The sequence below is a fragment of the Rhinoderma darwinii genome, chromosome 2, assembly GCF_050947455.1.
Source record: "Rhinoderma darwinii isolate aRhiDar2 chromosome 2, aRhiDar2.hap1, whole genome shotgun sequence".
Lineage (NCBI taxonomy): Eukaryota > Metazoa > Chordata > Amphibia > Anura > Rhinodermatidae > Rhinoderma > Rhinoderma darwinii.
In genome coordinates this window covers 421,363,906-421,507,095 of record NC_134688.1, presented here as the reverse complement: position 1 = coordinate 421,507,095, position 143,190 = coordinate 421,363,906, and the positions used below count along the sequence as shown (strand labels likewise).

The 143,190-nt window shown below is 42.4% G+C and overlaps 2 protein-coding genes across 4 annotated transcripts; both read left to right on the top strand.

Annotated features, from left to right (window-relative positions):
* The first annotated feature begins 474 nt into the window (after positions 1 to 474).
* On the top strand, positions 475 to 13,168 carry RSKR (ribosomal protein S6 kinase related). Its single transcript, XM_075851210.1, has 12 exons — positions 475 to 501; positions 764 to 1,012; positions 2,550 to 2,633; positions 2,721 to 2,789; positions 3,952 to 4,021; positions 4,938 to 5,045; positions 6,341 to 6,381; positions 7,982 to 8,009; positions 8,094 to 8,183; positions 8,994 to 9,082; positions 9,267 to 9,377; positions 10,680 to 13,168. Exons 1-12 carry the CDS (start codon positions 475 to 477, stop codon positions 10,902 to 10,904), a joined length of 1,191 nt encoding a protein of 396 aa, XP_075707325.1. The 3' UTR covers positions 10,905 to 13,168.
* Positions 13,169 to 27,500: 14,332 nt separating this feature from the next.
* On the top strand, positions 27,501 to 124,732 carry SPAG5 (sperm associated antigen 5). Of its 3 annotated transcripts, none has more exons than XM_075854270.1 (25): positions 27,501 to 27,607; positions 28,449 to 28,518; positions 34,758 to 34,895; positions 35,789 to 37,329; positions 46,237 to 46,420; positions 47,108 to 47,227; positions 51,156 to 51,248; positions 52,490 to 52,609; positions 70,074 to 70,166; positions 80,095 to 80,229; positions 87,782 to 87,854; positions 90,197 to 90,344; positions 91,846 to 91,899; positions 94,125 to 94,239; positions 94,492 to 94,625; positions 95,873 to 96,041; positions 103,779 to 103,872; positions 108,440 to 108,511; positions 109,860 to 109,986; positions 118,744 to 118,876; positions 119,777 to 119,857; positions 120,970 to 121,113; positions 121,904 to 121,978; positions 124,383 to 124,463; positions 124,551 to 124,732. In XM_075854270.1, the coding sequence occupies exons 2-25, from the start codon at positions 28,462 to 28,464 to the stop codon at positions 124,620 to 124,622; spliced, it is 4,053 nt and encodes a 1,350-aa protein (XP_075710385.1). In that variant the 5' UTR covers positions 27,501 to 27,607; positions 28,449 to 28,461; the 3' UTR covers positions 124,623 to 124,732. The 3 variants fall into 3 exon arrangements, with proteins under 3 accessions (XP_075710385.1, XP_075710386.1, XP_075710387.1); XM_075854271.1 differs by having other exon boundaries at positions 28,443 to 28,518; XM_075854272.1 differs by lacking the exon at positions 51,156 to 51,248 and having other exon boundaries at positions 27,502 to 27,607.
* Positions 124,733 to 143,190: the final 18,458 nt, after the last annotated feature.

Genomic DNA, 143,190 nt, shown 5'->3' with positions numbered 1-143,190 from the left:
AGCCACTAAATTTTGGGTTTTCATTAACTGTTAACCACAATCAAAAGAAAAAATGCTGGAAATAGATCAGTGTGTGTAATGAATCTATAGAATATAGGAGGTTTACTTTTTAATTGAATTACTGATATAAATAAACTTTATGATGATATTCTAATTCATCGGGAATGAGTAGTATGTATATATGTATATATATATATATATATATATACACATATACACACACACACACACACACACACACACACACACACACACACACACACACACACACACACACACACACACACGTGCACTGATGAATAGTGAATCTAGAGAGATGCATAAGTAATGACCAGTGCTTAGGAGCAGATTAAAGTTGTTTGTCAAACTAAAGCAGATTAACTATGCACGTGACCCCACACACAGATCACAAACTGTTCAGAGGGGGCAGAAAAACAAATCCTTTCCAGCATGTAAACTGACAAGAGCAATGAAATGGGAGCCGCAAGCAGTGACACAAAGGTAGGAGAAAAAATGTATAGAACTATAAAATAGAAGTGTTTTGTAGAAGTGTTTTTTTTAATTAGTAGGTAAAACTACCAGTAGATTTGGGAATCTGAGTAGAGGACTGCTTAAAATATAATAAATCTCTACAAACTGAAGATATATAACATTGAAATGTTCTTTCTTACAAGGTTAGCAGGTGGACTGGGTCTATAAGATCGAGGGGTAGTAATCATCATGTTATCCGATGTCTTCTGTAATGTACCTTCTTGTACTACAGAGTTGCACCTCTTTGTCCCCCAACCTGTGGGTTCCTCCCTGGAAAGGTTTGTGGAATGGGGAAATCCAGGCTTCATCACGACTGAGCCAGCTGTGGGACACTGGACGTACAGTAAAGAATAAGCTGAAGACATCGCATCAGACTAGCCCTCCAGAGGAGACAGCGGCGGAGCGGACTCTCCCGCAGTGCACATCCTTGTTCCTCCCAGAGTTCCCAGTTTGGTCTCCTGCTGCGCAGCCAGAGTTAAAGGTCTTTTTTTTTTCTTTTTTCTAAATGATTAAACTATATGTAGATTTTCTTTTTGTTAGAAACACAAATGACAGTACAAACTGCTATAAAATCCCCATTGTGCATGTAGATATTAATAAGTGTAAATTGTTAAACATCAGAGCATGGATTTCCCGTGTTGTGTTATGTACATAACGTGCCCTCACTCAGCTGTTTCCATACATCTCATAGAGTTGTATATAGCAACAGCACACCATCGCTTCATAAAATTCTTTATACACATGCTCGGCCAATTTATACAACTGTAGTACCGTATTCTAGCGATCGGTGTAGGTTCCAGTGGTTGGACCCCCACTGATATAAAATTTGTCACCTTTCCCGAATATAGATAACAAATTTTAACGTAATAATAACAACTGTATTTTGAAAAGTTATGCTACGATTTTAGATACTTTGCATTGTAAATTCTCTGCCTTTTTAATACCTCTGCTCGCTGTCAGTGAATGAAAACAGCCATTATCCAGAGGCTTAGAAAGTGTCTTAATAATGTTAGTCTGACACTGTTGTGTTACTTGTTGGTTGTATCAGAGCTCCCTCTCTCTCTATTGGAATGAGCTGCACACCAGTGTCTAATGATTATGGTAGGTTTTCAAACTCTAGATGTAAACATGAATGTCTCAATTCACTGACAGCAAGCAGACATCTTGAAAATAGTTTTGAAATTGAAACACAAGGTATATTGGAAATTTTTATGAATTGAATAAGCCATATTTACATAGAACCAAAACACATTTATATACTGTAACTTATCGCACATAAAGCAGAGTTTTAGAAGATAGAACAGTGTTTCCCAACCAAAGTTACCTGAAACGCTAGGGTTCCTTGGAAGACCTGTCACTTTTACAGTAGGGATGACAAACTAAGTTCAGCCTCCTCAAAGATGCTGAGAAAAAGAAGTCAACACATCTCAGCTAGAATATAAAGCCAGACAAGAATTCTAGAATGCTTTACCTTTCCCAACAAGATTCATTGAGGTATGATGGAAGTAAAAACTATTTTATGGGGATCCCCATGGTAATACATTTGGGAATCACTCAGATAGAAAGAAGAAATATCATGTTTAACTAAGGCTGTGTTCACATCAGCGTTCGCTTTCCGTTGATGGGTTCCGTCTGAGCTTTCCGTCAGAGGAACCCATCAACGGAAAGGCAAACGGAAACCATAGCTTCCGTTTGCATTACCATTGATTTCAATGGTAATTCTTCCGTTGCTAGTGGTTTCCGTTCGTTGACTGCTATTGATTCCGTCAAAAAAAGGGAAACCTTACGGAACGGAGACAAACGGAAACCATTAGCAACGGAAGCGTTACCATTGAAATCAATGGTAATGCAAATGGAAGCTATGGTTTCCATTTGCCTTTCCGTTGATGGGTTCCTCTGACGAAAGGTCTGATGGAACCCATCAATGGAAACCGAACGCTGATATGAACAGGCCCTAAACTAAGAAGCGCACCAAATTGCTTTTTCACCATGTCTGAGCAAAATTTTATCTGTTGTAGATTTTAGGTTGTGTTGCTAAAGGATCCCTTGGTCCAGTACTCAAGGTGCTCAACTGCACTGAGCAGAAGATCTTTGCCTTAAAGGTAAGATACATATTGGTTTTCACAATTTATAAACACTTTTGACACCTAGCGGTTTGTGGTTGATAAGTATACTTATGTTATTCTAAGGTGTTACCCAAAGGGGAGATTCTCCGTCGCAACACACTGAGACAGTGTAAAGAGGAAGTCAGCATACAGGTACAACCGCTCTTCCGGGTGTAGGGAACTGTTTACACAAAGGGAAATCCAGTCAAAATTATCTTATGATACGTCATTGAATACATGTAAGTCGGTGACCGCCACTGATTTCCTGAACTAAACCCCTCTGGTAATGCTCTGAGATTAGAATTGCTAGAAATGTGACAATTAATAATTTTAATGAAATGGAATGTTTGTCTTATATTATGCCACTCTAAGTAAATGCCACTCTTAATAAATTTGGCGTATTTTGAACTGTCTCACAGTATTCTACTGTATGCCCGCTATGTTTTGAGCTAAAATTTGCGCTTATATTCACCTATTCTTAATAAATGGGGCCTAAACTACATCCCCACTTTTCTCGGCACCTTCCAAATTTGTTCAGTTTTACCACAAATTTCTTGCACGTCACTGTTTGCTACTTTTTATGCCAAAAACTAGTGTAAACTGCCTTGTAAATGTGGGCCACAGGATAAACCAATGTGATCTCACATATATCTGTGCTATTTTACAAGATAATTTTGACTGGATTTCCCCTTTAAAGGGAACCTGTCATGTACGTTATGCTTCCCCTATCTGAGGGCAGCATAATGTAATGACAGACACACTGATTTCTGCAGTCTGTCACTTATCTGCTAATGTGAACCCTTTTATGAGAACTTACATTCAGAGCCCAGGCAGTAAGTGTTCAATTTCCCTGCAGCGCTACTACAGGAGAAATTAAGTATTACATGGTTACCATTAAACTCAGTGGACTGTCCATGTAATCCATGGACAAGCTGGGTCCTCCAGAGCGAGAGATGCTCTTTGTAGTCACTCTCCCGGAACATGTTTTTAGAATGACAACCACTTTAATACAGATTAAACATTTTTCTATTATGTTTTTTGTATCTGCCTCCATATTTCTGTATGATTGTGTGATTGAGGCCCAGGGCATAGCTATAGGGATGCAGAGGTAGCAGCTGCACCTGTGCGCTAGTTCTTGAGGGGGCCCAAAGCCCATGTGCCGCACCAGTATTATAAATGGCACATGTAGGCAAAGGGCCCTGTTAACCAGTTTGTATTGGGGCCCAATGGTTTAAAGTTACGACTGTTGAGGCCTTAAACTTAGTTGATTTTGTGTTGTCTGGCAGAAATAACAACTGTTTGTCTTTACTTCCAGAGGCAGGTAAAGCATTCTTTTATCCAATGCCTTGGAGAGAGCTGGCAGGGACAGTGCCATCTTTTTATCAGTGAGTTACCCTGGCATAGTGCTCGATCTCTATATTTGTAGTTTCAGCATAGAAATGAACAAGCACATCATAGTGTAAAGTAAATAATGTGTCTATACACACATGAAGAAAAGCAGTTCATCCTATCAGACATTTCATACACTGTTCTTTTTGCCTTTATGACTTAGCAGATAATTACAATTTTAGCCTTTAATATATTGTGGTAATAGCCAAGCATGGTATTCCTTTTTAACATAGCAATTAAGTTTTGTTGTTGGGGGGGGGGGGGGTGCATTTGCATAAGGCCTTATTCACACGGACGTGTCCATTTTGCGCGCGCAAAAAACGCTGCGTTTTGCTCGCGCAAAAGGTCCGTGTGGCATCGCATATGGTGCGTGACTGTGTGATTTTCGCGCGGCCGGCATCATTATGACACTCTGTTTTTATGTTTACAAACAGAAAAGCACGAGGTGCTTTTCTGTTTTCATTTATTTATTTTACTACTGTTGCGCACATAACGCGCGGCACCCGGAAGTGCTTCCGTGTGCCGTGCGCGATTTGCACGCAGCCATTGACTTCAATGGGTGCGTGCTGCGCAAAACACGGGCAAGTATAGGACATGTCGTGAGTTTTACGCAGCGCACATACGCTGCGTGAAAATCACTGACAGTCTGAACGGCCCCATTCACTAACATAGGTCCGTGCGACGCACTTGAAAATCACGCGCATATCACGGACGTATAACACGTTCGTGTGAATAAGGCCTAAATGTTATTCCCAAACGAACGTCATATGTCCAAGGGTATACATATAACATTGTGAATGCATTCGAGTTATGTGGCTTCTATGCAATCCAATAATAGCATATAATTCATAATAAATCTGGTATGATTGAAAAATGATTAGTGATATGACTTTCTGTGTCCCCTTGTGGCAGTGTGCAACTACTGTAGTTACGGGGACTTATATTCCTTGTGGATATCTGCCAAGCACATTGATGAAGACACAACAAGGTTATTTGCTGCAGAATTGGTATCTGTTTTAGGTAAGTTTAATAAACTGGACATAGAATTGGTGTACAGAGAACATAGGGGGTCTTTTGAGGAGACAAATGGGGCCCCCACTGGTACTGGTTTACCCAATCCTGGACAGGGCCTCCCCTTTTTGCCATTACTTGTAGGAGAGAAGGACGGCGTTACACTATGGCAGTTTACCCTTCACTTTTTTGCTTTACTTGCTGTGATATTGGAGATGGGGAAAGCTGTGCAGGTTCACACAGCATATGGGCCCATGCACATGGAAAAGCCTCATGTACAGAACCTGTCTTGCGGCACTTGTGTTCTTCTAGGGAAAAATAACCCCATTATATGGCATATGATGGGGCATGCCACGGTCAAACATTTGTATAAAATAGGATGTTCATGGAGAAACAGTATGGGCTAATAGTAGTCTATGTTTGCCGTAGTGCAGATCAGTACAACACAGATCTGTAATAAGCTTGAGCTGGCCCATCCCCCTTCACATTAGCCACTTTTGGGCTTCCTCTCTGGTATGCATGCCTTTGGCTTCAAATAAAATGAAAAGTATGTATGCGTTGTAATTAACTGAAGCTCTAAGGGTAAGGACACATGGACAGTCTTGACCTGGCCATGATGCGACCAACAACCGTGCCGGCACCATGTTTGGCAAGGCTGCCAAATTGCCTGTTAATGGCTGCGCGTTATTGCGGGTAGAACGGGCCTTTACCTGCAAAATCGTTCAGCCATAAATGGTGTATTAATTAATGGCCACATGATTTTGCAAGTAAAGGGCCATTTTACCCGCAATGTAACAGGCTATTTGACAACTGCGCCGATCATCGTGCCGGATCAGGGCCGCTCTGTGTGGCCTTACCCTAAATGTCCATTAAAACTGCAGAGAGAGACAGTTTTATCGACATATTATTTTGATGCTACTGTTGTTGAGATAAGCACATTTTTACCATAGATTTCATTATTATAATTTTTGTTACTCTTTTTAATATGTACTAATCCAATGAGAGATATTAAAGGTTCACTATATCTAGAAATTAATAATGATGACAAGTGGAGGCCAAAAACTTACCTTACCTGCAACGGCCTCTGCAAACTCTTGATGCTAAATTTAAATTGACCTTCCTGAAGTCTGTGGTGGTTTAGGGCAGTCAAGGTCTACATGCTCCATTCTAAGGTGGCCCCGTGGAATCCAGTCCTCGGGTGACACCAAGAAAAATAGCGCCCTGGGCAGTTGCCTAGTTTGCCACTACCTGCTTATTATTACCTCTGTAATGTACTACTAAAAACTGTGTGTTTCACCCTACAGTGTATCTTCATGATTTGGGTATCATACATCGAGATGTTAAGGTAAGATTACAATCTATCATGAGGATTTATTGTTCCTGTAATACACATCCTCAATTGTGAGTACATCTAATGAATTACTTAAATGTCTTTGCTATTAGGGAAAGAGTGGGACCAGAAATGTATCTGAAACATAGACATTTATGTCATATGAAATGAATGTCTGATCAATGGGAGTCCCAGCTCTGGGACCCGCACCTATCTCGAGAATAGGGTTCATCCGAGTCCTATCCCGCCTGGTCAGGTGGCCGATAGCTGCCACATCCAGCCTGTGAATGAATGGAGAGGTGGCCTTCATTCATTCCTATGGGAGTTACAGAAACAGCAGAGTAATTGATGCGGGCAGGAGTCGGGTCCTCGTTAGTCTGGTCCCTATGGACCCTATGGATATGCCGTAAATGTGTAAGGTGGGAATAACCCTTTAAAGTTGTTGTCCCACTTATACAACCCTTACACAACCCCCTTTCTAAATGCAATTGCCCTAGCTATCAATCGATTGCTGCCTGCCTGTCTGCTGTACCAGGGGACGCTAAAGTTAGCCTTTTGTACCTATGCCTTAATAGGGTATATGGACAACAGTTCTCCTGTTGGGACAAACCCTTTAAATACAGGTTGCTTAGTATAACAATCCCACTGGCCGCAAAAAGAGCAGGCACATACACCAATCAGCCATAACATTGTCTCAGGCGTCATTAGTGCACCAACAACATAGTAAGTGAGCAAACAGCAAGGGGACGACGCGTGCCTCATGAGGGGGCAGTTCTTAAGTGATAAAACGCGGCTTTACCTGCCTCACTGGGTCTAGTGGACTACGGCCCTCAGAGCACCAGAAAGCTGTGGATGCTGGAGAGCACCAGAAGCGGATAGACCCTAAAGCTGGAGAGGGCTCACTGATGGCAGGTGGAGATGCCAAGGAACCTCCCCTCAAGCAGAGACTGTTGAGATAGCCTGGTCGTCTACGTAAGAAAGTTTGCTGTTCAGTGGGTGGGCCTCACCACAATAGTGACACAAAAGCTCTGCCTAGAAGCCAAAAGAAGTTGCTGAGCCACCATTGCCCGCATTGCTGCCATTTCTATTTTGCATTGGAAACGTTAAAGGGGTTGTTCAGGTTGGGGGCTGTTTTTTATACTGATGACCTATTTACAGGATAGGTCATCAGTATATGATTGGTGGTGGTCCGACAACCGGTCCCCGCATCAATCAGCTGCTCGACTGCCTCCAGGCACCGGAAGCTATGCAGGGGTTGGTGCCGGAAACAGAAGGCTCCGACCAATGTATAGTGGCCGTGCTGTGTTACTGCAGCTCTGCTCCTATAAAGCAAAGCTACAAGACAAATTGAGAGGTCCATGCCTCGACAGGTCTGAGCACTTTTGGCGACACAAGGGAGACATACACAATATTAGGCCGTTGGTTTTAATATTATGGGTGAACCGTGTATGTGACAAATTATAAGATATTGATATCAGATGATATATGCCAATCATGTTTTTATTTGTTACTTTAGATGTTCTAACATGTAAATTAATATTTTTTTTTCCTAGCTCAGATTCCATTAATTTTTATTTTTTTTTATCAATTAACATTATTCAAAATCATTTTTCAGATGGAAAATATACTACTAGACGAGAGAGGTGAGAATCAGTAACTTTTATAACTGTTTGCCAAATTATACCACATTGTTGTTGTTTTTTTAATGTTTTCCATTTTTATTTAAGGACACTTGAAATTGTCAGATTTTGGACTCTCCAGACACCTTCCTTTTGGAGAGCGTGCATATACCATCTGTGGGACTCTCCAGTACATGGGTAAGGAAAGGACCTGATTAAGACGCTATATAAAATGTCACATTTGCTTTCTGAAAACATGGTTTTACTTTGACCTAAATTTATCAAAAAAGGTGAGCTCTGAGAACGGTAATGCTGTTCAATAAAAACCTACCACATACCACCATCCCGAAAATATTGTAATATGTTTATAGTGTCCCTCCAATTCTAATAAGATGCTAGTACACGTTGGGTGTTACATATGATGCCCGGAGAGTTTCATGCATGGGTCCTTGTGTAATTAATATAGGATCGGACACTTTAATATTTAACCAAGGTTGGTTTTTCCTGCAGGCATACAGCTAAATGTAGTGTAGATGATCTAAATTCTAAAGTATAAATTCTCCTAATCTATAGGTTACAATTCCAAAGATAAGGTCGCCAAGATGTTTTGGTCGGGGCTTCATGCACACAGTCATATTACTGATCCGTCTTGTACAGAGCCATAACAGGGCTCCCATGTAAGTGCATGGGGCCTTTACTGTAACTCTGCAAGCCTTCGCAATGCTTCTAGGGGGAATAACTCTGTACATATGGCAGCCAAAGGACCATTGTATGGCAGCACACGGAGGACTCAGTGTACCGCTGTACATCTTCAGTGCCATGTGCATGAGGCCTAAAGCTGTCCAGACAGAGGGTGCCTATCAAAAGTGTCCTTTCAGGACATACAGATAAATCTAAATGTACCTCTTGTTCAGTTAACTCAATTTCTGAAAAGGACAGTTATATGTTATCCATAAAGGTATACAATATAAATGACGCAGTGATTTATTTTGTTTTTTGCTTTTCTAGCACCAGAAGTACTGACTGGGGGTCCTTATAGCCATTCTGCTGACTGGTTTTCTTTAGGAGTCCTATTATTTTCACTGGTATCTGGGGAGGTGAGGAAATTAATGTTGCCTTAAAAGCAATTTTGCATCCATTTTTTTTCCTCTATAGCTCCTATGCGGACATGTGTGTCTCCATGGTAACAGACTACAAATAAACTCTATGTAGTCTGATACTGCAGTAATATGGCTATTAGTGCCCTACTTCTTGCTAACATAGTTCTTCTCTACCTTCTAGTTTCCTGTTGCTCCTACCACAAACCATATGAGCATGCTTGAGAGGGTTAATAATGCAACTTATGACGTTCCAGAGACTATAAGCAGAGGACTATCACATCTTTTAAAGGAGGTACTACATATTAATAATAACAGTTCCCTTACCATTCCCTTAATTGCACAGTGTAATTTTTTTAAACCCACTGTATGCCATGGTGCTGAAAATTGCACTCTGTAAGGCTATGTTCACACAGGGTATTTTGCCGAGTTTTTTGAAGCGGAAACCGCGTCGCAAAACTCGGCAGAAACGGCCCGAGAACGCCTCCCATTGATTCCAATGGGAGGCGTCGGCGTCTTTTTCCCGCGAGCAGTAAAACTGCCTCGCGGGAAAAAGAAGCGACATGCCCTATCTTCGGGCGCTTCCGCCTCTGACCTCCCATTGACTTCAATGGGAGGCAGGAGAAAGCGTATTTCTTGCTGTTTTATGCCCGCGGCGCTCAATGGCCGCGGGCGAAAAACGGCGCGATAATTGCCGTGAAAATCGGCCTGCAGGGAGAGGAATATCTGCCTCAAAGTTCCAAACTGAATTTTGAGGCAGATATTCCTCCCCCAAAATACTCCGTGTGAACATAGCCTAAAGCAGCATTACAACATTGGATCTTATTTATAATGGTGTCACCACAGCACCCGCAGTACTGTCATAAGCCTGTATAGACCAAAGGATTACCATAATACAAGCACAGGTGTGTGTATATATATATATATATATATATATATATATATATATATTATATATACATGAGCGTATGATTTCTACTATGAATACACCAGTACATATGTGTGCAGCTTTTGTAATTGAGTGGGATCATTGTCGAATTAGGATTTCTTGAGCCCACTAGAGGAAATGATTCTGAGGGCCCATGCTTCATCTTACAGAACATGTGCATGACCACCTTTAATTGCATAGTAAACCGTGTTGTTGTAATTGAAAACACAGGACATATGAATAAGGTCTAATAAGTCATTTGTGAATCAACCCATAAGAAATAGACCCTAGTGACAAGTGATTGCTTTTAACACCTTCCTGACTTGTACCGTATATACGGCGCAGGTCGGCTGAGCCCGCTCGATAGAATGAGCATGTCGGCTGTGTGTAACATCCAACTCTTCAGTGTAACGAGCAATATCCCGCTCGTTTAACCCCTTATATGCCGTGGTCTAAAGCAAGCACGGTGCCTAAGAGGTTACAAACAGGGGGGCGGGCTGGCAAAAAAAAAAGGCCCTCCTACGGCTATATCGACAGAAAAATAAAAAAGTTATGGAGCTTTATTGTGTCAAAGCATTGGCCCACTGGATGATTCTCTGGTACTCTAGTGAGCCAGTCTGACCCTAAGTGTAATATCTGGTTAATTAAGAGCTTTCATTATTTCTCTAGCTGCTGTGCAAAGTTCCAAGACAGAGGCTCCGTTACCTCCATCAATTCAAGAGCCACATTTTCTTCCGAGGAATGACCTTTGATCCTGCACTGCTCCAAAAATTCCCAGTTGACCTTGTCTTAAATATGCGGAAGTCAGAAGTTACCGTACAGGCAGACTTGAGTGGTTTTGAAGACTTTGACTGGGATTTGAAGCAAACTTTCCAATTTCCCTTCCCAGCCTAAGGTGCTAAATATATCACATACATTCACCCCAAGGCTGCCACTGCCTTTCACTTGCAGTTAATCGGCCTGAATATGAATGTTTTGGAGTATTTCCTTTTCTCTCTGTGTGAAACATTTTACGTAATTTAAAACCATTAAAATTTAAAGGGAATCTGTCATCAGCTTTTTGGCCATAGAACTGCCGGCATTGTGCTGTAGGACTGTTAAACACTATTCTGAGTGTACCATGTGATTGTGACGTCTAAACAAACCATGCCCGTAACCAGGAAGTGCCGGCATCACGGCACATACAAACTTTGTATTAGCGCACTGTGTGGCAACGGGGGCCCTGCGGGCCCCCCAGGCTTGTGGGCCCGGTCGCAACTGCGACCGCTGCGACTCCTATAGCTACGCCACTGTGTATAAGTGTGCTTACAGCACTGACTCCATGACTCTGCAACGCTGCTACACCACCCTGATGACTCCAGGTATGCTATTTGCATACAGTGCATGCTGTTATTAAACGTATTATTCTGCAAAAAGGGCCACCTGACGATTTCAACAAGGGCATAGTTGGAAAAAAAATGTAAAAGTCCTACATCGTCATGCCAGCCGTTTAATGGCCAAAAAGCTGATGAAAGGCTTCCTTTAAGGGGTTGTCCGCTTTGGATAATTCCTTTTTGGCAAAGAGGTTTCCAAAAATTAAGGTGATGACAGAGTGCCTCACTGCCGGAACCCCCAGCAATCTGCTTGAAACTACAGGGGAACCTGGCAGCAACTGTTTGATGTCACGGCTGTGCCACCACAAGTGAAATGAAGTATCACGTGGTGCCCACTAAAATCAATGGCTGTCTCTACTGCGCACTGACGTGCTATGTGTTACAGAGACGCTTTTTGTGGCCGCTCCGTCTTATTCAAGTAGGTCCTGTATGAGGGACTTCCCCCTACTTCAAAGAATTTAGAGTCAATGAGCTGAAATGGGAAAGCCAAGTATGAGAGTAATTAATAGCATATGTATTAATGAAATTATGCAGGAGGGGACTTTATATACTTTATTTATTTTTACATTAAGCATATTAGATGGACCTATACCTTTACTGTATTCTCTGTATAGATAGTGCAGAAGTACGCGTGTGCATTATGGTAGATGCAATAAGGATAACGGGACTTTAACCGTTCCATAGCCTAAAGCAGTCTGCAGGAAGAGAAACACTCCCCTCCTGGCAGTCATAGATGGAGCTGCATATAGCTTTGTTATCACAGTTATTACAAAAAAAAGAATGAACAGTGTTTGTTTGTATACACTCCCCCATTTGCCGTTAGTCAGTGGTGTAATCCTGCCTATCTTGTCTCCAGCAATACAATACCACTAAAAACCTGGTCATTATAATTGCACCCCTTAGTGATAAGGGGGTGACTCTTCTGAATACATTCAGTGTGCACAGTATAGCTGAAAAGAAAGCGACAGCCAGTTTTATAAGCTATGGACACCTTTGAAATGCTAATTTTTCTTTTTTAATAAAAAGGTGTATCAGAGTGTATGGTGCAACTTTACAAATACTTTTTATTAAAAATTCGTTTTACTTTTTTTAGATGCAGCTGCTTTGTATTCTCTATACAGAGCAGCTGTAACTAGCGCTATTCACTGAATCTGTCAGTCCCCCGAACCCGACGGGTTCAGTGACACGCAGGATCCACCTGTAATCTATCACATCTATGTCAGAGACACGCAGGACCCACTGTCACTGAACCCGTCAGGTCCCCAGGATAGATAGAGCTGCTCTTTATAGAGAATACAGAGCAGCTGTTTCTAAAAAAGTAAAATTAATTTTTGATAAAAAGTATTTATAGGGGCTCAATCAGACGAGCGTGTTAAAACAACGGCTGTCACACAGACTCATGTATTTCTATGGGGCCGTTCACACAACTGTTGTTTCAGCGGAGCGTGTGAAGGGTAATGTCCTATTTTTTTTGCGCTTCACGCATCCCTCCATAGACTCTAGTCTATGGGGGATACGTGATAACGCGTCCCACACGGGTGCATATCGTACGTGAAAAACTGCAGTTTTTGACGTCGAAGGTTGGCCACATTCGTGTGAATGTAGCCAAAAGTTGAACCAAACAATCTGATGGACATCTTTTATTAAAAAATAATAATAATAATTTGCCTTTCAAAGGTTTACATAGCCTTTAAGTGCTATAATTGTACGTGTGAAAAGTGTCATTTTTTTATTTGATGGATAGCCTCAGGGAAAAAAATAAAATAAAATGTTTTATTACAACAATTGTGTTTCAAAATGTATTTGATGTGATGATACTGTTCCCTAAATCTTGAGACTGTAAACCTTGAGGTTCACACTGCTACAATAGTGCAGAATCATTGTCTGTTTTGTATTATTGGATCAGACAAATGTAGGTGTTATCATTCACAATGCACAGGGAAATGTATTGGAGTGCGGAAATCCCTATTGCCTATACCCTCAGGTACCAAAGGGTATTACCATCTTAGAAATCTATGGCAAATCCACAGGATATGCCTTAAATGTCTGAGTGATGCGGATCCCACCTCTGGGACCCGCACCTATATCGAGAACGGGGGTCACCCAACCTCCGTTTCGCCAGGTGTGGCGGCCGCTGGCCACAGATTCCAGGTGGGTCTAGTGGTGACCTCTATTATCAATATAGGTGAGGGTCCAAGAGCTGGCACCCACATATATCTGACATTTAAGGCATATCCTGTAGATTTGCCTTAAATGTCTAAGATGGGAATAATCCTCTAATATATATCTACTACTATAACTAATAGAGTTATACTAGTGGTTACAAGTACACCCACTAAACTGTGCTAAATGCTTCGGCACTCTGGGAGGCTGTTTAGTGGATGCACTCACTAACAAGTAGGGAGTGTACGTGTCAGATTTCTATTGCATGTGGCAGAAATCTGTCCCAAAAATTTGAATGGGGTTTGTAAAAATGCCCAGATCCAAGTCCATTAGTTATATCGATATATCGGAGAGAAGTAAAACACAAAGAGACGCGCTTTGTATACCCAAAAATCATTCTCTGGTTTATTGATAGAATGTAATTACAATAGTACCTCAGGAAAAGGAGAGTAGGCTTGAGCTCAGCCAATCACTTACACATGGGGCCAATCATTTACAAATGGGACGTTTGCTCTAACTCAGCCAATACAAAGGGGAGTTGTTTGAGCTGAGTCAATCACGAGCAAGTAAGGCCTCTTATAGGAACTTACATGCTTCTCACGAAAAAAAAAAGAGTAAAATAAGATTTCCCCATAACAATCTTCAGCTGCAAGGCCAACAAGTACATTTTCATAGGAGTCTCAGATAACGAATGATAAACATAGCTAAGAATGTTTAACCTTATGATTGTCCAGCGTGCTCCGATTCCGGCAGTTTAACCCATTTAATGCTGCTGTCAATAGCGACAGCGACATCTAATGTGTTTGACAGAGGGAGGTAGCTCCCTCTGTCACCCCATCGGCGCCCCTGCAAAGAAATCGCGGGGCGCCGTCGGGTTTCCATGGCAGCCGGGGGCCTAACAAAAGGCCCCAGGTCTGCCTTCAGCAAATGCCTGTCAGTTTTAGGGCCTGTTCACATCACCGTTCATTTCCGTTCCGGGGTTCCGTCGGAGGGTTCCGTCGGGTGAAACCCGCAACGGAAAGTGAAACTGACAGCACAGCTTCCGTTTCAGTCACCATTGATCTACACTATTGATTCCGTCGGAAAACCGGAAACCAGCCGGAATGGTGACGAACGGAAAGCATTAGCGCTGTTTCCGTCACCATTGAGATCAATGGTGACTGAAACGGAAGCTGTGCTGTCAGTTTCACTTTCCGTTGCGGGTTTCACCCGATGGAACCCCGGAACGGAAATGAACGGTGATGTGAACAGGCCCTAAAACTGACAGGCAATCTATTAGGCCATGCCTCTGACATGGCATAACAGGCATTTGCTGAACGCAGACCTGGGGCCCTTTGTTAGTCTCCCGGCTGCCATGGAAACCCGACGGCGCCCTGCGATTTCTTTGCGGGGGCGCTGATGGGGTGACAGAGGGAGCTCCCTCCCTCTGTCAAACACATTAGATGTCGCTGTCGCTATTGACAGCGGCATTAAATGGGTTAAACTGCCGGAATCGGAGCACGCTGGACAATCATAAGGTTAAACATTCTTAGCGATGTTTATCATTCCTTATCTGAGACTCCTATGAAAATGTACTTGTTGGCCTTGTTCACCCGACGGAACCACAGAACGGAAATGAACGGTGATGTGATGTGAACAGGCCCTTACACTGACAGGCAATAATGCTTTGGTATACTAAGTTAAAAAAAATGACAGTCAAAATAAAATAAAACTTTATTTAGTAAAAGTGTCAAAACAAATAACACATATATGGTATCCCCTCGATCGTAACGACTTGAACAATAAAATGAACACATTAATTAAACCGCCGGATCAACGGCGTAAAAAAAATGCAAAAAACAATGGCAAAATTCTCTCTTTTCTCCCATTCCCCCCATAAAAAGTCCTATGTACCCGAATAGTACTAATGAAAACTACACCTTGGCCCGCAAAAATCAAGCCCACATACGGCCACATTGACTGAAAAATAAAGAAGTTACAGCTCTTGGAATGCGGCGATGCAAAAACAAGTCATTTTTTTCTACAAGGGTTTTTATTGTGCGAACGTAGGAAAACCTAAAACCCTTACATATTTGATATCCCCGTAATCGTACCGACCCATAGAATAAAGGTAACATGTTATTTACGCTGCATAGTAAACGGTGTAAATTTATAACGTGAAAATCAATGTTGGAATAGCTGCTTATTTTCAATTATCTCCTAAAATAAAGTTAATAAAAGTTAATCGATATATTATAAGCATCTAAAAATGGTGCAATTACAAAATACAACTCGTCCCGCAAAAAACAAGCCCTTATACGGCTATGTCGACGGAATAAAATAAAAAAAATGTGACTCTTGGAATGCAATTGTGAAAAAACAAAAAATAATCCGAGGTCATTAACGCGCAAAATGGCCTGGTCATTAAGGGGTTAATGTGACCCATAATCTGTACAATTCCATTGAAAAACAAACTGAAATCAGTTAGAGGGGAAAAATAAAAATAACAAAACTACAATAATGTGGTTGCATAAGTGTGAACACCCTCTTATAATTGGGGATGTGGTTGTGTTCAGAATTAGCCAATCACATTTAATCTCATGTTAAATAGTAGTCAGTACACAGCCGCCATTATTTAAAGTGATTCTGAGTAACCCCATGTAAAGTTCAGCTGTTCTATTAGGATTTTCGTGACATTTTCTTTGTTGCATGTGACACCAAAAGCCATGGTCCGTAAAGAGCTTACAACACATCAAAGGGATCTGATTGATGAAAGGCATCAGTCAAGAGAAGGGTACCAAAGAATTTCCAAGGCATTAGATATACCATAGAACACAGTGAAGACGGTCATCAAGAAGTGGATTACATTTGGCACAACAGTGACATTAGCAAGAACCGGACGTACCTCAAAACTTGATAAAAAGACAAGACGAAAATTGGTCCGGGAGGCTACCAAGAGGATAACAGCAACATTAAAGGAGCTGCAGGACTTTCTGGCAGGTACTGGTTGTGTAGTGCATGTGACAACATTCTCCTGTTTTCTTCATATGTCTGGGCTGTGGGGTAGGGTGCCAAGACAGAAGCCTTTTCTAACAAAGGAAAACATCCAAGCCCGGCTATGTTTTGCAAAGACCTACATCAAGTCTGACAAAAGCATGTGGGAAAACTTCTTCTGTTCTGATGAGACCAAGGTTGAACTTTTTGGCCATAATTCCAAAAGGTATGTTTGGTGCAAAGCCAACACTGCACATCACCAAAATAACACCATCCCCACAGTGAAGCATGGTGGAGGCAGCATTATGGAGCATGGCGGAGGCAGCATTATGGAGCATGGTGGAGGCAGCATTATGGAGCATGGCGGAGGCAACATTATGGAGCATGGTGGGGGCAGCATTATGGAGCATGGTGGGGGCAGCATTATGGAGCATGGTGGAGGCAGCATTATGGAGCATGGTGGAGGCAGCATTATGGAGCATGGTGGAGGCAGCATTATGAAGCATGGCGGAGGCAGCATTATGAAGCATGGCGGAGGCAGCATTATGAAGCATGGTGGAGGCAGCATTATGGAGCATGGCGGAGGCAGCATTATGGAGCATGGCGGAGGCAGCATTATGGAGCATGGCGGAGGCAGCATTATGGAGTGTCGCTGCAGAATTTAGTATGTCCGTTAACGTTGGACATTATCTGCATTTGTCTATGAGCTCCAAATTAATGAATGCTCTCTCAATGGTGGATCTGAGAGAGGCCGGCCGGAGAGAGACCATGACACGCAGCTTCAGTGTTCAAATGATCTCTGCCCTAGGGGGCGGATCCATCTTTATTTATAGGAAAATGAGAGTAGGTGGTAACCAGTGGCGGATTATCATATGGGCGATTCGGGCGGCTGCCCGGGGCCCGAGGCTCCCAGGGGGCCCATGGCAGCCCGAACCGCACATCATTTTACAAACCTATTCAGCGCGCTAGCGCTGCTACAAGCCGAAGATGAGAAGGGGAGGAGCAGGGAATTGGCCGGGATCCAGGGGTAGGACACGCCTCCCTGACAAGTGCGAGCGCCGCCATTGAGTAACAGAACAGCGACGGACGGCTGTTCTGTTACTCCAAAGCTGCAAGAAGAGCCGGGCGGGCGGTCACCGGCGCTGAGGTTAGTTGGCTTATCCTCCTGCCCAACTGGTTCCCGACCGCTGGCTGTATTTTTACGGCCAGCGGTCAGGGACGGGTCCTTAAAACCCGAGCCATAGACTTTCTACGGCTCGGGTTTTAACTTGCTGCCCGCGCGATCGGGCAGCTGAATGTCGGGTCTCCAGCTGTCAGTGACTGCCGGGGACCCTGAGGAGAAGACAGAAGCAGCTATTCTGCTTCTGTCTTCTCCGATGTCTTCTTACACAGCGTTCAATGAACGCTGTGTATAGGAATAGAGACAGCAGCAGCGGCGCTGTCTCTATTCCTCCCGGTGATCATGTGACTGGTCACATGATCGCCGGGTGCCGTTAGTGGCAGACTGTTGCTGGGTCTAACTAGACCCAGCACAGCCCTATTAGTGACAATCGTCACTATGAGAGGGCTGATTTCCCCTGTAACTGGGGCTGCTGTGCAGCTCCAGTTACAGTGGAAAAACATGGTGTAAAAGAAAGAAAAAATATATATAAAGTTCCCTAAAGGTCTTTTTTGACCTTTGAGGAACAGACCACAGTAATAAAAAAATAATAAAGTAAAGTGCAAAAAAAAATTAAATAATAAATACACATAAAATACCCACCCCAAAAAAACGTTCCCCCCGCCAATCATTGCTGTAACGCTAGCGCTGACCCAATTACCCTAATATAGACATGTAATATATAAAAATTTCCAGTAGACAATGACGGACACAAATAAAAGGTCTATTTTAGGGTAAAACTATGTTATTACCCAAAAACATAGCTGAAACTTAAAAAAGCTTATTTTTTTACTATTATTTTCAAACTTTATGAATAAAAATTCTAAAATAGCAAAAAAGGTGTGCATAAAAACGATAAAAAACGAAACCTGCATTGTCTACGGAAAAAACGTCGCAAAAATCACGTCGTTTTTATTTATTTTTTATAAAAATGTGTGTTTGGTGCAACTTTGTAATTACGTTTTATTAAAAAATATTTTCACTTTTTGAGATACAGCTGCTTTGTATCCTGTATCCGTCAGGTCAGCAGGACTGACGGGATCAGTGAAACGGGCCCTGCGCTAAATTATAATCTTAGATGTGATAGATTTGAGGTGGATCCTGCGTGTCACTGATCCTGTCAGTCCTGCTGACCTGACGGATACAGGATACAAAGCAGCTGTATCTCAAAAAGTGAAAATATTTTTTAATAAAATCAATCAATCACACACATACTAATATATATATATATATATATAAAATGATGATATAAAGTTTTTAAATGTGTACATAACCTTGTGGCACTATATACAAGGGGGGGCGCTGTGTGCCACTATATACAAGGGGGAGCGCTGTGTTCCACTATATACAAGGGGGAGCGCTGTGTGGCACTATATACAAGGGGAGTGCTGTGTGGCACTATATACAAGGGGGGCGCTGTGTGCCACTATATACAAGGGGAGCGCTGTGTGCCACTATATACAAGGGGGAGCGCTGTGTGCCACTATATACAAGGGGGGGGCGCTGTGTGCCACTATGTACAAGGGGGAGCGCTGTGTTCCACTATATACAAGGGGGAGCGCTGTGTGGCACTATATACAAGGGGAGTGCTGTGTGGCACTATATACAAGGGGGGGCGCTGTGTGGCACTATATACAAGGGGGAGCGCTGTGTGGCACTATATACAAAGGGGGGCTGTGTAGTGCTATCCACAGTGGTATGTGTGTGGCGCTCTTTATAGGGGGGGCTTTTTGGTGCTATTTACAAGAGGGGGAGGGCTGTGTGGCGCTCTCTACAGGGGGCTGTATGGCACTATCTATATGGGGCTGTGTGTAACGCTCTCTACGGGGGGGGGGGGATGTGTGATATATAGAGGGGGCTGTGTATGGCGATATCTATGGGGGTGTGTAATATCTACAGGGGCTGTGTGTGGCACTATGTACAGGGGGCTGTGTGTATGTGGTGTTTTACAGTGTGTGGTATTATTATATTCAGGCACGCAGTGTTTGGTGCTATTATATTTAGGGGCACAGTATGTGGCACCATGATAACTTTATTTTCGTTTATAGGTGTGGAAATGTTGGAAAAGTGAGGAGACGTCTGAGTGGCAAATTCTGCAGAAATGAGTCATGGCCGGGAGAAGTCGTCATGAGCGCTGGACCGGATGGAGAAGAAAAGAGGAAAAAAACTACTAGAATCTGAGACGTCGTCACCTGTGAGTCACTAGATTTATAGAGAATCTGTCACCTCTCCTGACATGTTTATTATAGGAATCCTTGTATTTCACAAAAAGTCTTTCTGCAGTCCAGGACTGATAGACAATTCCCCTTGTCAGGAGGTTGTGTCCCTGCACAGTGTGATACTCTCAGTATGTATGGACACCGCGCTGTGACAAGGGAAATCGTAACACTGTTAATGCTTGCCCAAAAAGGTAGTGTTAAAAATAGTTACGGCGTGGCAGGGCGGCGGTGAGGAAGGGGGGCCCAAGTTTGGGTAACAGCCCAGGGTCCATGGTCTTAATCCGCCACTGGTGGTAACCTTATACTTGCAAACATAAACATTCTATATATGGTAATATCCCAAATCTCCACATATGGTATAATAACAGGAAAGGTGTAGGCTTTGGTTTCAGCCAATCATCTACAATATGATAATGACTCTGATTCAGTCAATAAGAATTATATCAATGCATTATAATAATTCTTCACCCTCCAAGCCCCAGGTGGCCTGAACCTTGTCCCATGGGAAGGACACACATTTCAGATACACAAGTTAATTTGTCTCTACTTCTTATCTCACTAGAGAATGGAGACTGCAGATAAGTTTAAATTAATTAAACAGAGGCCTGAATCCAAGGCTGACCTATGGTAAACAGCCATTGTCCATCCACCAAGGTTATTTGATCTGCTCCTTAAAAGAGTAATAAAACATTCAATTCAAGAACACTTAAAGAGGCTCTGTCACCAGATTTTGCAACCCCTATCTGCTATTGCAGCAGATAGGCGCTGCAATGTAGATTACAGTAACGTTTTTATTTTTAAAAAACGAGCATTTTTGGCCAAGTTATGACCATTTTCGTATTTATGCAAATGAGGCTTGCAAAAGTACAACTGGGCGTGTTGAAAAGTAAAAGTACAACTGGGCGTGTATTATGTGCGTACATCGGGGCGTGTTTACTACTTTTACTAGCTGGGCGTTGTGTATAGAAGTGTCATCCACTTCTCTTCACAACGCCCAGCTTCTGGCAGTGCAGCACTGTGACGTCACTCACAGGTCCTGCATCGTGTCGGCACCAGAGGCTACAGTTGATTCTGCAGCAGCATCGGCGTTTGCAGGTAAGTCGATGTAGCTACTTACCTGCAAATGCTGATGCTGCTGCAGAATCAACTGTAGCCTCTGGTGCCGACACGATGCAGGACCTGTGAGTGACGTCACAGATCTGCACTGCCAGAAGCTGGGCGTTGTGAAGAGAAGTGGATGACACTTCTATACACAACGCCCAGCTAGTAAAAGTAGTAAACACGCCCCGATGTACGCACATAATACACGCCCAGTTGTACTTTTACTTTTCAACACGCCCAGTTGTACTTTTGCAAGCCTCATTTGCATAAATACGAAAATGGTCATAACTTGGCCAAAAATGCTCGTTTTTTAAAAATAAAAACGTTACTGTAATCTACATTGCAGCGCCGATCTGCTGCAATAGCAGATAGGGGTTGCAAAATCTGGTGACAGAGCCTCTTTAACATAGAATTGCTTCAAGACATCTGCTGATATTTACTTTTTACTTATTAACCTCAAGATGGCTCCTTCAGGCCAAAAGATAGATTCCAATGATCCAAAATGGATGCCTACCATACAAGATGGAGTCCATGCAAAATGTTATCTTTGAAACCCATTCTAATCACTTTCACAAAAGCAATATATGTTCACACATATAAAGATAATTAAAAATATTTTTGACAGGAGCATGGCGGAGGCAGCATTATGGAGCATGGCGGAGGCAGCATTATGGAGCATGGCGGAGGCAGCATTATGGAGCATGGCGGAGGCAGCATTATGGAGCATGGCGGAGGCAGCATTATGGAGCATGGCGGAGGCAGCATTATGGAGCATGGCGGAGGCAGCATTATGGAGCATGGCGGAGGCAGCATTATGGAGCATGATGGAGGCAGCATTATGGAGCATGGTGGAGGCAGCATTATGGAGCATGGCGGAGGCAGCATTATGGAGCATGGCGGAGGCAGCATTATGGAGCATGGCGGAGGCAGCATTATGGAGCATGGCGGAGGCAGCATTATGGAGCATGGCGGAGGCAGCATTATGGAGCATGGCGGAGGCAGCATTATGAAGCATGGTGGAGGCAGCATTATGGAGCACGGTGGAGGCAGCATTATGCTTTGGGGCTGTTTTTCTGCAGCTGGAACTGAGGCTTTAGTCAAGCTGGGGGGAATTATGAACAGTTCCAAATATCAGTCAATATTAGCACAAAACTTTGAATTTCCCCTTCAGCATGACAATGACCCAAAGCAGAACCTCCAAATCAATAAAAGAACGGCTTCACCATAAGTAGATCAAAGTTTTGGAATGGCCCAGCCAGAGCCCAGACCTGAATCCCATTAAAAATCTGTGGGGTGACCTGAAGAGGGCTGTACACAGGAGATGCCCTCGCAACCTGGCAGATTTGGAGTGTTTTTGCAAGGAAGAGTGGGCAACAATTATCAAGACAAAATGTTCCATGCTGATAGACTTCTACCCAAAAAAACTGAATGCTGTCATAAAGTCAAAGGGTAATTCAACAAAGTATTTGTTTAAGGGTGTGTATATTTATGCAACCACATTATTTTTGTTCTTTATTTCTATTTTTCCACACTAAAAGATTTCAGTTTGTTTTTCAATACAATTGTTATAGGTCACATTAAAGGACGAGTGTTGCGGAAATTTTTTTTTTTATATCCATTTGCTTTTAGTGTTTTATTAAAAACATTTTTATTTATTTGTGTGTTTGTGTTTTACTTTTTTATTTTCTAACTTTTTCTTCTCTATGGGGGCTGCCATTTTTTTTTTTCATTTCTGTATGTGTCGATTAACGACACATACAGAGATGGAATACGGCACATACAGCCCCATAGAGAATGCGAACGGGAGCCGTTCCATTCACTATAGCGTACGTCGTCTGTGTGGGAACGGCACATGCGCCGCTCCCACACAGTCCAAATGGAAGGTCTTCGGCCGAGCGACGTCCGGCGCCATTTTCTTGTGGACCGGAAGCCGCGACCGGACAGTAAGATTACTACTTCCGGTCGCGGCTTCCGAACATGTGTTCTGAAGCAAGCACTAGGAGCGGAGGGAGCAGATGGAGGGGACGGACCGGAGGGAGCGGCGGCGGCAGGAGCAGGTAAGTTATTTCTGTGTATGTACGTGTTTTACTGTGTGATTACCACTGTATGTGAGCCTACTACACTGTGTATTCGCTCAAAAAATGGCGACACACAGTGTAGGAGGTTTGTACATTCAATCCCCTCCTTTCTCCTGGCACTAGCCAGGATAAAGGAGGGGGGATTGTTTGAGGACGCTAGAGCGAGTGTGTCTTCTCAAATTTTGCAGCATAAAGCAATGTGGTTGCTTTACCACATGCCAATGCTGCAATTTTGGGAATTGCTCCCTCTAGTGACCAGCACAGAAAAATGTGATAAATTAGAATCTAATTTATAATATTTCCTGACTCGTGAAAAAATTAGAACAATGTTTAATCATTTATATACTAAGGGTATGTGCACACACACTAATTACGTCCGTAATTGACGGACATATTTCGGCCGCAAGTACCGGACCGAACACAGTGCAGGGAGCCGGGCTCCTAGTATCATACTTATGTACGATGCTAGGAGTCCCTGCCTCGCTGCAGGATAACTGTCCCGTACGAGAAACCTAGTATTTTAACAGGGGTGTGTAGACTTTTTATATCACTGTACATATCACATTACACATACAGTAAGTTTTTTTTTTGAAGGCTACGTAAAGGGCAGCAATCTGAGGCACTTCAGCTGTTATGTGGGCATGGCCTTGTCGGGTGGGTTATATTGCATAAACGAATATTTAATCCATTAGTTCTAAAATTGTTTGTTACATCTGAGTTGTATCTTATGTCTACAGCAGGCTTTATACCACACTTGTCAACTCTCCCTGAATGTCCGGCAGACTCACAGGAAAAAATACTTCCCAGACTCCTGGAAGAGCAGGCAAACTCCCAAGTGTCCCACGTTCTGATGAAATACCCACCTCTCCCCATTCTTGCAGTACTCTTCACTCCTAGGTGCCCATCGTCTGCGGCAGTGGCTGGTAGTGAACACTGCGGGAACAGGGGAGGTGAATATCTCCATGTCTGGTCTGAGGTTACGTGGGTCTGTATTCATTTTGGGGTGTAATGAAGGGGGTTATATGCACTCTTTCTGAATTAAATGTCATAGTTTGAAGTGTGTCCTATATAAATGGCCAGGGCACAAGGGAAATAATTGTCTGCTGCTGTAAGGTGGTGGATTTTTGGGTAAGATGGTGGAAATACCCCGCAGGGATGTTGCAAAGAAAGATGGATCGAAGAAGGAGTTAGGGTATGTGCACACGATAACTGCAATTACGTCTGAAAATACGGAGCTGTTTTCAAGGGAAAACAGCCCCTGATTTTCAGACGTTTTTTGAGCAACTCGCATTTTTCGCTGCGTTTTTTACGTCCGTTTTTGGAGCTGTTTTCATTGGAGTCTATGAGAAAACGGCTCCAAAAACGTCCAAAGTAGTGTCCTGCACTTCTTTGACGAGGCAGTTATTTTACGCGTCGTCGTTTGACAGCTGTCAAACGACGACGCGTAAATTACAGGTCGTCGGCACAGTACATCGGCAAACCCATTCAAATGAATGGGCAGATGTTTGCCGACGTATTGGAGCCGTATTTTCAGGCGTAAATCTAGGCATAATACGCCTCGTTTACACCTGAAAATAGGTCGTGTGAACCCAGCCTTAGAGTACGGAACTTGAAAACCTTACTTGCAATTTAAAATGTATACAATTTTGACCAGCGCTGATGGTGCAGACAATCTTAGATAATATCACAGTTCTTCCCACTTTGGGAGGCACAACTTAGTTATTGTATTTACAGTTCTTCTCACTGATGAGAGGCACAGACTTTGTTACGGCAAAGGCTGACAAGATGACTAGTGTAGCATCCATGGCCGCGGACCGTCGGGTTTACTCATCCACCGGCGGCCACAGCCATGGATCTGTGAGCGCTGGCTTGCATCTCCTTCCCAGGAGACACCAGCGCTCACTTCCGCTCCGGTCCTCTGTGTCCTGTAGGGTGTGCTTGCGCCTTAAAGGGCCAGCGCGCGCACATGGGAATCATCATCATCAATTAGCCCATGGTTCCCCTGGACTATAAGAAGGGCCCTGCACCTTTGCTCATTGCCTAAGCGTTGTAAGTATTCCCATGTCAGTCTTTCAATTGGTCCCTTAGCGTTATCCTGTTCCCGTTGTTTCCCGTGCCCTGCTACCTGTATCCCGTGCTGTATCCTTGTTCCTGAGCCTGTTAGTGTTGGAGTCGTGTCCTACTGCACCTGCCAAGTCCAGTGTCATCTACCACATCCAGTGTTATCTGCCACATCCAGCGATATACACCACGTCTGGCGCAACCTGCTGTCATCCGCCACGTCTGGCGTAACCTGCTGCACCCACCTCCATCCGTGCTAAAGCCTCGGCCACTGTCTGGACTTTTCAGGTACCCTAGACCGGGACTTTGTATTGATTGGGTGCTCTGTTGTTTGGCCTGCTGCCTCCCCGCTACGGCGGTGCGGCCTAGTGGGTCCACATACCGACAGACCGTGACAACTGGCTTGTTTTGGTGACTGGCAGACGCAGGGCCAAGGGCACCTCTCCTTGATACAAGGGCAATCTGCTTGGGCATAGTATAACTTAAGGGGTATTCCCAACTTAGACATTTATGGCATATCCACAGGACCCGCCCCTATATCGAGAACGGGGGTCATCGGATATGCCATAAATGTCCAAATAAATTATATAACTTACACAGTAATTTATTTGTACCCCCAAACTGTGCAGAAAATAAAATTCTCCGGCATAAAACAAGGCCTCATATAACCACGTCAATGAAAAAATAAAAAAGTTATGGATGCTGAAAGGCAGAGGCAAAAACTGAAAAATGTAGCTAGTCATCAGGACTGGTCATTAAAGTGTTAAAGCTGCAGTACACTATATGAGTAGTACGTATGGCATATCTTGGTCACTAATATTTCCCCCCTTTTCTTGGGAACTCTCCATATGTTACACCTCTTCGCCAGACACCTTTCAGGATCTCCCTTCTCAGAAGTTGGTAAGTAGACTACACTAAAAGGTGCTGGATAATGTCAGGCTGCTGCAAGACTACATACAGTATAAATCAGTAAAGACGCCTGACAACACGAACAGTTCCCCAGCACTCCCTATTACCATACCACCCAACCGTCCCGGATTCGGCGGGACAGTTCCGGATTTCGGGTGGTGTCCCACTGTCCCGCATGGCCGATGTTATGTCCTGGACTCCCGATGTCAACTGTATCTGCATCCTCAGGACGCAGATACAGTTAACCCCAATGCTGAAGCAGGGGATCCCTGACATCACTGTCCATATATGGACAGTGACATCAATGGCTCTTCCTGGACTGGACTCCCCGGCCACGGCTTTGGTGACGCTTTGGCTCTGGAATCTGTCCCTAGAAGGAGTCTCAATGGCTACAGTGGTGGCAGGGGTATCACTATCTACATGGGAACTTTGGCACTATCTACAGGGAACGCTGTTTTGCTATCTACATGGGAACTGTGTGTGGCACTATCTACATGGGCACTGGCACTTTATATGTGGGCACTGGTAATAGGGGCAGCTAGGGGGGCATTATATTGTATGGGGTATCTAAGGGGCATTATACTGTATGGGGGCATTAAACTGTATGGGGCATTATACTGTATGGGGGAAGCTACAGGGGCATTATACCGTATGGGGCAGCTGTGGGGCATTATAGTGTATGGTGGCAGCTAAGGTGGCATTGCTTTGGGGCATTATACTGTATGGGGGAATCTATAGGGGCATTATACTGTATGGGGCAGCTGTGGGGGCACTATACTGTATGGGGGCAGCTATGGGGCATTGTACTGTATGGGTCATCTATGGGGGCATTATACTGTATGGGGGCATCTATGGGGGCATTATACTGTATGGGGGCAGCTATGGGGGCATTATACTGTATGGGGGCAGCTATTGGGGGCATTATACTGTATGGGGGCAGCTATGGGGGCATTAAACTTTATGGTGCAGCTATAACGGCATTATACTGTATGGGTCAGCTATGGGGGCATTATGCAGTATGGGGGCATCGGTGTGGGCATTATACTGTATGGGGCATCTGTGTGGGCTTTAAATTGTATGGGTGCATCTATGGTGGCATTATACTGTGTGGGGGCAAAATACTGCGCGGGAGGCACTGTGGGGGCATGATACTGTGTGAGCTGTTTCAGGTGTGTATGTGCGGGGATTTAGTATGATTAGAGGCGAGGTTAAAAAGGTAAAAAATGTGCCACTTGTGCCGCAGCTGTGGTCCCTCTTTGCGATACTTGAAAGTCGGGAGGTATGTCTATTGTGAACTCCATGTACACTGCCTACACTAGCACTGCCCTCTGACGTACTACCCCAAAATACTGAGCATTGTGGTAAACAGAGCGTAACTAAGTCACGTGATCATACTAAACAAGAAGCGTTGGAAGCCGTTGGCTGTTTCAAAACGAGGCTGGGAACGCAGATAATTTTTAGCTTTTGATTGGTCCTAGTTCAACCAATAGGATCGCGTGAGGTTGATTTGAACTAGTGGCGCTGAATGAGCACACAGTGGCGAAGCTTCAAGTCTTCAGAGGTAACGCCCGCGGGTGTTATGAGTCTGGGAGGTATCGGGGTGTCTATTAGGGAATAGTAGTGACGGACACAGTGACAGTGTGCCAGGCTTGCTTCGTATATGCAGTTCTGGCAGGATCCGTGATGTCTGTATGGTTGGGTGACATAGCACACTGATTAAATACGTTGTCGTTTCTTGTATTTCCCCTGTTAATGTCGTTATTCTGTATCTGCCCCTCCCCCACTGCTCTGTGTAAGATATAAGTAGTCACTACGAGTTAAAGGAACTCTATAGATTTTTATACGAAAGAAAGAGCTCTAAACGTACCATAATAATAACTATACAGGGAGTTATAGACATTACATGGGACCGTGTCATGTGATATGTGGAGGTGTATTGTAACTATTCCCTGTCCCCACCCTGCACCAGGTGTTCCCCAGGTCATTGCTCAGTGTTGGAGTATATGATAGTTAGAGGATGTTATTTTTATACCACATAATATTATAGACTGGTGGGCGGTCTGGGCAAGAATGACTGATGAGAATGTGGAGGTCTCTAACTTCCAGGTCATATCGTCATTGGATAACTATATCCTCATAAATGTATGACCGTAACATATCAGTACATAGTTAGAAAACTGCTATGTTAGATAATCTGAGCCAATCTCGCCATGTATGTTATGTTAAAGAGGTATTTCCAATTTAGACCTTTATGGCATATCCTCAGAATATTCCATAAATATCTGATAGATGCCGCGGGTCTCTGCTCTGGGACCCGCACCTATATCTAGACCAATTGTCTTATAAATGTATTATAATTGTCTTACCTTTTAATATAAATTGACTTTTTTACTTTTACATAGAAACAAATGCAACATGTGGTCTCCAGACAACCCTATTTGTGATGAAAATCAGATTTTGGCCGAGCAAAATGTAAGTTTGAGTGGGAGGCTCCGTCGCAGATTCCATTATATTCGATGGGATAAAGAGTGCAGCGTGCATTATAAGTCAACGGTGGCTGTTGGGCGCCAGTGGGATGAAGATACCAGGGTGCAGTGCCATACTCAGTCAGGATATAGAGTGTAGTGTATATCATGACCCAGTGCATCATGGGGTGTTCTGTATACGTCATCGATCACCCGTAGCGCACCTGCCTAGACTGATTTGAAAGTATAAAAAAAAAAAACACATTTTAAAATAACTGACAGGTTAAAGAGAACCTTTCCCCTGTCCATACATGTACAGCTGAGTGCAGCATGTAATAGGAGGATAGGAAAAAATGGTGTGGCAGGGTTTGTGCCGCAGTGCCTATTACATGGTGCCCTCAGCTGCACATGTATGGACAGGGGAAAGGTTCTGTTTAAGTGAATATCATTTAATTTATTTTGATGCCTGTCAAGGGGTGGAATGTATTCGGCCCTGTTCACATGGAGTTTATCGCAAGCGGTAAAAAGAAGCGACATGCCCTATCTTCGAGCGTTTACGCTTCTGACCTCCCATTGGCATCAATGGGAGGCAGAGAAAGCGTATTTCGCAGATTTTGCCAGTGGCACTCAATGGGCGCAAGTGGAAAACGTGCCGAAAATGCCTCCCATTGATTTCAATGGGAGGCGAACGTGTTTTTTTACCGCCAGTGGTAAAAAGAAGCGACATGCCCTGTCTTCGGGCGTTTACTCCTCTGACCTCCCATTAACATCAATGGGAGGCAGAGAAAGCATATTTCGTGGCGTTTTTGCCTGTGGCACTCAATGGGTGCGAGCGTTAAACGTGGCAAACGGCGTGCAGGCGGATGAAAATCTGCCTCTAAACTCTATAAACGGAATTTTCCGGCAGAATTTTCTGCCTTCAAAAACTCTGTGTGAACTCAGCCTTAGGAAGCAAGTCAGTTCTTCAAGTTCATATGTTGAGAGCAAGAGAAATGGCAAACGTAAGGATCTGAGCCAAATTGTGATGATTAGTCGACTGGGTCGGCACATCTCCAAAACAGCAAATTTTGTGGGGTAATCCAGGTATGCAGCGGTTAGTACCTACCAAAAGTGGTTCAAGGAAGGACAACTGGTAAACAGACGACCGGATCATGGACGCCGAGACTTATTGATGTGATTAGAGAACAAAGGCTAACGTGTGTGGTCCAATCCCACGGAAGAGCTATTGTAGCACAAATTACTGAATGAGTTACTGCTGGCTATGATCGAAATGTGTCGAACACAAAGCACATCACAGCTTACTGCATTTGGGGTTGCGTGGCCGTAGACCAGTCAAAGTACCAATGCTGAACCCTGTCCACTGCTGAAAGTGCCTACAAATGGGAACATAATCATCAGAACTGAATCATAGAGCAATGGAAGAAGGTGGTCTGGTCTGATGAATCACTTTCTTTTACATCATGTGGATGGCCGTGTGCGTTGCTTACCTAGGGAAGATATGGCATCTGGATACGCTGTGGGAAGAAGACAAGCCAGCGGAGGCGTTGTGATGCTCTGGCCAATATTCTGCTGGGAAACTTTGGGTCCTGGCATTCATGTGGATCTTGTTTTGATACCTGCCACCTACTTAAAGAGGCTCTGTCACCAGATTTTGCAACCCCTATCTGCTATTGCAGCAGATCGGCGCTGCAATGTAGATTACAGTAACGTTTTTATTTTTAAAAAACGAGCATTTTTGGCCAAGTTATGACCATTTTTGTAGTTATGCAAATGAGGCTTGCAAAAGTCCAAGTGGGTGTGTTTAAAAGTAAAAGTCCAAGTGGGCGTGTATTATGTGCGTACATCGGGGCGTTTTTAATACTTTTACTAGCTGGGCGCTCTGAAGAGAAGTAACATCCTCTTCTCTTCAGAACGCCCAGCTTCTGACAGTGCAGATCTGTGACGTCACTCACAGGTCCTGCATCGTGACGGCCACATCGGCACCAGAGGCTACAGTTGATTCTGCAGCAGCATCAGCGTTTGCAGGTAAGTCGATCTGGTGACAGAGCCTCTTTAAACATGGTGACCAAGTATACCTAGACTGGGAAGAACTAATGTCAAATAATGGTACAAATGATAAATGGGAGATTTTCAAATCTACTTTGGGTAATTATCGTGCAAAATTTATTCCTATAGGTAACAAGTATAAACGACTAAAATTAAACACCACATGGCTTACACCTTCTGTAAAAAAGGGCAATACATGACAAAAAAAGGGCATTTGAAAAATACAATTCTGAGGGTACAGCTGTAGCCTTTGTAAATTATAAAGAGCTTAATAAAATCTGTAAAAATGTAATAAAATTAGCAAAAATACAAAATGAAAGGCAGGTGGCCAAGGATAGTAAAACAAATCCCAAAAAATTCTTCAGGTATATGAATGCAAAAAAGCCAAGGTCTGAACATGTAGGACCCCTAGATAGTGGTAATGGGGAGTTGGTCACAGGGGATCAAGAGAAGGCAGAGTTACTAAATGGGTTCTTTAGCTCTGTATATACAACAGAAGAAAGAGCAGCCGGTGCCAGTGCTGGTAATATATCAGTTGATATACTGAATTGGATGAATGTAGATATGGTCCAAGCTTAAGTTTAAATAAAATAAATGCACACAAGGCCCCGGGACCAGATGGGATACACCCTAGAGTTCTTAAGGAGCTATGTTCCGTTATTTCTGTCCCCCTTTTCATAATATTCAGAGATTCTCTAGTGACTGGCATAGTGCCAAGGGACTGGCGCAGGGCAAATGTGGTGCCTATTTTCAAAAAGGGCTCTAGGTCTTCCCCGGGTAATTATAGACCAGTAAGCTTAACATCCATCGTGGGGAAAATGTTTGAGGGGCTATTGAGGGACTATATACAGGATTATGTGACAATAAATAGTATTATAAGTGACAGCCAGCACAGACAGCCAGACTAAGGACAGAAGTTGTCGAACCAACATGATTTGTTTTTATGAGGAGGTGAGCAGAAGCCTAGACAGAGGGGCCGCTGTGGATATAGTGTTTTTGGACTTTGCAAAGGCATTTGACACTGTCCCTCATAGACATCTATTGGGTAAATTAAGGACTATAGGTTTAGAAAATATAGTTTGTAATTGGATTGAGAATTGGCTCAAGGACTGTATCCAGAGAGTTGTGGTCAATGATTCCTACTCTGAATGGTCCCCAGTTATAAGTGGTGTACCCCAGGGTTCAGTGCTGGGACCACTATTATTCAACTTATTTATTAATGATATAGAGGATGGGATTAATAGCACGATTTCTATTTTTGCAGATGACACCAAGCTATGTAATATAGTTCAGACTATGGAAGATGTTCGTAAATTGCAAGCGGATTTAAACACACTAAGTGTTTGGGCGTCCAGTTGGCAAATTAAGTTTTTAATTTAGATAAATGTAAAGTTATGCATCTGGGTACCAACAACCTGCATGCATCATATGTCCTAGGGGGAGCTACACTGGCGGATTCACTTGTTGAGAAGGATCTGGGTGTACTTGTAAATCATAAACTAAATAACAGCATGCAATGTCAATCAGCTGCTTCAAAGGCCAGCAGGATATTGTCGTGTATTAAAAGAGGCATGGACTAGCCTTGAAAAAAGACGACTAAGGGGGGACATGATTCACTTATATAAATATATTAATGGCACAAACAAAAAATATGGTGAAATCCTGTTCCATGTAAAACCTCCTAAAAAAAAAAAAACAAGGGGCACTCCCTCTGTCTGGAGAAAAAAGGTTCAACCTGCAGAGGCGACAAGCCTTCTTTACTGTGAGAACTGTGAATCTATGGAATAGTCACCGCAGGAGCCGTCACAGCAGGGACAGTAGATGGCTCTAAAAAAGGCTTAGATAATTTCCTAGAACCAAAAAATATTATCTCCGATGTGTAGAAATTTTTCCTTCCCTTTTCCCGTCCCTTGGTTGAACTTGATGGACATGTGTATTTTTTCAGCCGTACTAACTATGGCAATGGTGTTAAAGCGGCATAATGCGTACTGCCACAATGTAAATATTGTTCAGGAATGGTTTGACAAATATAACAAATTCAAGTTGGATAACCTTTCACCTCCCCATACATGTGCAGCATGCAAGGGGGCGTGTCAGTGCTACGGACAGTGTAAGAGCGGTGGAGAGGAGAACGCGCTCTCCAGCTCCTGCGAGAGATGAGTCTTGTATTGTCTGCTGAACTGGCAAGGGTGGCGTGTCTCTGCTACGGACAGTGTAAGGGCTCCCCAGCTCTTACACTGTCCGTAGCAGAGACTAGGGATGTCACGATACCAGAATTTGGACTTCGATACCGATACTTCGTTTAGTATTGCGATTTCGATACTTTTGGCAACAGTAATAAAAAAAAATTCTTCCGTTTTCTGATGTGAGGCGCGACGTGTGAAGAATTTTGAATGCGCCTCACATTAATAGTAATTAATCCCATCATGTTTCTCCGTCATAATGGGTTAATGTGCGAGGTACATGATAGGGTTAATTACTATTAATGTGAGGAACATGGAGGTTAAATTCATCGCACCTCGCGCCTCACATTAATAAGTGAATGAAAGCCGTGTTTATTTCATTTTTTTACAGCGTAGACATCATAAATGATGCAAAAAAATAGTTGTGCGCGCCATTACTGAATGTGTGAATATTTTATGTATTGAGACTTATTTTAATGTTTATTTTAAAAAAGGTGAATGTGTATTTTTTTTAAATTTTAACAATACTTTGTTTTTACTTTTATTTTTAAACTTTAATATACTGGCATATATCAGATATGTGCCAGTACATTAGCCTGTGGACAGATAGCACACAGGCAGTTGTTAGGGCATACCTCAGTATGCCCTAACAACAAGAAATATGGTAAGACAGCCCTGGGGTCCGTCGACAGACCCTGAGCTGTCTGCCCATATATGGTATGGCCCTCGATCGCGTCACATGAATTCCCTGTGACGCGATCCAGGGGCATCCCCCCTTCTCATTTTCTCCTGAATGCTGCAGTCAGCTGTGATCGCAGCATTCATGGGAATAACGGCGGAGATGAGAGGTTTCTCTGATCTCCGCCGTTATAGAGCGGGGCTGCGGCTGTGTAATACAGCCATTGCCCCGCTCCTGACAGGAAGTGCGCGCGCGGTCAGCATGAGGAGGTGCGGCCGGCGCTGCACTAATGAGCGGCGCTTCAGGCACTGAGGACAGAACATGGGGGGTGTTTTGCAGTGCGCCCGCCATGTTCTGTCTCCAGTGCCGCCGCTCATTAGTGCAGCGCTGGCCGCATCGCATCATCCTGACCCCGCAAACTTATCATAACTCAGGAGCGGGGCTGTGGCTGAAATACACAGCCGCGCTCCCATACATTCATGTGTTACTATACTGAGCTGTGCGGCTGCGCAGCTCAGTATCGAAATACAGGAAATAGCATTATCGAACCGTTTAGGGATGCAAAGTATCGAAACAGTATCGAAGTTTCGATGCACCGTGCATCCCTAGCAGAGACACGCCACCCTTGCCAGTTCGGCAGACAAAGTACAAGACTGATCTCTCGCAGGAGCTGGAGAGCGCGTTCTCCTCCACCTCTCTTACACTGTCCGTAGCACTGACACGCCCCCTTGCCTGTTCGGATGAAGAGACTGCAATCGCACACTCTCTCATGCTGCGGCACTGTCCATATCTGATTGGACAGTGTCACAGCCATAGTAACACACCCTCTTGCCAGTACACGCTCCGTTCACAGTTCAGGGGGTTATTTAAATATCGGGTGCCAAATATAACAGCGCCGATATCTAAATAACGGGGGGAGGTAGAAAAAATATGTAAAGTGCCCCAGGGTTTGTGCAGCCCTCCCCATTACATGCTGCACTCAGCTGCGCATGTATGGGGAGGTGAAAGGTTCTCTTTAAATTCTCCAGATCTCAATCCAATTGGGCATCTGTGGGATGTGTTGGAAAACAAGTCCGATACTAAAAAAAGGATCCGCTGCAACCATCTTGCTGCCTGATGGAACACCTTTAGTAGTCTTGTGTTCATACTTGGAGGGGCTAGAGCTGTTTTGGCAGCACAATGGGGAGATTCACAATATTAAGCAGATGATTTTAATGTTATGGCTGATTGGTTTGTATGTATGTGTTAAATCTAAATTTAGCCTGCTGATCCAGTAGGGCAGCTTCTATCTCGATTGTAAAATGTGTTGAAGTTTTAGTTTTCTGTGTTCATCATTAGGTGCATCGTAAATCTGTTGGGCGGACTCCCTTGAAGGTTCTTGATGGACAGCATCTTGCTGTGCTTGATGCAAACACTCTTGTCAACAAAAGTTCTTCTCAGTGTAGAACATCCAATAAAACAGCTGTTACAAGCAAGGTAAATTTTCATTTAGGAATAATTAGTGTGTTTATAATTCAGAAGAGTGGGTTGGCCAAAAAAAGTGTGCCTAGAATTTCATAAAACTTTTGACATGTCAGAAGGTTTAATCGGTGGGGGTCCGAGCACTGATCGCTAAAATGAAGCGCGGGCAAACATGCCGCTTCATTTCTAAACTGCTCGGCTGAGCGAGCGGCGTACGGACTCGTAGCCTTTCTATTGAGCCCGTACACCGCTCGCTTGGCTTTCCGAGGAAACCCAAGCACTGGTGATCAGAAATCAAGAGACACAACTCTCTCCTGAGCGATTCTGCAGCTTTGTTTTAGCGATCGGTGGGGGTCTCCGTGCTCGGACGCCTACCAGTCAAAACTTCTGAGATGTCATTTTGACATGTCAAAAGTTTTATTAAAGTACAGAGTCACTAAGCAATTTTATGAGCAAGTCCCTATTGTGCTATTACAGTATACTAGCCAAATGTGGTGAAATATCAGAAAATGCACACGATACTATGCTCCAACGGGTGCTGTATATGCGGAGCTATTCTCCCCTAGAAGCTTTGCTTATCTCTGTAGCAATCGCATACAATGCAGCTGTATGATGCTGTGTAAATCAGAGGCTTATGGAGTTCAGTACGGGCCCTTTCACTTGCATGGTTGCTATGTTATGGCTCCATACAGCTCAGGGGTTGTGTGGAGCACTAGTATGGATGTGGGCATGATGCCAGAGCTGCACTGTCTTTTTGTAGTGGGATTTTCACATTAGCATAGAAGTTGATTTCTAGGTTCAGTCATGACAAATAGTGCCCTTTTGTACTTTACTTAACAAGAAACTTTACAAAAAATAACTTTAGGGCTGGTATTAAATTAAAGATTTTTCACTATTCTCTTCTATAGGAGTCTACGAGAGTCAGCGTTGGCACACCAGTCAGTGTTTGGATTGACCCTTGCTTCAATGATGGTTTAGAGAATCGAACTTCTTGTTCTCTCTTGGAGCCTGTAATGTCAGAAGGAAAGTCATTAACTCTGCCGCCTGGACCAGAAAACTGTGATCAGTTTAATCAGTGGTGTGACATCGCTGAACTATCACAGCCTATGGCTTTATTAGACCGACGGACAAGTAGTGACAATAAAGATACACATAGCCTGTTAGTAAATGAGGTTGCTGATCGCCTTCACGTCCATTATGATCAATTGACCAGCTCCCCTTTTCTTAGAACAACTCATGAGCGTCAAGAATTGCAGGCATGTCTTACATTGGAAGATGATACATGTCAAGAGGTTACATTTATGTCAGGTGAGCCTGAAGGCCATGATGATCCACATGGTGTTCTAATACCTGGAAGTTCTCTTAAACACATTACAGAACTGGATAAAATAGCATTACCGAATATTAACTCAAATGATGAAGACAACGTTGCCGCAAATGTTTTAAACCCCACAGTTTTGCACAGAAGTGAACATGACATATTCCTTCATTGCGCGAGAAACGACAGTCAGTTAGATCTGCTGTTAACGGATAAGGAGCTTGATCTTCTTGATAGCGTGGAGGACGTATCTGAGCCACATAATGTAATGTCTGCAAATGACACTTATGAAATAAATCACGACCTAAATGTGGCCTCTGAACAAAGCTCTGCTACCGTAACAGACGAACTGTCAGAAGTAACGGAGATCATTGAGAATTGGAACTTGTCTATAAAAGATAATGAAGGTTTCTTCCAAAATGAGCCAGCTGGGGATGAAGCCCATGTTGAGGGTTGTCCACCCGTGGAGACGTTGTCTTCATCTCCCCCAGGCACTGTGATGAATGACTTTAAGGAAACACAATTGCTCAGTGGTTCACCAGAAAGACTTGACCATGTAGTCTGTCATAATTCTGGGAGGTCTCTCCCTGATACTTTACCTATTGATGACTCTCTTCTTACAGAGGTTCTATTTCATGATCCTGAGAGATCTTCATGTAGAATGGAGAATTACACAACAGAGACAAGTGCAAACAAAGGCTGTACAGCTGTTGATGGACTTACCACCGATCACGCTTTGATAGGCGGTGATTCCACTCCGTTAACAGACACCAAGTGTTTTTTCCCCATCTCTAATATGGATCAGATTTGCCAATCGAACTCTAGATTTGATCAAGGGAAACTCGTTGAGGATACCCAATTTACTGAGATCTGCCGCACTCCAATGATGCAGAATAATTCAAACGTTCATAAAATCCCATTGCTTAACAGAGGCCTCTTTAAAAATGTTACTCCAAGGATGTTTGCCTCCCCTCATGAAGCTGGGACTCCAGTATTGACCAGTGACGGTGTGACATGGACTACACCTATGATGCTTCTGAACAAAAGTATGAACACGTCGTGTGACTTTATAGGGAAGTCAGAGAAAAGTGCAAAGGATAATGCCTCTGAGACCGATTCCGTTCTATGGAAGTAAGGAAGATGCTTATTTATGAAAATATGATTAACCCCTTCCCCCTGCTTGCATTCTGGGCCCTAATGACCAAGCCATTTTTTAAGTTTTTCTATGGTCCCATTCGAAGAGCTATAACTTTTTTATTTTTGCGTCGACATAGCTGTATATAAGGTCTTGTTTTTTGCGGAACAAGTTGTACTTTTTAATAGCACCATTTTGGGGTACATATAATTTTAGTCATTAACTTTTTTGGGGGGCATAGAAGAAAACCTGAAATTTCACCACTTTTTTTTTTGCGCCCTAAATCTACGTCGTTTACGGTGTGGTATAAATAACACTAACTTTATTCAGTGGGTTGTTACGATCGCAACGGTACTAAATTTGTATCGATTTTGTATGTTTTACTACTTTTACACAGTAAAAACACTTTTTTTTCAAAATTATTTGTTCTTGCGTCTCCATATTTGAAGAGTCATAACTATTTTATTGTTCCGCCGATGCAGCTGTATGAGCTTTTTTTTTTTTTGCGGGACGACTTTTAGTTTTTATTGGTACCATTTGAGAGTAGATGCGACTTTTTGATCACTTTTTATCACATATTTTTAAAGTCAGGATTAACAGAAAACAGCAATTTTTCCATTGTTTTTTTTATTTTATTTTTTACGGTGTTCACTGTGCGGGTTAAATAATGTAACCGCTTTATAGTCGGGGTCGTTACGGACGCGGTGATACCAAATATGTGTAACTTTTTTGCCTTATTGTGGCTTTTTTTTAATAGTAAAGCATTTTGTAAAGGGAAAAAGGTGGGTTTTTCTTTTTTTTCACTTTTTTTTTTAATTAACTTTATTCAACTTTTTTTTTCACTTTTTTTTTTACTAGTCCCACTAGGGGACTTCACTATGCGATCATCTGATCGCTATTATAATACACTGCATTACTTCTGTATTGCAGTGTATTACTGCCTGTCCGTTTAAAACGGACAGGCATCTGCTGGGACATGCCTCCGGCATATCCTAGCAGGCATTCACTACAGGCAGACACAGACACTCAGCGATTTTATCGCCGGGTGTCAGTGGGATGAGACGGAGCTCCCTCCCTCTCTCCATAACCACTCAGATGCGCTGCACGCTATTTAGCACCGCATCTGAGGCGTTAAACGGGTGAGATCGGTACTTATATCGAGCAGGGACGCCCCCAGCCCTCAGCTGCCTCTGGCAGGGAGATTTGACAGCTCCCTGCTCTGTTTACCTTATTCTAATGCAGCGCCGTGGAATGGGAGCTCTCATCCCACTGACACCCGGCGATAAAATCGCCGAGTGTCTGTGCCTCCAACGGCAGCCGGGGGCCTAATAAAGGCCCCCAGGTCTGCCTATAGCGAATGCCTGCTAGATCATGCTGCAGGCATGACCTAGCAGATGCCTGTCCGTGTTAAACGGACAGGCAGTAATACACTGCAATACAAAAGTATTGCAGTGTATTATAATATCGATCGGATGATCGCATATTAAAGTCCCCTAGTGGGACTAGTAGAAAAGTAAAAAAAAAAAAAAAAGAAAAACCCACTTTTTCCCCTTACAAACGGCTTTTAGTATTAAAAAAACAAAATGAAGTTAAAAAGTTACACATATTTGCTATCGCCGCGTCCGTAACGACCCCGACTATAAAGCTATTACATTACTTAACCCGCACGGTGAACGCCGTAAAAATTAAATAAAAAACGACTGAAAAATTGCTGTTTTCTGTGAATCCTGACTTTAAAAAAATGTGATTAAAAAGTCGCATCTACTCCAAAATGGTACCAATAAAAACGACATGTCTTCCGGCAAAAAAAAAGCCCTCATACAGCTGCATCGGCGAAAAAATAAAAACGGTACGGCTCTTCAAATATGGAGACACAAAACCAAATAATTTTGAAAAAAAAGCGTTTTTACTGTGTAAAAGTAGTAAAACATACAAAATCTATACAAATTTGGTATCGTTGCAATCGTAACAACCCGATGAATAAAGTTATTGTGTTGTTTATACCACACGGTAAACGGCGTAAATTTAGGATGCAAAAGAGTGGCGAAATTTCTGATATTTTTTTTCTATTCCACCCCCCGAACAAAAGTTAATAAAAGTTAATCAATAAATAATATGTACCTCAAAATGGTGCTATTAAAAAATACAACTTGTCCCGCAAAAAACAAGACCTTATACAGCTGTGTAGACGCAGTAATAAAAAAGTTATAGCTCTTGGAATGCGACAATGGAAAAACGTAAAAAATAGCCTTGTCATTAAGGTCTAAAATAGGCTGGTCATTAAGGGGTTAATGAAGAAAAATGTACATGTTTCTGTTTACAAAAAACTGAGAACACCTACAAATACATTCAGAAGCTAAGTCGTACAACAGCACTTGGATCGCCTTCAGTACTCCTTTAAAGAGGCTCTGTCACCACATTATAAGTGCCCTATCTCCTACATAATCTGATCGGCGCTGGAATGTAGATAACAGTAGTTTTTATTTTGAAAAAACGATCATTTTTGAGCAAGTTATGAGCAATTTTAGATTGTTAATGAGTTTCTTAACCCCTTCCCGCCGGATCACGTATATAAACGTCATTAAAATCGGTGGCTTACCGCCTTTTCACGTAAGTGTACGTCATGGAGATGAAGCTGGCTCAGGAGCTCAGCCAGCGACATCACCACCGGGTGACAGCTGTATGTTACAGCTGGCACCCTAAGGTATCGGCCAGGACCGGAGCTAGCCTCCGATCCGACCGATTAACCCCTCACATGCTGCGTTCAATAGAGATCGCAGCATGTGAGGAGTTTATAGCCACCGGCACCCCAGCAACGTGATCGCTGGGTTGCCGGTGGCTGCAAAGGCGATCGGAGGGCTAATGCTTACCTCCTGATCAGCCTGTAACGGAATCCTCCTATGCCCCGTCGGCGGGGCCCAGGAGGCTTCCGGTAACATCGGCAAGATGGCGCCGGCTCAGCTTCCGGCTCAGAAGCTGAGCCGGCGTCATCAGCAGTGGGTGTCCGCTGTATGTTACAGCGGACACCCCGATCTATCGGCAGGAACCGGAGCTAGCTCCGATTCCTGGCATTAACCCCTTCGATGCAGCGATCCATTGTGATCGCTGCATCCTAGAGGTTTGTAGAAAATCGGCAGCCTTGCCATGCGATGGCAAGGCTGGCGACTACTACCATGGCAACAGGAGCCCTAAGAATGGACTCCTGTCTGCCATTACGTAAGCTGATTAGGCCCCGCCCAGAGGCGGAGCCTGATCAGCTTGCTGTCAGTGAACAACTGACCGTTCCAATACATTGCACTACATAGGTAGTGCAATGTATTAGAACATCAAACAAACAGTTGGACATTCAAGTCCCCTAGTGGGACTAAAGAAAAGTGTAAAAAAAGTAAAAATAAAAGTTGGAAAACATACAATAAAAGTTTCAAATAATAACACAAAACACAATCGCCCTTTTTCCCTTATCAAGTCATTTATTATTGAAAAAAATAACCGTAACGACCTGAACTATAAAAATATTATGTTATTTATCCAGCGCAGTGAACGCCGTAAAAAAACAACTCAAAAACACTGCCATAATTACTGTTTTTTTGGTCACTGTCTTCCAAAAATTGAAATAAAAAGTGATCAAAAAGTCGCATGTATCCAAAAATGGTACCGATAAAATCTATACCTCGTCTCGCAAAAAAACAAGCCCTCACACAGCTCCATCGATGAAAAAATGTAAAAGTTGCTACGTTGCTCTCACAACATGGCGACAGAAAAAATACATTCTCTTTCCAAAAGTAATTTTATTGTGCAAAAAGTTATAAAAAAGTTCTATAAATTTGGTATCGCCGGAATCGTACTGACCCGCAGAATAAAGGTAACATGTAGTTTATAACGTACGGTGAACGCTTTATATAAAAAAAAAAGTGGCACAAGCTGGTCATGACATATTTGACACTGAATTGGCATATCTAGGGAAACATTTTAATTTGTACCTTCCGCAGCGCAATCATTTATGGAAAAGACACGTGGGGTGAAAATGCTCACTACACCTCTTAATAAATGCCTTGAGGGGTGCAGTTTCCAAAATAGGGTCACTTCTCAGGGGGTTTCTTTTATTATTTCACATCAAAGCCTCTGCAATTGTGAACCAATACTTTATAAGTCGCCAAATTAGGCCTCAATTTTACATGGTACTCTTTCACTCCTGAGCCCTGTCGAATGTCCAGGCAAAAGATTAGGGCCACATGTAGGGTGATTCTAAAACAGGGAAACACCGCATTATAATTGAGAGCTGTCTTGTTATGGTGGCACAAGCCGGGCACCACATATTGGCGTATCTAAGGAAAAATTCCCATTTTCATTCTCCCACATCGTGTGCACACGAATTTCTGCAAAACACCTGTGGGGTTAACATGCTCACTACACCCCTAGGTGAATACCTTGAGGGTGTTGTTTCCAAAATGGGGTCACCTCTGGGGGGGATCCCCTTGTTTTGGTCCCACAGGGACTTTGCAAATGCAACATAGCGACCAGAAATCAAATGCAGCAAAATCTGTACACCAAAAGCAAATGGCGCTCCTTCCCTTCTGAGCCCTGCCGTGTGCCCAAACAGCATTTTACGACCACGTGTGGGGTATTGCCGTACTCCAGAGAAGTTGCTTTACAAGCGTTGGGGTTCTTTTTTTCCTTTTATTTGTTGAGAAAATTAAAAATTTGGAGCTAAAGCTACGTCTTATTGAAGAAAAAGGATTTTTTTTATTTTCACTGCCCAATTCTAATAAAATCTATGAAACACCTGTGGGGGCAAAATGCTCACTACACCCCTAGATGGATTCCTCAAGGGGTGTAGTTTTCTCAATGGAGTCACTTTTTTGGCGTTTTCACTGTTTTGGTACCTCAGGGGCTTTGCAAATGCGACATGGCCTCCGCAAACCATTCCTGCTAAATTTGAGCTCCAAAAGCCAAATGGCGCTCTTTCCCTTCTAAGCTCCGCCGTGTGTCCAAACATCCGTTTATAACCACATGTGGGGTATTGTTTTACTCGGGAGAAATTGCTTTACAAATGTTGTGGCGCTTTTTCTCCTTTAGTCCTCGTGGAAATTAGAAAAAATTAGCTAAACCTGCATAATCTTTGAAAGAATGACGATTTTTATTTTCACGGCCTACTTCCAATAATTTCTGCAAAAAACCTGCGGGGTCAAAATGCTCACTATACCCCTAGATAATTTCCTCAAGGGGTGTAGTTTCCAAAATGGGGTCACTTTTGGTGGATTTCCACTGTTTTGGCACCGAAAGAGCCCTTGAAACCTGACATGGTGCCTAAAATATTTTCTAATAAAAAGGAGGCCCAAAATCCACCAGGTGCTCCTTTGCTTCTGAGGCCGGTGCAACGCGCGTGCAAATCATGCGCGTTGCACGGACGTTTTTCCCGTTCGTCTGAATAAAGCCTCAGTGCGATTGTGCAGTGAAAGGAGCTGGGCTGGAACAATTACATTAAAGCGCCCATCACATTATGTACAAGATAGGACACTTATAATGTGGTGACAGAGCCTCTTTAAATGGGGCTTAGTTGCAATGCCAGACAGAGCATGTGGACAAGAGTGGGGCTATTTCTAGAAGGAATCAAACATGTTTTTCTAATTTTATAAACCCCTTGATGACCGGTCCTGAAAAGGTCTTCATGACCAGCTACATTTTTCAGTTTTTACATCTCTGCATTTCTGCAGCCATAACTTTTTTTTTTTTTTTCATTGACGGGGCGGTATGAGGCCTTGTTTTATGCGGTAGAAATTGTATTACTTTTTTTTCACAGTTTGGAGGTAGAAAAAAAATATTTTTACGGCGTGAATATAGGAAAAAGCGATTTCTCTGCATAGTTTCTTTTTTTTTTTTTTTTTTTTATTCCTTCACGTTTCATGCTAAATAACCTGTTGGATTAATTCTTCAGGTTATTACGGTCGTTTAGATATTTAATAGGTGTAGGTTTTTTGTTTTAGTGTAGGGGCAATAAAAATATATTTTATGCAAAAAAAATAACTTTTTCTTATTTCATTTTTTGTTACTTTTATTTTTTTAATCCCACTAACCCCCCTTAATGACCAGCATATTTTAAACCTTAATGACCAAGCTATTTTTTGCGTTATTCCATAGTCATTCCAAGAGCTATAACTTTTTTTTTATTTTCGCGTCTACGTAGCTGTATAAGGTCTTGTTTTTTGCGGGACAGGTTGTATTTTTCAATAGCACCATTTTGGGGTACATATAATTTATTGATTAACTTTTTTGGGGGGTGATAAAAAAACCTATACATTTCGCCACTCGTTTTTGCGTCTTAGATTTACACAATTTAATGTGTGGCATAAAGAACACAACTTTATTCAGTGGGTCATTACGATTGTGGTGATACCAAATTTATATAGATTTTGTATGTTTTACTACTTTTACACATTAAAAACACTTATTTTTTTTTAATTTTTTTTTTTCAAAATTATTTGTTCGTGTTGCCATGTTTGAAGAGCCATAATATGTTTTATTTTTACGTCGATGCAGTTGTATGAGGGCTTGTTTTTTGCGGGACGACTTCTTGTTTTTATTGGTACCATTTTGGAGTACATGCGACTTTTTGATCACTTCATCCTGCCTTAATGCCAGAATTATTGTTTTCTGTTTATTACATTTTTATTGTTTTTTATGGCGTTCACCGTGCGGGTTAAAGAGGCTCTGTCACCACATTATAAATTCCCTATATTGTACATGATATGATCGGCGCTGTAATGTAGATTACAGCAGTGTTTTTTTTATTTAGTAAAACGATCATTTTTGACGGAGTTATGACCTATATTAGCTTTTTGCTAATGAGTTTCTCAATGGACAACTGGGCGTGTTTTACTATATGGCCAAGTGGGTGTTGTACAGAGGAGTGTATGACGCTGACCAATCAGTGACCAATCAGCATTATACACTTCTCTCCATTCATTTATACTGCACATAGCGATATAGCTATATCACTATGTGCAGCCCCATACACACACTATAACGTTACTGCAGTGTCCTGACAATGAATGTACATTACCTCCAGCCAGGACGGAATGTGTATTCAGAATCCTGACCACTTATCTGCACGTCTCTGTGAGACTACAGCACAGTGAGATCTCGCTGTGAATGACAGTTTACAGCGTAATCTCGCGAGACTACGCCTGCTATGCTGTAAATCACAGAGACGCTACAGAAGTGGTCAGGATTCTGAATACACATCCCGTCCTGGCTGGAGGTAATGTATATTCATTGTCAGGACACTGCAGTAATGTTATAGTGTGTTTATGTGACTGCACATAGCGATATAGCTATATCGCTATCTGCAGAGTGAATGGGGAGAAGTGTATGACGCTGATTGGTCACTGATTGGTCAGCATCATACACTTCTCTCCACAATGCCCACTTGGCCATATAGTAAAACACACCCAGTTGTCCATTGAGAAACTCATTAGCATAAAGCTAATATAGGTCATAAACCCGTCAAAAATGATTGTTTTTCTAAATAAAAAAACATTGCTGTAATCTACATTACATCACATCATGTACAATATAGGGAATTTATAATGTGGTGACAGAGCCTCTTTAAATAACGTAATCTCTTTATAGGTGGGTCGTCACGGATGCGGCGATACCAAATGTGTAATGTTTTCATTTTTTGTATTTTTTTCCATAGTATTTTATAAGGGAAAAAATGGGTTTTTATTTATTAAACTTTTTGATAACTTTTTATTTTTAGTCCCACTAGGGGACTTCACTATGCGATCTTCTGATCGCTTTTATAATACACTGCAATACTTCTGTATTGCAGCGTATTATTGCCTGTCAGTGTAAAACTGATAGGAACCTGCTAGGTCATGCCTCAGGCATGGCCTAGCAGGCATCCACTACAGGCAAACCTGGGGGCCTTTGTTAGGCCCCTGGCTGCCATAGAAGCCATTGGCACCCTGCGATTGCAATTGCAGGGTGCCGATGGGCTGAGAGAGGGAGCTCCCTCCCCCCAAAACCACTTGGATGCAGCGCTCGCTATTGAGCGCCACATCTAAGGGGTTAAACGGGTGAGATCGATGCTGAAATCGATCCCGCCTGTTAGTGCAGGTGTCCGTCTGTCTTTAGCCCGCCTGACACACGCTTTAGCCAGCACAGGACACCCGTGCCGTGCTTATGTCAGAGCGCCGTGAAAAGGCAGTGCTCTGGCATAAGTACCCTTAACGGCCGCCGTGAAAAGGCGTATTGGCCGTCGTTAAGGGGTAACTCCTATTTATAACTTTGTTTACTTGTAATGAAAACTGAACAGACAGCCCTGGGGTCCTTTCTAGGTCCCCAGGGCTGACTGCGGAGGTGTTCCCCGGTCTTTGATCACGTCACCAGGTTTCCAGTGACTTGATCAATGAGGGGTCCCCTTTGATCTTGTCACGGACTGAGGCAATCAAAGGGTTAAACAGTTGGGGTCCGAATGTTTTCCGACCCCCCCCCCAGCTTTATTTAGCAGGTTTCTCTAAGAACAGGAGCTGGTAGTTACAGCTCCTGCTTAGATGATGAGCACTCATCAGCCTCTTCTACAGCGACTCCAAAAGACGTCGCTGTAGACGAAGCACCTGCACCTCCTGCCGTCAAAAGACGGTGGACGGTCGTTAAGGGGTTAACAAAAACATTCACCATTAAATACATGTCACTAAGCTTTCCATCCAAATTTGGCTTTTTTTAGGAGCTGTAGTAGCAGCCGTTACTGACGTATATGTTTAGATCTATTATGCGCTTTTGTTATTTATGTATTTTTTAATCTTGGTTCCTTTTTAAATATGAGAATTCTGAGTACTTTAGAAAAGAAACCGTCTGGGATAGACATGGAAGCTTTAGGTATGTGTTCCTTTTTCTTCCAGCTTCTCCAGGGAGGCCTTATGTAATGCGTCTCGGGATGAGCTGATGTATTGGTTGGAAGGCACATTAATCGTAGTTGAAGTTCTTTCACGACAGATTCAAGGCTGGCAACAAATTAAAGTTTCGTCCAACCCATCTGAGCAGAGGGAGAGTTCCACACAGACATGTGTCACTTACACCAGCACGGTAAGGGGCAGAATATCTAGTCATAGAGACGATCAAGACTTTCATGGAATGGAAACCACTCCTCTTGATAATTGCTATCCTCTTATTTCTGTCATTACCGTGTATGAAATTCCTAATACTTGTATGATTATTACCCTTCTGGGTATTTTTGCACGAATTGCACAGTTTGCATCACTAATGTTTCGGTCAGTAATACAGAAACCCTGGATCTATTACAGCATCATGGCTTCAGTTATAAATGGAGCGCATGATGCTAGTGTGAACAGAGCCTACTATAGCGAGCTCAGTAAATTTACCCAAGTTTTATAAAAAAAAAATTCTCAAAGGAGACCTACCAGGTACAATAGCAGTTATGCCAGTTTCCTGCTTTCCCACACTTATTTCATTTTTTCCTGACTTATTAAACTTTCCCGCTACTTTGCATTATTCAGTACTCGACATCCTATTCCTCAACAGGTGTGTTCTGTGTCGAAGAATATTGCACACGATGTTCTACTATTATGGATGTACAATTTTTCAGTATTAGTAAATGTGCCAGATTGTTTGGATCCAAATCGCCATCCACCTCTGTCTGCACATCCTGTAACTTGGATAGTGCCGCTTTACTTCACGTTTTTTTTTTTCGCCATTCTGTTTTGAGCATTGATTTATAGACTAGTCCTTTTCTTCCAAATGTGTTGCTTGCAGGAGGAACAGTACAACTATGATCTCTATTTAAAAACGCTGAGTGAACTTCAGTCGGTGCAGCACAGTCAGGAGCAAGAACAAACATTACATCAACCTCTTAAAGAAGCTACTGATACTTTGGTAAGTTGGGGACATTCTCCGCTGATGTATTGATAAGGAATAGCCAATCTTGATGTACAATATATTCTTTGTGTTTTTACATAAAAGTCGTTTTTTGTCAGACCTCTGTGTCTAAAGGTATTAGATGTTTGTATTACCAGAGCATGTACCGCTAGACAGCAATTGTTTGTGACATCAATCGGGTAATCTCTAAAAATAGTGGGTGTGAGGAAAGCTGCGGGGCCAGGTATTATCCCACCGAGACTTCTTCGCTATGTACATTAGATCTGCCACCAGTGCTTTGTCTCTTGTCAGATTCCTGACTGCATTAAAAGGCAGATTGTTGTACCCCTACTCAAAAGGCCAACTGTAGTCTCGCTTAAGTAGTATCATCCAGTTTCTTTAACCCTAGTGGTGATGAAGTGTCTTGAGAAATTAGTTTTATCACACTTTAATAACATACTGGTGGGTAAGGATGATCATCTCCAGTCTGCGCATAGGCAGAACAGATGAACGGAGGATGCGGTCACCCTGGCGACGGATACGATATCAAATCATATTGATGATAGTCGATTTTAGCTCCGCTTTTAATACAGTTGTCTTCACGGTTGGTGGCTAAACTTGAGACGGTCACCGGGAATATGTAGATGGTTGCTGAGTTTTGGATTAATAGGAATCGGGTAGTTAGGGTCAGCAATTGTTTATCGACAGCAAGAAGTTGATCCTTGGGAGTCCCACAGGGGGGGTGGTTGAGTCCGGCGTTATTTTCCCTCTATACTTTGGATTGTGTAACACTTCAAAGATACTATTCGATTAAAATATCCTGATGACATAACGCTGATTGGCATTATTACAGGTTGGGATGAACCTCTAGTCGTTAGAAAATTCAGCGATGGGAGAAAACTATTTAGTGTTAAATGTGGAAAATAACTTAAAAGATGATTATTGGTTTCAGGAAAATTCAACATTTACATTCTAAGATTGCCGTGGATAAGTGACAAAGCAGTTTGAGCTCTTGGGGATCACTGTTTCTCATAATCTGGCAAGCTAGTACAACATTTGCTTTCGTTAAAGCCCAGCACCAGATTATTATTTTTTTTTTAATTCTGTTTTTATTTATTTATCAAAGGTGCATGACAGAGAAATAGAACATTTCACGACTCGGTGATATACAGTTGTGACATAGGAGCACAAATGAAAATTATACAGACCTAGAGAGTTCAAAGAGAGTGAACCGGAAAGCAGATTTATTCTTTACAACTCTTGAAGTCATTTTTTCAGTGTTGACGTATTATACAGTTTTTTTATCAGGCCGCAATTGAGTCTCAACTTATAGGATCACTGATTGGTTTGGCATGGCGACCGTGAAGGAATGGCATTTTGTTGGGTAGAGTGGTAAAACGGCCGGGACTATAATTGGTTGTGATGTTCGTCGTTTGATAGGTTTCCTTTGGGGAAAGTGTGGGCACTGTGAACAGAATTCTGAAGGACGTGTCTCTTCCGGCACATAGTCTGTTTGAATTGTTACCATTAGGTAGAAGATATAGGGTATTTAGGACACGGACGTGTGGATTTAGAGAGCGTTTTTTATCCTACTGCAGTAAATGTATTTGTATGTAAGTTTTTGTTTGTGCACGACCCATTGCATTTTTACAATTTTCAATTTGAGCTTTTCTGTTAAAGGAAATTTCTCATATTTGACAAAGTATTATTCTATTCTGTAGTGATCAGCTAAGGAAAGAATCAAACCTGGACAACTTCTATTCCCTTAAAGCAATCCTCCACTTTTCAGTGAAAAAAGTGGTTATAGTGCAGAAGTGTGCACTGTAATCGTTTTTTCAAAATACATTTTAAAGGGTAACAGTTTTTGTTTTTTTTTGTTTTTTTTAAATTATGTATGGGGCAGGCAATTTCAAGAAATATTGCAATATACTTTATTAACCAATTCAGCCTCCTTTCATTGAACTGCTGCCCCTATCCACCGCTACCGACCGTTGCTAGAGAAAATCTGTATTCCGCGCCGTACACACTAAATACAGCTACTCTGTGTGGGGGACCATTTATGCTGCCTGCTCTTAGATTCACACAATGTGTCTGCATTGCTTATTTCTACAACACTGTTTTCAGTCCGTTTCGAGTAACCAGCCACTGATTTTATCTCCCTGTTGGACAAGTGAGGGGAAATCCAGCCGGAGGTGTGCACCCCCCCCCCCCCCCTCCCAAACTGCATGAAATGCTCCCCACACAGAGTAGCTGTATTCAGTGTGTACGGCGCAGAATGCAGATATTTTTCTCGATCAACGGCCAGTAGTTGAGGATAATGGCAGCAGTCAGTTTTATAATAAAAGGAGGCTGATTTGGTTAAAGTATATTGCAATATTTCTCGCCCTATACATTATTAAAAAAAATGAAATTATAGTTGCTCTTTAATTAGCGATTTTTTTTTGCTTCTAACAGCAGCACATACTGTGTGAAGTCCATGCTGTGGTCTGCCTATAACTCTTCCGTGGCAGACAGACCGTCCTGCTCGTCTCCATGGCTTCTGTATTCAGAACGGCCACCAGCGCTGTGGAGTTATCTAGGGCTAACAGCCATTCTACATATGGGCGTCATGTAGACGAGCAGGACGCTCGGTCTCCAACTACAGAATCGTGAGCAGCCGGCAGCCCGGACTTTATGCAGTCTGTGCTGCTGTTGGACGCAAAATCAATAATACAAGTGATTTAGAAAAATGATTATAGTGCACACTCCTGCACTATAGTAGTTTTTCACTGAAATTGGAGGTACGCTTTAAATGTCCGTGTGCCAGGCACATCTGGTGGCGTTTATCTTTTTAGTGTTGTTCGTACAACACTCTACAAAGTAAAAAAGATGTTTGATGTGGCACAAATTGCAGCAAGTTCAAAGGTTGTTACCATCTACGCTGTTTCAGTAGCTCCAATTAATTATATGGCGGTTACGGAAACCGCGCTACACAGCGAGCACTCTGCTGTTTCCGGAACTCCCGACCACCTAACCAGGAAGAGGCCGAGAGGCAGCTGAGCCAAGTAAGCTAGAACTGGGTTTAGGGGGCGGGTCTCAGAGGTGGGACCCTCATCTATTGGACTTTAATGGCATATCCTGTGGATGTGCCAAAATTATCCTAGATGAGAAAACCCCGTTAATTAAAATGTGGCAAGCTACCTAATGCATTTGGCGCAACTCGCAACATACTAGAAACACTTGCACGTTATGGCTGTCGTACATAGTGTTTTTTGGTTGACAATAAATTGGTTGTTGCCATTTGTGTTGCCACTCTCTCTCTTTTTAACCTTTCGTACAAGTTACTGAAGATTGGAAAGAGTCCTATCTTCCTTCCTCAAGACTTACCGAGTAAACCTCGCCTCCATACATTTCATTGAAGGCTCCTCGCCTCCTTCCCAGCACACACTAATTCCCGCGCTTGCGCATCGATGTTCTGGTGCGTGCGCACGACGGGACACCATAGTGGTACATGCGCAATAACTAGATTTGAGGCCCGGACGAAGGAGGCAAGGGAGTCTGACCATACATAAAGGGCGTATGGGTCCGTCATCTCAGACAAGATTTTGACATTCAGGGCGGGCTGGTTTTCGGCGGTGGGCAGGAATAAGAAGAGGAACTAACGAGACTGCCAGATTATTACCATAAAAGGCGCAAAATGTTTGCAGACAGTTATTTACGGTTGGAGGAGGTGCTTAGCAGAGGTGATAACGGCAATTGACTTTTGACAGAAGTTGGTAGAGTTCAATAGGTGAAATGCTGGTGACGAGGTTCCCTTTAATGACTAATCTAAGTTTACCGTTGTAGTCCAATCTCAGATATAAGAAGAATGTTACATTCATTGTGTAATCTTACTATGAATATGTAAAAATATCTTGTAGTTTTAAAGGAAAAATCAGTCCTATTTAGTGAATATGTTCTGTTGCAGACCTCACACAAGAATGATGCTTCATCTATGATCGAACTTGCAAAGAATCTATATGAAATTACACAAAAAGACAAAGCGGACCTACAGCAAAATGTAAAATTTATATATTATAATTTTCTATCATTGGGGACACCTCACAATGGGTATAGGCCCTTGCGAATAGGAGGTGGCACTAGGTGGGAAAGGTCTTTGCTAAGCTCAAGCAGACCATGCCCTCACCACAGACACGGGCTTAATCTTAATTTTAGCCATGTCCGTAGGAGGCAGACATAACCTGATACTCGGGTCTGCTGCTATTTTTTATTTTAGTTTGATGTATTTTCTCCTCTTTAGCTACAGGTATGTTGTCAACTTGTTCACAGCCTTGTCAACCCTCTGTGGGAAATCAGGCAGTTCTCTGCCCTAAATTTCCCTCACCGACTGACCTAACATTTTTTTTTTTTTTTTGCATCCGCCACCCTATCAGTGCGAGGTTACTGAAGTTGTGATATTGCGAACAACTGATGAGCATAAATTCCCCTCCTCTGGGGTGACAGTATTCTTTATTATAAAGGGGGGGGCATCCTACAGCAAGGGGAAATCCCCCCCCCCCCAAAGGCTTGTCATCTCAACGTATGCCAGTCTGTCCGGCGGGGAGTAGCTTTTGACCTCCACAAAGTCCAGGGCACTTGGCTGACGGAGGAGTCTACCTTGCATAGCAATCTTTCTGGCCCTCTCCTATGGGGCTCTCCTTCTACATGGTCACACAAGGTGGTTGCCTATCTGAACCACCAAGGTGGCACCAGAAGTAGATCGACTCTGTGGGGTCCTCTCAGATTCTTCTAAAGGCATGTCATGAACCAGCTCTGTCAGCGGTTCACATACCAGGAGTGGTCAACTGTGCCGCAGACTTCCTCAGTCGGAAAAGATTAGATCCTGGAGTGTGCTCTCTTTAACAGAGTTAATTGATTAACATTAATTTTGTATTGTATCAAATTTGAAAGTAAAGCGGCCCGTCAACTTCCCATTGTTTTCTATTTGTTGCCCACTTACCCCGGCCGAGTTTGAGACCCCTGCTCTAAATCAACTATTGGCTACCAAATCTGTTGTAGTCTTAGTACTTCGTGTGTATGGTATTATGGCAGCTGGTTTATCTTTCTATTGTAAAAGAAAGCGCCTTGGTGTGAATATATAGCACCCAATTATCGATTCAGGGCTTTGTCAATAAGTTTCATTTTTAATCGTTTTTTCCACTTCAATATGAGATGATCGTTCGAACTGTTTATACTTCTGCCCAAAGCTTGAAGTCATTTGACTTTTTACCGTATCTAATGTCTCCATGTTGATGTTCACAGGCGGGCCATTGTCTCCAGGATCTTGAGACCCATGCTTCAGCGGTCATAACTCCGCTCCAACGGGACTTAGAATCTGAAAGGAAGCTTTGTGAGTCTGTAAAAGAGGCTTCTGAACAACAGGTAATTCCAAGTTTCTTACAAACTTCTTAGGCTATGTTCACACGGGGTATTTTGCCGAGTTTTTTGACGCGGAAACCGCGTCGCAAAACTCGACAAAAACGGCCCGAGAACGCCTCCCATTGATTTCAATGGGAGGCGTCGGCGTCTTTTTCCCGCGAGCAGTAAAACTGCCTCGCGGGAAAAAGAAGCGACATGCCCTATCTTCGGGCGCTTCCGCCTCTGACCTCCCATTGACTTCAATGGGAGGCAGGAGAAAGCGTATTTCTCGCTGTTTTATGCCCGCGGCGCTCAATGGCCGCGGGCGAAAAACGGCGCGAAAATCGGCGTGCAGGGAGAGGAATATCTGCCTCAAAGTTCCAAACGGAATTTTGAGGCAGATATTCCTCCCCCAAAATACTCCGTGTGAACATAGCCTAATCTTTCTGTTTTTTGTTTTTCTTTATAGGACTGTTAATATTTTCTCAAGTACAAGTTTTGGGGAAATAACTATTTGCATAGTTGCAGAGACTGAGTGAAATTAAACATAAAGCAAGAATTTAATTAACCCCTTCGGGACGAAGCCATTTTTTTGTTCTTTTACTCCCCGCATTCCAAGAGCCATAATTTTTTTATTTTTCCGTTAATAGTGGTGTGAGGGCTTATTTTTTGCGGGAGGAGTTGTGGTTTCTTTTGGTACCATTTATAAGTTCCATATAATGTCCTGGAAAACTGAAAAAATTCTTTGCAGGCTGAAGTTGGAAAAAACTGCGATTCTTTAATTAGTTTTTTTAGTTTTGTTTTTACAGCTTTCACCGTGTGGTAAAGCGACAACTTATCTTTATTCTGTGGCTCAATACAATTACGGTGATACCAAATTTATAAAGTTTTTTTAAAATATATATTTTACTACTTTTTATTGAAAAAATAATTATGTATTGTGTTGCCACATTCTGAGAACCATAACTTTTTTTTTTTTTTTCTCCGATTGAGTGGTGTGACGGCTTATTTATTTGCGGGACTAGCTGTAGTTTTTATTGGTACCATTCTTTGGTACATATAACTCCTTTGATCACTTTTTTATAAAAAACTTTTTAGCTCTAAGTTGACCAAAAAAACAGCGTTTTTTACATTTTTATTTTTTTACGGCGTTTATCGTGCGCATTAAAGTGTAGCTAAACGTTCGACAAACTTCTGACATGTCCCTTACCTGCTCCAACACGCCCAGTTTTACTTTTGCAAGCCTCATTTGCATAAATACCAAAATGGCCATAACTTGGCCAAAAATGCTCGTTTTTTAAAAATAAAAACGTTACTGTAATCTACATTGCAGCGCCGATCTGCTGCAATAGCACATAGGGGTTGCAAAATCTGGTGACAGAGCCTCTTTAAAGTACAGACTCTCAGCTTTAATTTGAGGGTATTTACATCCTAATTTGAGGAGGGGTTTAGGAATTCCAGCTCTTTAATATGTAGCTGCCTCTTTTTCAAGGGACCAAAGGCAATAGAACAATTATCAATTAGAAGCTATTTAATGGGCTACATGGGCTATTCCCTCGTTAATCCTTTATCAATTAAGCAGGTTAAAGGTCGGGGCGTGGCCTAATGGTGAATGTGAGAGGACGTGTGTGACCGCAGCTCCTGCTGTACCCGTCCTGTAAGCCCTATATATACACCGCTGAATTTGGGGAAAACTTTCTCCCCTTTGCCTTACCTCGATCTGGAATCTGCAGTGGTGGTGGAGTGCCCGGCCGTGATGACCCGCTCGAAGAAACAGAAATTGCCGCCGGCGAGTCCCGGGTCCTGCTCCCAAGTTGGCGCCGACGAGAAGGACGGTCGGACTAGAGGCCTCAGGCAGGAAGCAGCAGAGAAGCTGGAGCTGTTCGCCCACACGACGAGAGCAGGGGGCGCGGCTGCTCTGCAGGGAAAATTGGCAGGAGATCAGGCTGTTGGAGGCTCCTCATATGGATCAAGGTATTCCCCTTTGTCAGGGGACGTGAGGAGGAGGTGTGCGGTGCCATGCGGGGTCAGCCAGGTGCTGCAGGGCAGAGTGGCGCAAGAAAGGGGGAACCCTCATTGAAGGACATTTTTGCTGCAGTAAAGCAGAATTCCGTGGTCCTCACTGCCTTATCATGCCAGATGGGTGGATTGAAGGAGGACATTTTGTTGCTTAGAAATGATCTGCAAAAAGTAGCGGAACACACCACTGCTGTGGAGGGGAAGAGTATCAGATATGGAGGATGCTCTTCCTAACATACGGCTGGATGTACAAGCACATTCTCAGGCTGTGGCTGCCTTGCTAGCAAAGACAGACAATATGGAGAGTCAGCTGAGACGGAACAATGTTCGCTTAGTGGGGGTTCCGGAACGAGTGGAGGGCACGAATCCGGATGATTTCTTTGAAAAATGGCTGATCGAAACATTTGGCAGAGAGGAACTGACTCCTCTGTTTGCAGTGGAGAGTGCGCACAGGGTGCCGACCAGACCCGGTCCTCCGGGGAGACCGCCGAGACCCATTCTCATAAAGATTTTACACTACAAGGATAGAGACCAGATCCTGAGGAAAGCGAGAGAACGTCAAGATATCTCCTTCAATGGGATGAGAGTATCCTTCTTCCCTGATTTCTCTATGGAAGTGCAACAGAAAAGATCGCAATTTATGGATATAAAGAGGCGCCTCAGGGAGTTGCAAGTTCAATATTCCATGATGTATCCTGCCAGGCTTAGAGTGGTGGCCCTGGGAACTACTTCATTCTTCGAGACACCGAGAGAAGCGGTTAGATGGTTGGACAGCCATGAAAGCCAACTGAGACCGGAGGATGCGGAGAGACGGCGCTGATCTGGAGTGGACCGGCTGGGACGACGAGGCCGGTGATACGGGACTATGGCAGGTGCCGTAGACTATTTCTATATAATATAGTTTGACTCAGCCGGTCTTATATGCACAAATACAGCTACAGGGTACGAAGTGTTTGGTTATGTTGAGGGTTGATGGGATCAATTAATTGTCTGTCCTGGAATGTTCAGGGCTTGCGTGACTCCAGGAAACGGCAGGCGGTGTTTGAACTTCTCAAGCAACAGGAGACACTGGGGATTGGATTACAGGAGACTCATATGACTAGGGACTCTGCCTCCATGATACATAGGGCATGGATAGGCCATAGTTTTCATTCCTACCACACTACTTATTCCAGGGGAGTGAGTCTTCTCATACATAGGGCAGTACCATTTATTTGTCATTCTTCCTTCCAAGATGGGCAGGGGCGGTATGTAGGGGTACATTGTTCTCTCTATCATTGGGAATGTGTGTTGGTGGTGCTGTATGTTCCTCCTCCCTTTTCAAGTGGGTGTATTAGGAAAGTAGTGGAAGAACTGTCTAGATTCCCAGAGGTGCCTTTTCTTTTGATGGGGGATTTTAACGCTGTAATGAATACTGGTATGGATTTATTTGGTACGGTGGGGGGAGGCATAACAGCGTTTGGTCGTCTTATTGCTGAGCTGGGTTGGCGGGATATATGGAGAGATAAGCATCCAAGTCGGTATCAGTACTCATGTTGCTTCTTCAACGTATCAGTCTCTCTCCAGGTTTGATTTAGTTTTAATGCTCGCCTACAGCGGTACCCTTTGTTGCCCAGATAGAGTGCCTACAGAGAGCTTTATCGGACCATTTTCCTTTGTTAATAAAGGTAGAGACGGAGGAGAGGACAGGGCGGGGTCAGGGGTGCTGGAAGCTCAATGCGTTTTGGCTGAAGTTGATCGACAATAAAAAGATTCTAGACCTAATAAAGGAATATTTTCAGTTCAACTCTGGTACAGTGCCACAGGAGATACTGTGGGACGCAATGAAGGCATGGTTGAGAGGGGTGTTCATCCAGCACATTACGGCAGTAAAAACCAGGTCTAGACAGTTGGGGGACACATTGTTGGAAAGGGTGGCGAAGACAGAACGGTTGCATATCGCGGATAATACGCCGGATACTTCAAGGAATTGGGTGGAGGCGCAGAGGTTGTTAAAACAGAACCAGTTGGAGAGGGCAGATAACAAAAGGATGTTTCTGAAGCGCCAATATTATGAGGAAGGGGAAACAGGGAGGTTGTTAGCCAAAATGGCACAGGCCCAGAGGGACAATAATTATATACATACCATAAGGGGGGAGGGGGGAAGGCCAGAGACTGATACAGGAAGGATATTGAAAGTCTTTCAGCAGTTTTATTTAGATTTATATGCCTTGAGAGCAGAGCACACACCAACAGTTGGAGGAGTATCTAGGGGAGGTTTGTCTTCCCAGGTTGGGAGGGGAGGAGAGAACGACATTGGAGGAGCCTATTTCTCTGGAGGAGCTCCAGGCAGCCATAGGGATACTAGCAAACAAAAAGACGCCGAGGCTGGATGGTCTTCCGGTAGAGGTTTTTAAGGAGTATGGGGAGGGGCTAACACCTCAGTTGCTGGTTACTCTGCTGGAAAGTTTTGATAGGGGGCGGCTCCCGGATGCAATGTATGAAGCCACTATAGTGGTTCTGCCTAAGGATGGTAAGGATATTCAGTTGCCGGAATCCTATAGACCAGTGTCCCTATTGACGGCGGATATTAAAATTATGGCGAAGGTTTTGGCCCTTAGACTTTCTAGAGTAGTGGCTGGGGTGGTACATGGAGACCAGGCCGGCTTTATGCCGTCTAAGTCAACGGCAGTGAATCTGAGACGGTTGTTCTTGAATTTGCAGGTGCTTCCGGATAATCCTATGGGGAGAGCCATTCTTTCATTAGACGCTGCTAAAGCGTTCGATTGTGTGGAGTGGGGTTATTTATGGTCAGTCCTGGAGAAAATGGGGTTCGGTCCTAATTTTATAAAATGGGTGAGGCTGTTATATGTAGCCCCAACTGCAAGAATAAGGGTGAATGGTGCCTTCTCTGATCGGTTTGCGCTGTCTCGGGAAACACGCCAGGGCTGTCCCTTGTCACCATTGTTATTTGCTCTGGTGGTGGAACCATTGGCATGTGCGGTCTGCCAACATGAAGACATACAGGGGTTGAGATATGGGGGAGTGGAGGAGCGAATTGCATTATATGCGGATGATATGCTGCTGTTCATGGCGGATACCGAGCACACCCTACCGTTCGTTATGGCCCTGATTAAACGTTTTGGGAATATTTTCTGGATTACTAATAAATTGGTCGAAATCTGCTCTTATGTTCATGGATCCAGGGGTTATCCAGACTGGGGATGGGGAAGTTGCGATACCGGTGGTCACGGAGTTTAAGTATCTGGGGGTTCAGGTGACGGTGAAAGTGCAGGATTATATGTCCCTTAATGTTGTGCCAATATTACCAAAGATAAAGGCCAAAGTGGAGGCTTGGAACAAGCTCCCACTATCTGCTCTGGGTAGGACTAATTTGATCAAAATTATCCTTATGCCTCAAGTGTTATACGTCATCCATAATTCCCCCGTGTGGATCCCCAAATATTGGTTTAGGAGGCTGCATAACCTTTTTAGAGACCTAGTGTGGAAACTGGGGGTGTCCAGGATTAAACTGGAGAAGCTGCAATTGCCTAAGGACGAGGGGGGCTTGGCTCTGCCCAATGCATGGGTGTATTACTTGGCTGCTCAGTGCCAGCACTTTTGGGGGTGGGAGCGGAAGGAAACCTGGGGGTACTGTGCACGAATTCTATCATATCTGGGGGGTGGGGATAATCCGCTGGTAGCGCAGAGTTATAAGAGGCTAGCGAGTAATCGACCCACTCTGCTTCTCATACATAAGGTGTGCTGGCAATGTAAGCACTTGATGGAGATTGGGGAATGCAATAAATATACTCCACTTTGGCGGAATCCATATCTGTGGGAATTGTATAAATTGGAAGGGATGTAGGGGTGGGAGCAGCGAGGCATTCTAAGACTGAGTCAGTTGTACAAGGGGGACATACTCCCATCCTTTCAGCAACTAAGGGATGGGTTTCAGCTGGATTCCCACATCTTCTATCAGTATCTGCAGATCCGTCATGCTGTGCAGACACAAGCTGCTAGGGTGGACATGACGATCCATGCAACGGGAGTGTTGGAATATATTGCGAAAGCAGTTACATCACGAGGGTTGATCTCGTTGGTCTATCACAGGTTACTGTCGGAACATCTGGGCGATCTTATGGCACCAGTTAAAGCTAAATGGGAAAGAGATGAGGGTCCTATTCCCAAGGTCACCATGTACTCTGTCGATGTAGCACAAAGGAGGTCTCAACTATTTCTGATACATAGGGTGTATAGGACCCCCTGGGTTCTGAGAAATATGGGATTACGGGCGGATGCCAGGTATCCTCGGTGTCCGGAAGAAAAGGCAGTTATTTTGGTCATGCGGGATTTTGGGGACCCTATGGAAAGAGATGTCGGAGTTAATGGGACGAGTGTTTGAGGTGCAGATCCTGTTTGATCCCATGGTAATGTTGCTGGCATATGTTGGTGATTTGGAGGGGGATTGGATGACCTGTTTGGCAATCGCGAAAATATTGTACCAAGTTAGGAAGGGAATAGCAAAACACTGGCTGGATGCGGAACCACCCTCGAAGCAAGAAATTATAGGTACACTTAACTTTCAGATTTTGATGAAATACAGGATATATTCCAAGAGGGGGTCCAGAAACAAATTTGAGAAACAATGGGCTAGGTGCATTAATCACTCTGGTTGTGCTTCCTCGGAACTCCTGTCGTTCCGCTCGGTTGTTCCAGTTTAAAATGTCCTGAGGTTCCAGGGGATAACACTGGTACATGGGGCACTGTAGAGTTTCAGCAGGGGTGGAGGGGTTCCACATTTGGGATCTGATATACTGACTGGGGTGTGCACAAATGGAGTTGGAGGGAGGCGGGGAGTTGTAATATGGAGGAGAAGGAGATAGTGTAGGGAAGCCTGTGGCAAGAAGGACGGCTGGGGGGGGGGGGGGGGAGTTTGGGGTAGGGTGAATTGTTTTGGTGGTAATTAATTCTTGCGTCTTTTGAAGCTCTGATTTAACAGAATGTCAGTTGTGTAATGACCTGTACTGATGTGGTTATTTGTTTAATAAACTTGAACTGATTTAAAAAAAAAAAAAGCAGGTTAAAGGTCTGGAGTTGATTTCAGGGGTGGCATTTGGAAGCTGTTGCTGTGAACCCACAACATGAGGTCAAAGGAGCTCTCCATGCATGTGAAACAGACCATCGTGAGGCTGAAAAAAAAAATGAAGAGATCCATCAGAGAGAGAGCACAAATGTTAGGAGTGGCCAAATCAACAGCTTGGTACATTCTTGAAAATAGAGAGCGCACTGGTGATCTCGTGAACTCCAAAAGGCCTGGACGTCCACAGAAGACAACAGTGGTGGATGATTGCAGAATCCTTTCCATGGTGAAGAAAAACCCCTTCACAACATCTACCCAAGTGAAGACCACTCTCCTGGAAGTAGGTGTATCTAAGTCTACCATAAAGAAAGGACTTCATGAGAGCAAATCCAGAGGGTTCACCACAAGGTGCAAACCATTAATCTGCATCAAAAATAGAAAGGCCAGATTAGACTTGGCCAATCAACATGTAAAGAAGCCGCCCAGTTCTGGAACAGCATCTTTGGACAGATGAAATTAAGATCAACCTGTACCAGAATGATGAGAGGATGAAAGTATGGAGAAGGCTTGGAACGGCTCATGATCCAAAGCATGCCACATCCTCTGTAAAACATGGTGGAGGCAGTGTGATGGCATGGGCATGCATGGCTGCCAAAGGCACTGGGTCACTAGTGTTTGTTGATGTGACTGAAGACAAGCAGCCGGATGAATTCTGAAGTGTTCAGGGATGTACTTTCTGCTCAGCAAGCAAATGCAGCAAGGTTGATTGGACGTCGCTTCACATTACAGATGGAAAAATTTTTTTCATCTAACATTGTTTTTAATAATTATTCAATAAAGTATTTTTTATTTTTAACATTGATGTAACACACTACTTTTCCCACTCCCCGTTCCTTTGTTCATATATCGATAATTGGTGGTGTACACCTAGTGTGAATTACTCCAACATATTATATATAAAATTGTAAGAGGGTAATACCTATCTAAATATATCACATTACAGATGGACAATGAGCCAAAACATACTGAGAAAGCAATACAGGAGTTTTTTAAGGCAAAGAAGTGGAATATTCTGCAATGGCCAAGTCAATCACCAGATCTCAACCTGATCGAGCTGCATTTCACTTGTTTAAAGAGGCTGTCACCACATTATAAGTGCCCTATCTCCTACATAATGTGATCGGCGCTGTAATAAAGATAACCTAAAAACCACTGCTGTTATGACCTATTTTAGATTTATGCTAATGACTTTCTTAACCCCTTAATGACCAGCCTACTTTAAACCTTAACCCCTTAAGGACGCAGCCTAGTTTTGGCCTTAAGGCTCAGAGCCCATTTTTCAAATCTGACATATTTCACTTTATGTGGTAATAACGTCGGAATGCTTAAACCTACCCAAGCGATTCTGAGATTGTTTTCTCGTGACACATTGGACTTCATGTTGGTGGTAAAATTTGGTCGATATATTCAGTATTTATTGGTGAAAAATTGCAAAATGTAGAGAAAATTGTGAAAAAATTGCATTTTTCAGATTTTAAATGCATCTGCTTGTAAAACAGACGGTTATACCACCCAAAATAGTTACTTGTTCACATTTCCCATATGTCTACTTTAGATCGGCATCGTTTTTTGAACATTCTTTTATTTTTCTTGGACGTTACAAGGCTTAGAACATAAACAGCAATTTCTCATATTTTTAAGAAAATTTCAAAAGCCTTTTTTTTAAGGTACCTCTTGAGTTCTGAAGTGGCTTTGTGGGGCCTATGTATTAGAAACCCTGATAAAACACCCAATTTTAAAAACTAGACCCCTCAAAGTATTCAAAACAGCAGTTAGAAAGTTTTTTAACCCTTCAGGCATTTCACAGGAATTAAAGCGGAGGTGAAATTTGCAAATTTCATTTTTCTTGCTGAATTTCAATTTTATTCATTTTTTTTCTGTAACACAGAAGGTTTTACCAGAGAAACACTACTAAATATGTATTGTCAAGATTCTGCAGTTTTTAGAAATGTCCCACATGTGGCCCTACTGTGCTCGTGGACTAAAACACAAGCCCCAGAAGCAAAGAAGCACCCAGTGCATTTTGAGTCCTCTTTTTTATTAGAATATATTTTAGGCAGCATGCCAGGTTTGAAGAGGTGTTGAGGTGTCAAAACAGTAGGAATCCCCCAATAGTGACCCCATTTTGGAAACTACACCCCTCAAGGAATTCATTTAGGGTTGTGGTTACCATTTTGACTGCACAGTTTTTTCACAGCACGTATTTGAATTGGGCTCTGAAATTAAAAAAATTTCATTTTTTCCAATAAAATGTCATTTGTGATCAAAATTTCTTATTTTCACAGGGAACAAAATACCCCATTTTGTTGCCCAATTTGTCCTTAGTGTGGCAATACCCCATTTGTGGTGATAAACTGCCGTTTGGGCCCATGGGAGGGCTCAGAAGGAAAGGAGCGCTATAGGTTTGTTGGAGTCCAGATTTTGTTGGATTGGTTTTCGGGTGCCATGTCGCATTTGCAGAGCCTCAGAGGTATCAAAGCAATGGAAACCCACCAAAAGTGACCCCATTTTGGAAACGACACCCCTCAAGGAATTCATTTATGGTGGTTGTTAGCATTTTGACCACACAGTTTTTTCACAGCACCTATTTCAATTGGGCTGTGACATTAAAAAAAATGACATTTTTTCCAATAAGATGTAATTTTTTACCAAAATTTCTTATTTTCACAGGGAACAAAATACTCAATTTTGTTGCCCAATTTCTCCTGAGTGCATCAATACCCCATTTGTGGCAATAAACTGCCGTTTGGGCCCATGGGAGGCCTCAGAAGGGAAGGAGCGCTGTGTGTTCTTTGGAGTACAGATTTTGCTGGTTTGGTTTTCGGGTGCCATGTCGCATTTGCAGAGCCCCAGAGGTATCAAAGCAATGGAAACCCACCAGAAGTGACCCCATTTTGGAAACTACACCCCTAAAGGAATTCATTTATGGGTAATGTGACCATTTAGACTCCATAGTTTCTTCACAGAACTTATTTGAATTGGGCTGGGAATGAAAACAAAATTATTTTTTTCAAATAATATGTAGTTTTGGCTGAAAATTTCTTATTTTCACAAGAAACAAAATACCCCATTCTGTTGCGCAATTTGTTCTGAGTGCCGCAATACCCCATTTGTTGTGATAAACTGCCGTTTGGGCCCATGGGAGGGCTCAGAAGGAAAGGACCACCATTTGGCCTACTGGGGATTTTCTAGTGCGAAGTCATGTATGCAGAAGCCCCTGAGGTACCAGTACAGTTGAAACCCGCAAGAAGTGACCCCGTTTTAAAAACTACACCCTTAAGGCATTCATCTAGAGGTGTAGTGCGCATTTTGACCGGAGACGTACACCCCATAAACTGTAATGTGGGTTCTCCCGGGTATGGCAATACCCTACATGTGGCTGTTATCAGCTGCCTGGGTACACAGCAGGGCTCAGAGGGTAAAGACGAGGGGGGATAAGCTGTGTGGAGTGCATCAGGGTAAGTAAAATTGGGGTAAATTATAAACCAAGGGATGTATGATAAATTTTAAAACACTTTCATACAGAGCTCTGGTTATTCGGGACACGTGTCACATTGATATATTGTGTCATCCATTATCGCCCTCTTATAGCAGACTTTGCACCTCTTTTGACTTTTTCCCTTCTTGGGGAACTTCTCCTGGAAAGTGTTGCCCTGGTACGATGCGTGTGGGCCCGCTTCCAGAAGTACTGGGTGCCCCCCCTTCTTGGTCCCTAAAGATTAGGTTCTTGATAATCACCTCTTGAAATTCCAGGAAAGTTCCCGTCTGGCCTGCACATCGACGTAGCACGTACGCATTGTACAATGCCATCTGTATGATGTGCCCGGCCAGCTTCTTATACCACACCGCATGGCGCTGTAGGGCTTCAGGGCTTGATCTTACAAGTCCATCCCTCCCATGTACCTATTGTAGTCCAGGATGCAGTCTGGTTTGGGGGTGGCCTTTCCTTCATATAGCCTAAATCTGTAGGTATACCCGGATGCACTCTCACAGCTTATACATCTTCACGCCATACCTTGCCCTCTTACCCGGCAGGTACTGGCGGAATTGAACCCTCCCTTTAAAATGTACCAGGGACTCATCAATAGAAATACACTTCTCGGGGTGTATGCTTGGGAAAACCGGGCACTGGAACGGTCTAATAGGGGTCTCCGTTTATACAAACTGTCAAAACTGGGGTCATCTCGGGGTGGGCACGGCTCATTATCAGTATAATGTAAGAAACGAAGTATTGCCTCATTTATTTATTTTTTTAGGTTCCAGTTCAGTTCTGAAGTTGCTTTGAGGGGCCCATATATTAGAAACCCCTATCAAATACCCCATTTTAGAAACTAGACCCCTCAAAGTATTCACAACAGCATTTAGAAAGTTTATGAACCCTTTAGGTGTTTCACAAAAATTTAGAGCAAAGTAGAGGTGAAATTTACATTTTTTTTTTTGTCAGAAAATGCTCTTTATACCATTTTTTTTATAACACAAAAGGATTTATCAGTGAAACGCAACTCAATACGTATTGCCCAGATTCTGCAGTTTAGCGAAATATCCCACATGTGGCCCTCGGGCGGTAATGGACTGAAGCACCGGCCTCCGAAGCAAAGGAGCACCTAGTGGATTTTGAAGCCTCTTTTTTATTAGGCACCATGTCCGGTTTGAAGAGGTCTTGTGGTGCCAAAACATTGGGAACCCCCCAAAAGTGACCCCAATTTGGAAACTAGACCCCTTGAGGAATCCATTGTAGTTTTCTTGGGGTGCATGCAGCTTTTTGATCAGTTTTTATTCTATTTTTAGGTGGCGTGGTGACTAAAAAACAGCAATTGTACGATTTTTTTTTTTTTCTTTTTTTTTTTTACAGCGTTCACCGTGCGCTATAAATGACATATTCACATTATTCTGCGGGGCGATACGATTACGGCGATACCAGATGTTTATAGTTTTTTTTTATGTCTTATGGCGTTTGCACAATAAAATACGTTTTGTAAACAATCATTCACTTTTTGTGTTACCTTATTCTAAGCGCCATAACGTTTTTATTTTTCAATCAATAAAGCCGTGCGAGGACTTTTTTTTTTTTGCGTAACGAACTGTAGTTTCGATCAGGACCATTTTTAGGTACATGCGACTTTTTGATCTCTTTTTATTCCATTTTTTGGGAGGTGAAGTGACCAAAGAATTGTGATTGTGGTACGGTTTATTATTATTTTATTTTACGGCGTTCACCGTGCGGGATAAATAATGAAATAATTTTGTAGTTCAGGCCGTTACGGACGCGGCGATACCAATTATGTATAGTTTATTTGTTTTTTATATATTTTTATTAATAATAAAGGACTGATAAGGGAAGAAGGGGGATTTTTACTTTTAATACTTTTAAATCTTTTATTTTCTTATTTTTACACATCTTTTTTTAACTTTTTTTTAACTTTATTACTTTGTCCCACTAGGGGACATGAGGGCAGGAGGCCCTGATCGCTATTCTAATACACTGCACTACATGCGTAGTGCAGTGTATTAGAACTGTCAGCTACTCACTGACAGCAAGCATAGTGGGTCCTGACGTTGTCAGGACCCACTAGGCTTCCGTCTATGGCATAGCCGGACGCCATTGTTTGGTGTCCGGTTGCCATAGTCACCATCGCCGGCCGCTATCGCGTAGCAGGCCGGCGATGGCAGCTTAACCCCTAAAAAGCCGCGATCTCTATAGAACGCGGCTTTTAAGGGGTTAATCAGCGGGGACACAGCGATCGGTCCCCGCTGTAGGAGCTGTGACAGCTGCTGAACAAGACAGCAGCGTCACAGCTCCTGTATGTGTCGGGAGGACGGCCGAAACGGCCGTTACTCCCGAGACGTACTATTACGGCATGGAGCGCGAACGATACAGCTGCCATGACGTAATAGTACGTCAAGGAGCGGGAAGGGGTTAATGACCAAGCCATTTTTTTACATTTTTCCATCGTCGCATTCCAAGAGCTATAACTCTTTTATTTTTGCATCGACATAGCAGTATAAGGTCTTGTTTTTTGCGGGACAAGTTGTATTTTTTAATAGCACCATTTTGAGGTACATATTATTTATTGATTAACTTTTTTTTGGGGGGGAATAGAAAAAACCCTGAAATTTCGCCGCGCTTTTTCGCGTCTTAAATCTACGCCGTTTACCGTGTGGTATAAATAACACAATAACTTTATTCAGCGGGTTGTTACGATTGCAACGATACCAAATTTGTATAGTTTTTGTATGTTTTACTACTTTTACACTGTAAAAACGCTTTTTTTACAAAATTATTTGTTTTTGTGTCTCCATGTTTGAAGAGCCGTAACGTTTTTATTGTTCCGCCGATGCAGCTGTATGAGGGCTTTTTTTTTGCGGGAAGACTTGTCGTTTTTATTGGTACCATTTTGGAGTAGATGGGACTTTTTGATCCCTTTTTATAACCGTCAGGATTCATAGAAAACAGCAATTTTTCCATAGTTTTTTCTTAAATTTTTTTACGGCGTTCACCGTGCGGGTTAAATAATGTAATAGATTTATAGTCGGGGTCGTTACGGACGCGGCGATACCAAATATGTGTAACTTTTTTAGTTTATTTTGTTTTTTTAATACTAAAGCATTTTGTAAGGGGAAAAGCTGGGTTTTTCATTTTTTTTCACATTTTTTTTTTAAATTAACTTTTTATTAAACTTTTTTTTCACTTTTTTACTAGTCCCACTAGGGGACTTCACTGTGCGATTCTCCGATCGCTATTATAATACACTGCAATACTTCTGTATTGTAGTGTATTACTGCCTGTCCGTTTAAAACGGACAGGCATCTGCTAGGTCATGCCAGAGGCATGATCTAGCAGGCATTCATGACAGGCAGACCTGGGGGCCTTTATTAGGCCCCCGGCTGCCATAGAAGACACTGACACTCTGCGATCTTATCGCCGGGAGAGAGAGGGAGCTCCCTCCCTCTCTCCAAAACCACTCAGATGCGGTGCTCGCTATTGCGCACCGCATCTGAGGGGTTAAACATGTGAGATCGATACTTATATCGATCTCACACGGCAGAGCAGGGATGACCTCAGCTGCCTCTGGCAGCTGAGAGCAGGGAGATTTGAAGGCTCCCTGCTCTGTTTAATCATCCTGATGCAGTGCCGTACAAAGGCATATGCATCAGAATAAAGCCCGTTAGTGGCCGCCGTTAAAAGGCGTATTGGCGGTCACTAACGGGTTAATAGACAACTGGGCGTTTTTATGCCTTTTGACCAAGTGGGCGTTGTAAAGAGAAGTGTATGATGCTGACCAATCAGTGACCAATCCGCATCATACGCTTCTTTCCATTCATGTACTCAGCACATCGGGAAAATGAAAAAAAAAAGGCAATTGTTTTTTGCACATAGTTTTTACAGAATTCACTGTGCAATTAAAACAACATGTTAACTCTATTCTGTGGGTCAATACGATTAAGGCAATACCAAATATATATAGTTTTTTCTATTTTACTACTTTTACAAGGAAAAAAGGAAGTGTAAAAAATTAAATGTATTTTGTAAGCCATAACTTTTTTTTTTTTTCCCGTTGATTTAAGTGGTTTGAGAGCGTTTGTTCGTTTTTTTTTGTTTTGGTGCATTTTTTGCGGGCTAAGCTGTAGTTTTTAATTCTACGGTTTTGGGGTACATGCGAGGTTTTGATCACTTTTTATTCCATTTTTTTTGTGGGAGATGACGTGACCAAAAAATAGCTGGCGTTTACAGGTTTTTGGGTTGTTTGTTTTTTACCGCGTACACCGTGCGTGGTTAAATAATGATGTATTGTAATAGTTCAGACTTTTACGGATGCGGCGATACCAATTGCTTATTTTTTATCTTTTTTTACAATGCTCTAGGGAGAAAATGGGAAAAGGGTGTTTTTTCGTTTTTTTTTTTGAAAGTTACATTTTTTTTACATAAAAAAAACACAACTTATTTTACACATTTTTTAAAATTTTTTTTTTTTTTTTTTTAGTCCCCCAAGGGTACTCCAACCAGCGATCGTTGGAACGCTTGCACTATATACCTCAATAGTAATGTATTTCAGTATATCGTCTTTCTGACAGGCTTCTATTAAGCCGTGCCAGAGGCAGGGCTTAATAGGAGCACAAAGATGGCAGACCTGGGGCATACATTTGGCCCCCAGGCTGCCATAGCAACCATCGCCACCCCGTGATTGCATTGCTGGGGGCACGATGTGCTGCTAGAGGGGGTCTCCCCCTTCTTTTTAACGATTAAATGCCACAGTCATTATTGACTGGGGCATTTAACGGGTTAAACGAGCGGGGTTGTGCTCTAACGCGATCCTGCTCGTTACTGTGAAGTGTCGGCTGTAACTTTAAATGTAACTTTTTTTTTTTGTTTTTTTTTAACATTTTTTAAATAAAAAAAATTTTTTCGTCCCACCAGGGGACTTGAGGACCTGCAGCACAGATTGCTGCTATAATACATTACACTATCTACATCTAGGTGTAATGTATTCTAATGGTCAGCGTGACACTGACAGTCACTCTGACAGGACCAGCCTCCAGCTGGTCCTGATAGACTTCCGTACATTGCAGACCCTGAGGCCATTGTCTGGCCTCCGGTTGCCATGCCAACCATCGGCATCGCATCATGGGATGGGCGCTGATGTGCTACCAACCCATTAAATGCTGCGATCGCAATAGGTTTTAAGGGGTTAATTGCCAAAATCAGCGGCGATGGACCACTGACCGGCAACAGTGGAGTGTCTGCTGACCTCCCAGTGCACAATGTCACCAAGGTTGCACTGGCAACGACTCAGTAACTGTACGTCCTCATGCGGGAAGTAACTTCCGGCGACTACGTACTTTGTCATGCGGATAGTGGTTAGAACATGGTCTTTCCACTTGGTACGAACACTTTCATATGATCCTTCATCTTATTTTCTTAACTTTTTTTTTGTGTAATTTCTATGTTTTAATGTTTAGTTTTTTTTAATCATCAATAAAATTATTATTTAAAGATTTACAATAGAAAAAAAATGCGTTGTGCTGCGATCTTTGACACACAGAATGTAATAGTACATAGGTGAATAATCATAACCATAAAGTATACGTACTATGTTTAGACACGTGTCTACTTGTGTTGTGTGAAAAATCCAGAAAAGATAGAAAATAGAAACCATTAGGCTATGTTTACACAGTTTTTTGCAGGCAGAAAATTCTGCCTCCAAATTCCATTTGGAATTTTGAGGCAGGTTTTGATCTGCCTTCACGCTGTCTGCCGCGTTCTTCGCTCACGCTCATTGAGCACCACGGGCAAAAACGCTGTGAAATATGTTTTCTCTGGGAGGTCAGAGACGTAAATGCCCGAAGATAGGGCATGTCGCTTGCAGGGAAAACGCCTGGGAGGCTTTTGTGGCGTGTTTTCCGCGTCAGTGTCAAACTCTGTGTGAACTGGCCCTTACAAGCTTGAGTAACAATAACAAAGGCAGGCTTCCTAGCCCCTTGAACCCAAGGACCAGAAGCCCCAACAAAGAGTACAAAGAACAAATCCAAGCTATTAGTGCATATGTGATCGAAGCCAAGAGGCTCCGACCGATTAGTGTAAAAGATGGACACTAAATAATGTTTACTAACCGTTATAGTGTAAAAACTAGCCAGTGAATGTTTAGTAGTTCATGTGTATTCCCCTTATATTTAATTATCACAGGATATTTTCGTTGCGTTATTAGAGTACTATCAGCGTCGCAGTGCAGGCCTCTATTCTTCCACTCCTTGGTGGCTGGGACCAGTAGTGTTGCTATAGTACATATGAATGTCATCCATTCTACTGAATGTGATGCCACCGCTGTACCGCCACAAGAATGGAGATTTTGTATTACTCACCTAACTTCTGTAAATTGCGTAGCTAAGAAATTATACATTATGGCATATAACAAGTCTCCATAAAGTAGTTTTCCCACCTTTTTAAACAAGTCCCCTATCCACAATGTTTAATTTAAAGGGGCCCACCACAGAGATCCCACCAATCACTAGTGCAGAGTCTGCTGTTTCTCCTCACTGGATGGGCGTGGTGAGGAGGAGGAGCTTGTTTAGAGTGGCGGTCTAGTATGCGCCCTTCCACTCCATAGTTTAATGCCAGGATCACGCACACAGTTTTGATGCAGTTTTTGGCTCCATTTTTTTAAGCTAAACACAGGAGTGGACAAAAGAAAAGGAAATGCATTTGTTTTTTTCTTACCTTTCCCTCCTTATGGATCCACAACTGGCCTTGCCTCAAAAAGCTGCGCCAATAACTGCATCAAAAATGTGTGTGTGATCCTGGCCTAACTATTTCTGAATGCAATTTAATTGATTTTTGCTTTTCGCCTACAGAGTTCCTACATTGGAGAATTCGCAGAGTTTGAACATAGGACTGAGTGTGTTTTCTCTGAAGTGGAAGAAGACAGAACCCAGTTGCAGAGACAGGTAGTGAGCTGTATTTTGGCTTGTAAGATATTTTAAATGTCCGAGGCATTGAAGCTGTCCACTTACCTGGGATGAGTGTCTGTCTCCATCCTCTATTAAAGTTCTGCTCTAGTTTAGGAATTCACAACCTCCTTCCTTTTTTTTTTTTTTTTTTTTTTTTTAATCTAGAGAATATTTTGTACCAGTACAAGCTTCATGTATATAATGTTGCAGCCATTTAACAGGGCCAGAAAGACCAGGTACCATGTAATATGTCTGTGCCTCTATTGAACGCCAGCCAACGCAATTCTGGCGGTGTTTTGTTAAGCTGGTAGCGCACGTTAAAGGGAACCCGTCACCAGCATTTCACCTATTGAACTTTACTTATCCCTCACTGGCCGCTGCTATCAAAATTTCATTGCCGCTATCCTCTCTCCTACTGTAAATAACGGTCTGTAAACATGTTGCGCCTTTTATCGTAATAATTCGGTGTCCCGTTGTACGCTCACCCCAGAAGAGGACATCAATGCACAAGTGCAGGATTTTGTGTGCTGGGGGAAGGCGAGGAGCTGTCAATCAAAAGTAAAGAGGCGGGGTAAACTCGGAAAGACTTGAGGAATGAAGATTTGACTCTTTTATGCTCATTAGCATACAGTGTGGGAACACTCAAAAACTGAATACTAAAGCTACAGAGCCGACTAAGAAGACAATTTTAGGTTAAATAGAAATGATATTTCACCCACTACCACCTGGTATTGCTGGTTTAATCAGTAAGATGCTGGTGACAGGTTCCCTTTAAGCATTATAACTGCCTAATCTGCTAGGGCTTCATAGAAAGGCCTTGCAGGTGCCGGTTGTACAAATATTAGATCAAAAGTGGTCAACTTAGTGCATATAGGGTTCTCAGGTGCAGCCCTTGCCTCCATCCAATAGCTGCATGTTCGATTCACTGTCCAGCTTCCCTTTAGTTTGCAGTAAGGATGTATCTGCACTTACACGTTCACACTCCATTATACTGTAGGAGGTACAGAAATAACCAGGCACCCACTACTGACCTACTGTAGATTAAGGCCTCATGCACACGACCGTAGCCATGTGCATGGCCGTGATTTTCGGGTCGGCCGGCAGCGGAGTGTCACCCAGGAGGCGACTGCAAATCGCGGGCCGTGCATATGGCCGCGGCCATTATTTTCAATGAGCCTGGACCGCAGAACACGGCCGTAATAAGGAATGCCCGTTCTTTCTGCGGTACAGGCTCCCGGGCCATGCACGGACCGTGAAAACCACGGTCGGGTGCATGGCCCCATAGAAATGAATGGGGCCGCAATTCTCCCGTGGATTTTCGGGGGAATTGCAGCCGCAAAAGCACGTTCGTCTGCATGGTGCCTAATTTCTATATTCATAATATGAACTTTGAGAAAGCACAAACCCAAAGAAATAAGATTATTTTTTGCTGTCAATCTACGAAGGCCAGCTTTATTTAGCCCTGTGTACAAATAGTATTATGTAAACTTATATGGCTAAATATATGGTTTTCATTGCATATACTGGCACTATTACTGCAGTTTTCACTTTAACTGGCTTCTCTAACTCTCCTGTGTTTGTATCTATGCACATTTAAGGAGATTATTCTCCAGCATAGAAGACCCTTTGCATCTACATGCTATGATATTGGCCGTTCTTGGCAACAATGGTGCAGTATGCTTAGTAACTTTTATTGCAGTATCTTTCAGAAGTCTAGGCCTTATTTTTGGCTGAATCTTTCTAACTTGGTAATATATTATTACTTAAAAGGGTGGTTTGCTTTGGACAATGCCTACATGTTATTAGGGTCCCTTGACTATAAACTGAAGCCTTGATGGGATCAGCTGTAATCTGTGGGGAACCCTGGCAGTAAGAGTTTAATTTCCCTGCAGCACAACCACAGATGAAATTAAATGGTCACTGTAACTTTTCAACAAACTTTGCATTAATCAATAGGATGGATACACTACAAAGTTCCTTATATTCGCTTGTCCTAACTATTCACTCACTCTGAATTTACTGCTAAATCTGCCTCAAGATGAGATGGACTATCAGCTCACTGAGGGTTTAGGGCAGGTGCTGCCCTTCTAGTCTATGGAGAGGCAGAGAGGCTGCTGCAGTTTCTGGCAAGTGTAGAAGACGTGCGTGTCCCCGTGCGTTCGTGTCCCCCGCAGATCTGCTGTAACTTCTCCCTCTCCCGGCAGGCTGTCTGGAGAGAGAGAGCAGTAATAATAAAATTATTTTTTTACTTCAAATATCTATCCATCCATGTATCTATCTCGTGTGTGTGTGTGTGGTGTAGTTCTAGGGAGTTACGTGTATTTGTGTGGCGGTGAGTTGGGGGGTGGTTTGTTTTTTTGGAGCAACTGCATGTGTGGGAGGATCTCCATGATGCGCCAGAATTATTAATATTTCTGCTGCATCTCTAGTTCCCGTCCCAGTTACTTGACCGCTAGTTTCTTTTGCGGCGCAGGGGAGAAGACAGATGTCTGCTGTAGGTGAGTATAAGTATTTTTCATATTACTAACTTAATTTTTTTTGTTTTGCAGCTTCCGCTGGACCTATTGGACTACTTCGTAGATTTGTTGGACTACTGCGATCTATGTTTTGTTTTGTTTTTTTTTTTTCGTTTTTTTTTTAAATTGGTTAACAAGACCCTTGTTAACCATTTTATTACAAAAAACCAAACTTAAATCACCGCAGTAGTCAAACGTGGGGGAGTTTTTTTTATTGCAATGAAAAAATATTTTCTTAGGTCTCTATTTAATTTTTTTTTATTAGCTATGTTGTATCTGGCTGATTATGAAAAACGGGGGTGACCCCACGTCTGTTTTAAAAAAAAAAACAATAACTGATCCCCCTCATTTTCATAACTAACCAGATACAGCATAGCAGCAGCAGGCTAGCATTACAAGGGTGGGAAGGGTCTAATAATACCAGCCTGCTGCCGCCCTGGTACCTGACAGATGGTCAGGTACTGGATTATACCTTGCGCTTCCTGATACCCCTCGTTGTGGTGGGTAGTGGGGTAATAATGGTGAGAGCGTTCGTGCTAGCTCTTTTACTGGCTAGCACTAAGCCCCGCCTTAGTAATGTACGTCGTCAAACAGACAACTGTCAGTACTAAGATGCTAATAAGTTATTAAAAAAACAGACACATTTTTCGTGGCGCAGGCAGTTCATAATCTACCTCAAAATTCCTGAAGGAATTCTGAATCAGATTTTTTTCCTGCCTGCAAATAACTGTGTGAACAGGGCCTAAAAGTGTATACACAGTGCGTTTTTCTTGCGTGGCGTTTATCGATGTGGATTTCGGCCGTGCGGTGAAAAACGTGGCAAAACCGCACTATGTGAATACACCACTACAAAATATTTTTTTATTGCTATGAAAACTCCCCCACACAACCCTCAATAACTATTTTAAAATAAAAACAAACAAACAAACATAGATCGACGTAGTCCAAACGGTCCAGCGGAATCTTCAAAAAAATAGTTAGTAATATGAAATATAAAAACACGTACCTCCAGCAGACTTCTGTGTTCCTCTCCCTTTTTAAAATGTGTTTTGTGCACGCTTTTTGCACGTTTTTTTGGCGCATAATTAGGACTCCCACTGACAATGGGATAATTTGGAGCGTTTTACGCACCAATGAATTGACCCGACGCCTCTTTTTTATGCAATACGCTTTTTAACAACGCTCGCGTAAAAAAATTGCGTTTTATGTACGAACAGTGCGCTTTACCATTGATGTAAATTGGAAGATTAATGAAGCTTTTTTTTTTTTTGGGCGCATTAAATGCGCCAAAAATCACGTAATATACATGCCGTGTGAACCTGTCCTCTGAATCACCACAGCGTCTCACTCTTGACTTTCATCGTTCTTAGCCTTTTGGTGTGTCCTGTAGCTTCCGCCAACCTGCATTGTACAATCTCTTCAAAAATGGAGATGGACAATGCTTAGCAATTTGAACACACCTTTTCCTGGCTTGTAGCCAAAAATAGCTCAGACTCAGCTGAGACTCCCACATTTACAGCAGTTGTAAGTTAGTTTCTTTTGCGTGATTCACCTTGCTGTAATTCTTGGAAGTGCTCCCTCTGGTGGCCAACATAGGAAAACGTCAAATTATTATTTCATTTTTAATACTTTCCACTTTGTGGCAGAAAACAAATATAATAAAAAGAAGCAACTTGCTTGAATTTTATTTATTTTTTATTTACGACACATTCAGTGCTTTGAAAAGCTTTCTTATCTTTTCTTGCCTACTTTTTATCAACTTGTCAGTGTTTTGGCCGATGGTCTGACACAGGAGAGCACCGTTTGATGCTGCTGAGCCATATTATTGACAGTTCCGACGCAGGTTTTTTCTCTGCTAGTCATGCAAAGAAGACACTGCAGCACTATTACCGAGGTGGACACTAAAGACAGAACGCTAAACAGCAGGTGGCAACTATACACATCTGTATAGTTAAATGACTCCTAAAAGAGGCATATTTTAAAATAAGTGTAAAATGATCATATGCTCATATTTTTGTGCTGGTTTAAAATAAAAAACAATATTTTCCATTGGATAAACCGTTTTTAATCATTACAAAGTACCCATTCAAATGAATGGGTTGTCTGGAATACAGGACAGGTTCTACAGATTGAGTTGCGCCCTTTGTAGCCACTCTCTATTCTTGCCAGGAAACGAGGATCCTGAACAGAGGACCATTTCCTAATGAGGTATATGAAGATGGGTTTTTTAAACTGGACTACCCCTTTAATGATATTTCCCTAAGTCCTCCACAGTGGCACAGGAAATAACAAAGTATTTCCATAAAAGGGTCCCTCTTACCTGCTCCACCTTCTTTCACCACTATAAATTAGATGTGGTGCTAAGTGAACTTGCCTTCTGTCTGCTTCTGTCCCACCCTAATGTCTTAAAACAACCTAAACAACAACCTCACACCAGTAATGGCGTGTACTGGGGTCCCTTTAAATGTATAGACCTAAAAACGAACCAAAAAATGGGACACAACCCTAAAGCAAATAATGTACTCAAAAAATAAAAGTACAAAAAATCTTTATTAAATATAATAACAATGACAAATAATGGGAAAAGAGATCTGATACAATAAACACGGAGACATGTACAACAGGGTCAGGTGAAAAAGACCAGAACCAACAGAATCAACCGTCCACTAGAGACCTAACACACGCTCAATTATAGGTAAGTAATTAGTAAACCCGGGGGTATGGGGAGGTAAGTCCCATACATAGTGCCATGTAATCAGCTAGATGAGCAGTGTGTAAAGTATGTCAGTATACGTAGCCTGCACAATATATGGTGCATGTAATGATACGTGCACAATCTATACAATATAATCAGTAGTACGTAAACAGTTCTTACTAGAAAACATGTGCAGACAATATAAAGGCTCAAATAGCCAAGAAAAATATGGCTGGCTGAAATAGCATAATATTGTGGAGGCTACAAAGGGCTGAAAAAACCTGTGCACATACCCAGAGACATGATGAGGAGCGTGGAGGATCGATGGAGTGGATGGGTGAATAAACGCCTCGACGCGCGTTTCGCCCTGTGACCGGCTTCGTCAGGAGGCTACATACAATAAAAATCTAGGGGTTTAAATAGTAAAGAGACAGAGTTAGGCTCACCTGCGGTGAGTGAAAATCGGCGCTCCACACGCCCACAGGGCGGCGCATGCATCACGGGACGCGCCGCGCGTCATGTGACAGGTGCCACGTGATGTAAACACCACCATGGCAACCCTAGACGCCAAGCGGCACTCCCGGATACCTGCCCCGCCAAGGGTGCGCGGCCGAGCGTCTGTCCAGACACCGCAGGAGAGGCAACCCACGATAGCAAGGAAAGAAAGTTGCTATAGCGAAGGGGCCAGCTAACAATATGTGTATACAGTTGGAGTGAATATATACAAAAGTGCATTAACAGCAGTTTATACAAATGACGATAAAAATACATATATTTAAATAATACATGCAACAGATGAAGAATAAAAAGCAAAAATAAATTAATAGTGATAAGTGAAACGTGCAAATAAAGAATAAATGATAAAATAAAGTTATATATAGTGATGAATAGTACAAATAAATGTGAATAATAGAAATAAAAAAAATAAATTAAAAAAAGTGGAGTGAAAATGTATACGCCAAAAATTCTAGTGATTAAAATAATAAATGATTAACTATATAAAGATGAAGACATTGCTAAAAACAAGGCAATGAAGATAAAGTGCAGTGCACAAAATAAAAATAAATATGAATACAAAAAAATAAATAAATAAAAAGTAAAAAATAAATAATATAAATGGCTATAATTGACAAAGGAAATGCAATATAAGGTATAATATATAAAGTGTGTATAAATAGATATATATGTATATAAATAAAATAAAATATCAAACAAATATTCTGCAAAGATGTGAAGAAATAAATACATATACAAATAATATAAAGCGCACAGTATATAATACTAATGAATCTTAACTACCACAAGTATACCCAACCATACCAAATATCATGACAGTAAGTATACTCGAGACACAATGCTGTGCAGTATAATATAAGTATATACATACAGAACTCCAATACTTTTAACCAAAAATATAATAATAATAATACAAAGATATAAAAACATATACACAGATCAGAAAATATATATATCGTACAGAATTATATATATATATATATATATATGTGTGTCTTCCATACTCCAAATTTTCAACTGTAGCCAAGCAAAATCTTCACCAATGAGAGGACCCATTCACTATGCCCGTTCGCTGAAAGGGATAAACTGTAACAGAAAAATAGAATAAAACACAAGAAAGAAACCCTAGACAAAAAAAAATTCACGTATGGTTAAAAAGTTTACAAAAAAGGCCTGAAACTAGTGGCTTCATTTAAACCAAATGGGGCTATAGCGTGATCCACTTCATTTCTTTCTTTAGCAAAGCCAAACGTACATCACCACCTCTGCAGCCCAAGGAGACCCTATCAATGCCACGCACCTCAAAACCCCTAGGATTGCTAGAGTGAAATTCACGGAAGTGTCGTGCGACAGGCTGGAGTTTATCCACGTCCAAAACTTTTGAGGCCGACTTAATTTTGCAGACATGTTCCAGTACCCTCACCTTCAGTTGCCTAGTGGTCATACCTATATAGATAAGACCACAAGGACAAGTGGCAAAATACACCACAGCTACTGTACTGCACGTGATGTTGTAAACGATTTTGTATTCCTTCCCCCTATCAGAGCTGTAGAAGTTGGAGGTACGTGGAACATATCTGCAAGCGGAACATTTGCCACAATTATATGACCCCCAGGGGGGACCCTTACTCCCAAATGGATTAGGGGGGGCGCTAGGAATGTAATGACTAGCTGTCAAAAGGTCCTTCAAATTTTTAGAACGCCTCCAAGTAATGGAGGGGTAATTGGGTAAAACCCCTGCTAAATCACGATCGGTGAGAAGTACCCGCCAGTGCTTCTGCAGGATATCACGGATCTCAATCCAATGGGGATTAAACGTAGTAATAAATCTGACACTCTGATCCATTTTATGTTTCTTGGGCTTACTTACCAGGAGTTCATCACGAGTCGAGTTTTTAGCTCTGAGATAGCCTCTCTTAATGACCCTCTGACTGTACCCACGACTCTGAAATCTTGCCGTCAAATCCAATGCTTGACGCTCAAAGTTGCTATCATTAGAGCAGATGCGCTTTGCCCTCAAAAACTGGCCCACAGGAATGGATGTTGTAACCTTCGGATAGTGGGCAGATGTAGCATGGAGGAGGGCATTAGTGGAGGTTTTTTTCCTAAAAATATCGGTAGAAATAAAACCACTGTCATCTCTACAGATACAAATATCCAGGAAGTCAACACGAGTTTGACTATACTGCCACGTGAGTTTGATATTAATGTCATTCCTATTTAGGGAACCAAGAAACGATTCCAAGTTAGACGTGGAGCCCTGCCAGATGAATAGAATATCATCTATATACCTCGACCACAGGAGCACTGAATCATGACCCGGAGTCTGCAGCACAGTGTCTCTCTCCCACAGCCCCAGGAACAAGTTGGCATATGAAGGTGCACAGGTGGCCCCCATTGCTGTCCCTTGGAGCTGTAGGAAGAGACGATCCTTGAATACAAAGAAATTATGTGTTAGTGCGAAGTCAAGGAGACATAGAATAAACTCTACAAGATCCGGGTCATGATTAGTCATCTGTAAGAAATATCTAGATGCTCGGATCCCGTGGTCGTGGCATATAGATGTATACAAGGACTCCACGTCACACGTAACCAAAAGCATATCATGCTCAAGGTGCAACCCATCGAGTCGTTGTAACATATCTATGGTATCCCTAATGTATGACGGTAAGGTCTCCACACATTTCTGCAGATAAAAATCCACAAATCTGCAGATATTCTCACACAAGCCGCCGATCCCCGATACTATCGGACGACCAGGGGGGCAGGTGACATTTTTATGCACTTTAGGCAATAAATAGAACGTGGGCGTAATTGGAAAATCCACAGACAGGCCCTCCCTCAATTTGGAATTGATAATGTTACCATCAACGCCCCTTTGTAATAGGCTATCGAGTTCTCCCTTGAAAGCTAGCGTTGGGTCCGATGGGAGCCTGCGATAGCAATGACTCATGTTAAGTTGGCGAAAAGCCTCACATTCATACATCTGTGCCGGCCATAGTACAACATTCCCCCCCTTGTCAGCTGGTTTGATAATCACATCTCTGAGTTTTCTAAGCTCAAGAATAGCTTGCCTTTCCTTCTAATTAAGATTACGAGGTGTATCAAAGTCAGAGATGGTTTCGAGATCTTTTTTAACCAATTTGAAAAAAATGTCCACTGAAGGGCACAGCGCAAGAGGGGGGAAATATTGAGAACGGCGGCACAGATGCATGAGGAGTCTGGGGTCAGTTTTGACCTCCTGTTCTTCTAGCAGTGAAAGGAGGGCATCAAATGCCTGTTGCTCTACCGGGGAGCACATTGGTACGCTATGATCCCTTCTACCGAAGTGCTTTTTACAAAGTAATTTTCTAGAAAAAAGAGCCAGGTCTTTAATGGTAGTAAAAAGATCAAATTTGCCCGTGGGAGAGAAAGACAGGCCCCTTTGCAACACATTAATTTGGGAGGATGACCGAGTATGGGAAGAAAGGTTAATTACCTTCAGAGCCTCCTGTTTCTCTTGTCCCTGTTGAACACTCCTCTGGTCTTTCTTTTGATGGCTGGTGTTCTGGAGTTGAACAGGGGGTCTCCATCTCCTGCGGCCTGAGGTTTGTCTAAAAAACCGCCACATTCCTCTTCAGATATGAGGGAAGTGGAAGAGACAGAACGGGACAGGGACCGTGCTCTATCCCTCTTAAAATGCCAACGATAGATCTTATTAGACTGAAAATCAGATTTTTTGTACTTTTATTTTTTGAGTACATTATTTGCTTTAGGGTTGTGTCCCATTTTTTGGTCCACCCTAATGTCTTCCCTGTTAATTCTCCAGTCAGTGCCGTTGTGGAGGTGTTAGGGAAAGATAAATACTCTTACCGGTAATTTGATTTCCCATAAGCCTACATAGCGGCGCTGAAAATCATCTCCCCCACTCCCCGAATATGTTGCACTTGTTTTTTTTTTTCTTTTGCATGAAGGTATAGGCATGTTATGTCTATCTTAATAAACGGTATTTGCATCCAATAAGAGTCTCTGTTGTTAACTGAAGCAGGTAAGAGGAGGGAACCTTTTATGGAGATACTTCCTCATTTCCTGTCCCTGGGGGCGGGTGACCCCTCCTGTCAGTGCCGCTGTGGAGGTTAACAGAAAATCAAAATAATTCCTCGTTTGCCTGACATATTTTTATATTTCGTTTTTTTTGTTTTTGTGTGTTCCGTGATAGTGCTCTCAGGCAAGGGAGTTGATGTCTCAGCACTGGCGTCTGTTTGAAGTTATGAAGGAGAAGACACAGTCCACACTGGAAGCGTATGAAGGAATCAAGATGGAAAGGGATGTGGCTGTTCAGGAAAATAACAAAGTGAGTTTATATAAAGGCTGAATAAAAGTCTGAACTGCTCGGTATACAAAGAACGAAAACAGGGTTCTTTAGGAACCCCACTCTTCTGAGAGAGACTAATGTGCATAGAGCATACTGCAGATAAATAGCCCTATCTCCTACATAGTCTGATCGGCGCTGTAATGTAGATAACAGAAGTGGTTTTTATTTTGAAAAACGATCATTTTTGAGCAAGTTATGAGCAATTTTAGATTTATGCTAATTAGTTTCTTAATAGACAATTGGGCGTGTTTTACTTTTGACCAAGTGTGCGTTGTGAAGAGAAGTGTATGATGCTGACCAATCAGTGTCATAGACTTCTCATTGTTCCAGCCCAGCTTCTTTCACTCACATTATAACAATGGGCTGGAATAATGAGAAGTGTATGATGCTGATTGGTTGCTGATTGGTCAGTGTCATACACTTCTCATTGTTCCAGCCCATTGTTACAGTGTGATTCTGCAGTGAAAGAAGCTGGGCTGGAACAATTAGAAGTGGATGAAGCTGATTGGTCAACGTCCTACACTTCTCTTCACAACGCCCATTTGGTAAAAAGTTAAAAACACCCAGTTGGGCATTAAGAAAGTCATTAGCATAAATCAAGAATTGCTCATAACTTGTTAAAAAATGATCGGTTTTCAAAATAAAAACCACTGCTGTTATCTACATCAGATTATGTAGGAGATAGGGCACTTATAACCTGGTGACAGAGCCTCTTTAACCCCTTAACGACCGCCCACCGTCTTTTGACGTCAGGCGGTGCATGTACTCAGTCTACAGCGACGCCTTTTGGCGTCGCTGTAGTAGAGGGGGTTTATCGGCACCCTGGTGACATCTGCACTAAAAACCAGCTGTAAGTAACAGTGCAGCCATCAGGACCTGCCGATTTCGTCGTGACCGCTGTGACAGCCAATCACAGCGGTCACATGCTGTTACTGCGTACAGAGCCGCCGGGAGTGTCTAAATGACAGCTCCTGCTCTAAGAACGAGCTGTTGCTAGCAGCTCTGTTCTTAGAGCAGTGATCAGGAGCCAATAGTATTGGTTCCTGATCTTTTGTGATCACTATGAGATCCAATCATAGTGATCACTACTGTAAAATAAAAGTAAAAACATGTATCTGTTTCTCCTCACTGTTCTAGCTGTGGAGGGAAACCGATACAAGTGTGTCAGTGTCCCCACACAAAATCACTTGTCCCTTACACAGTTTATTAAAAAAAAACACATTTTTTTCAGTATTTTATAGTATATAGTATATACATATATATATATATATATATATATATATATATATATATATATATATATATCTCTATTTACTGTATATACTAAGAATCGTACTATAAACTACTTTCTTTTTAGGGTACGCTGTTAGACGGCGTGTACGCTGTTAGGCCTCATGCACACGACCGTAGCCGTGTGCACGGCCGTGATTTTCGGGTCGGCCGGCTGCGGACTGTCCGCCGCAGGCCGCCCGCAATTCGCGGGACATGCACATGGCCGCCACCATTGTTTTCAATGAGCCCGGACCGCAGAACAGGGCCGTAATAAGACATGCCCGTTCTTTCTGCGGTCCGGGCTCCCGGGCCGTGCAAGGACCGCAAAAACTACGGTCGTGTGCATGGCCCCATAGAAAAGAATGCGGCCGCAATTCTCCCGTGGATTTTCGGGGGAATTGCGGCCGCAATAACACGTTCATGTGCATGGGGCCTTAGACGGCGTAGGGTGCTGTTCTGGGCTTGGGTTTACGGTTTGTGTTAGGCGTAGGGTTTAGGTTTGAAAAAAAAAAAAAACTAAAAAAAAACAATAAAAAAAAACTTTAATTCTTTTAGTGTTCTTAGTTGATTAGGCTTCATGCACACGACCGTGCTCGTAATTCCGACTCGTAATTACGAGCACGGCCGGCCGCGGGCAGCCGGCCGCTTTAGCGAGCCGTGCTGTCATTATAAAGTATAGCAGCACGGCCCGTAAAATAGAACATGTTCTAGTTTTTTTAACGGCACGGGCACCTTCCCGTGAGAAACCAGGAAGGTACCCGTGGGTAACAGAAGTCTATGAGCCCGATATTGCAGGTCGTAATTACGACCCGCAATAACGGGTGTTTTTACGGTCGTGTGCATAAGGCCTTAGTTGATTAAAAAAAAAAATTTAAACCGCTAGTTCCATTTATTATTTGCGGTTTAGACTGTATTATCATTATGGCTGCCAGAAGATACAGCGTTGAGGAAGTCTATCAGATGCTATGCTCAGATACGGATTCTGCATCTGAAGTTGAGCTTTTAGGGTATGTGCACACGTAGTGACCAAAAACGTCTGAAAATACGGAGCTGTTTTCAAGGGAAAACAGACCCTGATTTTCAGACATTTTATGAGCAACTCATGGTTTTCGCTGCGTTTTTTACGTCCGTTTTTGGAGCTGTTTTCATTGGAGTCTATGAGAAAACGGCTCCAAAACGTCCAAAGAAGTGTCCTGCACTTCTTTTGACGAGGCTGTATTTTTACGCGTCGTTGTTTGACACCTGTCAAACGACGACGCGTAAATGACAGGTTGTCTGCACAGTACGTCGGCAAACCCATTCAAATGAATGGGCAGATGTTTGCCGACGTATTGTAGCCCTATTTTCAGACGTTGACGTCTGAAAATAGGTCGTGTGAACCCAGCCTTACTTGACAGCGAAAGTGTCGCTTCAAGGGATTCAAGTTGCGATGCAGAACGCATTTGTCCTGTACAAAAAATCAGCGGGCAGGGCAACATTCTTTGAATTTCAGGAGAAAGTGATTGAAGATCTCCTATTTCAATCTGCAGACCAGAGAGTAGTCCATGAGTCAGAGGATGTACACCGACTTGTTGAAAAACATTTTTTACACCCCATCCCTTCAACATCTAACCAAAAATACCCCAAAAAACGGTGTCTGGTCTGCAGCAAACGAGGACAGCGAAGTGAGTCACGATATTATTGTTCCGCTTGTCCTTCCAACCCCGGTCTATGCATAAGTCCCTGTTTTGTCCTTATCAATACACTATGGGCTTTATTACAGTTTTGTTCGTGTTTTTGGTGGACCTCTTACACCCGACAATACTTCTAGAAATAGCGACATTAATTTGGGGAGTAGTGGTCCTTTACTGTATCTATACATACGGTGTGGGACACTGCCCCTTTATATATTCTACAGGTGATTGGTTGTTTTGTGCACATGGCGGTTCCTACCTTGCCGGGCAGGGGCTTGTTATGGTGTACCCCGTCACTTGGCACATTCGTCCCTTATATAGGGATTGATGGAGCTAAAGAGACGTTGTATGACCAGTCACTTTGAATAATCAAGTCATTACAGCCCTACAAATTTTCTTTCATCCTGTGAACATGCTCTAGTTTTCCACATAGCTGGATACATTCTTCTTCCTTTTTTTTGGATATATTGCCTTTTTCCGCCAACAGTTTAATACATTTTCCCACTCTAACTTACTATATATCAGAGCGGGTTGATATACATAATGTCTATGGACTGACATGATTTCAGGACAGCTGCTTTCTTAGCACGACATAGTCATAGGGTGTAGAACCTGTTAGGGACATATATTTCTCAATCTAGAAAAGTAGAATCCTCCTATTTTCAAAGCAAAATGTGTGTCCTGAAAGCCTCCGGGTGCTCCCTTCCTTTTGGGTCCTGCCGTGTGTCCAGGAAACACATTAGGGCCACAATGGGGATATTTTTGAACACAGGAGAAACAGGGTGATACATTTTCTGGTGCATTTCCTTATTCTCATGTCCTCTGTACAAGAAATCTTGCCTTAAAATGACACATTTGTGAAAAAAAGTGAAATAAAATTTTCTTTCCACCTGCTTTTGCATTAATTCCTGCGAAAATTGTGGGGTCAAAATACTTAGTACACACCTAGATGAATACCTTAAGCGGTCTAGTTTTCAAAATGCGGTCATTTATGGGGAGTTTCTATCTTTTTGGCAGCTCAGTGCCTCTATAAATGTGTAATGGGACCTGAAACATTTTCAAGCAAAATGTGTGTCCTGAAAGTCTTCGGGCGCTACCTCCCTTTCGGGCCCTGCCGTGTGTCCAGGCAACGCATTAGGGTCACAATGGGGGCATTTTTGAAAACAGGAGAAACAGGGTGATAGATTTTGGGGTGCATTTCTTCATTCTCATGGTCGCTTTACAAAGAAATCGGTCTTCAAAGTGATAATTTTATGAAAAAAGTGAAATATGTTTTTACGCCTGCTTTGCATGAATTCTTACAAAAAAACTGTGGGGTCAAAATACTTAGCTGCTGACGAGGGGGAAGGGGTTAACTGGACACAGGTGGTATAAATTAGTCAGCAGACCTCATTTTGAGCTTGCTCTTTCTGAGCTTGGTGGTTTAAGTGGCTTGTGAACTAAGTGGAGTTCTAAAACCGGAGTTGAAAAGAGGAGTTTTACAGCTGCTCAGCTGGAACGAATCTGCAAGGGAAAAAAAAAATAAAAAATTTACAATTTTTTTTTTTAATTGTGTGAGTTTTTGCTATCTTCTATTTGCTAGCAATCAAAACAGATTCACAAACACAGAAATACAGCAACACAATACAGAATTACAGCAACACAATCCGGTTTTAGAACTCCACTTAGTTCACAAGCCACTTAAACCACCAAGCTCAGAAAGAGCAAGTCTTGATTAGCCCATTTTAAAAACTTCACCCCTCAAAGTATTCAAAACAGCATTTAGAAAATTTCTTAACCCTTTAGACTTTTCACAGGAATTAAAGCCAATTAGAGGTGAAATTTACAAATTTCATATTTTTTGGCAGAAATTTATTTTTAATCCAATTTTTTTTATAACACAAAGTTTTACCAGAGAAATGCAACTCAATATTTATTGCCCAGGTTCTGCAGTTTTAGGAAATATCCCACATGTGGCCCTAGTGTGCTACTGGACTGAAGCACCGGCCTCAGAAGCAAAGGAGCACCTAGTAGATTTTGGGGCCTTATTTTTATTACAATATATTTTAGGCACCATGTCAGGTTTGAAGGGCTCTTGCGGTGCCAAAACAGTGGAAATCCCCCAAAAGTGACCCCATTTGGGAAACTACACACCTCAAGGAAATTATCTAGAGGTGTAGTGAGCATTTTGACCGCACAGGTTTTTTACAGAAATTATTGGAAGTAGGCCGTGAAAATTAATATCGAAATTTTTTCAAAGAAAATGTAGGTTTAGCATTTTTTTTTCTCATTTCCACAAGGACTAAAGGAGAAAAAGCACCACCAAATTTGTAAAGCAATTTCTTCCGAGTAAAACAATACCCCACATGTGGTAATAAACGGCTGTTTGGACACACGGCAGGGCTTCGAAGGCATGGAGCACCATTTGGTTTTTGGAGATCACATTTAGCAGGAATGGTTTGCGGAGGCCATGTCACATTTACAAAGCCCCTGAGGGGACAAAACAGTGGAAACCCCCCACAAGTGACCCCATTTTGGAAACTACACCCATTGAGTAAATTATCTAGGGGTATAGTGAGCGTTTTCACCCCACAAGTTTTTTGTAGAAATTATTTGAAGTAGGCCCTGAAAATAAAAATCTACATTTTTTTTCAAAGAAAATGTAGGTTTAGCTAATTTTTTATCATTTCCACAAGGACTGAAGGAGAAAAAGCACCGCAAAATTTGTAAAGCAACTTCTCCGGAGTAAAACAATATCCCACATGTGGTCATAAACGGCTGTTTGGACACACGGCGGGGCTTAGAAGTGAAAGAGCGCTATTTGGCTTTTGGAGATCATATTTAGCAGGAATGGTTTGCGGAGGCCATGTCGCATTTGCAAAGCATCTGAGGGGACAAAACAATGAAAATTCCCAAAAAGTGATTCCATTTAGGAAACTACAACCCTTGAGGAATTCATCTAGGGGTGTAGTGAGCATTTAGACCCCATAGATGTTTCATAGAATTTATTAGAATTGGGCAGTGAAAATAAAACCAATCCTTTTTCTTCAATAAAACGTAGTTTTAGCGCAAAATTTTTCATTTTCTCAACAAATAAAGGAAAAAAAAGAACCGAACATTTGTAAAGCAATTTCTCCCGAGTACGGCAATACCCCATATGTGGTCATAAACTGCTATTTGGGCACACGGCAGGGCTCAGAAGGGAAGGAGTGCAGATTTTTCTGGATTGGTTTCTGGGCGCCTGTGGGACCAAAACAGTGGAAACCCCCCAGAAGTGACCCCATTTTGGAAACTACACCCCTCAATGCATTTACTTAGTGGTGTAGTGAGCATGTTAACCCCACAGGTGTTTTGTAGAAATTAGTGTGCACTCCATGTTGCAGAGTGAAAATGGGATTTTGAGGCCTAATTTGGCGATCTTACCTGCAAACGCTGATGCTGCTGCAGAATCAACTGTAGCCTCTGGTGCCGATGTGGCCGTCACGATGCAGGACCTGTGAGTGACGTCACAGATCTGCACTGTCAGAAGCTGGGCGTTCTGAAGAGAAGAGGATGTTACTTCTCTTCAGAGCGCCCAGCTAGTAAAAGTATTAAAAACGCCCCGATGTACGCACATAATACACGCCCACTTGGACTTTTACTTTTAAACACACCCACTTGGACTTTTGCAAGCCTCATTTGCATAACTACAAAAATGGTCATAACTTGGCCAAAAATGCTCGTTTTTTAAAAATAAAAACGTTACTGTAATCTACATTGCAGCGCCTATCTGCTGCAATAGCAGATAGGGGTTGCAAAATCTGGTGACAGAGCCTCTTTAAGTGCAGCACTCGCGTTTGAGCGCTGCACTTAAGGGGTTAATGGCAGGGATCGAAGCTGATTTCGGTCCCCGCCGTTAGTCGGATGTCAGCTGTAAGATACGATGATGGCATCGGCTCAGCTTCTGAGCCGGTGCCAAACATTTGGCGTATGGGTACGGCAATTTGCGGGAAGTCAATGCTTTCCATGACGTACCCATACGGCAAATGTCGGGAAGGGGTTAAATATACGATTCAAGTACAGAGCCATCTTGCACACATCTGACTGCGATCTTACACCAATCTGCCTGCAAAGATCTTTCTTCTGACCACCTTTTTTAGGTTGAGGTGTTTACCAATTTACAACTGGTATAGATGTTATCGCCCCAATGCTTTTCTGCAGCACATGCCTACCAAACTGTTACTGGAATTCTGCCAGCTGAGAATATGAATATAGAGCGCAAAATAGCTGTAGGTAATGTCCTGTGTAGAGTTTCATAAATCATATTTACTAACCTTTTCTGAGAAGGTCATCTGGAGTGGTGAAAATGTTTAATTGTTAAAAACATTTACAAAAAGGATTTGTCGTGTTTAATGAAGCTGGCCTGAAGATTATCTAATCCCTGCGAGTCCGGGCATCTGGAAAGGGGTTGTGCTAAAATGACACACCCTTTAATGGCAGCTCCCTCAGGAGACCCCTTACTGTTGCAGAGTCTCGATTTCTTTTATTTTTATATGATGTGCATATATTTAAATATAATTGTACTGCCAAACGCTTTACATGTAAAAATTTTTATTTGGAACGGTTAGGTCTGCAGTCATTTACGAAGTATAGAGTCTCATACTGAACAGGTGAAGTTGGACAATTCACGCCTGGGTTCAGGTTTGTTTTATTGATTTACCTTTTTGTTTTTTAGAATGAGAGAATATCAATACAATATTTTAATCTGTAATTTGGGCCAATATAGCCAGATATAACAAAGCTGTACTTTCAAAGAGACAAAATGAGTAAATACAATTACATGACCACAAAAAAAAATCAACAGGATGACCTATTGGTCTATCTCACAGATCCTCATGTCTCTCTTCCTTCATTGATGTCCGAGTTGTCCCGTTTTGGAACATGGTCTAATTTCAAAATCAATTTCTCTAAGTCGGAAGCGCTAAATGTTTCTCTCCCGGGCCCGTTAGTGTCGCTTCTCCAAAGTAATTTCCCCTTTTCCTGGCCCTCCAGAGGTATTACATATTTGGGTGCCCGTATAAGTGGTGACCTTACACAACTGTTTACAAATAATTTTATCCCCCTACTGGCCAAGTTTCGCACTGATCTTAATTCCTGGCATAAGACTGAATTTTCCTGGTTTGGCCGTATCAATATTATTAAGATGTCTCTCCTCCCCCGCTTGCTTTATCTCCTGCAGACGATCCCCATCTCTATCCCATCCTTCTATTGGTTGCGGCTTCAGCGATGCTTCGGCTCCTTCATTTGGCCGACTGGTCGTCCACGTCTGAGCCGGGCTCTTCTGACTCGCTCCAGGGGTACGGGTGGGGTTGGTCTGCCGGATTGTAGGCTCTATTATCTAGCATCAACTCACGCACGTGTTTTAGATTTTTTTCATAACCGTGAATCAAAACTATGGGTCCGTTTGGCTCAACAACTATGTCCCAGTACCCTATCATCCCTGCCGTGGACCCTGCCCGGGAACAGACCGACTCAAGCCTCCTTTGTGGTTCATCATACCCTCCTGGCATTGAGGTCCTTAGGACCTGGAAGTACGCTTATAGACCCCCTGGGTCCTTTAACTCCTATCACAGATAATCCAGCCTTTCCTGCTGGTAAGGCTGGTCGCTCCTTCCTAGGCAGGCCGTCCACCGGCCCCATGTATTTTGCCCAGGTCCTCTCCGCTTCCTCTCTTCTCCCTCTAACCTCCATCTGCCCCGATGCCGTGCCCTCCACTAGCCGTATATATGAATATGCCCAGTTAAAGCACTTTTATGGAGCGGTTAAGCGACGCGCACATCTTCACCGGTTGTTGACGGACTTTGAGCGCCTATGTGTCTCCACCCAGCCCCCTACCCATATCATATCCACAATACATAAATTACTCCTTTCACAGCGTTCCCAACAACTCCCCTCCTTCTGCGGGGCCTGGGAGAGAGAATTGCATACTGCATTTACTGACGCACAGTGGAAGCGATGTTTCTCCCTCTCACAAAAAGCCTCTATAGCCATTAGGGCCCAAGAAACTAGCTACAAAATAGTATCTAGATGGTACCGGGTCCCGGCTGCGCTTCATAAATGGTATCCATCTGTGCCTGACAATTGTTGGCGTTGAGGTGATGTAGGAGGTTGCATGTCTCATGTTTGGTGGAGTTGCCCCTTGTTGAGGAGTTTTTGGGATGCGGTACTTAAATTGATATTGGAGGTTACTGGAGTCTCTGTCCCCAACTCTCCGGAAGCAGCTCTTTTATTCATGTTCCCGATGCCAATACAAGTTTATAAAAGCTCCCTAGTTAGACATCTCCTTCAGGCAGCAAAGTCAGTGATCCCGCGCAGGTGGAAAACGGCAATACCCCCAACATTAGATGAGTGGTTTCGGGAAGTTGCCGCGATACAGCGAATGGAACACCTGGTGGCTCACTCCCCGGCAGCTGTGGTAAAATACACATCTACGTGGTCTCCTTGGATAGTGTTTCTTTCTTCTCCTTCCTACCTCACGGCTGTAACCTGAGTTGGCCTATGCTCTTGTGAAGTGTACTGTGACGCTTGCTCGCTGCTGTTCTCACCCAGAATACCCCAGAACCGGAGTCCAGGATCCCCTTGTCCTCTCCCCTCCCTCCTACTCCTCCCTCTCTTGGGGCCTTTTTCTATACTTTCTCTTCCCCTGTCTAGGGTAATGTGCCGCTCCCTCTCCGTTTGAAATAAGTGGCCTCACTGTGCCTCCTGATGTTTTGCTTCAAGAATTCTCCATGCTACTGTTGTATACTGCTCAGTGTCCTTCTTATTGAGATGTGATGCACATTATTGATTTCTCTTCTTTTTTGTTGTTGTTCTGATTTGTTTTTGATTTGGTCCACTGACCTTGTTTGTCGTTTCCATTTATGGTGTGGAGGCCTTCCCTCCACTATGTTTTGTAATTTTGTGTTCTGAAACAATAAAAATTTTGAATAAGAAAAAAAAAAATCAACAGAATATTTAATGTAGTTCCTTTTTTTTTTTATAAGAACTAGAATTGTTAATGGATCGTTTGTGTACACTGAATTCTGAAATCGAACAACTGACAGAGGAAAATGTTGAACTTGAAGAGCTGCTCTCTGCTAAGGATTCATCTATGAGACTGATAGAAAAGGAGTTGAATGAGGCAACAGCTCGGTAAGACCTGCTCGCCTGTATTGCTGTTGTGGGATATTTACAGTGCAATTTCTCTTACTCCAGAGGATTTCCATAGGAAATGTCTTATAACTAATTTTTTCCATGATGCGGCTGCAGGGAAATTGAACACTTCCTGCCAAGTTCTCCCCATTGATTACCGCAGATCGCTGGTGATCTAAGCAGCAGGGACACAGCTAAGGTCCTACGCAGCAGGGACCCCCTTTTATTATTTGGCACCCTTCTAACAAAACAGGGGTTGTCCAAAGTGGACAACTCCTTTTTAACCCCTTAACGCATTATCACGTAACTACGTGATCAGGGTTAAGGAAGCATGGAATAAGCTCACGGACTGAGCGCGCTCCACACACAACGGGTGACAGCTGTGTTACACAGCCGACACCTCACTGCAATGGGCAGAATCAAAGTTTACTTTGATTCTGCCTGTTTAGCACCTTGAATGACGCGGTCAATCGCGACCGTAGCATTTAAAGTGTTAGAATCAGGGGGACAATCCCTCAAGCAAGCCATCGCACACACACCCCCCACCCGTTGCACGATCGGCCGGTAACAACGGTTGTTATGGCAGCCTGGAGGCCTAACTAAGGCCCCCAGGTCCGCCATCTTTGTACTCCTTTGAAGCTCTGCCTCTGGCAGGGCTTCAAAGGAGACTGTTAGAATCACGATATACTGCAATACGATCGCTGCTTCAAGTCCCCTAGGGGGGCTAATAAAAATACACTTAAATAAATTACTATCCCAATATAGCGTTGTTTAACCTGCTCACTGAATGCCGTAAAAAAAAGAAATATATAAATAAACAAATTGATGTTTTTTTGGACACCTTAGCGCTCCAAAAATATGAAATAAAAATTGATCAAAAAGTTGCATAAGCCCCAGAATTGTATCGGTGAAAACTACAGCTCGCCCCGCAAAATTTAAGCCCTCACATTGCTAAATTGATGGAAAAATTAAGAATATGGCAACACAAAAGATTTTTTTAATTTAGCAAATGGTTTTATTTTTTAAAAGTGATAAAAGAAAACCTATAAATTTGGTATCGCCGTAATCTTATCAACCTGTAGAAAACGGTGAATATGTAGCTTTTACCGCCTGATGGACGCCGTAAAAACAAACCCCCCCCCTAAAAAAAATGGCGTAATTGCTGTCTTTTTCCCATTTCACCCCACAAATATATTTTTTTCCAGCTTCCCAGTAAATTATGCGGTACAATAAATGGTGCCATGAAAAACTACACGTTGTCGCGCAAAAAACAAGCCCTCATGGGTTTATAGACAGAAAAATATAAAAATTATAGCTTATGGAAGGTGGGGAGGAAAAAAACAAGTGAAAATCCGAAAAATGGCTGAGGAGGGAAGGGGTTAAAAAGAAAAAAACCGTAGATGAATGGTGACAAACAGAGACATTTTCTTTTGTGGAATATGTAAATATATTTTATTCCCATTAACTTAGTTGTTCATTTAGTCAATTCTTTTAATTTCAGTGGCCAGGAATATCAAGATCGTATCAAGCAGCTGACTGGACAGGTTCTGCCCAGGTATATCAATTTGCTGTTTTGTGTAGGTGATGTTAATCGTAAAATCTTCAGGAAAAAAATGAAGTGTAAGTTTTATCTCGCGAGTCAATATGGTATTTGTTTTTGTGGATGTTAAAATATAGAAGGACTTGCATGTCAAAATAAGCATCATTACTTTATAAATGTATTGAGCTGAATTACGATGACATCTGTCATATGATGAAGCATGGCAATGCTCTACATTAAAGATGCTGCACAGTGAATGTATGACAGACATTACACTCCAGCAGACAAGGGCTGGTTCATTTTTATTTTTTTTCTTGGTGTAGGATGAGGAGGTTGAACAGGGGTTGGGACTAAATAATGTAATACCAGAATTTCGCGTTGTTGAAATATTGTGGTGTTCTGGTGTTACCAACGTACCGGTATACAGCACAACCCTAGTAGGAAGATTCTATTATCTCTTCCATTCTACTATTGGTTATTCTCCTCATTGCCACATTACTTCTTCAGAGTCTGGTCTCAACCATTTCTACTTCTCCATGGGTGTGTTGGAGGTAGACTGAATATGATATGTGACCACATTCATCAACAGTTGGATATTTCTTCTACTCCCCCCCCCCCCCCCCCCATTAATGTAGTGTGTGCAGCATTGCCAATAATATGTGAACAGCCTCAAAAGACTTCTATTCCTGCATCTGCTATCTCACCTTTATTATCTTCTGACAGCTGTAGTCCTGGCACAAGTTATCCAGACTGCAGTAAAGCTGGCAACACCTCTTCGGCTTATATTAAAATGCCTATTTGGATGTTCCCAAATCACATAGATAAAAATGGGATATCCCCCCCCCCCCCCTCATAGCGTCCATGTCTCAATGTTGTCATTGAGTTTCCCCGATCCCCTTTTTTTTTCTCCATCCCTCCATGTCTTTATATTTTTATTATTGTTCAGTGGGGTAAAACCCGATTTTTAGTAGAGGGTATTCTGAGCCTGGAAGAAGATAGCACCTTTTTCAATTATGCTGGTACTCTCTTATACGCATGATGTAGTGTACAGTAGGTGTCAAAAGTCAAGAAGAACTGAAAACTCTGCAAAAAGAGTTTTCCCACCATAGTGTTTTGTGACCTGTTAATATGACATGTCCATCCTCTAGGACCCCCCCCCCCCCTCCCCACACACACACACACACACACACACACACACTTATTCTGAGACTTGGTCAATTGTTTATTTAAAAAGAATGGTTAAAGGGAATGTGTTGCCAGAAAAACATGTTTTTTTTAAAAAAATTAAACATTTAGTGTGTGGGTGATTAAACATGGTTCAAATTTTTTTTATTTTTTTCACGAGTCAGGAAATAGTCAGGAAATATTATAAATTAATTCTAATTTATAATACTACCCATTTTTGGTCACTAGATGGAGCTATTCCCAAAATTGCAGCATTGCAACAATGGGTTAAAAGCCCTCGCTCTAGTGAGCTCTCAGCATCCCCCCCTCCTTTATCCTGGCTAGTGCCGGGATAAACGAGGGGTTTGAACGGTGTAACCTCCTACGCTGTGTGTCGCCATTTTTTGAGCTAACACACAGCGTAGTAGGTTTACATACAGTAGTAAACACACACAAACAAGAACATACATTGAAATCTCTTACCTGCTCCTGCCGCCGCGGCTCCCTCCGGCCCGTCCGCTCCGTTTGCTGCCGCTGGTCCAAGTGCACAAATCCGGAAGCCGCGACCGGAAGTAGTAATATTACTGTCCGGCCGCGACTTCCGGTCCTCAGGAAAATGGCGCCAGACGGCGCCAATTTCGAATTGGACTGTGTGGGAGCGGCGCATGCGCAGTTCCCACACAGACGCCGTACACTGAAGTCAATGGGACGGGAGCCGTTCGCAGTCCCTATGGGACTGTGGCTGCCGTATTCCATGTCTGTATGTGTCGTTAATCGACACAGACAGAAATGGAACAAAAAATGGCAGCCCCCATAGGGAAGAAAAAGTGTAAAAATAAGAAAAAGTAAAACACAAACACACAAATGAATATAAACGTTTTTAATAAAGCACTAACATCTTTAACATATAAAAAAATAATTTGTGATGACACTGTTCCTTTAAAGAAACAACCGACTATATTGGTGTACTTTTTAGTTATAGTTACTTATGGTGTTTTTTTTTTAAATGTCCCGGATAAATCTTATTTGATGTTGTTTAACTTGTTAATGCAATAACATTCCTTCTGCTAATTCAGCCTGGAAAAGGATTTGTCAAAAACCTTAAACCAGAAGCAAGCCCTACAGAAACATTTGGAGGTGCTTAAGAAAGAACATGCTTCCCAAATTTCTTATTACACCGAAATCCTCGAGGTAATGCATTGCTCATTGTAATTCGACTTTTATTTATTGCTGCTTCCCAACATAGTCTAATACCTTTACAGATATTTCAAGGCCGAAAAGATACTTGGTACACTGAAATTCAATAGTCTAGAAATTGTGATAGTCTAGAAGTTTTTTTTTTGTGAATGGAACAATAATTTAAATCGAAATAAAACATTTACTATTTTATATATATATATATATATATATATATATATAATATATTTCTTTTTTTTTTTAAAGTTTCTTGAGCAGGAGAACATTGTGTGTCGGGAGCAGGTGTTGGAGTCTGAATCCCAGCTCAAAACACATCATCGTACAGTGCTGGATAGGAACTTTAAGTGCGAGAATCTAAAAGATACCATCAAAGAATTGCAGTAAGTGTACTGATTAAATGTTTAAGAAAATAAAGCAAGAATTATTTTTTTTACAGGGTCCATACTTATTACATTACCTATAAAGTTAAATCCCCTTCACATCACTAATTTGTAGATCTGTACAATTTCACAACTGATGCTTCGTGCTTCTGGGGCGAGCATCTACAGTCCTAACTTTAATGGAAAATTGCCCTGCATAGAGCTTTGCCATTACAGAGAATGGGCTAACATTGGATCAGCCCTCTGGGTTCTATGTTTAATTCTTTTTTTGTGACAACGTGGGACCCAAATTTAGAAGGTTTTGGGGTCATGAGCCTCTGACTTGCATGTGGGAGAGGAGAATGCCGGGGAGTACATGATCTGTGTCCTCCCAGCATTACTTTGTAGGAAGATAACTTCTAATGGTCGGCAATCATTAAAGAAGCACTCCAGGTTTTTATTTATATATTTTTTTTCTTTCAATCTGTGGCTTTTACATTTGTGGAGAGTAGACTTATTTGTATCGTTACCTGCAGGCTGTGTAATCTGCAGTCCTTTTCTGCCTGGGACGTCATGTGGCCCTGCACTCTGACTCCACTAGATCTGCTGCAGTTAATGTTGGAGTCACTCCCCAACTTGCAGAGAACTACAGCTCTACGTGCCCTCCATCTAATCACTCCCTGCTCCTCTGAACTCTTCTGCCTCACTGTCACCTCAAACAGCACATCCCAATTTACTTAACCCTTTTGCTCGGTCTCAGTCCTCACACTGTCTTCAGACCTGCTGCAGCACAGAGATGGCTCTAAATAGCCACTTTCCCCCTCACCTCCAGACCTCATCACTGCCCTGGTGCAGCCTGGGATTTGTAGGAAAGCATGGGGGCTGCTTCCTCTTCTGTGAAGGACAGGGAGACCTCCAATATGGCAGACAAACTGGGGAATCGGCGGTGGGGCAGAGGGTGCAACAGTAGGGCTGATGTCTGTTGTCTTTCAGATCACTGATAACCTAGTGAGTGTAAGTAGCCAAAATTTAAAAAAAAAAACTCCCAGAGTGCTTCTTTAAATCGCTAATATGTGATCTGCATACAGAAATATTCTCGGATGACATAGATCATGTCATTCCTGCTTCCTAAAGCCCCAGGGCAACAAGTAAGTGTTCACATTAAAGTAAAAAAATCTATCTTCATAGAATAGGAAAAATAAAAACTGGCAAAAAAGTTAAAACTTCTAGATTTTCACTGTATTTGTTCCACTGTGCTTCACTTGCAGGAAGGAAATAAGTGACCTACAAGGGAAGCTGTCACACTCTCAGGAGGACGCTCAGAGCAGGATCATGAAACTGACCAAAGAAATCTCAGACTCCTCTGTGGAGTTATCCAAAATCAAGTCACACGTGCTGGAACGGTTAGGTAATCTAAAAGAGGCTACGAAAACTGAGGTACTGAATCTTCTTTTTTCTTTTAAGCCATTTGTGTAATGCAGTGAAAAAAAAGTGAGAAAATAATAAGTTGGAATTGTATGAAGGCAGTGTACTGTAAATTCCGCTTATAACCAACAATTAAGTCGTCCTTGTCATGTGAACACTACATGGAGACCATTTAAAGGGTAACTAAACATTCAAAAAGCTTTTGACGTCATAGCATAGTGACGTTTCAGGAGCTTTTATCGGTGGGCGTCTGAGCACTGATGCCACCACTAATTGCTAAATCGTAGCGAGAGAAGCTCTCGGGTGAGCGCTGAGCCGCTTCGTTACTGATCGTCTTTTCTCGGAAAGCCGAGCAGTTGTTGTACAGGCTCATGGACTTTCTATTGAGACCTTACACCAATTGCTCGGCTCCCCACCGATCAAAACTTCTGAAATGCCACTGACATGTCAGGAGTTTTTTCTTTTTTTTTTTTTTTAACGTTTTTAGTTACCCTTTAAGGTTAAGAGATTAAATAAACCAGAAAGAAGAAAAGTCACGACCAAGTATTTGCAAAATTACAAACAATCTTTATTTCAGTCAAACATACACAGAAAACACATTACAACTATACACAGTAAAAAGAATGAACCCTCATAAAGAGATGGAATCCGAACATAAAAGCAGCCTGGTCCCCCAGATGTTAAAATGGTCCCGAGATCCCACAAAGAGCATAAATCAATATTATTAGGCAGGTGCTAAGCATAGTACATTTGCACAGATAGATACCTAAAAAAATATACATGCAAAGTGCAGTCATAGGCAAACTAATGAGCAGTATACCTACACCTACGTAGTGGAAAATGAGCAGATCAGGACCGGGAGGGGAGAACGCTGCCAGACCCGACACGCGTTTCGCTGGTGCTTCGTCAGGGGTGACGAAGCACCAGCGAAACGCGCGTCGGGACTGGCAGCGGTCTCCCCTCCCGGTCCTGATCTGCCAATTTTCCACTACGTAGGTGTAGGTATACTGCTCATTAGTTTGCCTATGACTGCACTTTGCATGTATATTTTTTTAGGTATCTATCTGTGCAAATGTACTATGCTTAGCACCTGCCTAATAATATTGATTTATGCTCTTTGTGGGATCTCGGGACCATTTTTTTATTTTATTTATTTTTTTAGACTTTTTTTTTATTGAGTTTTACAAATATCTTTAACATACATATAATATATAGCAGAAATGGACAATACATAGCGTTATTCATACCCTGAAACTGGTACAGCTATGGTACATATTCTTTCTTCCGCTGATAAGTCCAAACTTTTCTAAATTATAGAGCTATTGCAGCTTTGGCAACAGATTACACATAAAAAACCAAAAACATTTAACACGGTAACTATGGTAGCCTGACCAATAATTCCTCATTTGTCTCTTCTCCTGTTTCCATTTATGTCTTGCTTTCAATGTGTTCCTATCTGACCGTTTGATTCTGCTGTTTTTAGCCTCCCTAATGTCCCTTTAATATCTTCGATGAGATACCATTTAGTTTGTCTGAAACCTTCCATCGTTTTTGCTATATCGGATTCTGTCATTTGTTCTAAGAATGGCTTCCATTTTCTAAAAAATTTCACCGTCCCCCGTTCTTTGTGCCTCAGTGCCTCCATTCTGTCCGAATGTAAATATCTATATAGTTGCTGGACTAATTGTTCCATCTTCGGGGTGTTAGTTTCCAACCAATTTTTCAAAATGCACCTCTTGGCTATAAGTATTATTATATGTGCTAACGGTGGTATGCGTTGCAATATTCCCTCTTCTGCAGTGTCCAATAACGCTATTGAATGAAATAATAACAGCGTCGGGCTCAATGGAATAGTTTTACCCCATAGCTTCTTGATATATGCCAATACTTCCGTCCAATATCCCTGAGTAGCCGAACACAACCAGATACCATGATATAAGTCTGTGTGTGGTTGAGCACACTTTGGGCAGGAATGTATCCTATTTGGATTTCCAGCTGTGGGTGGTATATTAAAAGCATAAATGGCTGCATGCATCAGTCTAAATTGTGTCTCCCTCCACACTTCATTAATCACATGCTTTCTCACTGTTTGCCATCCCTCCAGTAACTGTTCATTTATATCTGGGGTTTTGAAAATACGTCTCCAATATGGGAATTGATTTTTATTTTCTAGTCGTACATAAATACCTTTCATTGCCCGATATAATTCCGACAGGGACTTCCTATGGGAATCTTCTCCCACTAGTGCATTAAAGGGGTTATCTATTATTTCTTTTTCTAAATTCACCACCAGCTTCGTACAAAAAGCTCTAATTTGCATATATTGCAGAAAATGAGTTTGCTGAATCCCATATTCACTCCCCAGTTCTGTTAGCGTTTTTAACCTCGGTTCCGTCACATGTAATACATGTTCTACTGTGTCTATCCCTTTGTTTTTCCATGCCTTAAATAGACTACTAGACTTCCCCGTCGGAAACCGGGCATCATTCCACAGGGGCAAATACTTAGACAATTGGAAGGAAAGGCCCTGTTTTTTCCTCACTTCCTTCCAACACATTATTGTGTCATGTAATATGACTGAGGACTTGACCTTTTGAGGTAGGTGTCCTAGCTTAGTGTGTAACAAAGCCCGGAGATCATATTCTCCCGCCAGAGCCGACTCCAAGTCTCTATTCGAGTAGTAGCTAGTTTTATGTATCCAGTCCAGGACATGGCGGAAAAGGCTAACTATATTATACCCTCTCAAGTGTGGTATGTTCACCCCCCCCCTTGCCAATGATATCCCTGTAATTTTAGCAATGACACTCTAGGGCGCTTATACATCCATATGAATTTCGTTATAGCCGAGTTGAAGGCATTTACATCTTTATGTTTTAGCAACAGCGGCAGTGTTTGCAGTGGATATAGTAATCTCGCAAAGGAAATCATTTTGACCAAATGGCATCTCCCAAACATGGGCAATGGTAAAGCCATCCATCTTTGTAATTCTACTTTTATTTTGCGGAAAATGGGTTCGTAATTCAGTTGGTATAGTGTTCCTGTGCTCCGCCCTATATGTATTCCCAGATATTTTATTCGTGTTTTTGCTATTTTAATTCCCAGTCGCTGAAGGTTCTCATCTGCTGTGTGATTATGATGCGTTAAACCTAAAAGTTCACACTTGCTTGTGTTAATTTTCAGTCCCGCATGTTTTCCATATTCCTGAATCACTTCAAATACTCTAGGCAGGTGTCTGGACGGATGAGAAAGAAATAACAGAATGTCATCTGCAAAAACCGCTGTTTTAACTTCCATTTCGCCCACCTGGATCCCTGAATATATCTGCCCTCGCTCCAGGACCCGTATCAAAGGCTCCAAAGCAAGGTCAAATAAAAGTGGTGACAAGGGACACCCCTGTCGTGTGCCCCTTGACAACTTAAACATTTTTGATCTAATGCCCGGAGTGCAAACTGCTGCTGTTGGATTATTGTATAGCGTTTTCAAATATACTCTGAATGCTCCTTGTATATTGAATTTATCCATGACCATGTCTAACCACCTCCACTCAACATTGTCAAATGCTTTTTCAGCATCCAGTAACACTATCGCTGCCTGGTTGTGTGACTTTACCTCGGCCCTTAGCCCGTCCATGACTCCCAATACCTTTCTTATGTTTGTCACTGCCGATCTACCTTTTATAAATCCCACTTGTGAAGGACCCACCAATAATGGCATTATCTGAGCCAGTCTGGTCGCCATGATTTTCGAGATTAGCTTAAGATCCTGGTTAATTAAAGATATTGGTCTATAGGAGCCCGGCAGTAACAAATCTTTTCCCTCTTTGGGCAACACTTTTATATACGCCATGTTTGCTGCTATAGGAATGCCTTCTCCCATTAACAATGAATTGAAGTATGTTAGTAACGGCGGGGTTATTTGATCTTGTAATATTTTGTAGAATTCCGCCGGGTAACCATCGGGTCCCGGCGCCTTTCCATTTGCCAATGTCTTAATCGTCTGCTGTAGTTCTTCCTGTGTGATAGGTGCATTCAATTCCCCTAATTGTTCCTGGGTGAGTGTGGGCATGGGGAGATTAGCTAAAAACTGGCTACCTTGTAAATCCCCAGGTCCCGCTGTGGAAGTATACAGCTGCTGGTAGAATTCCTCTAGTACAGCATTTATTTTCTTAGGGTCTGAATGAATTTGGCCCTCCTTATCCTTCATTTTAGTGATGTGCGTCTGCGGTCGGAACCCTCTAGATAACCCTGCTAGCATCTTTCCGGCTTTGTTACCAAACCTAAAAAGCTTGGCTTCATAGAGTGATCTCCCGAACCTTTCTTTGTTTTCCAACCATGTCTCAAAATGTCTTCTGGCCTCTATCCATTTTAGCTTTTTTCCTGTTATAGGGTCAGCTAGAAAGGTAGAGTATGCCGCTCTAAGCTCATCACTGCATTCTCTAAATTTCTGCTGTGCTTGTTTTTTCCTAAACGCTGCATACGATATGAGCCTCCCTCTTAATACCGCTTTCGCTGTTTCCCAATAAAGTGCCTGGTCAGTGACATGTTCTGCATTATCTATCGAATACTCCATCCACCATCCTTTTAACTTCTGTTGGAAATCTTCCTCCTCCGCCAAATGAGTTGGGAATCTCCACTGCGTGAAATCCCCCCTGGGGTGTTTATCTATCAGCACCAGTCTCACTGGCGCGTGGTCCGATATGATCATGTCAGTGATGTCTATTTGATCCAAGTACTGTAATAATTGTTGACTCAGATATATGTAATCTATCCTTGACCAGGATTTATGGTATGGTGAATAATAAGTGTATTCCCTATCATCTGGATGACTATATCTCCACCCATCCGTTACTTGTGTAGTTTGCGCAAATTTCGCTAAAATACCATCTGTGCCTAATGCCGATGTCTGAATACTTCTCTTCCTATCTTCAGCCACACATTGCACTGAGTTGAAGTCCCCTCCCACTAACTTCATTGCACACGTGTCCGCTAGCAATGTCGTCTGCAGGGTCTGGAAGTAGGTGCGGTTGTTTGTGTTAGGTGCATATATATTATAGACACTGATCTCTCCCAATTGCGTGTCTAATAATAATCTTATCATGCGTCCCTCCGAATCTACCTCCTTTGAGCACATCGTTGCGGCAAGATTTTTATTTATTAAAATCGGGACCCCGTTTTTTTTTTTTATCGCCGGAGAGCCGTATACCTTTCCCACCCAAAATTTTTGCATCCTGAAGAAATCTTTTTCTTCCAGGTGCGTTTCCTGGAGTAAGACCAAATCTACCTTCATTTTACCGAGATGTCTCAGAACCATTGACCTTTTGTGTGGGGACAAGAGCCCCTTAACGTTCCATGTTACTACTTTCATATAGGATTCTTATGATATGTGCCTGTGTTTACATTTGATGTATCTTCATCCCCTAGGAGGAACCACTTCACAATATTCCCTTCGATATGGCTACCATTCCACCTTAAACTCCAATTATAAACCAACAATTTAACTCTTTTTGTTGTCTTCTGACAACCTCCCTTCCCCCTGCTTTTATTCCTTTTGACTTCACTTTTTTCTGCCATGTGTTCTTCTTTCACCTACTCTTAAATCTGTCCTAAGCAGCCTAACTTTCTTTATCACATATTAGATTAACATTTGTAACATAACATATCTCCCGGGTTCACAGATATATATCTATACATCCCACCTTGTCATCCTTTTTTGCCACTTCCCTTCTTTAATTATCCCAGAGAGAGATCCCGCCAAACAAAATATATCTGGAGCTAAACATCTGTATTACTCACTACTCCCATAAATCGGACAGTCCACCATTTTCTGGCTATGTGCCCAGGTTATCAATGCCTCGGCGTCTGCGTCAGCCTTTTTTCTTTTGGCGGTTGTCCTTTCTGGTGCGACGTTTCCTGTTGCGTTCCACTTCTTGCGGGGTTGTTTTCTGCCGCGGTAGATCCCGGACCTTTGAGTATGTCCTTGTATACTGCTTCCGCTTCCCGATGATCCGTGTAAACTTGCAATGTGCCATTTGGCGTTGTTACTTTTAAAATCGCCGGGTACTGAAGTTGAAACTTCATGCCTCGATGATGAAATGCTGTGCAGATTTTGCTAAACAATTTTCTTTTCTTCGAAACTTCCGCTGAGTAATCTCCAAATAACATGACTGTGACCCCATTTAATTTTACCGGCCCTCTTCTGGTCTTGTACTGACGTAGCAGCGCTTCCTTGTCAGAGTAATCCAGGTAGCGAACTATGACTTGTCTTGCCCTCTGTATCTGGCCTTGTGGCTGTGTCAGCTTTTGTCTGTCTGGGCCCACCCTGTGCGCTCTTTCCACCTTGCACGGACCATCCATGCTCAGCATCTTCGGGAGGTCATATTCACAGATGCTTTTTAAATGCGTTGCCGGCACTGTTTCTGGTATTCCCACCACCCGGACGTTATTTCGTCTTGATCTGTTCTCCAGATCATCTATTTTGTCCAGCATTTTTTCCTTCTCTGCTACCAGCTCCTGCAGTGTGCCATGAGTCTCTGCTGCCTCATCCTCCAGCATCGAGATTCGCTGTTCCACCTCATCTAGTCGTGTACCATGTTGCACAAGGTCCGCCTGTATCTCCTTCAGAGAGGCTGATATAGTACTGGCTAGGGTGTCCTGTATATCAGGCGTAATGAGTTTAGCCACTTCCATGGCCAGTCTTTTGTAATCAATCTTCATCGAGGTCGAGGGTTCCCCTCCCCCTTCCCCCTCCGACATTTCATCCTCTTGTTCTGACGATGGGTGACTCACCGTCTGTTTATCTTTCCTGGTGACCGGTGGCATCGCTATGAGTGCTTCACAATAAATGTCCCTGTGTCAGATTCTGCTTTTATTCAGGGTATATCAGTGTGTTTCTTGTCGTCTTATCTGTGCGCTAGTGACTCCTTCCGCCCAAACCTGCAAGATGGCGTGGCCTCTCTCCTCTGTGTTGCCTCGGCAATTTTGGCGCCAAATCACGTACTTCGTGGTGTCCGCTGCACCCCGTGCCGTGTCCCTCTGCTTTTCCGTGTCTTTCCTCCACCTCTCCTCAGTCAGCACTGTTTGGTGTATGAGTTTTTCCTTTTTTGTTTTTGCACTTTTAATGGCTTCTATGCCGTCTCACACCGAAGGTACCTCGAGAGTTTCTATGGCCGCCGCTCTGATGTCGGGACTCTTCCTCCACGCTCTACGTAGTCTGCCGATGAGATGTGTGTCCTTCCCCGTTCAATACCGTAAGTTTACTGGCTATGTCAGTCGATTTGGGTGTTGTAGGGCTGGAGAGCTCCTTTTCACTCTCCTCGCATGGCAGCGCCGGAACCGGAAGTCCTCGGGACCATTTTAACATCGGGGGGACCAGGCTGCTTTTATGTTCGGATTCCATCTCTTTATGAGGGTTTTTTACGGTGTATAGTTGTAATGTGTTTTCTGTGTATTTTTGACTGAAATAAAGATTGTTTGTAATTTTGCAAATACTTGGTCGTGACTTTTCTTCTTTCTGGTTTATTATATCAGTCACTGTGACCATTGCCACAATTTGGGACATTGCTCGGTTTGTTAAGAGATGAAAGCTAAACTCTGGTTGCTATGGACCACAAAGCTATTTTTTTTTAAATGTTTTGATAAATGATAGAACATAGAATAATTACATTTTTATATTTTTAAAGTGCAACATTTGTATTCGGCTCCACAATGTTATGTTCTGGATGCATAACCTGATTGTAATCCTTTTTTGTAGGAAATAGAGAGTTTACCTGGATCACAAACACCTGGTCGGAATCTTGTACTATCTAAGGATGAAGAACTGACGGCTACAAATATAAATACTGCAGGTAAGAATTTTACATTAACCCCTTAATGACCGGGCCATTTTGCACGTTAATGACCAAGGATTATTTTTTGCTTTTTCATGGTTGCATTCCAAGAGTCGTAACTTTTTTTTTATTCCATAGACATAGCCGTATAAGGGCTTGTTTTTTGCGGGACGAGTTGTATTTTGTAATTGCCCCATTTTTAGATGCTTATAACATATTGATTAACTTTTATTAACTTTATTTTAGGAGAGAATTGAAAATAAGCAGCTATTCCAACATTGATTTTCACGTTATAAATTTACGCCGTTTACTATGCAGTGTAAATAACATGTTACCTTTATTCTATGGGTCGGCACGATTACGGGGATACCAAATATGTTAAGGGTCTTATACGTTTTTCCTACGTTTGCACAATAAAAAGCCTTTTAGAAAAAAATTACTTGTTTTTGCATCGCCGCATTCCAAGAGCCGTAACGTTTTTATTTTTCCGTCGATGTGGCCGTATGTGGGCTTGATTTTTGCGGGACAATGTGTAGTTTTCATTAGTACTATTTTGGGGTACATAGGACTTATAGATTAACTTTTATTTTATTTTTTATGGGGGGAATGGGAGAAAAGAGAATTTTGCCGTTGTTTTTTGCGTTTTCTTTGGACGCCGTTCATCCGGCGGTTTAATTAATGTGTTCATTTTATTGGTCAAGTTGTTACGATCGCGGAGATACCATATATGTGTATGTGTGATTTGTTTTGACAGTTTTACTAAATAAAACCACTTTTTGGACCAAAAAAGTCGTTTTATTTGACTTTGACTAATTTTTTTTTTATTTTTTTTCACAAACTTTATTTAACTGATTGTCATTTTTTTTTAAAGTCCCATCAGGACACTTCACTATGCGATCTGTTGATCGCATATATAATGCTTTGGTATACTTCGTATACCAAAGCATTATTGCCTGTCAGTGTAAAACTGACAGGCAACCTGTTAGGTCATGCCTCTGGCATCGCCTAACAGGCAGATGCTGAAGACAGACCTGGGGGTCTTTGTTAGACCCCCGGCTGTCATGGAAACCCGACGGCGACCCGCGATTTGTTTGCGGGGGCGCCGATCGGGTGACAGAGGGAGCTCCCTCCCTCTGTCAAACACATTAGATGCCGCTGTCACTATTGACAGCGTCATTTAATGGGTTAAACTGCCGGAATCGGAGCGCGCTTCGATTCCGGCAGTTGCAGCAGGAGCCAGGCTGTGTATAACAGCCGTGCTCCTGCCGCTGATCGCATGGGTACGCTGTCAGTACCCGCGCGATCACAGGACGGATATATCCGTCCTCCTGCGCGAACTAGCAGCTGCTGAGGACGGATATATCCGTCCTTCAGCGTTAAGGAGTTAATAAAGTGCAGGTTCTCTGTAGCACTTTAGGCTTTTAGGGCGTTTCTGTTTTAAACATGGTTTAACTGCAGGGCAAGGCAAGATAACTATGCTTGTCATGAGCGGCAGGACGTTGCTGCATCATGACGAACGTACTCGTTATGCTGATCGTAGGGGCACATCAAGTGTACCCATGCGATTGGGAGCTGGGCAACGGCTGATACGCAGCTCCGCTGTAAAGTTGGAACTCTGAGAAACACCTGATTGCCACCGTTAATGCTGATCGCGGCTTTTAAAGGGAAAGAGTGAGGGGGACTACCTGTGATGCCATTAGGGAACAGCCCAGGATCCATTGAAGGACCCCAGGGCTGTCTGACTATATTTCCTTTTGTTAGGGTATACTTCGGTATGCTCTTAATTGCCAGTGTATAAATCAGTAGATATAGGTATATGCAAGTACATTTAAAGAGACTCTGTCACCACATTATAAGTGCCCTGTCTCCTACATAAGGAGATCGGCGCTGTAATGTAGGTGACAGTAATGCTTTTTATTTTTAAAAAAACGATCTTTTTTCACAACGTTAGGAGCGATTTTGGTTTATGCTAATGAGTTTTCTTAATGCCCAAGTGGGCGTACTTTTACTTTCGACCAAGTGGGCGTTGTACAGAGTGCATGACGCTGACCAATCGGCATCATGCACTCCTCTCCATTCATTTACACTGCACTAGCGATATAGATATATCACTATGTGCAGCCTCATACACAAGCCCTAACATTACTAGTGTCCTGATAATGAATACACATGACCATCCAGCCTGGACGTCATGTGTACTCAGAATCCTGACACTTCTGACTCTTTTTTTTTTTTTTTTTTTGTGAGATTCCGGCAAGTGAAACCAAATCTCGTTTAGCTCCGTGATCTCGCGAGATTTCGTATCCGTTGCTGGAATCTCACAAAAAAGATTCAGAAGTGTCAGGATTCTGAGTACACATGACGTCCAGTCTGGATTTCATGTGTATTCATTATCAGGACACTAGTAATGTTAGGGCTTGTGTATGAGGCTGCACATAGCGATATATCTATATCGCTAGTGCAGTGTAAATGAATGGAGAGGAGTGCATGATACCGATTGGTCAGCGTCATGCACTCCTCTGTACAAGGCCCACTTGGTCGAAAGTAAAAGTACGCCCACTTGGGCATTAAGAAAGCTCATTAGCATAAACTAAAATCGCTTCTAACGTTGTGAAAAAAGATCGGTTTTTTAAATAAAAAGCATTACTGTCACCTACATTACAGCGCCGATCTCCTTATGTAGGAGATAGGGCACTTATGTGGTGACAGAGTCTCTTTAAAGTTAAATATCAAAATAAAAAAATCTCCCTATGGGATTCCAAAAAAGAAAAATTAATAAGAAAAAAAATACACGCATGCATATATTTTTATTTTACAATACATGAGCGTTAAGTCCCAAAACAAAATACTTTACACATATTTGGTATCTTCACGACCATAACAACCTGCACCAAAAGTTTATAGCAGCATATATGATTGGTGTATAATGAAGAGAAAAAAACAAGTGCAACGGAACTTTTATTTGGCACTTTTGCTAAAATAAAAATGAATCTAAATTAAGCGATAATGTAAATGTAACCGTTTCATACAGCTATGTCAAACAAAAAATAAAGTTAAGAGCACTGGGATACAAAGTGGAAAAATCCAGAAATTGTTCTGGTCCACTAGGCTTTAATTGTCCTGCGCTTTACTTTTGTCAAGGGTATATTTTATCTAAACAAAAAACATATAAATAATGGAGCTGCACAAGTCTGCTTCTTTACTGAGATATTGCAGCTGATCCTCCCGGGATCTGCACTGTTTGCTGAGTAGAAACTGGCGAGATCTTCACCGAGCATGCGCTCTTTCTCTACTTACTCAATACTGGAGCGTTGCTGTAGGATGTCTATGAATTCTTATAGGAAAACTTTGAATCTAGGTTGCCTGCAATAAATAGCATAGAGTAAGGCTCTGTTCAAACTGGCATCAAGGCTTCCGTTTTGACAAGAGCTACGACTATAACAGATCCAGACTTAAAGGTGTTTTCCACTTTCTAAAAACTGATGACCTATCCACCGGATAGGTCATCAGTATATGAGCAGTGCGTGTCCCACACACGGACCCCTCACCGATCCGGCTGCCTCCGGGTGCCGGACGATGCTGCCGGAAGCAGTTGGCTCCGGTCAATGAATAGCAGCCGAGCTGCAGCTATGCTCCTATTCAACTGAATACGAGCAGAGCTGCAGTTCTGCCGAACGGATGCTATGCAGATCCATCTGCTTTCAGCCCCAACTACAGCATCCCGTTCAAAACGACGGAACCCTTGCACAACGTAAACAAACGGAAACCATTGGCCCCGGATCTGACACCATTGAAATCAATGGTGATGGAAACGGAAATCTATGCTTTCCATTTGTGTCAGTCAGGGCTCCATTCAGTCAAAACGGAACCCTGACGCAGATGTGAATGAAACCTTAGACTTATATTGGGTCAGTGTTTTGTTTTTTTCCCTGTTTTTATATTTGATAATATAGTTTAGATTTCTGCACTATTCTGCCTATTGGAAAGAACTACTGGAATTGTGAACAAAGCCTAAAAGAGAGCAATCCTGAGCGTTTCGGCAGTTTTTACACCGATCCTGAGAGGTTTAGTTGTATAAACTTTACAGCAATGGTCCGCTGATTCGGAGGGGATGCTTGTCCTTTGAACTACAGCGCAATCGGACCGAGAGGAAACAAACTACTCCATATGAAAAGTCAGAGTGTGAATGTATTGATCTACTCCCAGCAAACACTGCAAACCCCAGTTCTTGGCTTGGTAGATGAAGAATACAGAGAGGGAGGAACACGGTAGATTGTGCTGCTCTGTCACATACTGCTATTTGTAAATGTGGGATGAAGGCAGGGGTAGCTTTCAGCCAGTGTAAGATTCTCTTTGCTAGTTCTTTAACAGTGGAAGGTCTGATGGCAGAATAAGATCTTTCTCTGGATTAAAATGTTGTATTTTTTATTGTTTGCAGCTCTGTAGATTACATTTGCCGATGCATATTCTGACATTTGCTGGCCATGTTTTAGATGAACAGTGCTGAACGATTTTCAGAGCATGTTTTTTCAATGAACATTCAAATTGTTTTTGTTTTTTTTACCATTCATTTTCTTGACTGCAGGCAAAAGAGAAAGCATCTGGAGTAAAACTAGCGCATTTACTGTAGTACTCCCAGTAACCTCCCCATCTGCTGGTAAGTGTTAAATGGTATGGAATATCATTGTGTTATCTTGGTTTGTTACTACAGCGATCTAAAAAAAATGACCTTTTTAAAACAAGACTGAAGAGCTGCCATTCATTTATTAGCCGCTCCTTCTCTAGCAGGCACGATATGTTCATTTAAATGGCCCCCATATAGTATACTACTACATATCCCCTGCAGAACTGTATGCATGAGCACAACTTCTCACAGTAGTAACAGCTGATCGTGCAGGGTTTTGGTTTTATAAGCGGCATTCATGACCAGATCGCAGAGTCGGCTTCATTTTAATATATATATTACATATTTGTGTATGCAGGTCTCTGCTTTTCTTTTTAGCATTTTTTTTTATTTTTTATTTTATTTAAATCATTCCCATATTTAATAGACATGTTCGCAGTGTTGTAAGACAGATCAGTACGCTGAATGCAAAACACAGAACTGCATGATGCAAGCAACTTTTCATGGTCCAAGAGTATCTTTTATATCCACTCTTTTAGCCAAACATATAGCTGTATATATACTAGTCCTTCTCAATGAATTTGAATATCATCAGAAAGCTAATATATTTTAGTAATTCAACTCAAAAAGTGTAACTCATATATATTATATAGATTCATTACACACACTGATCGATTTGCAACATTTTTTTTCTTTTTAATGTTGATAATTGTGGCTAACTGTTAATGAAAACCAAAAATTCTGCGTCTCAAAATTTGAATATTGTTTAAGCCCAATTTCAAAAATGATTTTTAATACCCAAATGTTGGCCTACTGAAAAGTATGTACAGTATATGCCCTCAATACTTGGTCGGAGCTGCGACTTTGCATGAATTTCTGCATCAATGCGGCGTGGCATGGAGGTGATCAGCCTGTGGCACTGCTGAGGTGGTATCAATGCGGCGTGGCATGGAGGCGATCAGCCTGTGGCACTGCTGAGGTGGTATCAATGCGGCGTGGCATGGAGGTGATCAGCCTGTGGCACTGCTGAGGTGGTATCAATGCGGCGTGGCATGGAGGTGATCAGCCTGTGGCGCTGCTGAGGTGTTATGGAAGCCCAGGTTGCTTTGATAGTGGCCTTCAGCTCGTCTGCATTGTTGGGTCTGGTGTCTCCTCTTGCTCTTGACAATACCCTATAGATTCTTTATGGGGTTTAGGTCAGGTGAGTTTGCTGGCCAATACAGTGATACTGTGGTTAATAAACCAGGTATTGGTACTTTTGGCAGTGTGGGCACGTGCCATGTCCTGCTGGAAAATGAAAAAGCCTCTCCATAAAGCTCCATATAGATAATGTGTTGTTTTTTTTTACACGTGATTGGTAAAAATGTTTCTTGATTTCTAGGTACACCAGAGAAACGTTTGCCAGATATAGTAGTTGAGTTGAGTAGCATTGTTGCTGATGTCGTCACCACCTCGTCGAATGCCATGGAGAAAAAACGGCAGATCATCCAAGGCTTCAAAATGGAAATGTGAGTGGGAGTAGAGCAGAGACTGCTTAAGTGTAATACTGGTGCCTAATATAATATGAAGGAAACTCTATGGGTATGTCCATTTTACAGTTTATATAGACTTAACCTACATAAACAGTTGAGTAACTTTGTAAATGCATTACATTACTTATCTTTTACTGGTACATAGCTGCATTCACAGTAACGCAGGCTTCATACCTAGAATCTCCCCTCATTGTTTGCTACCTCAATGTCTGATCAGAGCTTTCACTGGAGATTGTGTTTTCTGAGAATCGTTATCTTTACATCATACACTATACCGTAATCTGATGTTGGGAACGCAAACTTTTTAGGGATCCTACTTGAATCTCTTCACATTACCAAGAAAGGGATGGATCTGTCCTGGATCGAAGGAAGTTAAACTGCTTTCTTTGCTTGCTGAGTATTTCGCATAGAATCCCTGTGGTCGGTGGTCGCATTATTACTATGTACACATTGAAAAGTTTCAGGTGGATCGTCAACGAGGGGAAATACTCATTAGTCCCAACTCAGACCATGGAGTGTGTGAATGATCTTCTCCAGGACTCTCCATCTACCCGGTTTCGCATATGGGTGTTGGGCAGGATGGTCTTGACTTTCGAGGCAGTTCCATATGCAAAATTCCAATCCAGGTCCCTCAAAGGGGTGAGGCTCTTGTGCTGGGACATCTCAGGACTGACAGTACAAGTTGGTTCTCCTGCCAACTTGGGTTTGTCAAAGTGTGATGGTGGGAGACCACACTGGCCATCACGATAGGTCAGTCTTTTCTCCGTCTCCAGTGGCTGGTCGTCTCAATATATGCCAGTCTGTCCAAGTGTGGTTCAGCTTTTTGGTCTCCACGTGTTTCAGGGCGCTTGATCGCAGGAGGATATGGCCTTACAGATCACCGTTCTGGAATTGAAGGCAGTCTTCTTAGCCCTTTCCCATTGGACTCTATTTCAGTGTTGGTCAGTCAGGAACCAGAACGAGAACTCCACAGCGGTTTCTTATCTGAACCACCATGGCGACACCAGAGGTCTGGCGATTCCATGGCAATCCTTTCAGATGCTATTGTTGGCGGAGCAGCATATTTCATAGCGGTCAGTAGTCCACATACCTCAATTGGGCGCAGATTTTCTCAGCTTAGAGAGACCAGCTCTGGGAGAGGGGTCCATTCACCCTAAAGTTTTCCATCAACTCAGACTTTAAAAACAAAAAGGGATCTAGCAAAACAAGTCGCCCACTCGCACCTGATTATCATCCCATTGATTGAAAAAACGGACTTTAATTTCACCTTCAAATTATCTGCTAATCCTAAAGGTTCACATACTTTTGCCACTCACAAATATGTGGTATTGGATCATTTTACTAAAATTACCAAGTTTTTCATATTTTTGACGCTTTCCTGATTTGGTTCTGGGACTTGTATGAAAATCTGATGTAGCTTTAGGTAAAATGTATACAAAGATATAGAAAATTCTGGAGTGGGGGCGTGGCCGGACGAGCATGGAGTAAGTCGTGTTTGCCTTATCTCCGTTACACCAGGCATCAAAGCAGCTTTAATCGGCACATCGAGAGATGATAAGTGACTTTAGGGTTACAGGACAACAAGCGACATCAACGCTTCACATGGGGAAAGCAAAAAAGAAGGCGAGCTCAGCCAGACCTAGAGTTCTTTGTCCACGAGGTCTCAAGATGGCGCCGGCGCTAGACCGGACATGGAACAGGGAGACAGAGCTACTCCTTCCCCCGCGTCCTCCACATCCAGTGTATCTGGTTGCATCGCTTCCCCCCAACTGTCATCGGGGGTCCCTGGACCGGATCATCTCCGGAGTACTGTGAGTACTTATGTGGGGTTGCCTGAAATGTCTCCCGCGGTGGACATGGACGGAGGACCGCCATGTGCTTCACAAAACTTACAACACTTACCTCTTCACTCCCGGCAGTTTCATCCTGTTACGAAGGATGTGCTGAAAGGGATGCTGGAGAATTTGAGATCTTTTTTGCAAAAGGACATACAGTCAGCTTTTTTGAATATACAAGCTGAATTTACTGCACTTGGTGATCGTACATCTCATATGGAGACCAAGATGGCGGAATTTTCTACCGCACATAATGAGCTGGTGGATATTAATTCTTCCCTGGAGGAAGAAGTGGGGATCATGCGCTTAAAAATTGCCGATTATGGAGGATCGTTCTCAGCGTAACAATGTCAGGTTCAGGGGTATACCTGAATCAATTAAACCGTAGCAATTGGGGAATTTCTCACTGATTATTTTGTAGCACTCTTGCCTGACTCTCCGGCACTAGATTTACTTATTGACAGAGTTCATCGCATCCCGAAACCTAAGGAGCCTTCTGCCGCCATACCCAGAGATGTGATTGCTCGGCTGCATTTCTTCCATTTCAAGGAAAAGATGATGCAAGCTGCTAGAAATCCGGGAGATATTCCTGAACGATTTTGTGACATGTTGGTCTTTACAGACTTATCTGCAGTGACTTTGGCTAAAAGGAAAGAATTCCAGGAGGTTGCAAGAACTCTGAGAATGCATAATATCCAATATAAGTGTGGATTTCCAGTGAAGATGGTGATCACGAAGGCTGGCAGGAAGGTGATGGCAAATTCACCTGGGAGAGTGCTGCAGTTGCTTCAAGAATGGCGGTTGTCCCCGCATGGTTCTTCAGGTTCGTCGTCAAGATAGAATGTTGCACCCCGGCTAGAGGAGGAGTGGGTTACAAAATCTCCACATTGATTTAATCATGTTCCTCTCAATAGAATTCATTGATGGCCTTTGGAGGGTCTGAACGTTTTCGGACATTTCTTTTTTGCAGGGTCCTGGACTGGTGTTCAGTATAGTGCCTAAAGTGTCATACCTAAAGTTGATAATGGTCTATGCCTTGGTACGGCTCATGTTGAGACCTTGCAAGTGATGTCTCTTTTTTCCTCCCTGTGCATCCTGCCTATGGATGCGACGTTTCACTGGTTTGGTTCAGGGTTACTGACAGTGTGTCAGCTGTACTTTTTGTTCTGTTTTTTGGTCTAGGTAAAGCTTATCTACATTGCTATGTAAATGTCGTCATCTATTTTCCTATGTCAGTGGGGGGTCTCAATGGAGTTATAATAGGTGGCTTTAATATTGCAATGTGATGGTGTTACAAATAGCTTCCCTTAATGTCAAGGGTCTTAATAGTCCCTTTAAAGGACCTGTGGGTGACGTCACGCTGCGTGTCTGCAGTGAAAGAAGCTGGCTGGGAATAATGACGTCACCCACAGGTTCTTCAACCTTGGCGTCGGAAGAGAGAAGACACATCAGCTCCAGACGTCAGAGGGTACAGTGCAGGGTATGTGCAGGTAAGCATAGCCAACTCCCTAGAGACGAGCATATTAACCTTTTGGACGCCTGGAGCCGATGTATCTTCTTTGTACGACGACAATGTTGAAGGACCTGTGGGTTACGTCACGCTGTATGCAGTGAAAGAAGCTGGGTGGGAACGATGAGAAGTGTATGATGCTGATTCGTCATACACTTCTTCTATTCACAACGCCCAGTTGGTAAAACGAGAAAACACGCCCAGTTGTCCATTGAAAAGCTCATTGCATAAATATATATATATATATATATATATATATGTATCCATATATGTGGGGTTAGTGACTGCCTCCACTTGTTGTTCTTGCACTCCTCCCATTCTGCCCTGGGTGATTTTAATCAGTTCAATGCTGGATCCTACCATCCCCAGGTATATATGTAGGCTTAGTCCCAGTTCTGGGTGTATGTGCAGCGTAGGTTCCCACCTTACAGAGGTCGCCTTGTCGTGGCAGGTGGGCTAACACTTTTTGATCAAAATGTGCACTAAGAACCTCCCTATTTGTAGGTAGATTGAGCTTTAGTGCATATCTATTTATATTTAGTGGTTTAGGTGGCATTAGTGTTGCAGGGTGCTGTCGCCATTTTTTTATATCTGCTGTATATCTGCAGTCATAGGTGTTCTTGCACCTGCGTATTTTGTATCATTTAGTTGGAATGTGCTGTTCAATTTTTGTTGTGTTTATGGTATATATATATATATATATATATATATATATATATATATATATATATATATATATATATATACAGTGAAGGAAATAAGTATCTGATCCCTTGCTGATTTTGTAAGTTTGCCCACTGTCAAAGACATGAACAGTCTAGAATTTTTAGGCTAGTTTTATTTTACCAGTGAGAGATAGATTATATAAAAAAAACAAAACAGAAAATCACACAGTCAAAATTATATATATTTATTTGCATTGTGCACAGAGAAATAAGTATTTGATCCCCTAACAACCATTAAGAGTTCAGCCTCCTCCAGACCAGTTACACGCTCCAAATCAACTTGGTGCCTGCATTAAAGACAGCTGTCTTACATGGTCACCTGTATAAAAGACTCCTGTCCACAGACTCAATTAATCAGTCTGACTCTAACCTCTACAACATGGGCAAGACCAAAGAGCTTTCTAAGGATGTCGGGGACAAGATCATAGACCTGTACAAGGCTGGAATGGGCTACAAACCCATAAGTAAGACGCTGGGTGAGAAGGAGACAACTGAGGAAGGTGAGAGCTCAGCCGAAAACTACATGGGGGGAACTTGTTAATGATTTCAAGGCAGCTGGGACCACAGTCGCCAATAAAACCATTGGTAACACATTACGCCGTAATGGATTAAAATCCTGCAGTGCCCACAAGGTCCCCCTGCTCAAGAAGGCACATGTACAGGCCCGTCTGAAGTTTGCAAATGAACATCTGGATGATTCTGAGAGTGATTGGGAGAAGGTGCTGTGGTCAGATGAGACTAAAATTGAGCTCTTTGGCAGTAATTCAACTCGCCATGTTTGGAGGAAGAGAAATGCTGCCTATGACCCAAAGAACACCGTCCCCACTGTCAAGCATGGAGGTGGAAACATTATGTTTTGGGGGTGTTTCTCTGCTAAGGGCACAGGACTACTTCACCGCATCAATGGGAGAATTGATGGAGCCATGTACCGTCAAATCCTGAGTGACAACCTCCTTCCCTCCACCAGGACATTAAAAATGGCTCGTGGCTGGGTCTTCCAGCACGTCAATGACCCGAAACCTACAGCCAAGGCAACGAAGGAGTGGCTCAAAAAGAAGCACATTAAGGTCATGGAGTGGCCTAGCCAGTCTCCAGACCTTAATCCCATCGAAAACTTATGGAGGGAGCTGAAGATCCGAGTTGCCAAGCGACAGCCTCGAAATCTTAATGATTTACAGATGATCTGCAAAGAGGAGTGGGCCAAAATTGCATCTAACGTGTGCAAACCTCATCAACTACAAAAAACGACTGACTGCTGTGCTTGTCAACAAGGGTTTTGCCACCAAGTATTAAGTCTTGTTTGCCAAAGGGATCAAATACTTATTTCTCTGTGCACAATGCAAATATATATAATCTTGACAATGTTATTTTCTGTTTTTTTTTTTTTTTTATATAATCTATCTCTCACTGGTACAATTAACCTAGCCTAAAAATTCTAGACTGTTCATGTCTTCGACAGTGGGCAAACTTACAAAATCAGCAAGGGATCAAATACTTATTTCCTTTACTGTGTGTGTGTGTGTGTGTGTGTGTGTGTGTGTGTGTGTGTGTGTGTGTGTGTGTATATATATATATCTCTTGGGCAAAAATTATCGTTTTAAAAAAAACAAACAACTTTGCTCTTATCTACATTGCAACGCCGATCATATTCAATAGGAGATAGGGATTTGATAATCTGGTGACAGAGCCTCTTTAAATTATACTCTAAAATTATTGCAGAACAATTAGCTAAGGTACTGCCTGATCTGATACATCCGGATCAAGTGGGGTTTGTAAGGGGGAGGCTTTCTTCAGATGGGACTCGGAGGTTTGTGAATTTATTAGGTTTGGTTGAAAGAGATCGGGTGCCTTCTTTGCTTCTTTCCCTTGACGCGGAGAAGGCCTTTGTTCGGGTTCAATGGGGCTATTTGGGGGAAATTCTGTCCACATTTGGTATTAATGGGGTGGCTCACCATAGTATTCTGGCTCTCCTATACTTCTCCGTCAACACTGGTAAATACATCTGGATATTCTTCCAAAAAATTCGGTATTACTAATGGGACAAGGCAAGGTTGTCTTTTATCCCCGCTTATTTTTACTATGGTGATGGAACCTTTCGCAGCTTTAATTCGTTCAAATCCTGAGATTAGTGGTAAAGTAGGCGCAACGGATCATAAAATTGTATTATTCGCAGACTAAGTGATTATTGCAATGTCTAAACCTGAGGTGTCTTTGCCAGCAGTTACTAAGATTTTAGAAGAGTTTAGTTCAGTTTCATACTAGAAGTTGAATGTGAGTAAGTCAGTAATATTGGGTATGAATATACCAGATGTTCTTCAGAGGTCTTTACAAACCAAATATGCGTTCTTATGGGCAGTAGATTCCATACCATATCTAGGTATAAAATTGGCTTATCCCACTTCCCTTTTTCATAAGCATAATTCTCTACCGTTACTAAAACAGGTGGAGCTGGACCTGGCTAACTATTTAAAATATGAAGCATCATGGGTGGGTTGTATCTCCGCTATTAAAATGATGGTGTTGCCAGAAATATTGTACATGTTAAGAAAGTAGGTAAATTCCTAGTCGAACGCCTTTCTAAAACAACTTCAAGGTATAGTGAATAGGTATGTCCCAGAATCTCAGCAGAAGTCTTATACAGGCCTATTGGCAAGGGGGGTTTGGCTATTCCGCAGATGTCTCTTTGCTATTATGCAGTGATTTTAGATCAAAGCAGGTTTTGGTCTATCCAGTATGCGAAGAAACATTGGATATCTAAGTAAAAGGAGTTACATGAAAATTTTCCAATTGATGCTCAATTGTGGATGTTAGCTAAGGGAGATAAACTTCCCAAGTCTACATTTCTAACATTGGACGCAGGATTTAGAGTTTGGAAAAAGTTCTGTGTAGATGCTCCTATTTTTCCGATGAGGTGTCTTGATTTACCTCTTCGACTTATTCCTTTTCTAACTCCTGATATAGTATTGCAAAATTGGATTGATGCAGGGATTGAAGTAGTTTCTGATATTCTGGACCATGGTCCGCTTCTACCGTTTGCTGATATATGACATAAATTCAGAATTCCTAGGAATGATTTTTATAAGTAATTACGAGGTGAGAAATCTGCTGAATTCTCTTCCTAGATATGATGTTTTTCCTAGATCTGTTGAGGAAATGGCATTTAGGAACTTCGCTAGAACGGCCAAGGTTATCTCTAGACTATATATGCAGCGTTCTGTGCGAAATTTTCTCAAAAGCCAATAGCCTGCTTGGCAAAATGGGAGTCGGATTTAGACATCTCTATTACTATGGAGGAATGGGAATCCACATTTAAATTGGCATTCTCCCTTTCAAAGTGTGCAACACATTTAGAGGCTTCAAGGAAACTTTTGTATAGATGGTATTATACTCCACATCGTCTGTCTCTTATATATCCTTCTTCCTCTTCTCAGTGTTGGAGATGCCTTGCCTCTAGAGGTACGATACTTCATATTTTTTTGGGTTGTCCGGCTATTAAAGTTTTCTGGACACGAGTCGAGAGTCTTTTAAAATCTATTATGGGAACTTCAATTACGTCATCACCGGCCCTGGCATTGTTACATGTAGGTTTTGTTGACTTTGCTCATAATGATAGACTCATTTTGTTTCATATGATGTTATCGGCCAAAATTTTGATTGTAAAATATTGGAAATCTGTTACTGTACCTACTATTCCTGAACTTGTACATTATGTGAGTAATAATTGTGTTATGCAATGTTCATTGGCCTCGATTCAAGGTGTGTATAAGAAGGCTTCCTATTGGGATAAATGGAAAGATTCCGGATATTGTAGCAATGTGATGTGATACAGATAGATACTGATATTGTATACTACTTTGAATAGACCATGTTGTTCTGGTTTTATGTTATGGGGTTCTTTTCTGTAAAACTTTGAACCAACACTGTGATATACTTGAATAATATGTGATAGATCCTGTGGATTCATGTGTTGTGATGCATATTGGTTCAATAAAAACTTTTATTATTATAAAAAAAAATTCACAAACTTTCAAGCACCACTGTATATCAACTTTGTCATTTACTTACTGTTAAAATGTAGTCCATGCAATGTTTATCCATGCAATTTCTTTGTGAATTTACTGCCACTATGCGTCTCCCTTCCGGTAATTTGCTGTCCACCACCTATTGTCAAGCAAAATCCGTCATTCGTTACATAGCAGAGGAAGTGAGGGAGTGTCTCTTCACTGGCTGCTCATAGAAGTCATTGGAGATGGGAGGGAGAGCAAAGAGCGACACAGACATGGAGAGGGGATGGGGGAGCAGAGTGAGACACAGATGTGCTGCAGCTGCTAGTATGTGTATGTATGTTAGAGCAGGATTCTCCTTCTCTGTGTGCTGTGTATCCAAGACACGAAAACAGTTAGGCTCCACCCACTAGTGCAGTGAAAACAGAGGAAGAGCCTGCAGAGTGGGAAAACTGTAAAAATAAGGCCATATACAAGTTATATAATAAAAGTGTTACACACATATGGCAACTTGTCCTGAAAAGTTAGATATGCTTTAACTGCCATAGAGTTGATTTGAACTCCTGTAAACCATATGAATGGTGTTTTTCCCAATGGCCTGTTCAAGAGTTCTGTGATGACCTCTATCCAATTACATTTTATTTATTTTTTACTCTCAGCTCATCTCTAAAAGAAGAACTTCAGAGTCAAAGATTCCAGCATATGTCTGAAATGCGTGTCCTCCAGGAAGAGTTTGGCAACCTGAAAAGGAGAAATTGTATCTTGGATGAAAAAGTAACCAGCAAAGAAAAGGTGACCGTTTAGTAACTCTGATTTAAATTTTCCCATCAAGTTAAATTCCCTTCAGATTTTCCCATACACACTGCGGTCAAAGGCTCTGACGAATTTGATGGGAAAAAATGGCGCGAGAAGCGGAAATTCTTTAGTTAAAGGCTATTTACACCTTTTTAAAAGCTATTTTTTTAAAAAAAATGTGTGGTGCAACTTTGTAATTACTTTTTTTTGTAGTCATTGTTACTTTTTCAGATACAGCTGCTTTGTATCTTGTATGCAGAGCAGCTGTGTCGTGCGCTGAGACCTGAATCTATCATCTGTTATGAACTTAGATGTGATCGATAACAACTGGATCCTGCGTGTCAGAGACACTCCTCTTGTCACTGAGCCAGTCAGTGCTGCTTACCTGACAGGTTCAAATTTCAGCACAAGATACAGCTGCTCTGTATACAGAATACAACGTAGCTGTATCTGAAAAAGTAAAAATAATTGTTAATAAAAAGTAATTACGAAGTTGCACCAATCACACTGATACACATTTTTTGTTTAAAAACGATTTTTATTTTTTTTTTTTTAAGTTGTACATAATCTTTATTTGGGGTATGTTAGGTGTCCGTGGTATCCATCCAACGACTGATCCGGAAGAGCATTGTAGCTTTTATAGTGAACCAAAGTCACAATGAAAATGTAAACATCCTGAAACTAGTTGACACTGAATACCTAAAGTTGTATTGCACATATTGGCATATATTGCTTTAAAAAACGAACAAAAAAAAAACCAGTAAATCGAAAGAGTCAATGCACCATTTTGCCGCCGACTTCTATTTGTTTCCTCGAATTTTTTTTCCTGTATGGCAAACATGTGATGTGACTGGAGCAATGTTGACTTGATGACTTATACATACCATCTGTCTGCAGTGCATCAGCGAGCTTCAGGAGGTTGTGAATCAACAAGAACAGAAGATATTGCAGCAGTTTAGTAAGGCGAAAAAAAAGGAGGTAATAATTCTATATATTCACATCATGTAATAACCTATACCGCATACCTTCTAAGCGCACAAATATTTGTCCTACCTCCAATCTTTAAAAGGTTTTTCCTGGGGATTTTTTTTTTTTTTTTTTGCTGCTTTAAATGACAAATGAGTACTACTTACTTATATGGACACTACGACTGTCAAATGCATCATTCCGCCATTGCCACTCGACCACAGAACTCCGTTCCCTAGTCTCAGGCCAATGAAGTGTTCGGGTTACTGGGAGATTTTATTTATTTTTTCTTTCTCCTTAACCCCTTGTCTACATCCACACAGCCTGAACCCATCACCCTCCTCCTCTTTATCCATGCACGCTGAACACCTCCCCCTGCAGGTCGTCTTCCTGGCTATTTGTTTCCGATGTGTCTTGACTGCACTGCAATGTTCATAGTGCGGTCTGATTATATGTAAGAAAATATTAGTAAACGGTGTCCTCACTTACATTATGGAAGGGAGATCACTGGGTCTGCTAATATTTTGCTTAAACCCAGTCACTCCGCACTAAATAACAGGGCTGTGTCCTCTCTTAGAGACCGTCACCGGTGCATGCACTGTTTAAAATGCTACTTGACTGCACAGCGCATCTGCCTGATACGGGGAGACCGCAAGGAGGATAAAACACAATGGAAGGGAATGTATTTAGGTCACATGCTGCCGTGACAAATCGACCACTGGGGCATGTTTAGCCCAGTGACGTAGGAGACAGGTGTTCGAACCACTGACTCCCAATGAACTGTGGGTGCTGATGTGATCAGATGACTGGTGCTGGAAAACGGCAGTACACACCTCACCGACGCAGTGTCCTTCTATAAGTAAGTAGTCCTCACCTCTTATTTAAACGCACAAAAAAACTTTTTTACCCGGAAAACCCCTTTAACAACACCATGGTCAATGTATAGATTAAAATGCTTCGGTCTGATGCGGTACAAGTATGTATAAAATTTTCAGTTACCTACATTTCCCATATTTGACATATGAAATTAGTATGGTCAAGTCCCTGTTTTCTCTGGTGAGGTTTACATGTATGTGTTCGGGGCACTTAAAGATTTCCATAATTTCATATATGCATTCTATTAGGTTCTTATTCAGGAAAATACAGAGTTACAGGTGTCTCTGAAGGTGTGTGAAAAAGAGGTGGAAGTCCTGAAACAAGAACTATCTCAGAATTCCACAGAGGCTGCAAGAAACTGGATTATGGAGAAACTACTCTTGCACAAAGATGTGAGTCGCACTACTTTCTTTACTTTTGCATATGTGACGCCTTCCCCTCATGTTTGTTGCTGGCAGCAGACACGATTTATTTTTTTTAGGTGGATCCCACCAATTTCCAAACAATTTCATGGCAATTAGTGCTAGCGGTCTATCCCTCGACATCTGCCATCAGGATTGAGATTTCATCTCGTCCATCCAATGCTACTGTTTCCTCCAAGATAAGCGTTTATAAAGGTGTCTTGTGGTCGTTTATCCCTCTCAACGTAGAAATAATCTTCTAGCCAAACTGATTAGTCTGACAGAGAAGGCTGTTGGCTAAACGATCAATCACTTAGCCCCATACACATGACCGTAGAATTCGTCTGCAATTAGGGACCCATTAATTTCTATTCTGGACACCTTCCCGTTACGGGCTGTAGAAAGTCTCCAGAAAAGATAGGACATGTCGTATATTTTGCTTTTTACGGGCCGTGTTCCGATACTTTGTATGGGAGCACGGACCGAAAATGCGAGTGGCTGTCCACGGCCGCCCATGCCCGTAATGACTGACAGTGATTACGGGCACGGCCATGTGCAAATGGGGCCTTAGACTTTAACCTGCAATTCTACCCCAACCTTATTGGTTTTCTATGGTGAAAAAATGGTTTTGTGCCACTTGTAGTAATCGCAAGAATTCCAACAATGTTGGATTTCTTTTACGGTTGTCAGGTGACTTTTCACTGACCGGAATATTGTTGGTTGGCTCTAGCCTTCTATTTTATAACCAGATTTTTTTTATCCTTAATTTGGTTTTCCTTAGTTAACTACATTAAGACTGAAACTCGTTGACACTGAATATTCAAAGTCAGAAGCAATTCAGCGACTAATGAGACACGTAAGTATTTTACAAATTGTCAAACTCCTTTAGAAAGATCATTCCTTAGTTATGTTACCGTTCAGCTTAAAATTTTCACCTTCTTCATTGATGGTTAACTTACCTCATTTATGAACCTTGACTCTATAGGAGAGCAGCACATGGCATCAGTGTGACAGCCCAATCTATCTGATGGCATTGTGTATAGGAACGCTCAGTGTCCTAAAACACAGGATCTAATTTAACTTCATAACATCAGGAACAAGGACTACTCCAATAGAATGTTAAAGGGGCTTCACCATGGCCATTTCCATAGAAGTTAAAGTTTGTAATTTTAGGGCAAGTTCACACTGAGGTTTTTTTATGCTGATTCCTGAAGGAATTTTGAGGCAGATTTTTCTGCCTGCAAAAGAAAAACAGACTGTGTGAACAGGTGTAGGTAGGCAGGTATGGATGTGTGTATAGCTTGTGAGGATGTAAGCAATGTCTCACCCCCATCCCTGTACAGCACCAGAACTATTGGATTTAGTGGCCTCATGACAAGACTGCTGTATGGGAGGGAGGAGTTGGAGGACCATGGGAACAATGCAGTCGGTCTTGGGGATGTAAGAAATAATAGCGTGCCTAATTTATTATGAATATTAATAAACTAATTTAATTTCAATAAAAATGGCCACTTCTAACCAGGTTTCTTAAAATTGGCCATCCCAGACAACTTTAAATGGGGTGAGTGGGATGGAGTTAAGGACACAGAGCAGTCCGTTATAATAGACATTTGTTTTACATATACAATGCATTTGGAAAGTCTTCAGACCCTAAACATTTTTTTTTCACATTTTGTTATGTTGAGGCCTTGTGCTTAAATATAAAAAATTCAAGCTCTTCCCCATCATTCTGCACTAAATACCACATACTGACTAAGTGAAAACCGAATGCTAGTAATCTTTGCTAATTTCTTGAAAAGGAAAAACTAGACTATTGCATTGACCGTCAGTATTCAGACCCTTTACTCAGCACTTAGTTGAAGCACCTTTGGCAGCGATAACAGCCTCCAGTCTTCTTGGGTATGATGCCACAAGGTTTGCACACCTGGATTTGGGGATTTTCTGCAGATCCTCTCAAGCTCTGTCAGGTTTGATGGGGACTGTCGTACAGCCATTTTCAGGTCTCTCCAGAGATGTTTGTTTGTCCCAGCCAGAGCCCATACTTGAAACCACTCAAAGACATTCACAGAGTTCTCCCGAAGTCGCTCCTGTATTGTCCTGGCTGTGTGCTTAGGGTCGTTGTTTTGTTGGAAGGTGAACCTTCGGCCCAGTCTGAGGTCCAGAGCACTCAGGATCAGGCTTTCATTAAGAATGTCTCTGTACTTTGCTCCAATTATCTTTCCCTCAACCCTGACCTGTCTCCCAGTCCCAGCCGCTGAACAACACCCCACAGCATGATGCTGCCACCACCGTGCTTCACTGTAGGGATTGTATTGGGCAGGTGATGAGTGGTGCCCGGTTTCCTCCAGACATAACTTTTTGGCTTCAGTTCTAAGCGTCAAGTCTTGGTTTCATCAGACCACAGAATCTTGTGTCTCACAGTCTGAGAGTCCTTTAGGTGCTTTTTTGCAAACTTCACGCGGCTTTCATGTGTCTGTTACCGAGAAAAGGCTTCTTTCTGTCCACTCTGCCAGTGGAGTGCTGCAGTGATGGTTGACCTTCTGGAAGTTTCTCCTATCTGTACATAGGATCTTTGGAGCTCAGCCAGAGTGACCATTGGGTTCTTGGTCACCATCTCTTACCAAGGCCATTCTCCCTTTATTACTTTGTTTGGTAGGCCAGCTAGCTCTAGGAAGAGTGCTGGCTGTTTCAACCTGCTTCCATTTAAGAATTAGAGAGTCCCCTGTGCTCTTGGGAGCTTTCGGTGCTCCAAAAATGTTTTTGTACCCTTCTTCAGATCTGTGCCTCCACACAATCCTGTCTCTGAGCTCTTTCCTCCTCATGGCTTGGTTTTTGCTCTGATATGCATTGTCAGCAGTGAGAATTTATATAGACAGGGGTGTGTCTTTCCAAATCATGTCCAATCAAATACATTTACCACAGGTGGACTTCAATCAAGGTGTAGAAAGATTTCAAAGATTATCTAGAGAAATGGGAGACCCCCAGAGCTAAATTTCAAGTGTCATAGCAAAGGGTCTGAATACCTATGTCTGCGAAATTTGAGTTTTTCATTTTTAATAAATTTGCAAAAAACTCTACAATTCTGTTTTCATTTTGTCATTATGGGGCATTGAGTGCAGAATGATGGGGGAAAAACTTGGATTTTTATTTTAGCACAAGGCCTCAACATAATAAAATGTGAAAAGTCAAAGGGTCTGAAAACTTTCTGAATGCACTGTATGATGGCAATCCTGTTCATATTTATATGTGGTCTTTTGTAGAAGGATATACTGGCAGCTAATCTAGCACTTTCAGAGGCAGAAGTACGGAAACTTGACAATATTATTGTAAGAATACGACAGGTAAGATGTAAATTCCAGGCTTCATTTACATACAAGGCTATTGAGCTTGTACACGTGATAACTTATTGTTTGCTTATTTTTCTCCAGGTTCTTCTTTCTATACCAGATGTTGTAAACCAATGTGACAAACTAAAACAGTTAAATGAGTTCCTGAACTAGAATATTGCTGTAATGGTTAATGCTCAAAGGAAAACTACCAGAAGTTCTATATCGAGATTAAAAATAAATAAGCCAACTTGCTACATTAAAAAAAAAAACTTTTTTTTTAATGCGAATTACCTGTCCATCCGTATATGATCAGTCCAGATGTGAGCCCCCAACCTGTACAACCCCTTTAAGTTTACAGCCCCGCCCCTGAAGCCTGCAGTAATTGTGTCGCCATGAAAACACCTCTGTATTATTGCAATTTCATTGCTATCATAGGGGCTCGTCCAAATCCAAATCTCTATCCACATCTTTGTTTACACATTTCTGCTGCTATTCAAGCCAATTAGAATGTGGACAACAAGGTACATGGCAATTTTGATCAACGCATGATGGGTCGCGTTAATCAAAGCAATTCCGTAAAAAAATTTTATTGACTTTGAAAAGATGACTCCATTCTCTTCAATGCAGTCACCTACAACTTTTTGTAGGACCAAAACAGGGGATATGGCTTTGCCACTGATTCATAAACTTTTCTTTAAAGAAATGTGGCAGCGAACTAAGCCAGTACAATCTGGTGTTGTTCCTTAAGAGACAAGTGCCGTGTTGGTGAATATGGCACGTGGTTCATTGTAGTTACCAGTATTCATAAATGGTTTTATTATTTAACTGAACCTGTCAGACCACATGCAAGAAGCGTCGTCATGCGGACACAGAAGCAAGGCCATTATTTTTTGTTATACTTTTGGTCCTATTCTTTTTAAGGCTTTTAAAGTGTTAAATACATGTATATTTTTTGTTCATGTATTTCTGAACTAAGTTAATAAGTATTTTATTATTCTATAAAATATTAAACACTTTTGTAAAACCATTTTTATATACAGACCTGTGTGTGTGTGTGTGTGTGTGTGTGTGTGTGTGTGTGTGTGTGTGTGTGTGTGTCTGTCTTCTCAACCTGTGGTTTTTGTACCAAGATTTTTAAGGGAATTTATTATTTTTTCTACTCCAGTTTTCCGGAGAAAAGTCGCAAATGCCTGAAGTCGCAATTTGTGCAAAAGAAAAAATTGTGACTTTTGAGATGTTTGCGCTGCTCACGGTGCTTTACTATGGTGGGCAGGCTTATCGGAATATATATGACCTTTCACTGCCCCACAAATTTACACCCGAAACGGCGTAAATTATAGTTCAAATCTAATCCAGCTCGTAGCCAGAGTCTATTTCACTTTTTGCCGCACAGCCAGCCATAGATGCGACTTTTAATAAATTAGGCGCATCTTACTCAAGCACTCTTTAGATTAAGACTGGCCAGTCTTTAACAATGAACCCCATTGTCTACAAATCTCCTATTTTTATTGGAAAAGTCAGGTATTTCTAGTGAAATGCTTCTGATTTCAGCAGCAGAGCATACAACAGTGTTTTTTTGTGTTTTTTTGTGTTTTTTTCCACTAATATACATGATTATTTACTTTTAATAATTACAGCTGCATACTTGCCCCAGGTACAGCCCTGATATATTATTTGTGACCCAGCAGCTCTGACTTGCGGCTAGCATCCCTGAATGGGGCCGTGTAGCAGAATACATACAAGTCCATGCACATACAAGGGGAAATTTATTAAGACTAGAGTTTCATACACCAGTCTTAGTAGAAAGAAAAATTGGAGTAAATGCGAAAGCCTCGTAGTAAATGTGTCCTATGTTTCGGCCGGGCCGTGTGTTACAATCGTGGCTCAATGTTTTTGGCCATGTGCCCTACATTCTCACTGCACCTCTTCTCCCCCTCTGGGTTCCTTCACCATGCCAACGTGGAGTATGGTTCTGAGGCAGAGCAGCGTCGGGGCCTTATATGCGACACAGCAGTTCGACATCATCAGTGCTGCGACGCATGCAACGTCCTCATGCTGCCCGGCGTCATTTCGTCATATACGCCGCTCTTGACTAAGAGCAGTGGTGGGGTCAGTATAATTTTATAAGTATGAGGGAAGGGAAAAGGGAAAAAGGTGTGATCTGATATAATATATGACTTTTATTGATATACATTAAAATATTGATGTACATGTGAAAAATTAAAAAGTCCGTTGGTGCAAACGGTATGTGTGAGTGACCCCCAAACTCACATACCCAAGGCCATGTGAATGTTAATAAATTGTGAATGATATCCAAATGTTCAGACAAGAACCACATATGGTATTATGCTTGTAAAGTAGCAAGCATATGATCTCAAATTGCGTGAGTGCAAAGATGAGAGCAATGATAGCTTGTGGCGCTACCAAGCGGCTGCACTGCGGTAAAGTCTGAACATAAGCCTACACACTGCGCCCTTACGCTGAATCCCCTGTGTACCAGAGCTGCAGCACCAACCACAGCCAGGATATAACTGCCGTGATTTGCTGAAGGCCGTGGATATTGATACTGTAGTATCGAGGCTGTGTAATGTTCAATTAAATTGTATGAGTAAATAGCGATGTAGAAATAGCAAATGCATGGATCTGTGCACAACTTTGAATAATTAGAACCAGTGGTGATACACCTGCATAGCGTGATCGTGCAATGGATCAGGGTAATTGTGTTACCGCACATCCATGCATGACTGCCGTGAGTAGTCTGAACAGTCAGCAGACAGCTGTACTCTCACGTCGCCGCCTCTGTGTAACAGGGCAGCAGCGTGGGGAACAGCCGTAATACCCTGCTGTGCCCGCGTCCAGCTGTCAAAGGAGACGTGGCACAAAAAGCGTGCAGGAGTATGATTCCACTGTGAGTGGACTTGTCCTCAGCGTCTGGCCCTGACCCGCAGGTGAGCGGGGTAGGCAGCAGTGGAGGAGCCGCACGGCAAGTGCATCGGCAGTCAGATTAAGCCGTGACGGCTGGAAGATCAGCACATCCGGCCGCTCGTGTTTAACAGCAGAGTACGCTACGTTAACAGCACTGACATGCTGTAAGCTGTTAGCCGGCTGCTCTCAGCCAAGCATTAGGAACGATGATAGATTCACAATTAGTTGACCTGAATATGGCAGCTAAGGCCATGCATTGCACCAAGGGAATAATTAAAATGATAGAGCACCCGACGCGCGTTTCGCCAGCATTCTGGCTTCTTCTAGGGGTGGGGGACCGCCATTAAATCGTCCTATAAATAGGGCAAAAAGTGATTGACAGACAGGCCAGCCAATCCTAAGCCTGGAGGAGAATGCAACAAAAAAGTTGAATGAGTATCAACTTGAGTTGAAAGCCATAGGTTATATGTGCTCACATTCAATTAAACAGTATTGACAGTATCCCCAAGTGGGGATAATATGAATTATAAAGGGGCCAATGAAGTTGCACAAACAGAAAAGAAAAAGTCGAAAATAAATATGAATAAATCATAAAATTAAATAAATAAAATTATGTGAGAATTTTTCACAAAAATATATAATATATATTTTTCTCTCAGATTGTCAAAAGGTCTTATATGGAGCTCGCATGTTCAGAACAAAATCCAGTGTCAGAGAAAACTGCTGAACCCAAAGTTCTCATTCAATCCAAATGGACTGACTGTATTGAGATTGAAGATCCATTCACTTTCTTTTTTGAGGAGTGCCAAATCTAAATCTCCCCTTCTGATACCCAATCGTATTTGGCATATAGCCCAGGCTTTGAGGCTAGTCCAATTCAAATTATGTTTAATTTTAAAGTGTCTGGCTATTGGGGTAGGGCAGAATGGTTTATTTCTAGACTGGCATTCACTTAGATTTTTATCAGGAAGGGGATTGAATGTCGGTCATATATCATGGTCAGTTTAAGATTGAAATTGTTGGTGTTTAAGATTTTTATGAAATTTTCCAAGTTACTGGCAGAACCGTTCCAGATAAACATGATGTCATCAATATAACGCCGCCAAATATTGATGTTAACTGTAACTTCATCCATTAAGGGGCAGAAAACAAATGTTTCCTCCCACCAACCCAGATAGAGATTTGCAAATGTTGGTACCACTGCTGCTCCCATCGCCGTTCCGCGCACTTGTAGATAAAACCGTCCATCAAACACAAAATAATTGTGCTTGAGGATGAATCTAAGGGCACGTAAGACGAAGTTCCTACGGGTCGGATTATGATCCTCCTTCCTCAATAGAAAGAACTCAACAGCACTGCAACCTGTGTCGTGGTCAATGCTGGTGTACAGAGATTCCACGTCACAGGTAACAAGCAATTCATTGGCCTCCAGGGAACTGCCATCCAGATCCTTTAAGATCTGCATGGTGTCCCTGGTGTGGGAGGGCAACTGATCGACAAATTCACGCAACTCCTGATCCAACCAGTGATTACAGTTTTCAGTTAAATTTCCCACACCAGAGACAATAGGCCTCCCCGGGGGGTTGGTAGAATTCTTGTGAATCTTAGGGAGGAGGTAGAATGTTGAGATCCTAGGGTCTTTTACTTTGAGGAAATCCCTCTCAGTAGCAGTAATTGCCCCTTGTTCAAAACCCTCTAAGACCATGTCATTATAATCGATGACAAACTGTGATGTGGGGTCACCCCATAATGGGCGATAGCATGCCTTATCCATCAATTGTCTCTTCGCCTCATGTAAATATTGATCCTTAGACCATATGACCACATTGCCCCCTTTATCAGAGTTTTTGAAAACCACATCATCCCATTTTTTCATTTCTTGTAAAGCCCTTTCTTCATTTGGGCTGATGTTATTAAATGGGCATGTGGCAGGTAATAACAATAGATCATGTGTGACTAAATCTTTAAAGACTCTGATCGCCGGGCAGCTATCAATTGGGGGCATTACACGATTTCTGGATTGAAGTTTCTTTTTAAATTTGTTGTAAATCAAGGAACCTGTCTCGTTCCCTTCCATTGTCGTTGAATTCTCAGCAAGTAATTCCTCCAAGTCCCTAAGAGTGTTCTGTTCTACATGCGATAGAGATTCCATATTCCCTGTACTGGTTGAGTCATTATATGTCTGAGTGCTTGGTTTATTATAAAGCTTCTGATAGTAGAGTTTTCGTCCAAACAGATGGAGATCCTTAATAACTGTGAATTTATTCAGTCTTGTAGTCATACAATAATTAAAGCCTTTTTTAAGGACTGAGAGTTGTGAATTAGTCAAAACATGTTTGGAAAGATTAATGACTCTAAGGCAATCTTCTCGTGCATCACCAAGATTAATATTCATTTCTTGTGGATTCTCTGATGACCTCCTCTCCCTGATTGGGAGCCCCTGAAACCCCATCTCCCTCTGTCCCGTAAAAAAGGGACCTCGGTATGATTATCGGATTTCTTAGATGGATTTTTATGCCTTACGGGGTATCTACTTTGGGGCTGTTGCGGATCCGCATCCGAATCCGAGAGATCAGTACCATCAGTCCCAGTATCGGAGAAGTCATGTGAGTCACTGGGTTCAGTATTATTTTGTGCTCTATTATGCTGACCTTTGTTGAGCCTTAAGGATTTGGTTTTACCCCAGTCATAGACCTCACCCCTAGAGTAATCCGCCTTATCACGTGAATATTTCTTCCTCTTTCTATTCTTGATCTTGGTCTCTACCTGATCAATATGATCCATTGTTCTCTTGAACGCTTCCGTAAATTGTAACGAACTTTCATGACTCTCTAAATTGGGAGTTAGGGCTTCAAGGTCCTTCTCTACAGTATTGAGTATGTGTGTCTCATCCTCAATCAAAATACCCATAAGAGCTCTAGAGCACTCAGATAATGCTGTTTCCCATCTATCCTTTAGCCCAGGTTTAGACAATTCGTATGAGGGGAAGAGTGGAATGCGAAGACCCCTAGATATTAGACCTTGCTCCAGATACTGTTCGAGCGTTGATTTAGTCCATGTTGATTGGACCTGCCTAATCTGTAGACGTTTACATTTTTTGAGAAGATCATCTATGTGCAATTCGGCCGATAATGTCCCCTGGTTATGATCCTGACTGCCTGAAAAGACATTTGTAACGTCTTCCTTCTGACGCTGCATTCTATATTTCAATTGGTCCGTAATTTTGGCCATGATCAAATATAAAAATAATAATAAAATTATTATGTGGACTTGTGGTCAGAGTATGTCCAAGCAGGACACAAAATATGAGGCAATGTGTGGAGAACAGAACACTCTTAGGGACTTGGAGGAATTACTTGCTGAGAATTCAACGACAATGGAAGGGAACGAGACAGGTTCCTTGATTTCCAACAAATTTAAAAAGAAACTTAAATCCAGAAATCGAGTAATGCCCCCAATTGATAGCTGCCCGGCGATCAGAGTCTTTAAAGATTTAGTCACACATGATCTATTGTTATTACCTGCCACATGCCCATTTAATAACATCAGCCCAAATGAAGAAAGGGCTTTACAAGAAATGAAAAAATGGGATGATGTGGTTTTCAAAAACTCTGATAAAGGGGGCAATGTGGTCATATGGTCTAAGGATCAATATTTACATGAGGCGAAGAGACAATTGATGGATAAGGCATGCTATCGCCCATTATGGGGTGACCCCACATCACAGTTTGTCATCGATTATAATGACATGGTCTTAGAGGGTTTTGAACAAGGGGCAATTACTGCTACTGAGAGGGATTTCCTCAAAGTAAAAGACCCTAGGATCTCAACATTCTACCTCCTCCCTAAGATTCACAAGAATTCTACCAACCCCCCGGGGAGGCCTATTGTCTCTGGTGTGGGAAATTTAACTGAAAACTGTAATCACTGGTTGGATCAGGAGTTGCGTGAATTTGTCGATCAGTTGCCCTCCCACACCAGGGACACCATGCAGATCTTAAAGGGAATGTGCTGCCAGAAAAACATGTTTTGTTTTTTTAAATTAAACATTTAGTGTGTGGGTGATTAAACATTGTTCAAATTTTTTTATTTTTTTTCACGAGTCAGGAAATATTATAAATTAATTCTAATTTATAATACTACCCATTTTTGGTCACTAGATGGAGCTATTCCCAAAATTGCAACATTGGGTTAAAAGCCCTCGCTCTAGTGAGCTCTCAGCATCCCCCCCTCCTTTATCCTGGCTAGTGCCGGGATAAACGAGGGGTTTGAACGGTGTAACCTCCTACACTGTGTGTCGCCATTTTTTGAGCTAACACACAGTGTAGTAGGTTTACATACAGTAGTAAACAAACACGAACATACATTGAAATCTCTTACCTGCTCCTGCCGGCGCGGCTCCCTCCGGCCCGTCCGCTCCGTTTGCTGCCGCTGGTCCAAGTGCACAAATCCGGAAGCCGCGACCGGAAGTAGTAATATTACTGTCCGGCCGCGACTTCCGGTCCACAGGAAAATGGCGCCGGACGGCGCCAATTTCGAATTGGACTGTGTGGGAGCGGCGCATGCGCAGTTCCCACACAGACGCCGTACACTGAAGTCAATGGGACGGGAGCCGTTCGCAGTCCCTATGGGACTGTGGCTGCCGTATTCCATGTCTGTATGTGTCGTTAATCGACACTGACAGAAATGGAACAAAAAATGGCAGCCCCCATAGGGAAGAAAATGTGTAAAAATAAGAAAAAGTAAAACACAAACACACAAATGAATATAAACGTTTTTAATAAAGCACTAACATCTTTAACATATAAAAAAATAATTTGTGATGACACTGTTCCTTTAAAGAATCTGGATGGCAGTTCCCTGGAGGCCAATGAATTGCTTGTTACCTGTGACGTGGAATCTCTGTACACCAGCATTGACCACGACACAGGTTGCAGTGCTGTTGAGTTCTTTCTATTGAGGAAGGAGGATTATAATCCGACCCGTAGGAACTTCGTCTTACGTGCCCTTAGATTCATCCTCAAGCACAATTATTTTGTGTTTGATGGACGGTTTTATCTACAAGTGCGCGGAACGGCGATGGGAGCAGCAGTGGTACCAACATTTGCAAATCTCTATCTGGGTTGGTGGGAGGAAACATTTGTTTTCTGCCCCTTAATGGATGAAGTTACAGTTAACATCAATATTTGGCGGCGTTATATTGATGATGACATGTTTATCTGGAACGGTTCTGCCAGTAACTTGGAAAATTTCATAAAAATCTTAAACACCAACAATTTCAATCTTAAACTGACCATGATATATGACCGACATTCAATCCCCTTCCTGGACGTGAGGATTTTTGTAAATGAACATGGAATCATTGAGACTGACCTGTTCCGCAAGGACACGGCAACAAATAGCCTTCTAGATGCCACGAGTGCTCATTCGATTAACACTATTAAAGGAATTCCTAAGGGGGAATTTCTGCGTCTTAGACGGAACTGCTCGACTTTTCAGCTTTTCAAAACAAGGGCAGCTGAATTGAAAAATAGACTGTCTGTGAGAAACTACTCTAAAAAAAGTATCAAGAGGGCATATAATTGGGCATTGAGAACAGAACGCCAAACACTGTTGGTCCCGAAGGTGAAGGTAAATGTGGGACGAGAGCAACCCCGTTTCATTACAGATTTTCATGGAAACTGGGATGAAATGCATAATGTCCTTAACAGTCACTGGAACGTTCTGCTCAGTGATCCTACACTGAGGAACCTTTTGGGAAATGGAATCTCTCTCGGTTATAGAAAGGGCAAGACTATTTCAAATATGTTGGTAAGAAGCCACTTTTCAAGGGTAAACAGCCCCAAGACCACTTTGAATCCCGGATTTTACCCTTGCAAAATGTGCAGGGCCTGTAGAATTTTGGTACAGAAAAGACACTTCACAGATGCACATGGAAACATGCACACTATCAGGGATCACATCAGATGTGACACCCCAGGTGTTATTTACTGTCTCGAATGCCCCTGTGGCCTCAAATACATTGGCAAAACGGTGAGAGAATTACGTATCCGTATCAGGGAACATATCAACTCCATCATTAATTATGATAAAAATCTAAGTGAATGCCAGTCTAGAAATAAACCATTCTGCCCTACCCCAATAGCCAGACACTTTAAAATTAAACATAATTTGAATTGGACTAGCCTCAAAGCCTGGGCTATATGCCAAATACGATTGGGTATCAGAAGGGGAGATTTAGATTTGGCACTCCTCAAAAAAGAAAGTGAATGGATCTTCAATCTCAATACAGTCAGTCCATTTGGATTGAATGAGAACTTTGGGTTCAGCAGTTTTCTCTGACACTGGATTTTGTTCTGAACATGCGAGCTCCATATAAGACCTTTTGACAATCTGAGAGAAAAATATATATTATATATTTTTGTGAAAAATTCTCACATAATTTTATTTATTTAATTTTATGATTTATTCATATTTATTTTCGACTTTTTCTTTATTTTTGACTTTTTCTTTTCTGTTTGTGCAACTTCATTGGCCCCTTTATAATTCATATTATCCCCACTTGGGGATACTGTCAATACTGTTTAATTGAATGTGAGCACATATAACCTATGGCTTTCAACTCAAGTTGATACTCATTCAACTTTTTTGTTGCATTCTCCTCCAGGCTTAGGATTGGCTGGCCTGTCTGTCAATCACTTTTTGCCCTATTTATAGGACGATTTAATGGCGGTCCCCCACCCCTAGAAGAAGCCAGAATGCTGGCGAAACGCGCGTCGGGTGCTCTATCATTTTAATTATTCCCTTGGTGCAATGCATGGCCTTAGCTGCCATATTCAGGTCAACTAATTGTGAATCTATCATCGTTCCTAATGCTTGGCTGAGAGCAGCCGGCTGACAGCTTACAGCATGTCAGTGCTGTTAACGTAGCGTACTCTGCTGTTAAACACGAGCGGCCGGATGTGCTGATCTTCCAGCCGTCACGGCTTAATCTGACTGCCGGTGCACTTGCCGTGCGGCTCCTCCACTGCTGCCTACCCCGCTCACCTGCGGGTCAGGGCCAGACGCTGAGGACAAGTCCACTCACAGTGGAATCCTACTCCTGCACGCTTTTTGTGCCGCGTCTCCTTTGACAGCTGGACGCGGGCACAGCAGGGTATTACGGCTGTTCCCCACGCTGCTGCCCTGTTACACAGAGGCGGCGACGTGAGAGTACAGCTGTCTGCTGACTGTTCAGACTACTCACGGCAGTCATGCATGGATGTGCGGTAACACAATTACCCTTATCCATTGCACGATCACGCTATGCAGGTGTATCACCACTGGTTCTAATTATTCAAAGTTGTGCACAGATCCATGCATTTGCTATTTCTACATCGCTATTTACTCATACAATTTAATTGAACATTACACAGCCTCGATACTACAGTATCAATATCCACGGCCTTCAGCAAATCACGGCAGTTATATCCTGGCTGTGGTTGGTGCTGCAGCTCTGGTACACAGGGGATTCAGCGTAAGGGCGCAGTGTGTAGGCTTATGTTCAGACTTTACCGCAGTGCAGCCGCTTGGTAGCGCCACAAGCTATCATTGCTCTCATCTTTGCACTCACGCAATTTGAGATCATATGCTTGCTACTTTACAAGCATAATACCATATGTGGTTCTTGTCTGAACATTTGGATATCATTCACAATTTATTAACATTCACATGGCCTTGGGTATGTGAGTTTGGGGGTCACTCACACATACCGTTTGCACCAACGGACTTTTTAATTTTTCACATGTACATCAATATTTTAATGTATATCAATAAAAGTCATATATTATATCAGATAACACCTTTTTCCCTTTTCCCTTCCCTCATACTTATAGTCATACTGGGTGGTGTACACCAATGTGATCTGTGATAACACTGTGTGATAGGTGGTTCTCCACACATTGCCCAGTATAATTTTATTAGCTGTCCAATGGGGGGGGGGGTGTTAGTCTGATGGGGGTGGCAAGGTAGGAGGCCAAGTGTGGGTCTCTACCTTGCTACGTCCCATTGAGGGAAATCTACGCCAGCTTGGTGCTGGCGAAGATTTCCACAATAATTTCCACCGGTTTTCTGAAGTAAAAATTTTTCATTTCAGTCCGCAATAGCCATGCCCCTTTTCCTGAAGCCATGCCCCCTTACCGCAAGAGTGGCACAAAAGTCGCATTTTGCTGCTTTTGGGCCCTTTTGCGACTTTTCTAAGCCAGAAAACTGCTGTACAAAAGTTGATAAATGACCCCCACAGTTCTTCATATGATGTTTCCTCCAGTAACAACTGCACTTTTTAAGGGAGACAAATTTCAAATGTCCCTGTGGTTTATTTGAATAAATGACAGGAATAAAATAGTATAGGATGCCTCTACTGTTCAGATAAAGAATTTTATTCTGCCATCCCTGAGCTTTGCCTGTCTGTGGCTTCTTCTGCGGCACAATCAGCATGTGAGACGCCCCGAAATACGCCTTGAAAAGCGGTAGCTGAACGCCTACAAACATCTGCCCATTGAAATCAATGGGAAAAACTGCATTTAGTTCATTAGTCTTTTTATGCCAGCGTTTAAAAAAACAAAACAAAAACAACTGCACGGAAAAAGACGCTTCATAAAAAGAAGTAGCATGTCACTACTTGAGGCGTTTTTGGAGCTGATTTTCCATTGAACACTATGAAAAATGTCTCCAAAAGAAGCATCAAATTAATAGCTTCATTTTCAGCTTAAAAAAAAACGGCTGAAAATCTGAGGCTGTTTTCTCTGAAAACAGATTGAACATATGAACAGACCCGTATACCTAATAAGCATCAGCAGTTCAAGGGTAAGGACATGGCCACAACCACGCCCATATTTAGTGGCGAATGGCGACACAATTTTTGGTATTACCAGCAAAGTCGTGCTGCCATTCACTTCCCCGTGTGGGTGCGGTTTTTGCCATGCTCCTTGTGTCTATATCCTAAAGATTTGTACAAGCAATGAAAAGTACATTTTTTTTATTAATTTTTTTTTTTTTTAATTTTAAAATTTTGGGGTTTTCACTATGCCATTGAATTGCTTTTATGATACTTTTCGATACTTCTGTATTTCAGTGCATTATGCATGCCAGTATAAAAGACAGGTCCTAATAAGCATACAATGATGGCAGACCAGTTACATAGATACCCATTGGCGCCCTGTAATCGCATCGTGGGGGGGGGGGGCCAATAGGCAAACAGAAGAAGCCCTGTCCCCCGGACACCACTTTAATCCTGTGGTCGGTATTGACCATGCATTTAAGTGGTTAAACAGTCAGGATCAGAGGTAACTCCAATACCGGCCTTTAGAGCAGGACCCGGCGCTCGCTCTACCCGGCACTGGACACCCATGCCATGCTGGGCTTGTTCGGCACAGCAGCATCAATCGTGATTGAAGCTAATTATGTTGATTGATTTGACATGATGACTGTTCCCCAGAAGTTGCAGACAGGTGAAAGCCAGGGTTGGGCAGGACTCGTAAGGAATCTTTAAAAACATATTACACTCCAAGCGTTGTGTGTTTATCAATTGTGAGAATATGGATTAAAATTCCTTTCTGAACAGTATAGATATTCTGCACTATATTCCTCCTGTCATTTTTACCAGGAAACCAGAGTGATATTTCAATTCGGTCTTCCTAAAAAGATTAAATGTTACTGGAGGAAACAGGTTATGAAGAACTGAATGTGCATGGACTGCCGTACTCAATCTTCTTGATGATGCTAAAAAAAACACTCATCACCCCTGATGAATTTAAACGGTTATACAATCCAACTCCCACTCTGGCAACATTTTATGCACTGCCCAAAGTCCATAAGGCCACTCGTCCCCTTCCTGGTAGGCCGATCGTATCAGGGAATGATAACCTGACCCAGGGCATTAGCCTGTATGTAGACGAGATTTTGTCTCCTCTCTATCCTCCTATCTAAGAGATACCAAAGACACTGTCACCAGGATCCAAGAGATCCATGTTACTCCTACCACCATGTTAGCCAGTATAGACGTGGAGTCATTGTACACGAATATCCAGCACAATTTAGGCCTTACTGCCGTCAAACACTTTTTGAACACTAAAGGCACTCAATACCAATTATACAATGAATTTGTTCTATTACTCTTACGTTTTCTGCTCACACATAATTTTTTTGTCTTCGACAAAAAATATTATCACCAAACAAAGGGCACGGCCATGGGCACTGCCTGTGCACCCACTTACGCTAATTTATTTCTAGGGTGGTGGGAAGACACTATTGTTTTCACAGATGATTTACTTTTTTTCACTTCTCACATTTTATTTTGGGGGCGTTACATTGACGATATTCTCATCCTTTGGGATGGAGATGTCAATACTTTCACTGACTTCATGTCTATACTTAACCACAATACAATTGGAATGAGATTCACTTATGAGATACATAATCATGAGATTAGTTTTCTCGATCTCAAGATCTCTTTGGACCCTGGTGGCAGTGTCCAAACTGACATTTTCCGTAAAGTAACAGCCACTAACGGCTTCCTTCATTGGGACAGCTATCATCCACCTGCTCTCAAAAAAGGAATTCCTATCGGCCAATATTTGAGAGCCAAGAGAAACTGTTCCAACGACTTATCCTTCCAAACTGAATGCGACGGTCTATATTATAAATTCCTGGCCCGAGGTTACCCCAAAAAGTGGCTACATAGGGCCTATGCCAGGGCCAAGGCATCTGATAGACCTAGTTTACTTCTAGATAAAGATGCCAGACGTACTACATCTAGATCACCCAATGCCATACGTTGTATAGGTACTTTTGACGTTTTCTCTCCTCAAATCACTAATATCCTACGGAAACATTGGTCTATACTCACTGCTGACCCTGACCTTAGGGATGCAATTTCGGCGAGTCCCAGCATTACCTACCGCAGGGGGAAAAACCTGCGGGAATTCTTAGTACATAGCCATCATTCCAGACGATCTAGTGCCCCATCTAGTTGGCTAAAATCATCAGTCAAAGGATCTCATCCATGTGGCAGATGTTCCTTTTGCCCTCTCATGCCAACAGTCAAGAATTTCACTAATTAAGTGGATGGCAAACTGTATGAGATTAAACAATTTATCAATTGCCAATCTAGTGGAGTTCTATACATAGCGAAATGCCCATGTCCTAAGTTGTACGTGGGCAAGACCGTTCAGGAATTGAGGAGACGAATCTCCAAACACCGGAGTACCATCAATAATAAAGAAGATACTACTCTATCCAGGCATTTCCATAAATCTCATGGGGGTGATACTCGGTTGTTGCAATTCTGGGGTGTTGTCCAGCTCAAACTGGGCCCCAGGGCGGGTAACCTAGATCGGAGACTCCTACAAGAGGAGGCACGGTGGATTTATCGGTTTGGCACCGTGACCCCGCAGGGCTTGAATGAGGGGTTCACCTTCACTGCTTTTCTCTGATGCTGTTTTTGATTTGGAGCTCTTGATTACGTGTCCCTGATGCGTATTGTGGCTTCTCTCCTATATGTGTTTACACACATTTATTGATTCATTGATATATGAGTGGATAGTTTAGCCATATACCTGTTCATGACGATGAATTATGGATACTCTAGTAAATCTCACAAGTTTCTGTCAAAAAGTTTACACTATCTAGGACCACATTTTTATGGCGGCCCCCATATTCTCCCATCAAAATTTGGAATCAATATTTGCAATTGATATCCATCTGACATTTAGTCAACATAATGGACTTTGAAACCCCTGTAGCCTATCCGCATCCGATTCCGATGCCGAGTGAAATGGAGATTTATCTATTTATGCTCCCTAATGTATTAATTGCATTATTTACATCTCGCTCTGCCTCGGGCACTGTGATGTTTGGTTACATCTTTAGTCCAGGTAAAACAAGTCCGCTGAATTCATGAATTCATACCCGACTTACTCTAAGTCTGGATATCATCTACCTGCGCATGCGTCACTTTTACCGTGATCCTTGCATATGCTGTGCATTTGTCCACAAACTATTGATTCCTTGGACTATGTCCCTCATGATATGTATGTGCCCTGCGCACACTACCGCTTCCTATTGGTCCATGCCTCCATCTCCTAATAAAGTGGAGACCATAGGTCTGTCCCTATCTTGGAACAATCATACAGGTCCTGCTGTATGATTAGGTTCTTTTATACCGTTGCCTTTCGGTTTAGCGAAATGAAGTCCTATCCATTCATGCATGCATAGGCGTCACTGCCTACTTTATACTTTCCACTAACACTGGAATCTTATCTTACTTTTCTCTAAGTTGTGATTTCGTATCACTGCGCATGCGCGGTCCTCAAGTGTACTAGCATAGACGCTGTATAGTCATTCTATCACTATAGGACTTTTTTTGGACTATGTTCCCGATCGGCAAGTGTGCGCCTGCGCCCCTCTCCATGGCTGATTGGCTCCATGAATGATCTCCTATTGGTCCACGGATCAGCTGTGGAGGCTGGTATTCTTTCACTCTCGGTGATTGGTAGTTTATACTGACGTACTTCGGTTTACGTCATAGACGGACTTTACAAGAGGGGAGGATTTCCCGGCGCGTCGCCATTAGCCCCATTTCCCCTGGGGGCGTTACAGCAGTAACGAAACATGTCGGGGGGGCCCTTCAATTTTTAATTCCTGCTTGCTGGCTAAACTAAATCACACACCATAATCACTGACGGCTAAGTCAGCGGTCGTGGCACGTTGGTTCATAGGTGTGTCACACTAGTGCATGGACAGCTGTCTTGCATACGTTTACCCGGCAATCAAGCAGTGATAATTTTAACTTTCATGTGGTCTGTCCTATTGCTTTATATAGCACATTAAAGAATTTACTTTATTTATTTATTTATTATTTTTCATGGCAGTTGGAAAACAGGGCTTTTTTGCCTAACGGCAATTAGTTATTATTGTGTATTGCGCCCACCAACTACTCAGGATCCTTTTCATTTTTGTTGGACTGCCGTACTCGCACAACTTCCCTTTTTGTATGAACAAAGGTGGTAAGTGACTACCTGGGATTTTATTGTGGATACAGTGGGTAGCAGCAGAGTTAGACCCCATGCACACGACCATGCCCGTAATCACTGTCCATGATTACGGGCACGGCTGGCTTGGACAGCCATCCGAGATGTCCTATATTTTCTGTGGGCAATAGAAGTGAATAGGTCCGACATTCTGGACGAATTCTACGATCATGTGCTTGGGGCCTTACTGCAGACTGGCTATGTAAAGGAACTATTGACTTTTCCTTCTCTTGCCACTGGATTTAAGGATTCAGCGGAGCCTTTTGTATTTCTATTATGTCATAGGATTCAATTATTGCAATGCAAAAGATGAAGGCAGAAACATAAACGGGGGCTGGGGACAGTGATGTATTACATGGTCACATTGAGTCTTCCACAATAGGAGACATTCTTCCATTATTGCTACACTTTGGCCAATAGCAGAGGATCCAGAGTAGAGGACTTTCTTCTAGAATATTCATATGACCTAATAGGGTATATGGACAGGGTTTGTCCTGATGAAGTGTCTTCTCGACAACCACAAAAAAACGTATACCGCATAGTATACTTTTTCTTGTAAAATGGGAGTCTATGATGTATTACATGGTGACATAGTATAGAGTGGCATACATCGGGGCTTTACGTTCAAAATGTCACCGTTATAAGTGAGATGAACAGAGTCTTAAAGCCCATTTTCAGTGACAAATAATTGACCAAAAGCGCGTTCTTACGAACGCTTGTTCCCGATTTGCCAGTGTTAACAGGACTACGTTCGTCCAACAAAAGAGCAACTGCTTGTTGGTCAGCTGATCACATTTGTTTGGGCAGCCTATAAAATAATCGTTGTTCGACAGCATCTCTCGCCTTGTAAACGGAGGATGTGCTGCCGACTATGATGTAAACTGATGGGGACTGTACAATCATATTAATCATTCATCCCCATACAGAAATAATAGGCCCGTGTAAAAGGGCCTGTTATCTAGCGCCAATTTATTTCTTATATCGTAGATCGGCTCTCATTTTGGGCGTAAATATGCCTTTGTAAATCAACCTTTTATTTGTGCACACCTGGTCTAAACATAAAGGGGTATATTCTGGTGTTGTAATCAAATGTGTCTTTTACTCATCTATATTTTGTATATTTCCAGGGCCGGCCTTAGGATCGATGGCGCCCGTGCAAAATTATCTTTCGGCGCCCCACTACATCATTAAAAAAAAAATAACCGATAAAAAAAGTAGAATGGCCTATATAGTACCCCCACACAGTATAATGTCCATTTAGTGCCCCCATACAGTATAATAATAAAATTTAATATAATATATTATAACCCCTTCAAGCACCCAGTATTTTGTCCTCTAATTGTACCCACACAGTATTATGCCCCCTGTAGTGCCCCTACACAGTATAAAATCTGCTTAGGAGCCTCCACACAGTATATTGCCCCCCTGTAGATTGTGTCATACAGCCTCCCTGTAGACAGTGCCATAATCCCCCACCTCCTTGTAGATTGTGCCATACAGCGCCCCACCTCCCCTTTGTAGACCGTGCCCCAAAGCAAAAAAAATTGTACTCAGCTAGGCTCTGTTTCCTTGACTAACTAAGCTTCTCCACGACGGGATGCTTGCGTAGGCTGGCGTGAACGTGTAGCCTGTTACAGAGTTTCCCAACCTTTTCGAACTCGAGGCACCACTGGGAGAAAAAAAAATATCCTCAGGACACTCCTACCTTTTTGAGAAAGACCAAAAACTGCTAAAAACCAGCATTACACTCTTGGGATATGTTTACACAGCGTTTTTTGTAAGGCAAAAAAAAAATCTGTCTCAAAATTGCTTCAGGAATTTTGAAGCAGATTTTGAATTGACAGCGTTGTTTGACTTTTTTTTTGCGTTTTTTCTTTTTAAGCCATTGAAGCCAATGCAAAAGACACAGGCAAATAAGCACTCCAACCGGGCGCTGCAGGTATTTTCTGACCTATTAATTTCAATTGGAGCTCAGAGGTAAAATGACCATCGGTGCTACAGTGGTACTAGTAGATAGCAGAGCAGGGACATACCTCCCTGCTCTGCTACAGTGGCATTGCTACCGCTGTGGCAGCGCCGCCAGCCATGGGGGCACGGGTGCCCTCATTTCCAGTGTCGCCGCTATAGCGGTAGCGACGGCACAGTGAAGAAGTGTCCGGGTGGAAAGGCGGCTGCTGAATCACTGGGCCTGGGCGCTTCTGATACCAGCAGGGGAAGGGGGCCAGCGCAGTGCCCCCTTCCACCTGCTGGAGTGTTGCATCCTGTGCAATGGCACAGGTCGCATACCCATAAGGCCGGCCCTGTATATTTCCAAGATATTGCACCAAGCGGTGCTGTACAAATACTTATTAATCTGATATTTGATACATCTGATCTCTGATTAATAACCCTCCAATAGTGATGTACATTTTGGTATTGTATGAGTTAAAACAATTATCCCAAGGTTGACGGTGACCTGAAGAATATTTCATTGTCAAGCAGTGATGGGGAGGATGTGTGGAGCACTGTGGTCTACAGAACATCCATTAGATGACTGGTTGAAGGTAATTTCAAGGTGCTGTAAAAAGCTCTGCTGTAACAGATCGCTGGTTTATTCCATGTTCTGATATCTATTTCTTGACATCTATTGATTTGAAGTGCACCTCCATGTTTGTTAGCTTCTCAGCAGATGTATGAGCTTGAAGAAATCCATATCTTCCTCTGTTAGAGTGTCAGGACCTGTTTGAGGCGATGCCATCTTTCTTTCC

Bases quoted from the DNA above. Each gene is read 5' to 3' on its own strand.
- RSKR (XM_075851210.1), top strand. From the start codon at position 475: ATGGGAGCCGCAAGCAGTGACACAAAG. The intron at 4,022-4,937 runs GTGAGTTACCCT...CCCTTGTGGCAG, and splicing joins ACAGTGCCATCTTTTTATCA to TGTGCAACTACTGTAGTTAC. The intron at 9,083-9,266 runs GTGAGGAAATTA...TCTACCTTCTAG, and splicing joins TTTCACTGGTATCTGGGGAG to TTTCCTGTTGCTCCTACCAC.
- SPAG5 (XM_075854270.1), top strand. From the start codon at position 28,462: ATGTGGTCTCCAGACAACCCTATTTGTGATGAAAATCAGATTTTGGCC. The intron at 109,987-118,743 runs GTGAGTGGGAGT...TTTTACTCTCAG, and splicing joins CAAGGCTTCAAAATGGAAAT to CTCATCTCTAAAAGAAGAAC. The intron at 118,877-119,776 runs GTGACCGTTTAG...ATCTGTCTGCAG, and splicing joins AAGTAACCAGCAAAGAAAAG to TGCATCAGCGAGCTTCAGGA.